Source organism: Rousettus aegyptiacus, unplaced genomic scaffold, assembly GCF_014176215.1.
Source record: "Rousettus aegyptiacus isolate mRouAeg1 unplaced genomic scaffold, mRouAeg1.p scaffold_m13_p_14, whole genome shotgun sequence".
NCBI classification, from domain to species: Eukaryota; Metazoa; Chordata; class Mammalia; order Chiroptera; family Pteropodidae; genus Rousettus; species Rousettus aegyptiacus.
The window spans coordinates 33,635,153-33,773,711 of NW_023416289.1; the positions used below are offsets into that span (position 1 = coordinate 33,635,153).

Genomic DNA, 138,559 nt, shown 5'->3' on the forward strand with positions numbered 1-138,559 from the left:
TTGCTCCCCCCGTTCCACCCTCCAAATCCTCCTGGCCCTCTCCCCCAACCGCTCACCCTGTTTCCCAAGTCCCACACCCCCCACTGCCTCCTCTTCACCCCCATCTCCCAAGCCGCCTATTGATCCCTCCCCGGAACACGACCTCCCCAAACTCCTCGGCTCTCCTCCACCACCTTCCCGAGTCCTCAGCTCCCGCTGCCCCCGATTCCTCAACCCTATCCCTGTCCCAACCACTGATGCCTCCTCGCTCTCCGTCCCCTCCTCACTCTCCCGTCGCCACCCATACTCGATCTCATCCCCGTGAACCTGACTCCTCTACCAGCCACCTCTTCCCTCTCCGAGAGGTGGCCGGAGGAGATGGAGTAGTCAGGGTTCATGTTCCTTTCTCTCTCCACGATCTCTCCCAAATCGAAAAACGCCTCGGTTCCTTCTCGGCCAACCCATCGAACTATATCAAAGAGTTCCAATACCTTGCCCAAGCTTACGACCTGACTTGGCACGATATTCATGTCATTACATCCGCCACCCTAATCCCCGAAGAGCGCGAGCGTGTTAGGGCCGTGGCCATCCAACAGGCAGACCACGACCATCTAGTTGATAATACGGGCCCTATTGGGGAAAATGCTGTCCCCCGAGAAGACCCCCATTGGAATTACCAACCTGGCCAGGGATCTGACCTTCCCCAGAGAGATCTATTTGTCCAATATCTCCTACGAGGTATGGAGACCATGTCTAACAAAGTAGTCAATTTTGACAAACTCCGTGAGGTTACCCAACAAGCTGATGAAAACCCCGCTCTCTTCCTTAACCGCCTCCAGGAGGCTCTGACTCAATATACCCATCTAGTTCCCAACTCTCGCAGCGGGGCTACCGTTCTAGCCTCTCATTTCATCTCCCAGTCTGCCCTTGATATTAAAAAGAAACTCAAAAAGGCCGAAGATGGTCCCGAGACCCCGATTCAGTATCTGGTGAAAATGGCATTTAAGGTATTCAACACCTGAGAGGAAACGGCCGAGGCCTCCCGACAAGCGCGCCTCCAACAAAAGGTCAGCCTCCAAACCCAAGCCTTGGTTGCAGCCCTGCTGCCCACGTTGGGGGGACCACAGTCATCTGCAGCCTGCGGGACCCGCCCTAAAGCTGTGCCACCCGGTGCCTGCTTCAAGTGTGGCAAAGATAGCCACTGGGCTCGCCAATGGCCCAATCCTCGACCACCGACAAAGCCTTGCCCTCAGTGCAAGCAGCCGGGCCACTGGAAGTCTGACTGCCGGGGCCTTCCTCGGCCCTCGGCGCCTCCACGCGGAGGGGCAGATGAAGGACAACACCTGGTTTTCGAGCTCCTAGGCCTGGCCGAAGACTGAAGAGGCCCGGGTTCTGGTACTCCGGTCACCCTCGCGGAGCCCAGAATCATGCTCCAGGTAGCAGGTAAGTCCATCACCTTTCTGGTGGATACGGGGGCTACCTATTCGGTCCTTCCCTCTCATTCTGGCCTTACTCTTCCTTCCCAGATCACTGTTGTTGCGGTAGACAGAACCCCTTCCAACCCCAATCAAACCCAACCCCTCTATTGCTCCTATGAAGAGACCCCATTCACCCATTCATTCTTAGTAATACCTTCCTGCCCTGTGCCTCTGCTAGGCTGTGACATCTTATCTAAACTCCATGCCACCATCTCTTTCAACCACGCGGCACCCTCCTTCCTAATGGTTCTCCACCCAACTTTATCTCCCGACCCTGCACTCCCTGTCGCTAACCTCCTTCCTGATGTAAACCCGTCTGTATGGAATACAGACACCCCTACCATTGCCACTCACCATGTACCTGTCCGTATCCAACTAAATTCATTAAAATCCTCTAAGCATAAATAGTTGTGGAGAGCTGGTTGTAAACTGACAAGGTCCTTGCAATCTGAGGCCAACTAAAGGTTGCCTCACCTCCACAAATCCTCCTAAGAATGGGTAAGTAGGAACTGACCCGGAGAACAATGAAAGTGTTGAAATGCGAATGATTATAGCAGGCTATGAAGGGTGGGGGTAATCTACAGAAATGCAAATGATTATAGTAGGATGTGGAGGTTGGGTGCCAGTAAAAGTATGCTCTTGTATAAAAGCAGCTTGCAAAAATAAAATCGCTCTCTAATCCATCATCAGTGAATACTGGGCCTCCTGATCCCAGCTTTCTGTCTTCTTTCTTTTCTCAATCTCCCACTGTTCCCACTCAGCTTTATTTTCCAGAGCTGCGCTGGACGTAGCAGGATTTACCACTTGCTAGACAAGGCAAATAGTAATTACTAGTTAAGGCTAAATTTCACAAAGTTTTGTCAAATCATAAAAGGTATTATAACTTTATGTTATGTCCCTTTCAAGTCTAAATTTTTATCATGTCTGATTTTCTTCACCCAGTATTCTTTTTTGCTCTGAAATGATCTGCAAGACCAGGACAAGCATGTTTGCATTTACTGCCCACTGGTAATTGCTGCCCCTTTCTATAGGCCAGAGGGCTTGTTAAAAAAAATTTTGGGGGGCTTAAAAGAACAGAGATTTATTCTGCAATCAAGTCATTGGCAGGGTGACACTCTGAAGGCTCTGAGGCAGAAACCATCCCACATCCTAGCTTCCGGTGGTTCAAGGTGCTCCTTGGCTTGTGGCTTTTCTGCCTCCCTTACAAGGACACTTGTCATTGGATTTAGGGCCCGCCACGATAATTCATGATGATCTCAAGATCCTGACCTACATCTTCAAACACACTTTTCCCAAATAGGGCCACATTCATAGGTTCTGGGGATTAGGGTATGGATGTATTTTTTTGGGGTAGGGGCACCATTCAATCTACTATAGCAGAGCTGGTAGTATCTCTGGATTGATCTGCTTAGTAGAGAGTCCTAGATGCTTCCCCAGCAGCTCTATAGTTGGCCTCCTTCAAAGAAACCTGCCCAGTCATGGGCCTCATATCCAGGACACCCATCATCTGGTCTGTCCACTGAGTCCATGGTGATAGGCCATCCTAGGTTTGCCGGGCTGCCCTGAATATCTTCTCTCACCCTGGTGGGTCTTTGGCCCCCGGATCTCCAAGGGTCCAGAATGTCATGCTGGATTCTGGCCCAGGGCCTTGTTAAACATTTTTTAATGTCAGAAACTTGAACTACCAACTGTTTTCCTGCTTACTTAGATCTGGTTTACAGTTCTGTTCATTTGGGGGGAAAAAAAACCCAGCTTATTTTAATTTCTACTAAATTTTATCACACACAATAAGTGTATGTAGGACAAATGGGTTAAAATTAACCTTCTCCAAAAGGGCATTTACACTGCTGAGCTTACTACTTTCAAAGAAAACATGATACAGGTATTAGTATCTCAGATTTCTAATTCTCAAACATCAAAACCTTTCCAATGATTTTTCATTTGGGATTTCCAGAGACCCACATTTTCTGTGAAATAAATCAAGCTATAAAAGACTTACTTTACATAGGTTCATTATACTATATATATGCTTACTTGTATATATTTTTATAATTGTGTCTACTGTGACTACTATGCTTCCAAATTTTACTCAACAATGTCCCCTCTTACTGATGCTGAAAGTGTATGCTATGGCTAAAAGTACCTCATAACCATGACAATTATAAAATTCCCTCCAAAATGACTTGTTTTTTTGTAAAGTTCAAGCCACAGCTAAAGGTCTTTCTACATTTGACATTCGTATATTCATGACTAACAACATTCTCACAAATATAACATCATAAGGATTTCTTTTAAGTAGGAATTCTCCACTTGAATGATTGCTAAAGGCCTTTCTCCTTGGATTACATTCAGAGCTGTTACTCTCCAAAGCAATCATGTTAAGAAACGTCTAAGAGAAGTTTGGCAGTTTTTATCATAGTTGAAAAAGCTTACATACACCCTTGGGGTGGGGTAAAAATCAACAAAAATACACATACAAAGAAATATACAAGAATATTTATAGCAGTATCTTTATTACATCAAAAAAACATAAAAATTACAAATATCCATTAAGAAGATAAATAGTGGTGTTTTTAAAATGGAATTGTATACAACCTGAATATGAAAACACTACTGTCACATGCAATAATGTATAGATCTTAAGAATGCTGAGTGAAATAAGACACAAAAGAATTAATGATGTATGATGAGAACATATAAGTTTAAAGACATGCAAGAAATATTTCACAATATTATAAGCCAAGGAAGCGTTAATCTTTTGGGAAGTAATAGCTACTTTGTATTCCACTGAGTACAATTAAAAATATAGTTCATATTTTCTTTCTCTTAAGGAGAACTGCTTATAACTATTTTTTATCTTGCCTATACATAAATAATTTTTTAAAAAATAAACTGAGTCAGCAGAATTTGAAAAGTTTAAAAATTAGATTCATTGCTGATAAGAGTTCAGTAACAATGACCATACCCTCTTAATACTAATAAAAAGGAGACACAGTTATGATGTGTGGTACTTTAAATTAATAATGATCACATTTTTGATGAAAATTATCTTATTAGCATGCTTAAAAAAAACTGCGGTTTTATAATATACTGGAAAGACTTCAGAGTTATTACACTTCCATGTTTTCTCCCTTGTGAGTTCTCTGATGGACAATTAGGTTTCTCTTATAACTGAAAGACTTACCACACTCTTTACAAATGTAGGGTTTCTCCCCTGTGTGAGTTCTCTGATGTACAATGAGATTTGTCTTCTGACGGAAGCACTTGCCACATTCATTACATTTGTATGGTTTCTCTCCTGTGTGAGTTCTTTGATGATGAATGAGATATGACTTCCTGCTAAAGGCTTTTCCACACTGAGGACATTCATAGGATTTTTGGCCTGTATGTATTTTCTGATGCACAGTGAGGGTTGCTTTCTGCCGAAAGGACTTCCCACATTCATTACAAATGTAGGGTTTTTCCCCTGTATGAATTCTCTGATGTAGGTTGAGATTTGTCTTCTGACTAAAGGATTTTCCACATTCATTACATTCATATGGTTTCTCTCCGGTGTGAGTTCTGTGATGATCGATGAGGTATGACTTCATTCTAAAAGCTTTCCCACAGTGAGGGCATTCGTAAGATTTTTCCCCTGTATGTGTTCTCTGATGTGCTACGAGGGTTGTTTTCTGGCGGAAGGATTTTCCACATTCATTACAAATATAAGGTTTCTCCTCATTATGAGTTTTCTCATGAAGAGCAAGGGTTGTCTTCTGGGAAAAGGATTTCCCACATTCATTACAAATATAGGGCTTTTCCCCTGTATGAGTTCTCTGATGTACAGTAAGGTTTGCCTTCTGGTGAAAGGACTTCCCACACTCTATACAAATATAAGGTTTCTCTCCTGTATGAATTCTCTGATGTAGAGAAAGTGTTGTCTTCTGGCGGAAAGACTTCCCACAGTCGTTACACTCATATGGTTTCTCTCCTGTATGAGTTCTCTGATGACGAATGAGGTGTGATTTCAATCTGAAGGCATTCCTACATTGTGGACATTCATATGATTTCTCCCCTGTATGTGTTCTCTGATGATCAGTGAGGGCTGTCTTTAGGCGAAAGGATTTACCACATTCATTACAAACAAAGGGTTTCTCTCCTGTATGAGTTCTCTGATGATCAATGAGATATGACTTTCTTCTAAATGAATTTCCACACTGATGACATTGATAAGGTTTTTCCTCTGTGTGGATTCCCTGATGAAGAATCAGTACTGACTTCCTGCAAAAGGACTTCCCACATTCAGTGCACGTATGTTTTTTTTCAATATTGTTTGCTCTTCTTTTATTATATTCAGATGGGTTTTCCTTTCTGTAAGCTTTATGACATGTAATTAAGCCTCCTTTTTTAAGAAATGATTTCTCACAGTCATTGTAACCAAGTGACTGTGCTGGAGTTTCCATCTTATGATACTGCACAAGCACTTCACTATGAATGGTAGCGCTGCCATACTGATTATGGGATTTGACTCCATGGTGAGCTGTCTCTGGTTTAGTATTGAGAAGTGATTTCTCATATCTGTTATACTCACTAAGTCTCTTTCTTGTAGAACTTAGATTACTAATTAGTTCTGAAACATTTTTAAAAATCTTTTCATGAGTATCATATTCAGAAATAAAATTTTTTGAATTTATAGGGCTTCTGCTTAAAGTAAATGTCTTTTCATATGCATTTCTGTTCTCCTTAGTCAGTTTTCTGTGGTTAATGAATACAACTGATCTAGAATACTTATCTTGGTGTTCCTTGAATTTCACTAAAAAGTCTTCAGTTTTCCAGTTTTCTTCTAGAAAAGAATATAGTTAATAACAATTTGTGAATCTTTGCACATTTGCAACAACAAAAATATTGTACTAGGGTCTATTATATGAAGCAAAAAAGACCCAAGAAAAATTACTCCCTGACTGAAAAAAAGACAAAAAGCTAAATAAAAACTGCTTCAAGATAGAAAAGAATGAAAAAATAAACTGAACACTAATAACTTTTCCAGTTTGAATGAGAACTTCATAAAGAAAGCTGATCAGATATAAGAAGTAGTGGGGAGAAGACAAAGAATGATGGAAGAGTGATTGATACTTGGAGATAGGTGGATTCGGAGGCAATGAAGCGAACCTCTCAAGGGCATTAACCTTTAAGGATAATGGACTAGATTAGTATAAAAGCTTATTCAGGGAAAATATTAGAGGAAAGATAACTTCTGTAGGACACAGATCAGAGCCTATGCTTTTATACATCATCCCTAGATAGCAAGGTAAAACACTTTGAGTTTTTGCTACTCCTATCCTTGTAGCCATCGATGGCTAAATAATTTTTACAAGCATCAATTTCCTAGTGTTTAGAAAAACAGTCCTACAGTCCATGTCTAATCCTCCATTCAGCCGGAAATTTTAAACAGACTAAGGGTATATTCACCTATGTATTCAGACTGCTGTTACTATCAATTCTTTCAGAATTGTTCATATAAAAAAAACTCACAGCCATCAATTATAACTATTCCTCTTTTCAGTCACGGACTTTATTTTTTCAGGTTTAAACAAAGACTGTTCAAGTCTTCCTTAAATACAGTAACATTCCCTAACTTCAGATCATTCATTTTAGTTCTAAATCGAGTGACTTTATCCTTCATTTCTCTTTTAAGTTTAGTGGTATAATTTATTTTGTTACTGTAATCATCTACATCTTTTTCTGCCTTGAGTCCATTACCACCAATACCAACACACAAGGAATTTCTCCTGTAAACAAAATTTTATATCCCCTAGATTCGCTTTTTACATTCAAACAAGTTTTGAAGGTTGTCCCCATATCTGACAAATCTCATCCATAAAAGTTTACATAACACTGTGCATGATAGATAAGAACTGTATGGTAGAGTCAAAACATTTTGATCAGAATTTATAGAGCCATGGTCTGAACAGGTATACCTGAAAGAAATTTACAAGAACGTGCTTTCTGAATGGGGGAAAGAGATATCTCCCCTGTACAGCTCCACAAACCATTCATGAAGCAACTACTGAATATCTAACATGTTATACACTACAGCAAAGAATATCGAAACAGAGGATATTATCTTTGAGGGAAAGAATCCTTAAGCATGTACAATCAGGTATTATATAATCATATCCAAGTACTGTGTGTGTTATAGTTTGTAAGTAGCATGGGAATGCAGAAGGAAATGGTAGATATCATGTGGAGTAGTCTAGAAATATTTTATGGAGAAGAAATCTCAACACTATGGAAGGGAATGTAACACAAAGAAAAGTATAGACATGATGACAGAACCTACATGTATGAAAAGAAGTTAGAGCACTGAATCAAGTGGAAATTGGCAAGAGTTTTCCACAAGAAAGAGAAATAAAAGTTGAAAAGACCAGATTAAAGTTTATTATGTTAGTCCTTAAATGAAGAGTAATTTTAGTTTCATAAAACAAATAACAGATAACAAGTGATATATCTTGTCAGAAAAATAACTACAAATTTAAAGTTAGAACAAAAATTATAGCAAAGCTAAATGGTAATTCAGTAGTCAAGACATGAAATAAGAGAGTTGTTATTTTGTATGATGTCAGTGACAAATGAAAATATGGGAGGGAGTTAACATATTTCACAGGGTGATAACTTTACTATGAATTGTGAAGAGATTCTCATTAATGATGACAGACACAAAATAATGAAGTGGATATCAGGTGGGAAAAATAATATAGAAATAGAAAATGCAAAATAATTAAAGAGCTGGAAAGGTTAGTGATGTTCTTTTCTGAAATATTGTCACATAATAGGTGAGACATCAGAGTACGGAACTCCTAAAGACATAGAACGAAGGCGGAAGAAATGTGCAGAGCATGTCCATTTAGAGGCATCAACATAAAACATGAAGCTTAAATCCTGAGAATGATGTGATTATTATAATTCAAAGGCTTATCCCTTAAGAAATCAGACAAATAAGACTGAGTCCAGTAAGCAATATACGTTAAAAAAATTTTGTGTGACTATTATATGCTAGGTATTGTTCCAGGGAATATGGCCACAGTAGTGAAGAAAAGAGACCAAGTTGGAAATAATCACTCAAAAAATCAGGATAAGAATGAGTTAATGTTTTACCCAATTCAGGACTGATTTAAGAAATGATGGTCAGCCATATAAAATGAACCATCAAATTTAATGGAAGTAAATGCTAACTAAAATGATCAGTCTGCGTCAAGGCAAGAAAGTTTTAAAATAGCTAGATTTATAGTGAGAATGGCAACTTGGTACAAAAAAACAAATATGAGGTAATAAAAGAAGGAAAAGGGAAAGCAACTAAGAAGAGACACATTAACCAAAATTTCTTTTATTCTCTAAAGATAGATTTAAGAAAGTACCCCCCACTCCCCCCAAATTCTATGTAATGGCAAGGAGATAATTCTGAGAAAGCTAGAAATAAACAAATTTTAAAAAATCTAAAAAAACCATAGGCCTATAGTACATTTTAATTATGTCAACAGTGGTAACTATCTTTCATAACATTATGCAAATTAGGAAAGAATATTTACAGGGAAAGTGATATTTGAAAGTCTGCTTTAAGTCTGCAGACACGAAGGTTATTTCAAAGGTTGGGACCCTTTGAAATAAGTAGTAAAAAGACTCTCCAAATGTTTCAAAGATGCCAGCTAGCACCTAACCACTTTAAAATTTACTTTCCACTAGATTTCCTCGGCCTGAGAGTCAGAAACTCACCTAAGCAGGTATGACCTGTAAATGATGTCCATGGCTCTTCTCCTCGTTCCAACTTAAGGATCACATCAGGCTTGGTCATGCGACACCCTGATTAAAGAAGATTTGGATTTGGATTAAGTTGCTTAGGCTTCAATACATTTGAAAAATTAGTAAGGTGTATTTTCAGTACTACAAATTAATACACACCTTTGTATAACAATAAACTTAATACCCTGTACCAGGTAAGGGAAGACACAATCATCCTTCTACTAACCAAAAAGGATTCCTCACCTCTTATCCTCAAAATTCAAAATGACACATAGTTTAGGCATTTGGAAAGGAAATACATGCTACTGAAAGTTTCAGAGACGTTTTCTTACCCACAGAAACGAGGTGGCAATAGTTTTCCAACATCACATCCATGTACAGAGTCTTCTGAGCAGGATCCAGGTGCTGCCACTCCTCCCGAGTAAAGTCAACAGTCACATCTTTGAATGAAACTGATCCCTGCAATGGAAAGGAACTGTATTCAGAATGGGTTGACTAGATATTGGCACTAGTTTTGATCCTATTCTTTGTGGCACTCATATGAATACTTGTAATGAAAGCCTATCGTTTTCCTTGTTTTGTGATTTACATTGTGAGGGAAATGAAAATCAAAGTACAAGTACCTGCTGGCAGATTCATTTAATAACTCATTCTAAAAATATTTACTATGAAATCACTTTGTACCCCAAAACTGCATTCTTTTCCTGGCATGCCAAGATAGAAAATGCTATCTCTGCTCACAAGAAGTTAAAGCCTCAAAGCATGTAACACATACCTTCAAGAAAGACACAAACCTGGATGAACGTTTTACAGTTACTAAAACAGAAGTATGTGTGAGATGCAGTGTATCACAAGGTCAGAACAATTTTCTCTGGCTTCACTGGGAGGTTAATTTTTTTCCCTTTCAAGATTAGTAAGGTGCATTGTTATGCAAGAAAACCATGGTTTTAAAATGCATGGAGTGACTTTCAATATCCAGTAATAACACAGTGAATTGGTCAGAACAATAATCCCTCAGATAATAATTATAAAACGTGAACATAATATATAATAAATAAATAATAAATGGCGCTGAAGAGCAACCAAATCAAACATATTCTGAAAGGACAGCAACTACAAAGTCTAAGAACTATTAGGTTTTTGGCTTTTTTGTGTGAAGGTACCTGAAACCCCATAGTTCTTAAGGCAGAAAATCACAGCGTACATCCTCAAAGGTGGAAGAGAACAGAATTTAGGAATGGCAGATGAACTGGAGACTTAGGGATAAATTCTGGAAGTGAGAGAACTATAGAACAGATAAGACCTAAAATCTGAGTATAAACTCTGCCAGAACTCCACATTGATAATTAAATTAAACAATTGAAGAGATCACAGAGAACTGAGCAAAAAGCAGACAGAAGATACTAGAGTTTTGAACAACAGAAGTGCACCAAGTGAGATTCTGATATTTCTTCATTTAACAGCATTCCACAATCTGCTAATAGCTCAAGCAGATTCTGGTGTCAGAAGGTGGGGCTGACAAAGCAGCAGAGAGTATAAGGGAAAAAACGTTAGGAAAAAAAGAGAACTGGAGAAAGTAACCCCCCAAATCTATGTATAAACACTCACTAATTCCTTGCCTTTGAGGTAACGTACATGAACACAAGGAGAACCTACCTCCCCTCAGGGTGCAGGGTAAAAAGCAGCAGCTAGAAGCTTAACTAAGCTGATCTATCAGCTGCTTCACACTTGAGGGAGAAGGGGGTGGGAAGCAGTAGGGCAGAGTATGAAGCTTGATTCCAACCAATTGCCTGTGAGAACAAAAACCAATAAACCTCAGCAAAAGACATAATAGAATTCATATTACTATAACATTATTCACAATGTCATGTTTCTAGTAAAAATTACTGGACATGCAAAGAAAGCAAAACAAAACAAAACAAAAATGGGAGGGGAAATATGACCCCTATTGAGAAAAAGTCAGTCACAGAATCTAATTCCTAGTGAACACTGATGCTGGATTTTACCAAAAAAGGCTTTAGAGCATATGTTCTAAATGTGTAAAGAAGTAATAGAGTGATGTCAGAAGCATGGCAGCATGAGGTATCTCCCCAGAAATCTCTCCTTGAAATAACAACGAGCTGAACATCTACAATTCAAATAACACTCAATATGCACACAAGCACATCTGAGAGGTCTGTGCATCAGAGCATCCAAAGGTGAGTAAAGCCACGCATCTGGGAGGTGGATTAGGACAGAGAAATAAAGAAACTGTGATAGGAGCCAGAGCTCTCTGCAGGCCAAGGAGTAGGGCAGGTTTTGTGATCGGTTCTTGGCACTTTGAAGATCCAGACAGTCCTGAAGGATCAGCACATTCCACGCAGTGGTGACTAGTAATCAGGACAGAGACTGAGTGTGGATGGGCAAAAGCTGTGTCTTAGCAACTGCCATTGCCAATGGGAGGGCGAGTCACAGAGTGTGGTCACGCACCCTTCCTCATATCCTCCCAGAGCTAGCACCTAGCCCCAGGGGAATTTGCATCATCAGTTCTGAAACATACACTACAGCAATATCTAGGCAAAGTAGCTGAAACCTGGGGGATAGCATTATGGGAAGAGAAACAGCTACAAACATTACCTCATTTCCCAATCAACCCCACCCCTACCCAGTCAGGCTGATATGGAAGGAAGCTAAGGGAACCTTGCATCTGACCTTGGGGCAGTAATGGGGCTTCAGGGCCTTTTCTGAGGATTGAAACCCCGTTACCCACTATATCCTCCAAAGAGGGTGGATCCCTGGGACTGAGGTGACCTGGTTGCAGAGGAGGCACACAGCCCACCAGAGAGGAAGGGTCATTTTTAATCTCAAAACAGAGGTCCAAGAAGCTTGGATTCCACCTACTAGACATCAAAAGAAAACCCCCTTTTTATCAACCTCCTAAAGAGACAACACTTTATTATAAATTTCCTTGGCAAAAAAAGAAAAAAAAATGCAGAGTACACTTCCAAAACACCCAGGCAGAAAAATAGTCCATCAAACACCATGAACAACCAATGTAACAAGGCAGCTCAGAAAGAAAGAGAAAAATTTCCAGAAAATAAGCTTCAAGACATAGAAATATGCGATTAAAATGACAGAGAATTTGAGGCTGCACTTCAGAAAAAACTCAACAAGATGAAAGAAAATTCAGATCGACAGTCGTTCAATGAACTCAGAAACAAAACAAAAAACAAGAATACCTTACCATAGAGAATAAAGCCCTAAAAAAGAATCCAACAGAACTTCTGGAGATGAGGTACTCATTACAAAAGATGAAGAATGAAATAGCAAGCTTAGGAGATAAAGCTGACCAGATGGAGAAGAAAATTAGTGATATGAAAACTAGAACTCTGGAAATGACACAGAAAGATGAATAGAAAGACTTGAGAATAGAAAAAAAAATGAAAGCACTCTATAGAAGAATTATCTGACACCATCAGAAAAAGCAAAGGAAGAAAATGGGTATACCAGGAGAGGGAGTAGGTAACAGAGAACCTATTCAAACAAAGAGTTGATGAGAATTTCCCAAACCTATGGAAAGAACTGAATCTTTAAACACAGGAAGCAAATAGCAAACCCAATTATCTCAACCCAAAGAGGCCTTCTCCAAGACACATTATATTAAAACTGTCAAAAATTGACAAATTGTTCTCAAGGCAGCCACGGAAAAGAAGATAGTAACTTATAAAGGAAAACCCACTAGACTATCGGATTTCTTAGCACAAACCTTACAAGCAAGGATGGAGTGGAACCAAATATTCAAACTACTGGAGAGAGAAATTACCAGCCAAGAATAATATATTCAGCAAGAATAAGAGATATAAAGGAGAAATAAAGATCTTTCCAGACATACAAAAAGCTGAGGGAATTTTTCATCACAAGGCTTGCATTACAGGAAATACTGAAGAGGTCGCTGTACCCGAAATAAAAGGACAAAAAATTACATAACTATTAGTAAGATAACTAAAAGGCATACACAAGCAGGAAAGTGCAACCCTTATTAAGAATAGAGTATTATAAGCCTAAATATTACATAATGGTAAAAGGCAAAAAGAAAAACCACTTCAAAACAGAAGATTTTTAGAAATGAATATATAGTATATATAGGAATAACTTGAGGCAATGAAAACAGAAAAGGGGAGGGAGTAAGATTCCAAATTTGCAAAAGGGAATGGAGATAAGGCGCACACAGAAAAATGGACCACTGTGTGTATATGTGTGTGCGTGTGTGTGTGTATCCTTTACATAAACTCAGTGGTAACGACACACCAAAATACCAGAACTGAAACACATATTGTAAAACGAGGGAACAGAGCGAAAAATAATAGAAGAAAATCAAATTAAAATGACAGAAACAGAGGGATAAAGAAACAATGAACTAAAAACCTTCCCTCTAAAATCAGGAACAAGACAAGGCTGTCCACTATCACCACTATTATTCAATATAACATTGGAGGTCCTAGCAAACGCAATCAGACAAGAGAAAGATATAAAAGGCATCCAAATAGGAAATGAAGAAGTCAAACAAACTGTCACTATTTGTGGATGACATAATTCTCTATATAGAAAACCCTAAAGATTCCACACAAGAACACTACTAGAAACAATAAGCAAATACAGTAAAGTTTCTGGATAAAAAAACAATGTTCAAAAAATCCCTAGCATTCCTATACTCTAATAAAGAAGAAAAAGAAGTAGAAAAAGTAATTCCTTTTGCAATTGCAACAAAAAGGATGAAATACCTAGGAATATATCTAACAAAACAAGTAAGGGACCTATATAATGAAAACTGTAAGAACCTATTAAAAGAAATCACAGAATATACAAAGAAATGAAAAGATATTCTGTATTCCTGAATTGGAAGATTCAATATAGTTAAAATGACCATATTACCTAATGCATTTTACAGATTAAAGGCAATCCCCATCAACATCCTGTCAGCATTTTTTAAAGAAATAGAACAAAAAAATCATCAGATTTGTATGGAAGCGCAAAAGACCGAAATTGCCAAAGTCATCCTGAGGAAAAAGAAAGAGGCTGGAGGTATCACTCTGCCCAACTTCAAATTATACTACAAAGTAGCAGTAATCAAAATGGCATGGTATTGGCAGCAAAATGGACACAAGGACCAGTGGAAAAGAATCAAGGGTCCAGAAGTAAACCCATATTTACATGGGCAAATAATTTTCAACAAAGAAGCCAAAAACATACAGTGGAGAAAGGAAAGCCTCTTCAATAAATGATGCTAGGAAAACTGGAAAGCCACCTGCAAAAGAATGAAACTAGACTGTTGTCTATCACCACACAACAAAGTTAACTCAAAATGGATTAAGGACCTGAATATAAGACCTGAAACAATAAAATGCATAGAAGATTACATAGGAACTAAACTCAAGGACCTTGGACTTAAAGAAGATTTCATGAATTTGACCTCAAAGGCAAAGGAAATAAAAGCTAAAATAAATGAATGGGATTACATCAAACTAAAAAGCTTCTGCTCAGCAAAAGTAACTGTCAACAAGGTAAAGACACAACCATCCACACGGGAAAATATATTTGCAAGCAACACCTCTGATAAGGGCCTAATATCCAAAATATACAAAAAATGCATTCAATTCAATAACAACAATAAAACAATCCAATCAAAAAATGGGCAGAGGATCTGAACAGATTCTTCTCCCTAGAAGACAAATTACCAACAAATATTTGAAAAGATGCTCAACATCACTAGCTGTTAGGGAAATGCAAGTCAAAACCACAATGAGATACCATCTCACACCTATCAGATTAGGTATAATCAACAGGACAAGTAATAAAAAATGATGGAGAGAATGTGGAGAAAAGTAACCCTCATACACTGCTGGTAAGACTGTAAATTGGTATAGCCACTATGGAAAACAGTATGGAGGTTCCTCAAAAAACTAAGAATTGATCTACCATATGATCCAGCAATCCCTCTACTGGGGATTTACCCCAAAGACTTGAAAACCCATATCCAAAAGATAATTGCACACCGATGTTCATAGCAGCATTATTCCCAGTGGCCAGGACATGGAAATAACTGAAGTGTCCTACGATAGATGACTGGCTAAAGAAGCTGTTCTACACATATACAATGGGATACTACTCAGCCATAAGAAGGGATGAAATACAGCCATTTGTGACAACATGGATGGACCTCGAGATAATCATGCTAAGCAAAATAAGCCAGACTGAAAAAGTAGAAAATCACATGATATCACTTATATGTGGGATTTAAACCAAAAATCAACAAATGAACAGGACAAACAGAGATTAGGGACATGGACAATGGACTAGTGGTTACCAGAGGGTAGGGGGTAGGGGATGAGGAGAGAGGTAGACAGAGTAAAGGCGATCAAATATAGGGGGGTAGTGGGAGGGTGAAGTGGGTAAAGGAGCTAAAATATATGGTAGCTGAAGGAAACTGAACTTTGGGTTGTAAACACACAATAGAATATAAAGATGTCAAATGATGATGTATACCTGAAATTATATTAACCAATGTTACCCCAATAAACTTAAAAAGAAACAATGGAGACACTGAGCGACCAGAAAACAAAAGATAAAATGGCTATAGAAAAACCTCATATTTAAATAATCACCCCAAATGTAAATGGAATGAACCCACCAATAAAAAGGTTTAAAGAAGCAAAAAACAAAACCCAACAATATGCTGCCTTCAAAAGACATTTCTTAGCTATAAGGACAGAGACTCAAAGTGACAGGGTCGAAAATGATACTCCAATAAAATGGTACCCAGAGAAAAGCAAACGTAGCTGTACTTATATCTGACAAAATAGACTTCAAGATAAAAAAGGTAATGAGAGAAAATGACCCTTCATAATTATAAAGGGAACCATACATCAAGAAGAGCTAAACTTATCAATTTATGCTCTCAATTAGGGAGCATCAAAATACATAAAGCAACTACTAACAGAACTAAAGGGAGAAACTGACAAAAACACATTATAGTAGGGGACATAATTGGGAGTATAAATTGATAAGTTTACCCCATCGTCAGCTATGGATAGATGATCCAACCAGAAAATCAGTAAGGAAATATCATTCTTAAATGACACATGAGACTAACTGGACGTTATCAACATTTACAGAGCCTTTCATCCCAAAACAGCAGGTTATGTAGTCTTCTCTGAAGCACATGGAACCTTCTCAAGGATGGACCATATGTTGGAAAACAAAGCTATGCTCAACAAATTTAAAAAGAATGAAATATTACCAAGCCTATTCTCTGATCATGCTTTGAACCTGGAGATCAACTGTAAAAAGAAAGTAGGAAAAACTACAAATACATGGAGATTAAACAACATGCTACTGAAGAATAACTGGGTCATAGAAAAAATAAAAGGAGAGATCAAAGGATACATAGAAACAAACAAAAATGAAACTAACTACAACATATCCAAACTTTTGGGACACAGCAAAAGCAATAATAAGAGGAAAGTTCATATAATTACAGGCCTATCTCAAGAAACAAGAATAATTCCAAATAAACGACTGAACACTACATCTATAAAACTAGAAAAGGAAGAATAAATGAAGCCCAAAGTCAGCAGAAGTAAGGGACTGATCAAAATTAGAGCAGATTTAAATGAAATGGAGAACAAAAAGACAATAGAAAAATTAATGCAACAAAGAGCTAGTTTTTTGAGATTAATAAAATTGACAAACTACCTGGCCAGACTGACTAAAGAAAAAGAGAAACAAATAAATAAAATCAGAAATGAAAGAGGAAGAGTTATGACAGATACCACCGAAATACAAAGGATTATTCAAGAATACTATGAAAAATTATATGACACCAAATTTAATAATCTGGAAATAATGGACAAGTTCTTAGAAACATACAACCTTCCTAGACTGAATCATGAAGAACTGGAAAATGGAGACTGATCAACGGTATAGAAATTGAAACAATCACCAAAAACCTTCCCAAAAGTAAAAGTCCAGAACCAGATACCTTCAAAAGTGAATTTTCCCGAACATTCAAGGAAGATTTAATACCTATTTTTCTTAAACTTTTCCAAAAAATTTTAAAAAGAGGCAATACTTCCCAACTCATTTTATGAGGTCAATGTTATTCTGATACCAAAACCTAGTAGAGATAACAAAAAAATAAAACAAGAAAAAAAGAAAACTATAGACCAATATCTCTCATGAACAAAGAAGCAAACATCCTAAATAAACTACTACTAAATTAAATACAACAATGCGTTAACAAAAATTATACACCATGATCAAGTAGGTGTCAATCTTGTAACATAGGGATGATTCAACATATGCAAATCGATACACCATATAAAGAAAGAAAAAAAATCATGTGATCATATCAATAAATGCAGAAAAAGCATGTGGCAAGATACATTATCCATTTTTGATTAAAAGACTTAATAAAATGGGTAGAGAAGAAAAGTACCTCAACATAATAAAGGACATATATGACAAACCATCAGGTAACATCATACTTAATGGTGAAAAACTAAAACCTTCCCTTTAAGATCAGGAACAAGACAATGGTCTCTGCAATCATCTCTGCTATTCCATATCATATTGGAAGTCCTAGTTAGAGCAATCAGGCAAGAGAAAGAAATAATAGGCATCCGAATTGGTAATGAAGTCAAACTGTTGCTTTTTGCAGATGATGTCATTCTCTATATAGAACCCCCCTCCTAAAAAAAAAAATAAAAAAAGAAAACTCTTAAGACTTCACTAAGAAACTATTAGAAATAATTATCACAGTAAAGTTTCAGGATACAAAATCAATATTCAAAAATCCACAGCGTTCCTATACTCTAACAATGAATTTTCAGAAAAAGGAATGAGAAAAACAATTCCTTTTGCAATTGCAACAAAAAGAATAAAATACCTAGGAATAAACCTAAGGAAGAATGTGAAGGACCTATACACTGAAAACTATAATATGTTATTAAAAGAAATTAAAGAAGACACAAAGAAATGGAAAGATCTGGGTTCTTATATTGGAAGAATCAATACAGTTAAAATGACCTTATTACCTAAAGCATTATACAGGTTTAATGCAATTCCCATTAATATTCCAATGCTATTTTTATTTTTAAAGAAACAGAACAAAAAATCATCATGGACAAAGCAATCCTGAGAAAAAAGAATGAGGCTGGAGGTATCATTCTGCTTGACTTCAAAGTATACTATAAAGTAACAATAATCAAAGCAGCATGCTATTGGCAGAAAAAAAGACATACAGAACAGTGAAAGAGAACTGTGAGTCCAGAAGTAAACCTTCACAAATAATTATTGATAAAGGAGCCAAAAACATACAATGTAGTAAGGAAAGCCTCTTCAATAAATGGTGCTGGGAAAACTGGAAAGCTACCTGCAAAGAAATGAAACTAGACTGCTGTGTATCGCCATACATCAAAATTAACTCCAAATGGATTAAGGACCTAAATATAAGACCTGAAACAATAAAATGCATAGAAGAAAACATAGAAACAAAACTCAAGGACCTTGGACTTAAAGAAGATTTTATGAATTTGACCTCAAAAGCAAGAGAAGTAAAAGCTAAAATAAATGAATGGGACTACATCAAACTAAAAAGCTTCTGCTCGGCAAAAGAAATCATCAACAAGGCAAAAGACAACCAACTGAATGGGATAAGATATTTGCAAACAACACCTCTGATTAGGGCCTCATATCCAAAATATATAAAGAACTCATACAACTCAACAAAACCAAACAATCCAATCAAAAAATGGGCAGAAGACCAGAACAGACACTTCTCTCAAGAAGACATACAAATGGCCAACAGACATATGAAAAGATGTTCAAGTTCACTATTAGGGAAATGCAAACCAAAACCACAATGAGATACCACCTCACACCTGTCAGAATGGATACCATCAACAGGACAAGTAATAACAAGTGTTGGAGAGGTTGTGGGCAAAATGGAACCCTCATACACTGCTGGTAAGAATGTACATTTGTACATCCAGCATGGAAAACAGTATGTAGGTTCCTCAAAAAACTAAGAATTGATCTACCATATGATCCAGCAATCCCTCTTTGAGTATTTACCTAAAAAACCTGAAAACATTTATCTGCAAAGATATATGCACCGTGTTGGTCACAGCAGCATTATTCAGTGTCCAGGTAATGGAAGCAATTGAAGTAGCCTATGATAGAAGATTGGATAAAGATGTGGTGTATATATATACAATGGAATATTACTCAACCATATGAAAAGATGAAATACATTTGCAACAACATGGATGGATCTTGAGATAATCATGCTAAACGAAATAAACAGATAGAAAAAGTTGAAAACCACTGATTTTACTCATATGTGAGAAATAAAACTGAAAACAACAAACATGACAAACAGATACTCATGGGCACGGACAGTGGATTAGTAGTTACAAGAGGGAAAGGGGAGAGGGGGAGGTAAATATGGGTCAAAGGGGTCAAATATTTGGTGATGGAAGGAAATCTAACTTTGGGTGGTAAACACAAAGTGTAATAAATATGAGATATTGTTGAACTGCACACTTGAAACTTATTCGATTTTATTAATTGATGTCCCTCAATAATTTTAATTAAAAAAAAAACTAATAGAAAACCTGGCATGGAATACCAGAATTTAAACAATAAAAAAAGCACCAAATGAAAATTCTAGGGGTGAAAAGTACAATAACTGATGTAAAACATTCACAATATAGTCTCAATAGCAGACTGGAAACAGAAAAAGGAAGAATCAGCAACCTTGTAAATAGACCTGTAGAAATAAAGCAATCTGAATAGGAAGGATAAAAAATAAGAAAAAACGAATGGAAACACAGAGATCTGTGCGTCAATTTCAACGTAATCAAATACAAATGTAATTGGTGCTGCAAAAAGAAAAAAAAGGTCTGAAAAAATTTTGAGGCAATAATGACCTAACATATTCAAAGTTATTAAAAACTTTAACTTACATGCCAGATTTAATAAACCTCAAAATGATAAAAAAGAAAAAATACCCCACACCTCAGAAAATTCTAACCAAACTGCTAAAAGTCTAAGATGATATTAACCAAAAAATAATTATTCAGAGAATTTATCTATTTAAAAGGAAGTTAACATAAAGTGATTTTCAGATAAAATATGAAAGAATTCATCACTAGCAGTACTGAACCATCAAAAATGGTAAAGAGAGTTCTTCAGGTTAAAAGTAAAAATGTCACCCAATGATAACTAAGCTCTTTAGGGAGAAATAAAAAGGATGAGAACAGGTTTATATAAAAGACTGTGTCTGTAAATATATAAGAAAATATCTGTAACACAAGAGCTCCAGGCTGGAACTTGCACCTGGGCTTTGGATATTCTGCAAAAAATCCCAACATGTACCAAAGGGGTGAGACATGTACCAAAGGGGTGAGACATGCCGTTTATTACTCACAAGGCAGGGGAGCTCCGATGGCAGTTGATTGAAGCTGCAAGTAAACAGCACCTGACCAAGAGCGAGCAGAGTTTTTATACACACGGTGGGGGGGGGGGGAGGGGTTATCTCATTATGGAAGTAGCCGCCTTCTCAGGCAAATTGGAGTGAGATGTGCTGCTGGTTTACAGGAGCAGATAACGTCCAAAGGAACAACAGAAAAAATCTCTGGGAGCAAACACTGCTGAAAGAAAGCTCTTTGTTTACTGCCTTCCTTATGGCTGCTGACTAGGCAGCCATGTCTTCTGAGTACATGGAGGGGCTATGGTCTAAATTAATCCAACAATATCGAGTTCCTGCCTTCTTTAATAGACATGACTGTTTCAAGCATGCATTGGTAGACATTTTCTGCTGTTTTAGCATGAAATCAACCATAACAATATATATTCAGAATGAATGAGCAAAGTTGTGTTTCAATAAAACTTCATGTATGGAAACTAAAATTTGAATTTCATAAAATTTCCACAGGTCAGAAATATTCTGCTTTTGCATATTTTCACACATTTAAACTACGAAAACCACCCCTAATGTACAATTTGTACAAAATTAGGCAGCAGTTTGGATTTGGCCTGTGGGTTGTAGGCCATTGGTTTAAAGTAAGCATTCTAAAACTAGTTACTACAAACAAATATCTCATACATGGAAAAACAAACAAACAAAAACAAACAAAAACATGGTTGTGCTGGCTGGAAATTACTGCTTGGCTATTGCTCATGGGAACATAACATTCTAACAATAAGCTTTCTGCTTCTGTACCCCCACTTGCACAACCGACCTGTGGGTTGACAGTAAATAGAAGAAAAATAGACTTTTGTGTTCAGACAGAATGAAGAATGGGATTTAGGGCTTAAAAACTCTGTACCTCTACATTTCGGGACTGCTTAATTCGGGGTCTGGGTACCCCTGGCAGACCCAGCTGGCTGAATAAAGAGTGTGTTTCCTATAACTCACTGATTTCTGGTGGTCCGTGTGTCTTTTGGGGACTCGTGGCTACAACAGGTGACGTCAGTAAATAAGACTTAAATGTTGCAAGAGTAATGTAATTTACCTTAAGTAACTCAGTATTATTTCTAAGTTAAAGAAGCATGTTGCAATCCCTAAAACAATCACAAAATAATACAAATAGATAACTAAAATGTCAATAGAGAAATGAAAATATTAAAATGTATTTGACATAAAATACAACAGGATTTGGAAGAGATATACAAAAACATGTTAGGAGGAACTTTAAATGCACATCACTAAGTCTAAGAGGCCAATATGAAAATGCTAGATACTTTATGATTCCAACTATATGACACTGTAGAAGAGGCAAAATTATGGAGACAGTAAAAAGATCAGAAGTTGCCAATATTAGAGGAGAGGAAGGGATGATTCGGCAGAGAACAGATGTTTAGTGTAACAGTGTAAAAAAATGCATTTCAATAACATCTTCCTTGTTCATATCTCCCCTCTTTACTCCGGCTGTTACTACTTTGGAAAATATGTTGTTATGGTTATTAGTATCAATTCCTTAGTGAGTCGGCCCCAAGGACAGGGCAGAGAGTGGTATCTCCAGGTGCCAGCTGCCTAGGAGTAAACAGGTCCAAGGCTCCCAAGAAGAAAAATAAAACAATATTGCCGCTGGAGTACAGATAACATAGCTGTCCACCAGAAACCATATTTCTTTGTGCTAGATGCTAACAGCTAACTTTTGCTTTTGTAATCTGCTTGCTTGCTTGATCAAGGCCAACCAGGACATAGTTTCAGGCTTTATAAGCTGCCTCCTCCGGAGGCTCGGTGCTGACTCTCTAGTGGGGTGAGTGAGTCGCCGGCCGGCTAATAAAGGCTCATAATTAATCTCAGTTGGCTCCATGGGTCTTAGATTTGAAGGCGCCACAACATTTAGGGCGGTGAAACTATTCTGTATAATACTATAACGGTGAATACATGTCAACATACATTTCTCAAAATCCACGGAGTACACAAGACCAAGAACAAACCCTAATGTAAACTATGAACTCTGGGTGATAATGATGTGTCAGTGTACATTCCTTGATTGTAACAAATGCACCACTTTGGTGCAAGATATTGACAGTAGGGAAGACTATGCATGTGCAAGGGTAGGAGGTAAATGGGAACTCTCTGTACTTTCCACTCAATTTTGCTGTGAACTTAAAATTGCCCTATAATATACAGTTAAATGGATTTTAAAAACCCACAACAGGTTAAGCAATCAGAAATACATAGCAAAATGGCAGCCCTAAATTCAACTATTCTTTTAATGTATTAAATGCAAATGGACTAAACACTCCAATAAAAAAGGCTAAGATTATTAGGATATATAAAAAAGCAACACTCAAATATGTCCTGTCTACAAGACACATGTTTAAATACCATAGACACAAATACCCTAAAGGAAAAAAGACGGAAAAAACATAAACACCACATATGGGAAACCTGATATGGTTATAATAAAAGCAAAAAATAGCTTTCAAGTTGAAGAGTATTATTCCTACAGACAATGGAATATTTCATAATAATAAAAGAGAAAATACATCAAAAAAGTAAAACAATTACAAATGTATATGTACTTAAATAACAGTTTCAAAACACATGAAGCAAAAATTAACAAAAGTAAAATGAGATAAAAAGCGTCCTATGTCATGGTTGATGTTGTTTGTCAGTACCCGAAAGTAGACCAAAGGTGGGGAAAATCTGTTAAGATTTATAATCTAAAGAATACTGACAACCACCTAACTCGCTTGATATTTATAGAACACCACTTTCAATTTCACAATGCATATTTTTTCCAAGAGCAAATAGACTATGCACTAAGACAGAACATAATCAAACTTCAATACTGAACTAAATTAGGTATCAGTGAAAACAATGTATCTAGACAAGCCCCAAATGCTGCAAATTAAATAATGAAACCTGAAGCCAAATTCTTGAAAGTACCAATAAAATTAAAGAACTTCTAGTTAAGTGGATTAAACAACAATATGGCGACTGTCAGATCCTACATATACTAAATAGGTAACAATGGGAGATTATCAACAAATTAAATGCACTAAACCAGATAATGTAGATGAAAGAACATGTTTTCCCTTAAATAACATGTTACCCAAAGAAAAAAAATTATGAAAAACCTAAACTATTAAAGATACCGATTTTGCCATTTGAAAAGTTTTCACGAAAATTTTTCTAGGCTCAGAAGACTTCAGAGTAAATTCTATCAAACATTTAAGAGTTAATGAGACTATTAGACAAACTCATTTTAAAAAATAGAATACTTTTCAATTTTACAAAGTGAATTTTACATTGTTACCAAAACCAGAAGACATTGAGAGCACATTACAGACTAGTATCCCTGATGAATACTGAACAAAAACGTTAACAGAACATTAGCAAATTGAGTAAGATGATATATAAAATGCATAACACATTCTGACCAAGTGGTGCTTATCCCTGGAATGCATGGTTGTTATAACATCTGAAAACCAATAATGTAATCACCATAATATGAGAATAAAGTAGGAAAATCATATATGATCATTTCAAATGAAAAAAATTAGATAAAATTTAATATCTACTTGTATTTTCTCACCAATTTTATTCAACACGATACACAATGCTTAAAGAATGATAAAGAAATATGAGACAGACTGGATGGAAAGGGAGAAGGCAAACCGTATTTACAGATAATGTGATCAGATATGTAGAAACAACTAAGGAATCTACAAAAAAAGTACTAGAAACAATAAATGAACTGAGCAAGGTCACAGGATACTAATATCAAAATACAAGAAAAAATCTGTTTTTATATACAAACAAAAAACAACTGAAAATGAAATTATTAAAATATAAAATTAAAAAATATATCTGTATGACCTGTGTACTGAAAACCAGAAAAAGCAGCTGAGGGGAAATTTTAAAAAACCTAAATTAATATGGAGATACACCAAGCCCAAGAGTTAGAAGACTTACTGCTATCAACTTACCAATTATCTCCAACCAATCTATAGTCTTCAAAAACAATAACAATTCAACAAGGTTGTTTTACAGAGATCGATATGTTGATTCTAAAATTCGCATGGAAAAGTAAAACACAGCATATCTAAAACAAGCTTAAAAAAGGAGAAATGGAAGGTTCACATAACTTGATTTCAGGATTTAATATAACAGTGTTAACACTGGTGAGAGGATAAATATACAATCAATAAAATGCACTACAGAAGTACTCTTACATACATATGGTCAAATGATTGTCAACAAAAGGTTCCAGGATCACTCAGTAGAGAAAAGATGTTTTCACAGATGACCCTGGAAAAACTGAATATCCATTAAAAAAAACACAAAACTTTAACCCAACTGTATAGCATGCAAAAGAACTATGTTGAAATGGATTATTCACTTAAAAGGAAAAACCTAGAGCCACAATTCTTATTTGGTAAATAAAGAATAAAATATGCACAACAGTAGAGTATGCAAAGACTTCTGAGACAGGACACAGATAGCATGGATGATAAAAATTAAAAACCCAATATAGTGGATTTTGTCAAAATTAAAAATGTCAGCTCTGAAAAACACCATTAAGAAAATTAAAAATCAAGTCATACACTAGGAAAAGCTATTCACAGTCCTTTTATCTGACAAAAGACTCATTCCAGAAAATATAAAGAACTCTTACAATGCAATAAGAAAAAAATCCAATCAAAAGTTGGCAAAAGGTCTGAACTCGGAAGATTATATAAATGACAAATAAGCAAAATAAAATGTGCCAACCATTTTCATATCAGGGAAAAGAAAATTAAAATGATAATAAAGTACTATTGCACATTTGCAAGGATGGCTGAAATTATAAAGTGGCCATACCAAGTGCTGGTGAGGATATGAAGCTACTGTAAATCTTGTACTTTACTGATGGGAATGTAAAATGGCACAACAATTTTGCATAACAGCTTTGTAGTTTCTTACAAACACATTTTTCACACAACCCAAGGATTCCACAACTAGATATTTACCCAAGGGAAATGAATATATAGTCCACACAAAGAGTTTCTCTGCAAATGTTCATAGAAGCATCATTCGTTGTAGTCAGAAAGTGGCAAAAAAAACTACCAAAGTGAGTGAATAAACAAATTGCGGTATGTCATATGCTGGAATACTACTCAGCGATACGAGGAATATTCTCACATACACAACAACATAAATCAATTGCAAAATCATATTGAGTTAAATAGGCCAATCCCCCTAAAAGCACATATTCTGTTATTCCGTTTACATGAAATTCAAGAAGAGGTAAAACTAAAATAGGAACAGAAGAAGATATATGACTACTGAAGGCTTGGGGTGGCAGTGGAACAAATGGTTGTATGGGGGCATGAGGGAACCTTCTGGAGTAATGGAAATTTTATATTGTTGATTATTGTGGTGATAACATAGATCTATATACTTTTCAGAGTTCATGAACTCTACACTTAAAATGGGTGCTTTTCATTGCATGTAAATTATACCCCAATAAAGCTGAATAAAAATAAGTGTGTTGATGGTTTTGTTTTGAGAAGGGCAGGATAGCTCTTATTTGACTGTTAACTCCAGATAAAATTATAAACTCCAGGTAAAATATATTTAAAAAACAAACAATAACAACAACAAAAAACTATCTGAGGGCACTGTAAAGTGACCCAAATGGACAGAAAGGGAGGGGAGAATTTACACTTGGAAAAACAGAAGAGTGCTGGGAGAATTGTCAATTTATACTACTTTTACTCTGAAGGCAGAGCCCAAGTACAGTTGACCCTTGAAAACATGGGTTTGAACTGTGTGGGTCCACTGATAACGTAGATTTTTTTTTAATATGTACAGTATTGTAAATGTGTTTTCCTTATGATTTTAATAATTTTCTTTTCTCTAGGTTACTTTATTGTAAGAATACAGTATATTACACAAATACATACAAAATATGTGTTAATCAATTGTTTGTTATCGGTTGTTCATAAACTGATGTTCAAGTGTCAATTATAGCCACTGTGTGTGGCAAATAAAATTCAAGTGGAAACCTACACTCTTACTGGCTTGAAGAACCAAAACACAGAGTTTAGGGCAATAGCAGCAGCCAGAAATGAAGAAGGGAAATCTCACAGAAAGGACAGTCAGAGGAGGGGAGGCCCAAGGTTTTGAATAAACTGTGTTCACACCTTTGGCTGATATCTCAATTAGGCATGCATGGGCCAGAACCCAAGCATCCTGGTTAAACATAAAAGCAAGGATTCAAGCTTCCACCATCAGTAAGTCTGAAGTTCGAGGTTTGGGTTGAGCCAACTTAACTGTCTAATAAAAAACAGACAGATCAATATTCTCTCACTTCCATGTCCATGGAAATAAATTACTATAATAAGTTCTCTCCTACCAAAAACAACCCCCAAATAGTAAACTGTAAAATATATATTAAGCATGGTTTCTAGCACTGACAGCACAGAATGGTAATCCCTCCAAGAAGGGACACAAAGTTTCCAGGTCACAGCACAGGGAGAAGGAACACAATCAACCCAGCAGTCTCCCTAATTTTAAGAAAGAGATCAGAATTTGAAGAGTCCAGAATAGCTAGAACTGCCAGGCAAAATACTGAAGAGGGAGGAGTAGGAGAGAGGGGGAGGAGGGAGGCGCGGAGGGAGAGGTGGGGAGAGAGAGACAGAGACAGAGAAAGTAAGCTGGATCTGGCCCATGGGCTATGGGTTGGTGACGTTAGTAATGGGACTAAATTAGTCCTAGAGCAAATGCTCCTCTACACTAAAAAAAGCTTTAAAGCAAGCCTCAAGAGGGTCAAAATGCTTTGAAGTAACTAACCCTTTAAAGGAATATAACAAAACACAGCATCCAGCAATTTAAAAATCAAGCAAAAAATGTCCAGGCATGTAAAGAAGCAGAAAAATAGATTCCACATTCAGGAGGGGGAAAATAAAACCCAACCCAAAATAACAGAGGTAATGGATTTAATAAATAAGAATGTTAAAACAAGTATTATCAATATGCTACAAACGCTCAAGAATGCAGAGGAAAAGATGATCATGATGAGAGAAACTGAAGATAACAAACAGGATCAAATAGGCTTTCTAGTAAAAACATGTGTGAAAAATATAATAGATGTAAGTAAAAGCAGATTAGACAGTCAGTAAGGAAAGAGCAGTGAACTTGAAGAGAAAGTAACATAAGGTATCCAAAACACTTTGGCAATTGACTGTGTTTCAATAAAACTTTACTTATAAAACCAGGAGGCATGCCTGATTTAGCCTTCAGGCAATAGTTTGCCAACCCTTGGCCTAGGGCAACCACTGAAAAAATAAAGAGGTATTTGTAATAAGTAAATAATAGAGAAAAAATAGAATCATGAAACAATTTCTCAATTTAAAAGAAAACAAGAAGAGAAAAAAAAGAAACAATAAAAACAATTGGGAAGAACAGAAAAATTGCATGGTGGTATATTTAAACCAAAATTATCAATAATTACATTAAATAAAAATGGACTGAAACTAATGAAAAGGTAGAGTGTCAGACTGGAGAATAAAGTAAGACTAAACTATATACTGTCTGTAAAAGACTCACTATAAATATGAAACTTAATAGGAGGGGCACTGCTAAAGATTGCACAAACATCAAAAGGATAAAAATACATCGTATTCTCAACAATTTTATGCTGATAAATTTTACAACTGAGATAAAATGGACAAAATTTCTTGAAAGACACAAACTACAAAGGCTCACTTTAGAAAATATATTGATAACCTGAATAGCCGTGTTTCGTTTTGTTTTTGTTTTTTTTTTTTAAGCCCTAAGTCTTATTAAGGAACATGAACTGCCAGTTAAACACCTTCCCACAAAAAAATCTCAAGGATCAGATGGCTTCCCTGGTGAATTCTAACAGTTGAGGAACAAACAATATCGATTCTACACAAATTATTTCAGAAAATAAGAGGAGAGAATTTGTCTCAACTCATTTTACAAGATAGCACTACCCTGATACCAAAACTAGACACAGATGTTACAAGAAAAACTACAGACCAGATTCTTTATGAACCACAGACAAAAGAATTTTTAACAGTGTATTAGCAAACGCATCAAGCAACATACACACACACACACACAAATATACTAACCAAATGGGGTTTATCCTACAGCTACTAAGTTGGTTTAATACTTCAAAGTCAATCAGTATAATTCACCTTGTTAAAAAAAAAGACAGAGAAAAACCATACAATGGAGAAAAAACTTTTCACAAAATTCAACACCCACTCGTGATAAAAAATATCAGCAAACTAGAACTTCTTTAACCTTATTAATCTGATAAAGAGCATCTATGTAAAACCTTTAGCTAACATTCACTGAAAGACTAAATGTTTTACCCGTTAATTCAAGAAGAAGCCAAAAATGTCTGTTCTCACCACTTCTATTCAACATTGTACTGAAGGTTCTAGACAATGTAATAAAGCAAAACAGAAACGAAAGGAGCTCGGATGGAAAAGAGTCATTCTTCATATATGACATCATTGTCTATGTAGAAAATCCTTAAGAATCTTCAAAAAAATTCCTAGAATAAGTTAGTTGAGAAAGACTGCAGGTCAATATACAAAAATCAAGTGCATTTTCATGTACTAGCCATAAACGAGGGGAACTTGAAATAAAAATGAATACCATTTATAATACCATAAAAAAATACCTAGTGATTAATACATATGACAAAACATTTGCCAGACTGGAACACTGAAAACAATATTTACATAAAAGGAGATGTGCATCACAGTCATGAATTGGAACACTATATTATTATTAATAAATTGTCAATGAGCATTTTAATATTGTTCTCTCTCCTAAGGGACTGTATTTATACATTCCTCTAATGTGCTTTGGGTCTGATTATATAAAAACTTTAAGGGTTATTGTTTAATATTATTGGTATAGTTTCTGTTTGTAATGATGAAAAAGTTCTGGAAATAGTGTTGCTTACACAACAATGTGAATGTACTTAATGGCACTGAATGGAACCCTTAAAAAGGGTTAATATGGTAAATTTTTTATGTTATGTCTATTTTACTACAATTTTTTTTTTTAAAAAGTTAAGCCTGAAAGAGTAAGATACACAAAGATCCATGGGTGAGCACTGGGGTGAGCATTTAAAGGACTGGAAAAGGAGCAAAGGTGTTAAGTGAGAAGACGAGTGACTGCCATGAAAGAGGCACCCAAATAAAGATGACATCAGTGGGGATAAGGGATCTGTGGTACAAAGAATAAGATTCACTACTACGGTTTTAACACTCGGAATGGAGATTTAGGGTTAAAATTATTTGAACATCATTAGAATATAATACTGGTGGATTGTGAATAGGAATAGGAGACTTCAAAGAGAACCAATACAGAAGTTCTGAAAGAAAACACTGAGAGAAATATTTTTGAAACCAAGAGCAGAATATTTAAAGAGTTACACTTTTGGTTCAGTAAGGTGATTAAAGCAAATATGTTTACCTCTGCATCTAAATTTAAAAATGAGAAGAAATTCTAAATTAGGAATAAATCTATAACGTCATTAGTATACCGGAGTGTGTTATTGGCAGACCATAGATTTTTAGGAATTGTTAGCAGCCAGGAGCAAAATTGAAGAACATACAGGAGAAATACATGAGTCTCAGTTTTTGTGGAATCTGTCGGGCACGGCTCTAGTCTTAAAGCCTCAAGACAGGACTCCTTGTCATTTACTAATAGCAATCTATCAATTCCATCTCCATCCTGTTTTTATCTATAAAGTTCATGCAGTAATATATTCTCATTTAACTTGAGAAAATGCATTTTTGTCCCAGCATTGCTTCTGGAAAAAGACTGAGAAACATGTTAAATGACATATCATTTAACGTGTGAACACTGGTTAAAAGTACAAGCGGCACTTGTGGAAGGTAAAGGCTTATCTAGCCAATATGGGAAGAAATGAGGACCACTTCCCTGAAGGAAAAGATAGTCAAAAGGATTTAATACAAGAAAGGCAAATGCTCAAACATCCTCAGGGGGGCGGGTAGGGAGGAGACTATTCAGAAAGGAGAGAGAAAAACACTATCACCTCACCTGAGCCATAGTTTTGAGTTCTGCAAGGGATGATCAGTTTTCCTTTAGGATCGATCCTCTTTGGAAAGGGGTGGTTCCTAAGAAGGTAAAGCCAAGATGAAAAGACGCCACATACCACTACACATACTATGCCTTACCACTCTCTTATGATTCAAATAAAATTGCCTCTATTTCCCTTGCTTTGGCCCTCATCTACTCTGCACATCCCACATAAATACAGTGGGGGAGGATCAGCTGATAAATCTTATTTTATCCCCAGAGGTAGAGACACAGGCTCATGGGGCAACAGGTTAAATTTTGGGAAGGCTCCCCTTTTCTGTTCACACCATCTTTTCTTACTTAAGCAGCCTACTGATATTAATGACTTCCAAGTCGCTCTCCATTAAGGTTCTACCATTTACACTGTCACCAGCACTACATGAGAATACCTGTCACCCCTTATGAATACAACTGATACAAACTTCTTGATGTCTACCTATCTAATAGGTATAAATTGTGCTACTAGTTTTTATTTTTCTTATTGTGAGAGAAGATAAGCTTATTTTCTAATTTTAAAAAACTTCTTTAGTTTCTTGTCTGTGAACATTATCTTATTATTATTTTGCTTTTCTCTCAGGTTATTTTTATTTTCTAGATTAACATTAGATCTTTGTAAAAGGAAAGCAATTAATCCTTTATTTACTTAAAATAATTTTTTATACTTTCTCATTTGACTTTTTCCCACAAAAATAACTTAAAAAAAAAGATTATGGGCCATCTGGTTTAGTACCATCAGGTATTCGATAGCCTGTATTTCCTCCACCCACCAAAACTGCCATCTTAATCATACACTTTATTTCCTTTATGTATGTGCCTAGATCTGTATTTTTTATTTAGTTCCACTGATGTGTTCATTTAATTGGCAAGATCACACTCTGCAGTTAATACAGTTTTAAAATGCATTTCAGCATCATGTAGAGCTACTTCCCCCTTCATTATTTTTCTCTTTTAGAATTTCTGGCTTGTTAGTTTTCTCTTAAGAACTTCGAAAATTCAAATATTCTACTGAAATTTTAATGGAATTGCATGAAATGTTAAGGAGTTTTGACACTTTATCATGTTGTGGCTTCTCATTCATTTATTCAAGTCCTAATTTCTGAGTCCCTTAGAAACATAAAAGTTTTTTAACACATCATATCTCATGTTTTTGATGGCCACTGGCCACTTCCCAGTTTTCTGATACATTATCTACACATCTGTGCACATGCACACACACATATATAAATATATGAAGTCTATTGCCTTCTTATGATTTTTTTCCAGCAAACCTGAGTTTTTAACAAGAAGGTAACTCGCACCCTGATGCCACTGGGAACTGAAGTGATAAGAGGATGTGTGCGAAAATTGTAAATGTATCCAGGATTTGGGAGGGCAAAGTAACTAAGGTGGCTAATTCTCACCTGAGCTCTAAATGGGGAACCCATGGATAGCAAACCTGAGTTGATCTGGATCCTCCTGTCCAAGAGGACTGGAGAGACTAGACTCACCAGAGCAGGGCCACATCATGCTCAGAGGAAGCACTGGGGAGGCAGCTGGATAAGTGGCTGTGCCTATGAGAAGACGTGTACCTGGGGTTCTCTCAGAAAGGAAGAGATAACTTACACTAAATTATAATTGGACCAGTCATGTTAGCCTCTTCCTATTCCTGACTTTTGACTTCTCTTCCTTTTTTCAGCTCCCAATCCATTCTAGCTGGAGACTACTCACCTAGAGGGAATAAAGAGGAGACAAAATAGAGGTTGAGGAATTACAGAAGAACTCGATCATGTACTCTTTCCCACAGCAGGCTTCCATCAAGGAAGGAGAATTTTCTGCTTTTAAAACAAGTTTGAGGTACTGATTTCTATGATGAATATTTTACTTAGCTAAATGATTATTATGAGACTGATCTTGTGTTTAAATGACTAACAGATTTTTTTATTACCTTCAGAATGACTGAAGGAATTATTAAATCTGCCCAGGAATTCATCCAGCAGCAGGAAAAAAAAAAATCACCCAAATAGAAATTTTGAGAGTGGCAATAACGGGTCCTACTGATTTCAACATTTTGGTCATTAGTCGATATGGGGTTTCCCACTATAATATCCTACCACCCGAAAATTATTTTAATTTTACTTCATCCTTTCCATTTTAAAAATCTCTACTTATTTTGTCTAGTTACCACAGAGTCAAATTCTACAGGCATATAAAATAACCAATATTCAGAAAATCTAAACACTACATACTTAACTAGTCATGCATCCAATTCCTCCATCTCAATTACATAATGAGCTATGTTCATAATTGCCACGGACTGAGCACACAGAATACTTTAGAAATTAGACATACGTACACTTATATCACTGAAGACACAACCACTATCCTACAGGCACTCACGTCACGCATAATCTCACGGAACCCTTGACATACTTGTACGCAAAGTAGAAAAATTTCACTCACAAATCCCTTATAGTTGCCTCTCCAAAGTCACACACAGTCTCAAACACAAATAAACTCTCACCTAGTTAAAAAAATTATTCACATGCTGAGGCCCTATCACTTTCACAACCAAGCGGTCCTGCACCAGCACACGGAGTAACACGTACCCAAACACACCCAAGGACAGGCACAAAAAGCCACAGAAATTGAATCTCCCTGTGTGCCAGGCCGCGCTCTGAGAGCTGGGGTTTCCTCACCGGGGCGGGGAGAAAAAATAATTCTTGCCCACGTCGAGGTCACAGTTCCCTCCTTGGGCTTCCAGTCCCCTCCTCGGATCTAAGTTGGATCCCCCTTTCCCTCCTGGTCTCGCTCCTGACCGGGCTCCCGATTCCCTCCTCGGCGTTCCCGGCCTTGGCTCCCGGTCCCTTCCTTTGCCTAGCTTCTCCCTTCCCTCCTCGCTTTCTCTAGAGGCCGGACTCTCGCTTTCCTCCCCGGTCCTAGGTTCCCTCCTTCTTCCCCCAGCCTAGGTTCTCGCCTCCCTCCTCGGCACTGCCCCCGGGCGCCGCCATCACCCGCCTCCTACTCGCCTTTAGCACCCGCCAGCCTCACCTCCGACCACTAGCCAGCCGTCTGCGCCTGCGTACTCCCGCGCCGGCGGTACCTCCCGAGTGTCTCCGCGGCTCGGTCTTCGCCACTGCGGCCTCCGCGGGTGCCTTCTGCACATCCGGGCTTTCCGGCTTTGAACTACATTTCCCACCGCCCCCTAGCAGCTTTGAGAAAGAACTTACATCGCAGCTCTTGTCTGATTCTCCTCCTTAGTCCTCAAATTCGTCCTGTTCCGAGGGGTAACCTGAGTCTGGGCGCGCTGACGCTCGCACTGTGGACGCTGGAGCTCAGGGTTTGAGCGTGTGTAAGCGTTTGCGGCCGTGACGAGGCGGGGTGTGTGTGCGGTGATAGGGCCCTGACTGGTGCGTGATTGTGTTTGTTCCTGCTCCGATGCCGGACTTTTTAAATGACGTCGATTGGCTGTGATGTGGGGTATGTGGCACCGTGCCTTTTGAGACACCGCATCAGAAGACAGTGCCCTTGTTACCTACTGGGATGCAAGAGGCTTTTAATTCTGTGATCTGTTAGAAGTTAGGTTGTGCCACCGAGGTAAAGCTTCCTTTATGCAGTTCTGGATTTAACGTTGGGCCTGAGGGGTCTGTTGAAGATCTCCCTGAAAGTATATCTGTGCCTGAAAACTACAGATGCCTATGTTAACCAGAGTTGCCTGGCAGTGGAGCCTGACCTGAACTGCCTTCCTCTTGGCACCTGCCTCTCCAGTGCCCAGCATCTTAATGCAGAGCCGGTATCTGTGGAGTGAGTGTCATCAGCTGAGGGGCCAATTTTAGGTTCTTTCCTTTGTTAGGGTCTGTATCCTTGGGTTTCCTGCTGCTTCCTCTTTTCTCCAGCTTTATAGCCCAGGAATGGTTGCCAATGGTCGCAAATAATGCTGGTTTCATGTGCACTTGAAAAGAATGTATATTCTGCTGCTTATGGTGAAATACTCTTAAAGTGTCAATTAAATTCTTCTGGTCTAATGTGTCATTTAAGACCACTCTTTCCTTGTTGAGTTTATGTCTGGAAGATCTTTCCATCGATGTCGATGGGGTGTTAAAGTCCCCTACTATGACTATTACAGCAGTCCCCAACCTTTTTGGCACCAGGGACCAGTGCGCCTATGAGAATCTAATGCCTGATGATCTGAGGTGGAGCTGAGGCAGTGATGCTAGCAGCGGGGAGCAGCTGCAAATACAGATGAAGTTTTGCTTGCTCACCCATCATTCACCTCCCTCTGTGTAGCTCGGTTCCTCATAGGCAATGGATTGGTACTGGTCTTTGGCCCAGGGCTTGGGGCTCCTGCTGTATTACTGTTGATCTCTCCTTTTATGTCCATCAATATTTGCTTTATAAATGTAGGTCCTCCTATGTTGGGTGCATAAATGTTTACAAAGGTTATAGCTTCTTGTTGTATTGACCCCTTTATTATTATGAAATATCCTTCATTGTCTCTTATTATAGCCTTTGTATTAAAATCTCTTTTGTCTAATGTAAGTATTGCTACCCCAGATTTTTTTTCATTTCCATTTGCATATCTTTTAGTCTGTGTGTGTCTTTGGATCTGAAGTGAGTCTCTTGTAGGCAGCATATGTATGGGTCTTGTTTCCTTATCCATTCAGCTATGCTATGTCTTTTGATTGGAGCAGTTAATCCATTTGCTTTTAAAGTGTTTACCGATAGCTAAATAGTTATTGCCATTTTATTATTCATAGTTTATATCTTTTTCTTTCTTCTTTTTAAAGTGATCCCTTAACATTTCTTGTTATACTAGAACTCCTTTAGCTTTTTCTTGTCTGGGAAGCTCTTTATCTGTCCTTTGATTCTAAATGATAGCCTTGCTGGATAGATTAATTTTGGTTGTAGGTCCTTGCTTTTCACCACTTTGAATGTTTTGTGCCAATCACTTCTGGCCTGCACAATTTCTGTTGAGAAATCTGCTTTCAGTCTAATGGGAGCTCACTTGTAGGTAACTAAAAGCTTTTTTCTTGCTGCTTTTAAGATTCTCTTTAACCTTTGTCATTTTAATTATGATGTGTCTTGGTGTGGGCCTCTTTGAGTTCTTCTTGTTAGGCACTCTGTGCTTCCTGGGCTTGTATGTCTATTTCCTTTGCCAGGATAGGGAAATTTTCTGTCATTATTTCTTCAAAGGTTTTCAATTCCTTGCTGTCTCTCATTTCCTTCTGGTACTCTTATGATGTGAATGTTGGTATGCTTGGTGTTGTCCCAGAGGCCCCTTAAACTCTCTTCATTTTTTTGAATTCCTTTTCTGGTTTCCTGTTCTGATTGGGTGTTTTCTGCTCCCTTGTCCATCAAATGGCTGATTTGATCCTCTGCTTCATCTAATCTACTGTTGATTCCTCCTGGTATATTCTTATTATTGCTAACTTGTCTTCGAAATTGCTGATTTGATCCTCTGCTATTGATTCTTCCTGGTGTATTCTTCATTTGTTATTGTATTCTTCATTTCTGACTGGTTCTTTTTTTATGCTTGCTATCTCATTGTTGAAGTTCTAAGTTCCTTGAGCATCCCTCCCACCAGTTTTTGAATACTTGCCTGTTTTGTTTAGTTCTTTTTCTGGAGTTATCGCCCCTTCTTTCATTTGGGACATTTTGGTCTCCTCATTTTGGCTGCCTCTCTGTGTTTGTTTCTATGCATTAGGTAGATCTGCTTCTTCTCCCAGTCTTGGCTGGATGGCCTTATGTAGTAGGTGTCTTGGCACCGTCTCCCCAATCACCTGAGCAGGTGATCCAGGAGTTGTCACTTGTGTGGGTTGTCTGTGCCCTCTTGTTGTAGTTGAGCCCTGATTGCCGTTGGCACATGAGTGGAAGGGATTGACCCTCAGGCTGACTGGCTGTATGGATTGGCCACGACCACAGCGTATGAGCTCCTGTGCCAGGACTGATCCCGTAGAGTGGGATTTACCCAGCAGGCACTGGTACCAGCCAACACCATCCTTTGAGTGTGCTGTTCGGGGGGCTAATCTGGTGGTGCTCTGTTGTGGTCTGAAGCCAGCTATAGGTGTGTTGGTTCTGGGGCTGCTTGGGAGGGACTCTGGTGCAGGCCAAGGTCATCGCCAAGCTTGTGACTGGTCTGGCGTTACCTAGTTGAGCTACAAAGTGTCTGTGGTTGGTTGCTGCCTATGCTGGACCTGGTGGTGCTTGAGTGAAAGAGAGCACACTGGGAGCTGAGTCTGGCTGCCATCAATACTGGGCCTGGGATCATTCAGCATAAGTGCACCTGGAGGCTGGCCACCACCTGTCAGCTGACTGTAAGTCTCAGTCACTGAGAGACCCTTCGGTAGTACATGAGTTGGATGAGGCACTGTTCTTAGGAAGTCACCAGGGTGGGAGAAGTGGTGTTCACCAGGTTAATGCAGATTCAGATTTGGTCATGTTGGGGGGGCGGGCTCAACACAAGGACAGTGGTGGCTGTCTCTCCATCCCTTACCCCAAAGCCACACAACTCAGTTTCTCCCTGCATGTCTCTAGCGCTCCACCCGCTCCCCAGCCACCAGAGCCCTGGGTAAGTGCTTCTGAGAGAATGAGGCTGTGCAGAGGCCCTTTATGAGATGCTTGGGTTTCCAACATCCTTCCTTCTCACCTGGCTAGATGGAATTCCTGCTGATTTTCACAGCCAGGTGTTGCAGGGGCTTCTCTTCCCAGCACTGGTGTCCAGGCTGGGGACCCTGGTGTGGGGCTGGGATTCCTTGCTTCTCGGGGGGACGTCTGTAGTCGAGATATCCCTCCCAGTTTTTAACCTCCACACATGGGTGTGGGGTCAGCCTGTTTCGTGTCTCCACCCCTCCTACCAGTCTCGAGGTGGTTTCTTCTTTATAGCCATAGCTCTAAGACTTCTGTTCAGCTTGTCTTAAGATTGTTCTCCAGGTTGATTGTTCTATAATTTAGTTACAATTTTAATATTGTTGTAGGAGGAGATGAGCATAATGTTAACCTTCTCTGCCATCTTGACCAGAGATTCAACTTCCTTTTCTTCCCAATGATCAAGGTGATGTTCTGAATTTCTGCATAGCCAGATCAGGCCTAAACCTCATTTCCTCTTCTATGTGCAGAGTTTCAATTTATAAGGCAGATGTGATTTCTTTGTTAGAGCAATGGTTGGTGTAGAGGTTGGCAATAAGAGATCTGAGCCTAGGCAAGTGTGGGCAACAAGTAAGAGGACTCTATTGTGTATAGAATCTTAGGATTTAAGGTTAGAACCTTTAAGGTAGTGTGTGAGCATCTGAAAGGCTTCACATCTAGGAAGAAAGTTGAGGCCTCTTCAGCCAGAATTCAAACCACTACAACAATATACATACCTCCTATTATTTTTTTCCTGATGGTAAAATTAGTAGATTCTTAATTCCAAATGAAGAGAATAGAGACAAGCTTAAAGTAAAGTTCACATACAAATGGCATCTTTACACATTTTATTCCAAATCTTTTCACCTGTTTCTCTGTGAAGTAACATGTGGGTATAGGACTTTCTCATTCAAAACGGAATTGTACTGCAATACTGTTTTGCAATCTACTTTGAATCAAATCTTAAACTCTGTCATAATTTTTTGACTACATTGTTTGTATGGGTATGCTATAATTTATTTAACCATGTCCCTATTATGAGATATTTAAGTTCTTTCTGACATTTCTCCATTATTATACAGTGTTTTGCTGGACATAAGCAAAGTTTCACAACAAAAAGTTCGTGCATAGCCTACCATACAACCCAGCAACTACACTCTTGGCCATTTATCACAGAGAAATGAGAACTTATGTTTAAACAAATACTTATGTAGGAATGTTCAAAGCAGCTTTATTTGTAGTAACCCCAAACTGGAAATAACCCAGTTACCTTTTGATGTCCTTCAACAGGTAAATGGTTAAACAAAGTAGGGCATATGTACGTCATGGAAAAACACTCAGCAATAAAAAGAAATGAACCATTGAAACAAAACTTAAGTGGGTCTCCAGGGAATTATGCTGAGAAAGAGCAATCTCATACAGTTACAAATTGTATGATTCCATTTATAAAATATTCTTTAAATGATAAAACTATAGAAATGGAGAACAGATTAGAGGCTGCTAGCGACTGGGAGGTGGGATTGAGAGGAAGTAGTTGTGGCTATAAAAGGTTGCACAAGGGATCTTTGTGATAGAACTGTTCAGAATCATGATAGTGGTGGTGGTCACATGACTCTACACATGTGATAAAATTGCACAGAACTAAATATACTCAGAGATACACAAATAAGTGCATGTAAAACTAGCAAAATGTAAATAAGTTCTGTGGATTGTATTAGTATCGATGTCTTGGTCATGATATTGTACTATAGTTTTACAAGAACTTACCATTGAGGGAAACTAGATAAAAGTATAGGAATCTCTCTATATTATTTCTTACAATGGCATATACATCTACAATTATCTCAAAATCAAAAGTTAAAATATAAGCATATAGCTGAGACAAGTGGTTTGGCATTTGGAAAAAAGTAAAATTCTATTCAGCTCTCATATCATACCACAAGAATAAACTCCAAACAGATCAGGGATGTAAATGTAAGAAATGAAACCATATAGGTCCTAGAGGAAATCATGGGTGAATTCCTGTTTAATTTTAGTGTAAGAAAGAAGTTTCTAACCATGACTCAGGAAACAGATGCGGAAAAACAAAATATTAAAATTTTGGAATATTCAAAGATTTAACTAAAAATTTTGAGGAAATATTTGCAAGATATATCAACAGATAAAGGGCTAATATTCCTGTATTAGTTTGCTAGGGTTGCCATAACAAAAATACTACAGACTGGGTGGTTTAAACAATGGAAATTAACTTTCTCATAGTTCTGGAGGCTGGAAGTCCAAGATCAAGGTTTTGACAGGTTTGGTTTCTCCTGAGTTCTCTTCTCCTTCTGTGTCCTCATATAGCCTTTTCTCATTACACAGGAATCCCTGGTGTATCTCTCCCTGTATGTCACAATCTCTTCTTATAAAGACACTACTTAGGTTGGAAAAGGCCCACTCTGACCGCCCCGTTTTAACTTAATACCTCTTTAAAGGACCTATCTCCAAATGTAGTCACATTCTAAGGTACTGGGATTTAGGGCCTTAACATATGAATTAGGGGGAGTGAATTCAGTGCATAGAATTCCTAATATTTAAAAAAAATTTCTTCACTTTACCATAATACAAATATTGAATCATTATAGTGTACATATGAAACTAATATAATATGTCAATTATACCTCAATTCCAAAAAAAACCCTTAAAATTGCAAGAAAGACCCAAAAAAATGACCAAAAAAATGGATAAAAGAAATGAACAGAAAATTCACAAAAATATATCTAAGTGACCCTTAAATATATGAAGAGATATGCAAATTAAAATGATACTGAGACTGTTTTCACCTATCTGAATGATAAAAATTAAAAAGTATAATATTCTGTTGGTAAGACAGGGTGTAACAGGCAGAATAGTGAACTCAAAAAGATATGTCCACATCCTAATCTCAGGTACTTGTGAATGTTACTTTATCTGGGAAAACGGTCTTTGTAGATATAATTAAGTTAAGGATTGTGAGGTGAGGAGTTTATCCTGGATTGTCTAGGTGGACCCTAAATCCAATCTGTGCCACTTGTGAAGCAAGAGAGATTTCATGGGCAGTGTGACCATGGAGGCAGAAATAAGAGTGATGAGGTCACAAGTCAAGGAATACCTACAGCCACCAGAAACTGGAAAAGGGAAAAAACAGATTCTCCCCTAGAGTCTCTTCAGGGAGTCAGACCCTGCTGACACGTTGATTTTGGACTTCTGGCTCCAGAACTGTGAGAGAGAATAAATAGTTTCGAATGACCCAGTTTGTTGTAATTTGTTAGAGCAGCCACAGAAAACTAATATACAAGGGATTAGGCAGTCTCATATTATTGTTGGTACAAGCATTTGTGGATGATAAAAGGGCTTCTACGGAGAGTAACCTCACTGTTATTCTACAGAGCATTTGAGATCTTGCTCCCTGGCATATCTCATCAATTTGGCTCAAATAAATGCTTATAAAAATTCTCTTCAAGTTTGGACATTTCTTATGTCCACACTTTGTAGCAGGGAATTCGATAGTACATGTGAAAACTATCTGTATGTTTACCTACCATCTAGTTTTTGGAATTTACACTGGAAATGCACTTCTGTCTTTTCAAAAACACAGCCCTTACAATGGATGCTCTATAGGTTTACCTGTTGGCATGGAAAAATGTTCACCAAGTGTTAGATAAGGAAGGTGAGTTTCAGAACAACATTTAGCCAGTCCTATTTTTGGAAGGAAAAGCTATATATAGAAGGAGGGTAAAGGGATTTACATTAAAATTTATAATGGGCAACTATTATTTTAGAAGTCTCTGTTTTCTGAATTTTAACGTTCAGTATGTAAACCAAAGTTTCACAGGACTATTCTGAGGAATTAAAGAGTTTTATTCTGATATGATTCGCAAATCAAAGAATCTAGCCTTTGGCATGAACTGAAGACATGCTCTGAGGTGGGAAGAATAAGACAGGGTTTTAAAAGCGAGAGTCAGAGGGATGGGTTGCTAGGGAAACAAGTCCATAAACTTACGTCATTCATTTTCTGATTGGAGGGGCCAACTGGACTCTCAGTAGTCGGCAAGTGGGGTTGTGAGATAAGAACAATGGTAGTTTTCACTGACTCATGGTCAGCAGGTAGAGTCACGGGATATGGCCAAGAGTTGGAGTCATAAGACATGGTGAGCAGGGGAAAAAAGGGGTCACAAAGCAAGGGCCAATGCCTCAGTTTCCATTGGCATCTGCAAAACTGGGAAAAACAAGTTTTGTGGTAAAGTAGACAATGCAGGGAATGCAGTTCATCAGGTAGGCAGAGTTTAAACTGAAGAATAGACTAGTCACTTGAGCAGGATCAGAGGCCAAATTGCCGGGGGGTCTAGGTATTCGGTCACAAAATTATGTTAGAATCCTCAAGTACATATATATTTTATCAGTACGAGTTCTCTGAGGCTAACCCTTTTCTCTTTGAAACTGGAGGGGATTATAGAAGGAGCTACAGACACATGGGCGTTATGGTATCAACCAATAAAGATCTGAGACTAAAAAAAATCAAAAGTTTTGGGGTCTTAAAGGCTTCGAAACCTGGAGACAGATTCAGAAGACCTGATATGTGCTCTAGGAAGACAAAGGAAGCCCAAGCTTAGCAAGGCAAAAACCAGTTTTACCTTGGCTGTCTACCTGGTATGATGACTAGCTCAGGAAGGATTGGTCAGGTCCCAATGGTGGGACTCCACAAAGCCTCAGCATGACAGGGAGGCAAGTTCCAGGATGTGCTTCTTCGCAAGCATAGAAGATCAAAAGTTCAAACCTCATCTGGGTGTAGATGTGCTTGAACCTGACTTTACTATTGGCCTCTTGACTCCCATTTTAGGGCCCCTCGACATAGTTGACTCCATTTTCAGATGATTCTGTTCACAATTGGTGACAACTCTTTAGGAACTCAGGCCAAAGGGATCTCAGTTCTTTCTCCTGGCCCCAGAGAAGAAAGCTTCTCATACTTCTTACTCTTCACAGCAGTTAAACTTTTACCTGCAATGGCTTTCTTTTTCTTGGAGCTCGTTTAGTTAGTTACATCACTTTCTCTATCATTCAGGGCTGTCTACTTTCCTGCAGTAAGAAAATCACGTAAGTCTTACAGATAATAAAGTCCTATACATAGGAGAAGATATTGTCACTTGGATGTCATGTAGGAAACCCTACTGTTCCCAAATACCTAAACTATCACAAGTTATGCTTGCTTACAGGAACTAAGGTGAACTGCTGACGGTTAAGCACAACACCTACAGACAGCTCATTCAAAGATGGTGTTCAGACCCTCCCCCATGACCACTAGCCAACTTGTCTTCATTAACATAATAACAATCACACCCAGGGAAAAGAAATGTACACCCCTAGGCACAGTGAGTGCCTTGTGCAATGGAACCATTGGGGACTGCACTCTAACACTGAAGTGTCAGAAAAAGTGAAAAAAATAATTCCTTTTGGAATTGCAACAAGAAGAATAAAATACCTAGGAATAAATTTAACAAAACATGTGAAGGACCTATATAATGAAAACTACAAGACCCTATGAAAAGAAATCGAAGAAGATACAAAGAAATGGAAAGATATTCCATGTTTTTGGATTGGAAGAATCAGCATAGTTAAAATGACCATAATACCTAAAATATTGTACAGATTTAATGCAATCCCCATCAAAATCTCATTGGCATTTTTTAAAGAAATAGAACAAAAAATCATCAGATTTGTATGGAAGCACAAAAGACCCCAAATTGCCAAAGTCATCCTGAGAAAAAAGAACAAGGCTGGAGGCATCACTCTGCACAACTTCAAATTATACTACAAAATGACAATAATGAAAATGGCATGGACCAGTGGAACAGAATCGAGAGTCCAGAAGTAAATCCATATTTATATGGGCAAATAATTTTTGACAAAAAAAGCCAAAAACATATAGTGAGAAAGGAAAGCCTCCTCTATAAATGGTGTTGGGAAAATTGGAAGGCCGCCTGCAAAAGAATGAAATTAGACTGTTGTCTACCACCGCACACCAAAATTAACTCAAAATAGATTAAGGACCTGAATATAAGACCTACAACAATAAAACGCATAGAAGATTACATAGGAACTAAACTCAAGGTCCTTGATATTAAGAGGATTTTATGAATTTGACCTCAAAGGCAAGGGAAGTAAGCTAAAATAAATGAATGGGACTACATCAAACTAAAAACTTATGTTCAGCAAAAGAAACCATCAACAAGGTAAAGAGACAACCATCAAAACAGGAAAACATATTTGCAAGCAATGCTTCCAATAAGGGCCTAATATCTAAAATATACAAAGAACTTATATGACTCAATAGCAACAAAAAAACAAACGATCCAGTCAAAAAATGGGCAGAAGACCTGAATAGACACTTCTCCCTAGAGGACATACATATGGCCAACAAACATATGAAAAGATGTTCAACATCACTAGCTATTAGGGAAATGCAAATCAAAACTACAGTGAGGTACCATCTCACACCTATTAGAATAGCTATAGTCAACAGGACAAGTAATAACAAATGTTGGAGAGGATGCAGAGAAAAAGGAACCTTCATACACTGCTGGTGGGACTGCAAATTGGTACAGCCACTATGGAAAACAGTATGGAGGTTCCTCAAAAAACTAAGAATTGATCTACCATATGATCCAGCAATCCCACTGCTGGGTATTTACTCTTAAGACTTGAAAACCCGTATCGAGAAAGATATTTGCACACCGATGTTCATAGCAGCATTATTCACAGTGGCCAGAACATGAAAGCAACTGAAGTGTCCTACGATAGATGATTGCCTAAAGAAGCTGTGGCACATATATACAATGAGATGTTACTTAGCCATAAGAAGAGATGAAATACTTCCATTTGTGACAACATGGATGGACCTCGAGATAATCATGCTAAGCGAAATAAGCCAGACTGAAAAAGTAGAAAATCACATGATATCACTTATATGTGGGATTTAAACCAAAAATCAACAAATGAATAGGACAAATAGAGATTAGGGACATGGACAATGGACTAGTGGTTACCAGAGGGTAGGGGGTAAGGGATGAGGAGAGAGGTAGACAGAGTAAAGTCGATCAAATATAGGGGGGTAGTGGGAGGGTGAAGTGGGTAAAGGGGATCAAATATATTGAAGCTGAAGGAAACTGGACATTGGCTGATTATCACACAATAGAATATACAGATGTCAAACTATAATGTACACCCGAAAATTATATAATTGTATTAACCACTTTTACCCCAATAAACTTAATAAAAAGAAAAGAACCTATAAAATAAAATAATATAAAATAATAGTTATCCCAATAAACTTAAAAAATAGAAATGATAAAAAAATAATTAAACTGTAACTCAAATTTGAATTTGAAAAAAAAAATTTGAATTTGAAAAAAGAAAGAAAACCCATATCCGTAAAGATATTTGCACACCGATGTTCCTAGCAGTATTATTCACAGTGGCCAGGAAATGGAAGCAACCGAAGTGTCCTATGATAGATGATTGGCTAAAGAAGCTGTGGCACATATATACAATGGGATGTTACTCAGCCATAAGAAGAGATGAAATACTGCCATTTGCAACAACGTGGATGGACCTCAAGATAATCATGTTAAGTTAAATAAGCCAGACAAAGTTGAAAATCACTTATTACTTATACGCAGGATATAAACCTAAAAGTGACAAATGAACAGGACAAACAGAGACTCATGGACATGGACAATGGACTAGTGGTTACCAGAGAGTAGGGGGTGGGGGAGGAGGATGTAGGTAAGGGGGGGGTCATATATAGTGTGTTATGGGTAGGGTGAAGTGGGTAAAGGGGCTTAAATATATGATAGCTGAAGGAATCTGGAGTTGGGTGGTAAACACACAGTAGAATATATAGATGTCAAATTATGTACACCTGAAAATTATATAATTGTATTAACCAATATTATCCCAATAAACTTAAAAAATAGAAATGATAAAAAAAAGAATTCCACTGTAACTCAAGAAATACCAATTCAAACTCTATTGACATACAACTCCCTTTTCAAATTGTAGTATAAAATGTTTTGACAAAATGTTCTGCTGTTTTGGCTATGAGGAAACATGTACTCTCACATATTGCAGGTGTCTAGTAAATGGTCCAAGTGCTATGGAAGGCCATTTGACAACATCTACTAAATTTACAAATACGTTTTCCATTTTCACCCAGTAATCTGACTTCTGAGACTTTCTGTTAAAATAAACCTGTATGTATATGAAATGATGTATTTTAGGGGTTAGTGATGTTCAAAGATGTGGCTATAGACATCTCTCAGGAGGAATAGGAATGCATGAATGCTACACAGAGGAATTTGTACAAAGATGTGATGTTGGAGAACTATAGCAACCTGGTTTCAACAGGTAAAGTTGTCTGCCTTTAATTATTCAGAATCTGTTTCTTGGAGTTTCTGCTTTCTCCACTATGAATTTTAGGGCTACTTTTCAAATAACAAGATGAATTTTCTCTTTGTGTAGAAATGATCACAGCTAGATGGAGGTGCACCTTCATTTCCCCCATCCTCACACCTTCCTCTCGTTCTTTCTTACAGTTGATTTTCTTCCTTGATGATTAAGGAGCAGAATTTGGATTCTGTACCATTAAAGCATTACTTAGTCCAAAAAGCCAGCCTTTGTCTTTTGTTCTACTTGTACTGTACTAAACATTCAGGTGCACTAGCATAGATTAAAACTAAACACATGGGGCCTGGGCATGATGCTCTTTAGCCTTCCAGGTTAATGTAATAATGGGCTGGATCAACAAATGTCATTTACTATTTACAGTCCAAATGTACATTATTCCATTTCCTACAACAAATGTACTCTTTTAAGTATTTTGCATTTGGAAGTTACATTCTATGAACTTTGCATTTAACATTGAAAAATATCTGAGAATAAGTATCCCAGGAAGCTTTTTTTCCCTCTCTCTTAGCAAAATAAGGAAAGCTTAAATAAATTTAAGTAGCATTTTATCACCTATTTGTTTGCTTTGTTTCTTATGAGATCGAGTTCTACCGTATATGAGTATTTAATCCTTTATCCTTTCTCCCGTCAACCTTATCAAGTACCATTTTGTCCTACAGTTTATTTTTTAAATCATTTTGGAATCACAGTATTTGGGTACTTTGATTTTTACCTCATCTCCATTTCTTTTCTTATAACCAGGACTTTCTATTTCTAAGGCAGCTGTCATCTCCTCATTGGAGCAAGGGAAGGAGCCTTGGGTGGTTGTGAGGGAAGTGACAGGAAGGCGGTGTCCAGGTGAATGATCAATGATCAGGAAGCAGGAAGCAGTTGCAAAGAGTAGAATGTTGCAAAGGTAAGAATGTTGTGCCAGTAAGGTTATTTTAAACAGACTAATTAGGGAAAATCTGACTTCAAAACTTATTACAACGTTACAGTAAGTTAAACAGTGTGTACTGGGATAAAGACCGGCATTAATTCAGAATGGACCAAAGAACTAAATGTAAAATCCAAAACTATAAAACATGTGAAAGAAAACATAGGGGGAAAGCTTCACAACATTGGATTTGGCAGTAATCTCTGGGATATGACACCAAGGCACAGGTAACCAAAGGTAAAATAGATAGATGGGAGTACATCAAACTTCAAAACTCCTTTCATCAAAGGACACAATCAACAAAGTATTTATTAATTTAAAAAAATTCATACATGTTGCTTTGCTAGGTGATGGGAACATATTTTTAGTGTTATAAAGACATTTTTGATCCTGTAGTGAATCAAGAACATACGAATATTTGTTCTAATAGAATACTTAGGAAAAATTAAGTTTGATTAGAAGTTGGGAGAATTAAAGAAAATGACTATGTGGAGGAGGTAGAGATGGCAGAGTGTTTGAGATGCAAGAAGGTCATCTAGAAAAAGTATAGGGGTCCTGGGTAGCTCCACAGTGTAGTGGTTAGCAAGTCTGCTTTATATGCAGAAGGTCCTGGGTTTGCGCCCCAGGTGGAGCCACAGAACATACTCCAGGGCGCCATGTCCCTCAAGTGCGCCAGGGGGTGCCAGGCCCCAGGTGCATGCCACGAGCTGTGGGAGGAGAGATTCAGTCCTTAAAGGGAAAACGGCAACATCTATAGGTCAGGGGTGGCCGTAGTCATAGTCGTGAGGGTGGGAGTAATTAAAGAGGGGAAAAAATGGTGTAGGGTCCTAGAGGCCAAAGCAGGTCCATTCTACAGGTTAGAAGTCTTTGACGATGTCTGTGATTCATGATAGTGCTCGCTCCAGAACTGTGAGAGTGAGTGTATTTCTGTTGTTTAAGCCATCTGGTATGTGGTACTTTGTTACATCGGCTCTGAGAAACTAATACAGAGGGGGAATCATGGTATAATGACATATACTCTCTTAAGTATTCTTTTCACTTAACACAGACACTCATGTAAAAGTTTGTACATAAAAATAAGTCTGGGGTAAAGTTCAAGCGTGTAATTGCTGAGTAGTATGATATGATTAGCCCATTTTTAGTTTGAAAGGAACTGCCAAATTTTCTGCAGTAGTTGTACTATTTTACATTCCCACCAGCAACATGTGAGTGATCCAGTTACACTGAATCCTAGCCAGTATTTGGTATTATAGCTCTTCTTTTTTCACCATTCTGATAGGTGAGTAGTGATACCGCATTGTGCTTTTACTTTGAATTTCCTTAATGGAAAGTTATGTTGAACATCTTTTTATGTGTTTATTGGCCATCTTTGTATCTCAGTTAAATGTCTACTCCTATCTTCTGTCCATCTTCTAATTTGATTGTTTGGTCTTTTTACTGTTGAATTTCCAAAGTTCTTTATGTATCCTAGACATGCATTTGTTGGATATGTGATTCAAACAAATATTTTCTCCAAGTCTGTAACTTGTCTTTTCATCCATTTAACAGGGTCTTTTGCAAAGGAAACATTTTAAATTTGGATGAAGTCTAATTTATCCATTTTTTATCTTATGAATTGTGATAGGTTTTGTTTGGTTTGGTTTTGTTGTTGTTGTTGGAGTCAAGTCTAAGAACTCTCCTGGTAGTGGTTGTTGTTGCTGGAGTCAGGTCTAAGAACTCTCCTGGTCCAAGGTTCTGAAGATTTTCTCCTATGTTTCCTCTCTAGACCTGTTATAGTTATCCATGTTTCATTTAAGTCTGTGATCCATTTTCAATTTATTTTTGTAGAGGATGTGAGACTTTAGGTCAAGGTTCTCTCTCTCGAGAGAGGAGCGAAGGAGAGGAAGAGAAAGGAAAGAAAGCAAGGAAAGAAAGAAAAAGAAAAAGAAGGAAGGACGGAAGTACGGACGCAAGAAAGAAAGAAAGAAGGAGGAAGGGGGAGTGGAGGGCGGGGGAGAGGGAGAGGGCGGGGGCGGGAGGGAGGGCGAGAGAGCGGGGAGGGAGGGCGGGAGGGAGGGAGGGAGGTAGGCGGAGGGAGGGAGGGAGGATGGTAGGTGAGGGATGGGAGGTAGCGGGAGGGAGGGAGGAGGATGGAGGGAGGGTGCTGGCGGCTTTATTGAGGCTTGCTGGGCTGGAGTGAGGGATGCAGGGAGGTGACGGAGGGAGAAGGAAGGCAGAGGAAGGTACTTCAGGAATGAATTCATCATTCCTTCCTTCCTTCCTTCCTTCCTACGTCTTCCTCCCTCCTTCCCTCCTCCTTCTCTCCCTCCCTCCCTCCCTCCCTTCCTTCCTTCCTTTTTTTTGGCTTATGAATGTCCAGTTGCTCCATCACCATTTAATTTCAAGTTATTCCTTCTCCATTGAATGGCTTTTTCAGTGTTATCAGAATTTAGTTGGGCACATGTGGGTGGCTCTAGTTCTGAGTTTTCTGTTCTGTCCAAGGATCTTTATGACTAGTCCTCTGTCAGGATCATACTTTCTACAGTTATATAGTAAGCCTTAATAGTGGAGTAATATTTCCCACTTCATTATTTTTCAAAATTGTTTTTGGCTATCGTCAGGGCTTTTTTATATAAATTTCAGAGTAAGCCTATCTGTATCTCTCAAAAATACTTGCTGAGATTTTAATAGGAATTATGTTAAACCTGTAGATAAAGTTTGAGAATCTACATCTTTACTCTATTTAGTCTTCCAATCCATGAACACAGCATGTTTCTCCAGGTAATTTTTCTTTGCTTTCAATAGCATTTTACAGTTTTCATTGTACAGGATCTGTAAATGTTTTGTTAGCTTTTAACCTAAGTATTTCTTTTTTTGCTTTGGAGCACTTATAAATGGTATTGCATTTTTATTTTGGTTTCCATTTACTTGTTGTCATGTATACAGAATCAATTGACTGTGTATGTTGACATTATATTCTGTGACCTTATTCCATTCACTGATTAGTACTAGATTTTACCTTGTACTTTCATTCTTGTAGGTAATCATATCATCTGCAAATAGATTTATTTTTTTTTATAATCTATGTCTTTATGTCTTTATTGCCTTATTGGAATGGCTGGAATATCCAGGATTATGCTGAATAAGAGCAGTAAGAGCAGAGATCCTTGCCATTTTCCCAATTTTACAGGAAAAGCATTCAGGATTTCGGTCTTTACCAATGAGTAGAATGTTAGTTGTAGGTTGTTTGTAGATGCTCTTTAAGAGGTTGAAGAAGTTCTCACTTCCTGATGCCACGAGGGTTTTTTTTTTTTTTTGGGTTATCATGAATAGGTAGGTGTTCATGTGATCATGTGATTTTTCTTCTTCAGTTATTCATATGAGGGATTATATTGATGGATTATATTGCTTGACTTTTGAATTCTGAATCAGCCTTTCATACCTAGAATAAATCTCACTGGGTCATGATCTATTGTTTTTATATATTATTTGATTGGTAAAATTTAAAAGAGGATTTTTTCATCTAAGGTGATTTTCTTATGGGAGATATTGGTCTATGGTTTTCTTTTTTTGTGCTCCCTTTGTTTTGGTATCAGAATAACATTGACCTCATAAAGTAAGTTCGGAAGTGTCCATTTCCCTCTGTTTTCTGACAGAAATTATATAAAACATTCTGTGAATGTTTGGTAAATTTCTCCAGTGAGGCCACCTGTATGTGTAGATTCCTTTTCGGGGATCTATTAAATTATAAATTCAATTTCTATAATAGTTACAGGACTATTCAGATTATCTATTTCATCTTGGCTGAGTTTTTGTAGCTTGTTATTTTTAAGGAATTGGTCCCTTTCAGCTGAGTTGTTGAAGTTATGTGTGTAAAGTAATATGTGGTATTCTTATTATCCTTAAATGGATTATCTGTTTATAATTCATTATATAGTTGATCTTTGAACAACATGGGTTTGACTGCGTGGGTTCCTGAGTTTTGCATCCACAGATTCAAGCAACCACAGATGCGGAGAGTCAACTATTTGCATTGTTCTACACTATTTTATGTAAAGGGCTTGAGCACTTGTGGATTTTGTGATCTGTGGGGGATCCCCTGTGGATAGCAAGGGATAACTGTAGTTAAGTTTTGAGGGAGTCAAAAGTTATACGTGGATTTTCGACTGCACTGAAATAGTGGGTGGTCCACCCACTAACCCTCAAATCGTTTGTCAATTGCATACCATACACACACATATGCAATTTTAAAGGATTACAAGAACATACATATATTCAGATTACCTATATATATGTTCTTGTAATCCTTTAAAATTTTCTTTTCTTTGAGATTTGTCTTTCACTCATGGATTGTTAAGCAGTATATTATATAGAGGTGTTCCTCTTGCCTTTTAGTGATTTATAGTGTCTTATGAGAAAGAGGGAGCAGTCCACAAGAGTCTCCCTCACTTCTGATACCAGTTGCAATTTCAGGGGTTCCCAAGCCATCCTTAGGTTTGATAATTCAATAGAAGGACTCGTAGACCTCATTGGAAGCTGTCATCACAGTTACAGTTTAGTATAGCAAAAGGACACACATTAAAATCAGCCAAGGGAAAGAGTATATAGGGCGGAGCCCAGGTGGGTTCCAAATGTGAAACTTCCAACTGTCCTCTAACAGTGGAATCATAGACATTACTTTCTCTATCAAGTACATGTGACAATATGCATGGAGTATTGCCAAATAGGGAAGCTCAACTGAGCCTTGATTCCCAGAATTTTTATTGTGGCTGCTGGTTGACTGCTCATGTGGCTGACCCTTAGTATCCAGCCTCTCAGGAAGTAGAGCTGATAACCTTAGTCTCCAGTTTCTCTGGAGAAGAGTTGATGCCACATGGCTCAAAGCCTACATCATAAACCCAATTGTTAGACTGTCTGGTGGCTATGATCCCCAGGTAAAAGAGACACTTTGTAGAGATCACTTCTCTGGAGATGAAGACAAAAGCCAGACCTCTCTTTACTATATATCACAGACACACTCTATATGATTTTGATTCTTTTAAATTTAAGATTTACTTCATGACCCAGAATGTGGTCTGTCTTGGAAAATGGTCAACGTGTGCTTGAAAACATTGTATATTCTTCTGTTGTTGGGTGTCATGTTCCATAAATGTTGATTACGTCCTATTGGTTGATGGTCTTGTTCAGTTCTTCTACACTCTTGCTTGTTTTCTGTCTAGTAGGTCTATTAATTGCTGAGAGTAGGGTATTTGAGTACCCAGCTATAATTATGATTTGTCTATTTCTCCTTTCAGCTCATTACCAGTTTTTGTTTTTTGTATTTAGCAGCTTTGTTGGCAGTGTTTATTAGATTTCTGTACTCTGAAGTCTACTTTATCTGATATTAGTATAGCCTTTTCTATTTTCTTTTAATATTTATAAGATATATATTTTTTTACCTTTAATATATCATAGTGTTTGAAATGCATACTATAGTCATCATGTAATTAGGTCATGTTACTTATCCATTGTGCCAATCTCTATTTATAAATTGGTGATTTAGACCATTTGCATTTAAAGTAATTATTGATATGTTAGGGCTTAAGCCTGCTGTCTGATTGGTGTCTGCTGCTTTCCTCTGTTTCTCGTTCTTCCCTTTCTTTTTTCTTGCCTCTCTGTAAGTTACTTATTTTTAGAATTATATTTTCATTTATTTATAATGTTTTTAAATATATTCTTTTGGTTTTACTTATTTGTTTGTTTTTAGTGTTTGCTTTAAGTATTACCATATAGAGCTGACCCTTGACCAACACACATTTTAACTACACTGGTCTGCTTATACATAGATTTTTTGTTGACAAATACTATAAATGTTTTCTCTTCTTTGTGATTTTCTTAACAATGTTTTCATTTCTCTAGGTTACTTTATTTTAAGAATAAAGTATATAACACATACAACATACAAAATATGTTAATCAACTTTTTATATTATCAGTCATGCTTCTGGTCTACCGTAGGCTATTAGCAGTAAAGTTTTAGGGGAGTCAAATGTTATATGTGGATTTTCAAGTGCGCGTATGTGGGGGGTGGTCAGTACCCTAACCCACAACTTGTTCAAGGTGTATTGTATATGCATACTTATTACAGCCTGCTGGTGGTAGTATTTTAGTATTTACTGTAAGTGAAGTATAGAAACCTTTCATCCATTTAGGTCCCTTTACCCTTCCCACTATTTTATTGAATTGTTTTAAGTATTTCTTCTACATGCGTTAATCACCACAAGGTAGTGTTGTAAATTATGCTTCAACCATAAAATAGGATTAAAGAAACTCGTGGGGTGAAAGATAGTTTATTAATGTTTTTCTGGTTTTTTTCCCCATTCTTTTGTTTTTTCCTTTCTGGAGGCCTAAGCTTTCTTTCATTATGATTTTCTATCAAGAGCTTCTTTTATCACTCTTTAAGGGCATGTCTACAATAACAAATTCTCTTAGTTTTTCTTTGTCTGAGAATGCCTTTATTTCTTCTTCGTTCCTTCAGGGTCCTTTCACTGGGCATATAATTTAAGGTTGACAATTCTTTCCCTTCAGCACTTGAAAAGTATTGGGCCACTTCCTTTAGGTCTCCACAGTTTAGATAAGAAATCCACACTCTTGTGAATTGGTGAGTGTGAATCCACACTCTTTCTTTCTTCCTTTCTTTCTTTCTTTCTTTCTTTCTTTCTTTCTTTCTTTCTTTCTTTCTTTCTTTCTACCATCAATTTAAAATGTTTCTATTTTTAAAAGATTATTCTTTGTCTAATTTTTAGAAATGTGTATGTCAATTTTCTTTGGACTTATTATGAATTTGTTCATTTTCCTGAAACTTTAGATTTGTGTCTTGCATAAAACTTGAGAAGTTTTCGACCATTATTTATTTGAACAATTTTTCATTCCCCCAGTCTTTCTCCTTTTCTTCTGAGACTTGGATGATATGAATGTTGGACCATTTGTTATTGTCCCATTGGGATTGAGGCTCTGTTCTTTATTTTTAAAGTCTATTTATCTTTGTTGTTCAGATTTTTTCTGTCTTTAAATGCACTAACTCTAGCCTCTTGTCACCTCCATTGTATTCTTGAGACCATTCAGTGCCTTTTAGAATGGTTATTATATTTTTCATTCTATTTCTTTACAACTACTATTCTTTTGAGATGTTCTACATTTTCAATTGTCTCAAGGGAATTTGATTGTCAATGCTTTTTTATGAAGAGTGTTTTAAAATCCTTGTTAGATCATTCCAACATTTGATTCATTCAATTGGTGTCAAATTGATTGTCTTTTCTACTTCAGATTTTGGTTTCCTGGCTTTTGGAATGACAAGTGATTTTCAGTTGTATCATGGACATTTCAGTTATTATGTTAGGAGAGACTTCATTCTGTTTAAATGTTCTAATTTAGTAGATGGTCACCCTGTTAGGTTTAGTGTGTGAATATGCCCTACTTTTGTAGGCTCCAGTTCTAATGGCAGCTTAGTTTTCAGAGCCCTTGCCATGCTATTCTGATCTGTTTCATACCTCTGGTACTGCTGATCATGGTGTTTGCAAAGACGGAAAGCTCCTGTGGACTCCTGATGTTGTTGGGCCCATCTGAAGGTTGGGGGAGGTGGATACAGAAGCCACTGGGCATGTATTTTTTTATGCCACTGGCAGAGGTCAGGGAGATGCAGAACTCTGCTAATGCTTCCCTTCTGGATGAATTGATCTGTCAGCCAGTGCCCTGGTTGTGAAGTGGAGGCTAGGACAGCAAGAGCCTTTCTTTTGCTGCTACTGGCGGATCAGTCACTTGGACTTCTTGCTGCTACTGCAGCTGGCTGATAAAACTTTTGCTGGGATCCAGATTGTGGAATAGGTGCTGGGGATCCCAGTAGGTCTGTTGAGCTGCCTTCTTTCTGCTCCTTTGGCTGGAGAGAGCAGAATTATCTTGGTTTTGTGTGTTTATGTATGTGTGTTTACACCTGTTAGTGGTTCCAGGCTTCTTCAGTGCCCATTATTGGGGTATATGGGAGATAAAAGGAAAACTCAGGGAACTCACCATGTGGTAGTTCCTCAAGTTCAGGTAATCCTAACCAGTCTACCTTCTTCCTTCCAGCTTTCAGAGTTCATTTATTGTTGTCTGACAAGTAATTTCCAGGATTTTTTTTTAGATGTATTTATAGGAAGAAGCAAGGAAAAGTGCATCTACACAATTTTTATGATTGAGATTTTATACTGTCTTTTTAAGTGAACCTTAGAATATGTATTTCTGTGATATCTGCTTTGATTTTTTTAAAGAGGAAGATCATAAAGACAGAGTGCAGAGTTCTTCATTGTTATGTTCTCTCGCCACTACCAGTCTTTTTCTTGTAGCAGATTTCATTTTTGTGTTTTTCTTAACTAATTGCCATTGCCTGGTCTTTCAATGTAGTTAGCTTAGTCAAACAGCTGGTTTTCACACTAATTTCATGTACTGGTATAAATATGGAGGGGATCATCCACAACTGACTTCTGGCTGATGAGGTCAGCTTGAAATGCATGTAGCCTAATAACTAGTCTGCTGGGTCCTGACATAATGTTTTCCAGAGAGAATGGAGCGTTTCCTTTAATCTGAGGAGTCTGTCTGGTGAATTGGTTAAGAACTAATATGTCACCAATGCCATGGAAGCTTCTCTTTATTCTCACCCCCCAGCTACATCTCCAAAAGTAATGATTATCTTGAATTCTGTTGTTACCATTGTTTTTAAAAGTAGTTTGCTACACTTGTGTATACCCTTAAACACTATATTGTTGTGGTTTGCTTGTTTTGGAGTTTTATAAAAATATTAATGGTTATGTGTCTTCTGTGATCTGGATATTTCATACTACATGGTTTCTAATAATTTTCCCATATTGTTTATACCTCAGTTTATTTTCACGGCGGTATAATATTCCACTCGACAATATTCTGTTGTTATAATTTGAGTTCTTTGTAATTTTTTTGCTAGTATATACAATGGTGCTATCAATATTTTTACTCGTCTCCTGAGGCATACAAGATTTTCTCCAGACTATTTACTAGAATTGGAATTGCCAGGCCAAAGAACTTGTATATCTTCAACTTTATGTTACACAGAATTGCCTTCCTAAGTGTTGGTACTAACTTATATTACCACTGGCATTGCATAATAATTTGTTTTTCAGCATCTTAACAATATGAAATTTTAGACTTTTTTCCCCTAATGTAATGAGTATGACATGGTATCACATTTTATCTTCATTTAAATTTCCTTGATTCCTGATGAGTTTGAGCATCTTTGCATGTGATTATTTAACATTGTTGTTTCCTCTTCTATGAAATGTCTATTCGGATCTGACCATTTTTCTTTTAGGTTGTTTATCTTCTTTTTAGTTAGCCTTTGCATCTTGTTTAAGAATTCCATCCTACCTCAGGGTGTTTTTAAAATATATCTTTACAATTCTTTCCATAAGCTTTATAGTTTTCCCTTTAACTCATAAATCTTTAATCTGTTTAGAGTTTATTTGTACATATTTATGGTATATGGTTGGGATCAAAGGTCATTGTTCTTTCATATCTATAAGTAGTTGTTCTAACATGATTCATTATATAGTATATTCTTTTCTCACTGACTTTCAGTGCTTCCTACGTGGGTCCTTTTCTGGTCTTTCCACAGGTCAAGCCCTATGTGAATTCCACAAGGTCTTAATCTCTAAGTCTTTATGATGTCTTTTATCATAAGTAGTTCTCTAACTTTGTTCTTCTTCAGGAGTGTTTTGGCTGTTGGTAAACATTTATTTGTTCATCCATACATGTATTTAAATCAGTTTTTCAAGTTCCTCGAACAACATTGTAGAGTATTAATTGGATTTGCATTGAATCTCTCTGATCTCTAGCACACCATCTTCTCTTAATTTCAGCCATCTTAGTCTCCTGCTGTTTCTCTAATAAGGCAATGAAACTTTCATTTTTAAGGACTTTCTATATTCTGTCTGGAGTGCTCTTCCCCAAGATAGCTATGACTCTCATCTCCTACAGGTTTTTTTCCCCCCTTAAATATTACAAAGTGAGACTTTTCCGACTAACATATCAAAAATTGTAGCTGTACCTCCACTGTTTGGGATTTTACATCTCTTTTCCTCTTATTTTATTTTTCTATAGCATTTTTGCAATCTGAGGTATTAATTTATTTAGTAATCATTTAGACATTATCCCGCTAGAATGTAACTCTATGAAGGAATGAGTTTTTTTTTTTTTCTCTGTAATGGTGTCCCCCTCTTCACTTCTAATATTGGTTATTTGTACCTCTCTCTCTCTTGTAAAATAAAAATTTATTTTGAAATAATTTTAAACTTCCAGAAGAGATGCAAGAATAGCGAAAGATATGCCGTTGATGTAGATTCATCAGTTGTTAATATTTCACTATATTTGCCTTATTATTTCATTTCTGTTAAGTCACTTTGCCCTACCTAGATAGGCTTATCATTCCTAAGAATGAGGATATTCTTTTACATTTTGTAAATTTAGGAAATTTTACATTGACCAAAACTATTATCTCATATGTTGTCTGTATTCATATCTCATTAACTGTCATAGTATTACCCTTGTTACCTGACTGATGACCTCACAATATATTTCTCTTTAATTTGAAAGTTCTTGGGCCCTTCTTTTTATTTCATGACACATATTATTGAAGAATCGTGGACAGTTTTATAGAATGTCCTTTAATTGGAGTATATTTTTTCTGCTTTATTGAATTATAACAGACAATTGCTTGTATTTACATTGTACAAGTCAATTAGTTGTTTTTTCAATTATACTTGGCATACAACATTATACCAGTGTATAGCACAGTGATCAGAGATCCACATAACTTGAAAAGTGATCACCCCACTAAATATAATGCCCCCTTTCCCCCTTACATATTTATTACAACACTATTAACCATCTTCCCCATGCTACACTCTACATCTCCATGTCTATTCTGAAGTATCCATTTGTACCTCTTAATCCCTTTGCCTGACTTTTGCGATCCCTCCCAGCCCCTCTCCCATCTAGTAGACCTCAAAATATCCTCTGTATCTATGAGTTTATTTCCACTTTTGTTGTTGTTGTTGTTGTTGATTTTGTTCTTTAGATTCCACATGTACATGAAATCATGTGAAATTTGCCTTTCTCTATCCAACCCATTTCATTCAGCGCAATAATCTCTTGGTCCATCAAAGCAATATCTTTTTCCATCCCCTTCCTTTTAGTGTGTTTTCCAATCTGAAGTGAGTCTCTTGGAGGCAGCATATGTAGGGGTCTTGTTTCTTATCCATTCAGCCACTCTATCTTTTGGTTGGAGCACTTAATTCTTTTCCATTTAAGGTACTTGTTGATAGTAATGTAGTTATTACCATTCTTTATTCATGTTTTTGACACATGCTTTTTCTTCTTAAAGAAGTCCCTCCAACATTTACTGTAATATTGGCTTGGTGATAAATTCCATTAGCTTATTTTTGTCTGGGAAGCTCTTTACCTGTCCTTCAACTCTAAATGACAGATTTGCTGAATAAAGTATTCTTGGTTGTAGACCCTGGGTTTTTATCATGTCGAATATTTTGTGCCACCTCCTTCTGTCCTGCATAGTTGCTTTTGAGAAATCAGCTGCCAGTCTTATGGGTGCTCCCTTGAAGATAACTAACTGCTTTTCTCTTGCTGCTTTTCAGATTCTCTCTGTAGTTAACTTTTGGCATTTTAATTATGATGTGTCTTAGTGTGAGCCTCTTTGGGTTCCTGGGTTTGGGGACTCTGAGCTTCCTGGGGTTTTATGTCTACTTCATCACCAGGTGAGGGAAGATTTCCATCATTATTTCTTCAACTAGCTCTTCAGCATCTTGTTTTTTTTACTTCTTGTACCCCTATGACATGGATATTTTTGCCTTTAATAGTGTCCCACAGGCACCTTAAATCATTATTATAGTCTTGGATTCATTTTTCTTGCTATTCTGATTATGTGTTCTTGGGTTCCCCATCCTCTATATAGGTCATTCGATCCTCTTTATTCACTCTGTTTGTTCCATTTAATATACTTTTCATCTAAGATAATGTGTTCTTCATACCTGACTGGTTCTGTTTTATAATTTCCATTTCCATTTTTATGTTTTTATCTTTGTTAAAGTTCTCACTGAATTCATCTACACTCCCCCTAAGTTCATTGAGCATCTTTATAATCAGTGTTTTGAACTCTGCATCTATTAGATTGCTTGACTCCAATATTTCTGGATCTCTGTTCTGTTCTCTCATATGGTTTCTGCTTCTTTGTCTTCCCATTTTGGCTGCCTTTCTGTGTCTGTTTCTATGTATTAAATAAAGCTCTTAAGTCTCCCAGTCTTATTAGTGTGGCTTTATGGAGTGGGTGTCCAGTGGCACAGTTTCGAGAGGGAGGTTCAGCGGCAGGCCAAATTTAGCCCCAGCCTGTGCCCCCTGAGCCACTTGTTAAGATTCAGCAAGCAATTCGCAGATGCTGTGCTTACAGTTCCCTCAGGAGTCCATGCCAGAAACTGTAGTCAGCTGCCACCAGTGTGAGTCTAGGCACTGTTCAGCAAGGGGTAACTGCCCAGCAGAAGATACACTTGGATGTGGCTTGGTGGGGCCGTGAGTTGGGGTAGGCAGAGTTTCAGGGAATCCTCTGGGTGGAGCAATCTCTTATCCAGTTTTATGATGTCTCAGCTATGGTGGTGTTGTGTCCACACACTGGGAAGAGGGAGGGCTCAACAGAGAAGCAATGGATGCCACTGGCATTTCTGTACAGAGCGAGTTTTGCCTCTGACCTTTACAATGACAACTCAGCGTCCCCCTGCAAGTCACTGGTGACCCCTTGCACAGTTGACCCAGCACTAGCGCTCAAAGTGAGCAGGTCCATCACCGTGAAAGTTCACTCATGGACATGGCCCATTTAAGAGGCATCTGCAGCTGCCGGCTGTCACTGCTGTGGCCTCTGTCCCACTCAGCCACTCAGGACCAGGCAGCCTCACGTACCTACCCCATCCTAACTCCTGTTTCAGGGTGATTTATTTCTCTCCCCTGTTGTAGGGCTTGTTCATTTAGGTCCCAGGCGATTTTCCTTGCTGTCTGCTCCTTCTTTCTTTCACAACTTTGGTTTGGTTGCAAGAGGGATGAACAGAGAGTCTCTATCATCTACACTAGTTTTTTCTACCTAATTGAAGTATATTTGATAGTTCCTCCTGACTAAATCCAGGAAATGCATTTATTAGGAATATTACATTAGTGACATATCCTTCTCAGTGTATCATTTATGGAGGCACATAATGTCATTCTGTTCCATTATTGGTGACATTAACATTGATCACTTGGTTTGGGTGGTTTTGCCAGGTTTGTCCACTGTAATTTTTTTCTTTACAATTAACATTTGATCTGCAGGGGAAGTTGTCTATTTTTCTTAATCAGTCTTGCCAGGAATCCTCTCTATTTTATATTTGTTTCTGTTTCATTTATTCTGCCCTATTTTTTTCTTATTCTTTTTTGGAGGGGAGCTTTAGTTTGCTATTCTTCTAATTTCTTGAGAAAGTTGTGTAAATGATTCATTTCAAGAATTTCTTTTTTTTCTTATCTGTCTTTAAGGCATAAATTTTCCTCTAAATATGGTTTTAGGTGTATCTTACAAGTTATGATCAGTCAGAGGGGTAGGCAGAGGCCAGAGAATTTAGGACCTTACACACCATCACAAGGATCTTTTCCCCTCAAATGTGGTAGGAAACTATTAAAGGGATTTGAGAACAAGAGTTCTGTGATGTCATTTAGATACGATGTGCTTAGTAGAACAAGTATCAATGGAAGTTTGAGAGCTACTGCAATAGTACAATGGTGGTAGCTTAGACTGTGGTAGGAATAGTTGTAATAAATGATCAGATGTCATTATACATATTAAAGAACAAATTGACCATGCTTGCTAACTATAAGCTGAATAAGAAGAGAAATCTAGGCTTTGTCTTAACATACTGGTAAAAGATGGTTGCATTTACTGAGAATTAAGCTGTAGTATGAATGAATCTGAAAAGAAGAAATTGGAAGTTCTCATTGAACACCTATGGCTGAGATACTTATCATATATTCACATAAAGTTTTTACATAGGTAAGTAGATAATTAATGTGGGACTCAGGAGTAAGGTGAAAGCTGGAAGTATATACATCAAAAGACACAATCAATAAAATGAGAAGGCAGCCTATAGGATAAGAGAATATACTTGTAAATCACATACCGATAAGGGGTTAATATCCAGACTATATAAGGAACTTCTAGAACTTCTATAATTCAACAATGAAAAAGCAAATGATTTGATTAAAACATGGGAAAAGGATTTGAACAGACATTTCCTTAAAGAAGTACACCAATAGCCAGCAAGCACATGAAAAGTTACTCAACATCACTAGCTACCAGAGAAATGCAACTCAAAACCACAATGAAATATCATGTCCACTCAGGATGGCTATAGAAGTACAAGAGATCCAGGGAGAATCACCTCCACCCAATTTGGGCTTCCCTGCCAGTCCTAGCAGGAGCTGGTGTGGGATTTGACATGGCAGCATGGCCTGAGCAGAGTGATCTCCGCCTAACATAGACCACAAGCCCTTGCTCTATGAGCGACTGCCTGCCTACAACTCGGAGACTAGGAAGGACAACTTTGTGTCTGCTTACAGGGCTAGACTCCATCTCCACAATGCCCCCATTACCATGCCCCCACCACCACCCTACCCCTACCTCCTCAAAGGGTTACTCACCCACCACCCCAGGGTTACAACATACACAATTTAAATGTCATCTTGTATTCTGCCACTTCCATTGATGTCATTGACAACAGGCTAATCTGAAGATCCAAGGTTCTGGGGGAGTCGTTCACTTCCTGGGCATCTTCTTGGCCATTGTCTTGTACCCCTTTGGGTTCACATGCTGTTTTGCCTCTAGGAAGCAAAGACATACCAACTGTGGAGTGAACTTACCTAAAGGGAAAAACACATTTGGCTTTCCAATATCCAGCTATCTTTTTCTAATGTAAATGTTGCATACAATAGTTTTATTTGATTAAGCTTCAGTACCATTTTGTAAAATGAAGTGGGATAGATTTGGCAGGTGCTAATCAGTTTCATGGACACGCAACAATACTGCTCCCAGGGTCAATGACAACTCAGTAATGTACTGCTTTTACTTTTTGTAGTCTTCAATTTGAGGAAGGTGAGAAACATTGTTTTAAATAAATTAGATTTATACAAAAAAAAAGAAATGCAACAGATCGTGACTATTATTAACAACTGTATGCCGACAAATTGGACAACCTAGAAGAAATGCATAAACCCCTAGAAACATACAACCTACCAACTCTGAACCAAGAAAAAATATATAATCTGAATAGACCTATAATTAGGGGTTTGAATCAATAATTTAAAACCTCCCAATAAATAAGAGCCCAAGACATTTTTATGAGTATAATTTATTAAAATTTAAAAAATTAACAATATTTTCTGAACTTTTGCAAGTGAATTGACTACTTCCAAACTCATTTTATAAAGCTAGCATTAACTGCATACCAAAGCCAGATAGGGATACAACAAGAAAATTATAGGTCAATATACTTGATGAACATAGATGCAAAAATCCTTAAGAAAAATATAGAAAACTCAACGGGTCTTTAAAAGCATCATATGCAGTGATCAAGTGTGATTTATTTCTGAGATGTAAGGATGATTCGAGTTACCCTAATCAGTAAATGTGAAACACTACATTAACGGAATGGAATATAAAAATCATATAATTATCTCAATAGATGAAGAAAAAGTACTTATAGAAGTTCAACATCCTTTCATGTCAAACACCATTAACAAATTGGGTATAGAAGCAATGTACCTCAACATAATAAGGGCCACATATGACAAGCCCACAGCTAACGTCATACTCAACAATGAAAAGCTGAAATCTTTTCCTTTAAAAACAAGCACAAGACAAGAATATCCACTCTCACCACTTCTATTCAACGTAGTACTGGAAGTCTTGGCCACAACAATTAGGCAAAAAAATTATATATACATCTATACCTATACCTACACCTACGCCTATACCTATGCTTATACCTATACCTACATATTTATATGCATACAAATCAGAAAGGAAGAAGTACAATTGGGTTTGTTTTCAGACAACATGATTTTATATAGAAAATCCCGAAAAATCTACCTAAACTGTTAAAACCAATAAATGAATTCCGTAAAATTGTAGGATTCAAACTGACATAGAAAAATCAGTTGTGTTTCTATACACTAACTACAAAATTAAAAAAACAATCCTATTTATATAGTATCAAAAAGAACAAAATACTTAGGAATGAATTTAAGGAGGTGAAAGAGCTTGACCTGAAAACTATAAGATAATGATGACAAATAAATGGAAAGATATCCCACGTGCATTGATTAGAAGGATTAATGTTGTTAAAATGTCCACACTACTTAAAGCAATTTGCAGATTGAATACAAGCCCTATCAAACTTCCAATGGTATTTTTCATAGAAATAGAAAAAAAAAATCCTAAAATTTGTATGGAACCTCGAAAGACCTCAAATAACCAAAGCAATCTTGAGAAAGAACAAAACTAGTAGAATCACACTTTTTGATTTCAAACTAAATTACAAAGTTATAGTAATTAAATCGGTATGGTTGTGGCATAAAAACATACACCAATGGAACAGAATAGAAAGTCCAGAAACAAATCCACATACAAGTGGTAGACTAATATTTGACAAGGGAGCCAAGAATATTCAATGGGAAAAGGATAGTCTCTTTAATAAATGGTGTTGGAAAAACTGGATATCCACATGCAAAAGATGAATTTGGACCCCTATTTTACACCACTCACAAAAATTAACTTGAATTGGATAAACAAGTAAATAAATGAATAATCTGATTTTAAAATGGCCATGGGCCTGAATAGAACTTTTTCCAAAGAATATATCCAAATGGCCAACAGGTACATGAAAAGGTACTCAATGTCACTAGTTATCAGAGAAATGCAAATAAAAACCACAATGAGATCTCACTTCACACTTGTTAAAATGGCTGTTGTCAAAAAGAGAAGAGATAACAAGTGTTGGCAAGGGTGCATAGAAAAGGGAACCCTGTACACTATTGGTAGGAACTTAATTGGTACAGCCATTATGGAAAACAATATAGATATTCTTGAAAAAATTAATAATAGAACTAGCATATGACCCACCAATCCCACTTCTGCGTATATATCTGAAGGAAACAAAATCAGCATCTTGAAGAGATACCTGCATTATTGTGTTTACTGTGGCACTATTCACAATTCTCAAGACATGGAAACAACCTAAGTGTCCATCAATGGATGACGAGCTAAAGAAAATATGGAGTGACATCAGAGCATAGTGGCATGAGGTGGCTTCTTGATCTTTCCCCTTTAAACTACAAGTGGAACAGCTATAATCCAATGGAAGATTCTCAGCCTAACACACAAATCCTTCTGAGATCTGCATATCTAACAATCTGAAGTTTGGCTAATCAGCCAAGAAAAGGAGGAGGAAATGAAGAGGAATGGAGACAGCTGCTACAGACACGGCCCAGAGCTCCATGCAGGAAGTGGAGAGAGGGGAGGAATCTGGTTGCGGTATGTACTTGCTGTAGCCATGACCATTCCTGCCTGAGTGATCAGCATACACCACAGTGGAACCTAGTGATCAGGGCAGACTGGAGTAAGAAAGGTATGACAACTGTGTTCTAGCAACTGCCACTGTCAGGCAGAAAACAGTCACAAAACCTGAGTGCTTTCCTCAGCCACACCAGAGCTTGCATCCCTGTACCCTCCCAGAGTTAGCAGCAGGCCCTAGGGGAAACTGTAGCAGTGAGTGTCGAGATAGAGAAGGAAGTCTGTAGCCCCAGGAACTGTAGAGACAATTTCTGAGAGGCAGACACATACTGCAGCTGGTCTCAGTAATGGATGGAGATACAAAGGTGAGGCAACTGAGGCCTGGAGGTTGCCATTACTGGGAGGAAAACAGAGGTCCGCTGGCAGCCTCTCCCAACCCAACCCATACCCACCTATCAAAGCTATCCTGGTGGAGGCATCTGGGACACCTCAAACAGGACTACATTGTATCTGGTCACTGGGGCAGCACCAGGACTACAGGGCTCTTCAGGGTCTTGGAATCCCATCACCTGCCACATTCTCCCATGGGGGGGTGGAGCCTTGGTACTGAGGTGACCTTGTCAGAGAGGAGACACACAACTCCCCAGGAAATAAAGGGGTTTGTTTGTTCGTTTGTTTGGTTTTTGCCACAGCAGAGATCTGGGGGCCCTGATCAGTGCAGGAGACTTGTATGCCACCTATTGGAAGAAAAAGAAAATCTTATCAACCTGCTAAAGAGGGATCACTCTTAATAATGGAATTTTTGAAAATGCAGAGTTCATTCCCATGAATGCCTAGGCAGAAAAACAACCCATCAAATACCATGAACAACCAATTTAGCAAGGCAGCTCAGAAGGAAAAAGAAAATCTCCAAAAAATAAACTTAAAAGACAGGGAAATATATAATTTAAATGACAGAGAATTTAAAATTGAAGTTCTGAAAAAACTCAATGATATCCAAGAAAATTTATTTTCAGTTTAATGAATACAGAAATAAAATCAATGAACAACGACAACAAAATACTTTACCAAAGAGACTGAAACTTTAAAAAAAAGAACCAAATAGAATTTTCTGGAGCGGAGAAACTCAATAAAAGAGATGAAGAATGAAATAGGGAGCTTAGGAAATAGAGCTGACCAGAGATGGAGGAAAGAATTAGTGATATTGAAGACAGAAATCTGAAAATTACACAGATGGATGCAGAGAGAGACTGGAGAATGAAAATGAAAGAAATCTACAAGAACCACCTGATTCCATCAGAAAGAGCAATATAAGGATAATGGGTTTACCATAAGGAAAGAGAGAGAGAAGCGAATAGAAGGCCTATTCAAACAAATTGTCAATGAGAAATTCCAAACCCCCTGTAAATAACTGGATCCTTGAATCCAAGAAGCAAACAGAACACCTAATTATCTCAATCCAAAACAGCCTTCTCCAAGGCACATTATATTAAAATACTAAAAATTAATGACAAATAATTCTCAAGGCAGCCAGGGAAAAGAAGTTAGTAACCTATAAAGGAAAATCCATTAGATTATCACCGGATTTTTCAGCAGAAACTCTACATGCGAAGATACAATGGAGTCAAATATTCATACTGCTGAAAGAGAGAAATTAGCAGCCAAGAATAAATAATATATCCAGCAAAGTCCTCCTTTAGATATGAAGAAGAAATGAAGACCTTTTCAGACATACAGAAGCTGATGGACTTTTCCACCACAAGCCTGATTACAGGAAATACTGCAGAGGGTTATTCTACCTGAAACAAAAAGGTAAAAACATACAAGACTATGAATAAGATGTCTGACAGACAGAAACAGGAAATTGCAACCATTATTTAGGCTAGGGTATTATACACTTAAATATTATGTAATGGTTAAAGGCAGTGAAATAAAGAGACAAGACAATAGCTACTGCAATTCAGAAATGAACTCGAAGCATAAATCAGAATAATTTGAGACAACAAAAACAGAAAGGGGAGGGAGTCAAAGTCTGAATTTGCAAAGGGGTATGGATATAAGGTGCACACAGAAGAAAAAAGATAACTATATATGAAACTTTCTTTTACGTAAACTTAATGGTAACCACAAACATAACTACAAGACCATATTAAAAGAAATCGAAGAAAGTACAAAGAAATGGAAAGATATTCTGTGTTCTTGAATTGGAAGAATCAACATAGTTAATATGACCATATTACGTAAAGCATTATACAGATTTAATGCAATCCCCATCAAAATCCCATTGACATTTTGTAAAGAAATACAACAAAAAATCATCAGATTTGTATGGAAGCACAAAAACTTTGAATTGCCAAAGCCATCCTGAGAAAAAAGAACGAGGCTGGAGGCATCACTCTGCCCAACTTCAAATTATACTACAAAGCAGCAGTAATCAAAACCGCATAGTATTGGCAGCAAAAGAGACACACAGACCAGTGGAACAGAATTAAGAGTCCAGAAGTAAACCCATATTTATATGGGCAAATAATTTTCAACAAAAAGTCCAAAACATACAATGGACAAAGAAAGTCTCTTCAATAAATGGTGCTGGGGAAACTGGAAAGCCACATGCAAAAGAATGAAACTAGACTGTTGTCTATCACCACACACCAAAATTAACTCAAAATGGATTAAGGACCTGAATATAAAACCTGAAATAATAAAATGCATAGAAGAAAACATAGGAAATAAACTCAAGGACCTTGGACTTAAAGGGGATTTTATGAATTTGACCTCAAAAGCAAGGGAAGTAAAAGCTAAAATAAATGAATGGGACTACATTAAACTAAAAAGCTTCTGCACAGCAAAAGAAACCATCAGCAAAACAAAAAGGCAACCTATATGAATGGGAAAATATATTTGCAAGCTTGCTTCCTATAAGGGCCTAATATCCAAAATATACAAAGAACTCATTCAACTCAATAACAACAACAACAACAACAACAACAACCACCACCCAAACAATCCAATCAAAAAATGGGCAGAGGACCTGAACAGACACTTCTCCCTAGAGGACATACAAATGGCCAACAGATATATGAAAAGATGCTCAATATCGCTATCTATCAGGGAAATGCAAATCAAAACCACAATGAGATACCATCTCACACCTGTTAGAATAGATGTTATCACCAGGACAAGTAATAACAAATGTTGGAGAGGATGCGGAGAAAAGGAACGCTTATACACTGTTGGTGGGACTGCAAATTGGTAAAGTCACTATTGAAAATTGCATGGTGGTTCCTGAAAAAACTAAGAATTGATCTACCATATGATCCAGCATTCCTTCTACTGGATATTTGCTCCAAAGACTTGAAAGGTCATATCTGAAAAGATATTTGCACATAGCAGCATTATTCACAGTGGCCAGGTAATGGAAGTAACCAAAATGTCCTATAATAGATAATTGGATAAAGAAGCTGTGGTACATATATACAATGGAATATTACTCAGCCATAAGAAGAGATGAAATACTGCCATTTGCGAAAACATGGAAGGACCTTGAGATAATCACGCTAAGCAAAATAAGCCAGAGAGAAAAAGTTGAAAACCACACGATATCACTTATATGTGGGATATAAACTTAAAAGCAACAAATGAACAGGACAATCAGAGACTCATGGACATGGGTAATAGACTAGTGGTTACCAGAAGGTAGGGAGGAAGTGGGAAGGAGGTAGGTAGTTGGGGTCAGATATGTGGTTACAGAAAGAAATCTAACTATGGGAGGGGAATACACAATGCAATATATATATATATATATATATATGCAGATATATACGTATATATATACATATACATATATATGTGTGTATATATATACACACACACATATGTATATATATATGCCTTACTGTTAAATTGTACACCTGAAACTTATTAGATTTTGTTAACTAATATTACCAAAAAATAAATGAAAATAAATTTTTAAAAAAATCTTAAATAATTTTAAAAATGTCCATACTACCCAAAGCAATCTTCAGACTCAATGCAGTCCCTGCACTATCAATGATTTTTTTACAGAACTAGAACAAATTATCCTAAAATTTATATGGCACCACAAAAGATCCCAAATAGGTCACAGTGATCTTGAGAAAGAACAAAATTGGAGGTGTTACACTACCAGATAGCAAACTATACTACAAGTCCATAGTAATCAAAACAGCATGGTATTGGAATAAAAACAGATATATAGATCAATAGGTCAGAATAAATAACCCAGAAATAAACCTACAGCTATATGGTCATTTAATCTATGACAAATGAGTCAAGAATATACAGTGGGGGTAAAGACAGTCTCTTCAATAAATGGCGTTAAGAAAACTAGGCAGATATATAAAAAAAATATATGAAACTAGACCACTTTCTTACACCACATACAAGAATAACTCAAAATGGATTAAAGATTTAAATGTAAGGATGAAACCGTAAAACTCCTAAGAAAACCTAGCCAGTAAACTCTTTGACAACAGTCTTAGTAATATTTTTTTTTAGATAGATCTCCTCAGGCAAGGGAAACAAGAACAACAATAAACAAATGGGATGACATCGAACTAAAAAGTTTTTGCACAGTGAAAGAAATCATCAGCAAAACAAAATGACAACTTAGTGAATGAGAGAAGATATTAACCAATGATACATCCAACAAGGGGTTAATAGCCAAAGACTATAAATAACTCATACAACTTAATGCAAAAAAAAAAAAAATCCAATTTAACAATGACCAGAGGACCTGAATAGACATTTCTCCAAAGAGGATGTAAGAATGGCCAACAGATAAATAAAAAGACACTCAACATCACTAACCATCAGAGAAATGCAAATTAAAACTACAATGAGATATCACTTGACACCTGTCAGAAGAGCTATCACCAATAAATCAACAAACAAGAGTTGGGGAAGTTGTGGAGAAAAGGTACCCCACGTGGACAGCTGGTGGGATTGCACATTGGTGCAGCAGCTGTAGAAAACAGTATGGAGGTTCCTTGAAACATTATAAATAGAACTACCATATGACCCAGCAATCCCACTGTTAGGTATTTATCTGAAGAAAATCAAAACACTAATTCAAAAAGATATATGCACCCCATGTTCACCATAGCATTATTTATAATGGCCAAGATATGGAACCTAAGCATCCATCCAAAGACAAACCCATAAAGAAGATGTGATACATATATACAATGGGATATTACTTGGTGATAAAAAAGTGAAATCTTACCATTTGCAACAACATGAATGGACCTTAAAAGTATTATGCTAAGTGAAATAAGTCAGACAGATAAAGACAAATAACATGATTTCACTTATCTGTGGAATTTAAAAAATAAAATAAACAAAACAGAAACACTCATAGATAGAGATCAAATTGATAGTTGCCAGATGGGAGTGGGGTTAGGGGACTGGGTGAAAATGGTGAAGGGATTAAGAAGTACAAATTGGCAGTTACAAAATAGTCATGGGGATGTAAAGTACAGCATAGGGAATATAGTTGATAATATTGTAATGACTATGTTTGGTGTCAGGTGGGTACTTGACCTATTGGGGTGATCACTTTGTAAGTTATATAAATATCTCATCACTATGTTGTACACCTAAAACTAACATAATATTGAATGTTAACTGTAATTAAAAATTAACAAAATTTTAAAAAACTGATGCTGCCAAATCTTATTCATGAACTAGCCTGGTGCAACATAAATCTCCTAATGGATTCCCTGGGAAATAAATGCCTTCCCTTCCTGAAAGAGATCTCTCTGCACATACCCCCAGTAATTCCCTTACTCCTAAAGGTGTTCCAAACAAAAGGTTGTTGCTTACTTACTGAAATCAATCAAACCATCTCACTCATGTCTCTGAAGAATATCCAAATTATCTAATGTGTAATTCTACCTAAGTACTAGTCTCTTCCCAACAAATTACCAGGTAAAGGAGGACTATTTCTGCATCATGAGAATACTTAGACCAAAAAAGCACAAGGGGGAGGTGTTGCCAAGTAATTATATAAAAATTAACTGTAGGTAGGGCATTTCATGAAGCATTGGAAAAGAAAGAGATCCATCCTCATGGTAGCATCATGAACTGGGAAGAGAAGGCCTAGAGACCTAGTAAATATATATAAGTCACTATTTGGCACGGCATTTTAGATGAAGTTATACTATATCCTGAAAAACAAAAATGCACTTCATAAAACAAAGAAAAAGCTCAAAATGACCTCTAACTTGGCTTTGATGAGCAATTGCGACACTTTTCTCCTTTGCTGCTTCTTTTGGAATACAGCAAAACTTGGAAGGAAAAGGGAATTAGGACATACAAGGCCTTAAAGCCTAGACAGGCTCCAAATAAGAACACATTCTTCATCACTAGTGTAAACAATAATAAAACAGAGTTAGTTTAAAATGGAGCCATAGCTGCCATGCCAGAGAAACAACCTTGCACGTCTTATGCCTCAAACTTTGAAACGTTAAAACAGGACAAAATAACTCTAGACTGGGCATAAGACAACATGTGTCCCAAATAACTGTTTGTAACAACAACAAAAAAGCAGTTATTATGACTACTGGACTGATGACTACTGGACTGAAAATTAAAAACATTGTTTAGAATTAGTGTCATTATATCATGTTGTCTGTACCAATGGACATGTCTTCCTTCAATTGATGTAACTGTTCCTTTTTCATAAATACCCACTGTCTTTCTTTCCTAACTGGAACATTATTTAGGCTTCTGCCGGAATTCTGATTCTGAATAGCCAGTCTTATGGATCTCAAATAAACGCTTGTTTCCTCTCACTTTGGCAGGCCTTTTATTTTTAGGTCAGCACCAGCAAGCCCCTATCATCCATATTAAAAATACCAAAATGGAAGTATGAGAAAACTAGAATACTGGTTGACCCATGCCTGTATCATAAAGAAAAGTCAGGTTCACTAAAGCCTGGGACTGGAATCTGTTCCTGTTCACAATAGTTTCCGGTCAACAAAGCTATGAAAATACTGTGGATCTACAATAGGCAGCTTGCCCCCAGAGAGCTTTCAGAAGCAATCTTTGGAGAAGGAATCCTGCTCTTGGTGCCTTAATGCCATGTTTTCCCCCCCTTGGGGGAAATTTCATATCTAAAATTGTCATAATAAACACAGGGCTGTGCTTTTTTTAGTTGGAATCATCATTCTAGGTCTCATATTCAACTTCTTTTTCACAGCTATTTCTGTGCAATGTGGCTATAAGGTGAAATGATAGAGCAGTGAAAGAAAACCCAGTGCAACAAATTCCAAGAAACCATGGAACTTATAATTGGCTCCAGAATGGCTACACTTAATGTACTGCATGCCTACTGTGTATTAAGTACCAGGTTGGACAATGGATACAGGGTGTACTGATGAAGGCAACAGAGAACATGCTTTAAAACAGAGGGATTCTGTGGTTAACAAGGGTCTGGGAGTCTTTGACAGGCACAGATTAAGGTACATGGGGACCTTGTCCACAGATTTCTCAGCCCCAGAACTTCAAAAATGAAACTCTACCCTCCTAAAAAAAAGAAAAAAAAGAAAAGAAAAGAAAAAAAAGCTACACTAGGCCAATTTTGATCAGTCTTTAGTGAGTCACAATAGCGCTGTTAACAGGAGTACTCGGTCACAGTATAACACACCACCTCACAGTCACAGCCGACCACGGTCATAAAAACGGCCCCACACCACTCAAAGTCCCAGGAGCCTAATCAAGGCCTCCCCACTGCGCAGACACCCAGCCCTGTCATTCATTCTCATACACACATACTCTCATAATCATTCATATCCTACGCTGACGCAGTCACAGAATTGCACACCAACTCACAATCACCCTCCTCTGAAGGTGACTAACACAGACCCGAGGGGACCCATCTGCCTTCCCTTGACACATCTGCACAAGGGCAACTCCCGGCCTCCTACGGTAAGCTTCTCTTGCACCCCGACTCGTATCACCTTAACTCACCGCACAGAATGCGACCACAAGGCTAGCAGAACATGAACCTGAGGTAGAAGTTCATTAGCTCCCCCATGGCCTGAGTGAAACATAGTCCAAGCCAGGAAAGCGCAGACGTTGGTACAATCAGACCTGGGCAGCGGCAGCTGGGACCCAGCCGCTGGAGACAGGCCGCCCCATAGCCTCCTGGGAGCTCCCGCCCACTCAGGAGTGCGCAAGCGCAGACTCCTGATCCTGGGCCAGGGGTGAGGTGTGTGTGTCTTGGGGGCTCGGAGGAGGAGGAGGAAGAGGAGGAGGAAGAGGGAACTGGAAGCTCAGGGTCCAGAGGCCAGACAAGGAAGCGGGACCCAGTGAGAAGGCCAAGGAGAAAACTAGGAGTCCAAGCCGGACCTGTTAATTCTGAGAGAACCGGAACCGATCCCGCGGTAACCAGACACTCAAATCTGTGCAAGTGGGGGGCCTCGGGCGTGGGCCATGGGCATGACCCTTAGAGTGACAGTCGAGTGTGACTGGAGCGAGCTCCGCGAGGACGAATTTTGTGTTTTGACCTTGAGGAAGCTGCATCGCGGCGAGCGGGGCCTCGCACAGAGGACATGGTGTGTGTGTGTGTGTGTGTGTGTGTGTGTGTGTGTACACCGAATGAGGCTGCTTCCTGTCCCAAACTGCTGGTGTGTGTGTGTGTGTGTGTGTGTGTGTGTGTATACACCGAATGAGGCTGCTTCCTGTCCCAAACTGCTGTTTTTTGGGTGCGTGCTAATCTGCGGGTGGTTATGGCCGATTGTGTGTGAAAAGTGGACAGAGTAGTGTTGCTACATGGGCTTTCTTTTGCCTTTGTCTATTTTTAAATTAGGTGTGAGTCGTATTTGAGACTAGGTGATAGTGGAGAAGCGAAAGTGATTTGTGATGGAATTTTGTGATTTTGCCTGGAATTGTGTAATTAAATGTGCTGTCTGAGATTGTGAATGATATGAGAGGGCTATGGTTTTCTGAAGTAAGTTTGATTGAATGTAAACTATGCATGTGTTTGCAACCTGTTATTTTTTGCGATGGTTTTGTGACAGACTGTATGACCATTGTCTAGTTGGGAATGTAAGATTTGATTATCTGAATAGTGTTCATTAAGTCTGTCTGCAAAATTGTAACTCAGTAGAAACTTAGCAAATAAAACAGGAGTATATTAGAAAGGAAGAGGTAACAGTTTTATAATTAAGGTTCATTGCAGGGAAACACCATATGAACTAAAGCAATCTGTTAAAATGAATAGTGTTCCATGGGTAACATGCTGCAAAAAACAATTTTTACCCATAACTAATGCTTTCAATACTGATATACAATTGACATTTCCTGCTTCTGGATGAAATTTATGGCAAGGTAAATAGTTGCTTTTCAGACATTCAAAGAGAATAAAGAGTATTTGGTACACTTTTAATCACAAAGCTAGTCTCATTTTAGTAATTGAAAGTTATTTTGCTAATTAAAATATACTTTAGACTTCACTTAGCAAAATATTATCTTTTCTGCCTGGAAGCCTGCAGAGGCTTCTATTTCCATTCCTAACCTACTAAAAGTGTTGCTTACTAGTTAATACTTAAGTTAACTAGTAGTGAATTAACAATAGTTAAATCTCAATAATCAACTGCTTATTAAGTAATGTGAAACGAATGAGTCAATAAAGAGCTGAAGTAGAGAAATAAAAAGTCCAGATATTCTCAAGCATGTAGGGATGTGGTGGACAGATGGCATTTCACATCAATTGAGACAACGTGGGTTATATAAATGTAGTTTTGCTAACCAATGAAGCACGGGGAAAAATCGTTACATGGCAAAAATACTTTAATAATCATATGAATAACTGATGAAAATTATTTGCAACTTAAAATAGGTAGATTTAATTTACCAAATTGAAAAAAAAAAAGATAATGTCAACCAAATAGGCAACAAAAACCCGTGAGAAAAAGACATACTATAAGATCCCATCACAGAAAAGAAAGAAAACTTCCTTTAAACTAATTAAAAGGAGCTTATTCTTACTCATAATAAGGGATCTGTAAATTAGAATTTAGTGTGTATTGATAGCAGAGATTAAGAAATGATTGTCAGCTGCACTCATCAGGATGTGGGGAGGTATTCTTATGCTGATGACAGTGTAAATTGGTAGGAAGTCTGTGAAGAACATTTTAGAAATACATAATAAACCCATCCTTTATGAGAGATTATGATAGAGCTATACGGGAGGCGGGGGGGGGGGGGGGTGCGGGAAGCACAGTAATCTCTCTCTCCAACCCACAGCAGATTCCCTGGAATTTATTCTACCCCACGAAGAGATTGAGTTTCTGGTATTGGTAAGGGAGAAGGAATTGTTCGATTTTTCCACTAATCTCTGTCCTGAATTTGTGTGAGTATACTGAGTGGGCAAGTGTTGAAACAGTGAAAATTGATAGGGATTTAACTGAGAGATTATTCTGGAAGACCTAAATCAGATATGGTTTCACATAGCTCCTTGTATCCTCCCGCCTCTGCCTTCTCAGGACTCTTCCGTTTCCAAAAGAAGAGTGCAAAAGAGAAGGTTCATCTCTTGCAAATCTCAAAGCCATGCCTCAGGTGAGATGATGTTTCCTCTCTTAAATAACTTGTTTTCAGGCTATGTGGACATTTGCTTTCATATCCTTAAATTTCCTGGTTATTGGGATTTGCTTCTGTGAAACTGGTCTACGAATAGCCGGGCTCAGATTAAAGTGAAGCAAGCAAGTAGCCTAGAGGCAAAATTTAAGGAGTATGCTCAGAGCTGTGCATCCATAAATTTTGCACCCTAGGTGCCTCGCCTGCCTTACCCTAGTTGCAGTCCTGTTCCTAGTTTCTCTTATTCTAACCAGATAAACTTAAGCCTTCCCCAAGTGTACCTTCTAGTTGTAGTCAGTGTTAACATATTGATTGGGTTAATCATCATTTCATTTCTCAGTCTTCCCACAAAAGTACTGCTGGAACAGAAATGTATTAACTTGATTTAAATAGGAATATATTACTTGAATGAATCTAGTCTAGACAATGATTCGAGATCTAAGTTGTGAGGAATAAAGGAGCAGACATGGTCTTTGATCATTCCCACTTACCTAGGTTTTGCAGTGATACAATGGGAAGTAAACATGATAGATCACATCATTAGTTTGTAGTAAAATGTTCTGTTTTGTGAGGTTTTTCAGTATAGAGATTTACTTGTAAGCTTGTCAGAAAACACATTTTGCATTCCTCCTCTTTGATCCTCCTGTCTATTTTATCTGTGTCTGCCAGCAATTTCTATAAACTGTGGCCTGCCAATGAAAGCCTTTACAGTATTCTAATGTTTTTATAGATTTATTATATTTTTAGTTTCTTCTAATTTATATATGGGTGCAAGAGAAGGAAGTGCATATGCTAGTTCACTCTTGAAATAGTCCGCTTTTGAATCAAAGGTGGTACTTTGTTCTGTTTTCATCTTTTTTTTTCCCAGAAAATTCCTCTTCATCTACCAATTTTTAAAATACTGGTTTTCTAAAGATGCTTATTGGTTCTCATCTCTTCACTGACTCTCTTTCTCTATTCACAATCAGATTTACAGTAAAGATTATACTGATCAGATTCTAGGGATTCTCAAATACTTCTCTCCATCCTAGACCTCTATCCAGAGAGTCAGAACAATACATCCAACAGCTAATCACCTGTATGTCCCATGGACACTTCAAGCACATTTCCAGGGTTTACCTCATTAACTCCTTTGGTTCAGCTTATACTTTCTTCTGTTTCGCATTTTCTAGTCTCAGTACCTACTCACTTGCTTATACAAGTAACTGAAAAGCTATTTCTCTTTTTTCTACTCTATAACCAATTTATGACCAATTCTGTTGCAATTTATCATAGCAACCAGTTGTCCCCTATCTAGACCCCTAATAATACCTTAATCTAAGAGACATATTTAACAGTGTTTATTTGTCTTTCTCACCTACCACACCGCAAGCTTTCTCTAGTTTTCAGGAGTATTATTGCCTGTAAAGTACAAATTTTATCACATAACATGTACTAACTTAATGTTTCCTCAATTTCTTTATACTCCATAACACAGCACACCCAATGTGGAATATGCATTACAGTGGAATATAAAAAACAGTATATGGAAAGGGAGGAAAATACTAACAGTTTACATTCAAGAGCAGTAGTCATTAACAGTGTGGATTACCATTAATACCTACTGATGGTTTATAAATAAATACAAGTCTGTTGGGAGTGTGCTCAGTACATTTAAAGACCATTGCTCTGTAGGAAAAAAATATAGTATGATTCCATAAATATGTCCACTGCTTACCTCCATATACCTTTTTCTTCTTAGAGCTCATAGACTCTTTCTTAACAAGTTGTGTCTTGCTATTCCTGAATTTACTAACTCGTTTTCCTCTCCCTGTGAATTTTAAAAGCTGATGCCCTGTAGATCTACAAAACAAATTCATTGTGAGTACAAAATTTTTGTGTCCTCAATGAAGCCTTGGAATACAAAATGATATTTTTCTTTACTTTGTAGCACTTTCCCTTATACATATTTCTGTTATCGTATCTGTAATAGCTATTGATTATATGTATTTACATGTAATGTCTATCTCTTAGCCTATAACTTCTCATGATTTTAATCAGGGTTTTATTCATTTTGGTCTACCAGGCAACCATTCACGTTCAAGACAAATAGTATGATCTCATAAAGTTTTAGCATGAGATAATAATACAGATGAATGTATTTTAAGAGAGACTGTTCTGCAATATAAAACACAAAATAAGAAAACTAGTCTGACCACTGAATATGGTCAGAACTAGATCTCCAATATCTAGTTCTCACTAGTTTAAATCACTTTAGGATGAACTAGAGTATGCCCTTACAGGGATCAGTGTCATTCAGGGATGTGATTGTGGACTTCACCCAGGAAGAGTGGCAGCAACTGGACTCTGATCAGAAGGCCCTCTACAGGGACGTCATGTTGGAAAACTATTGCCACTTCATCTCTGTGGGTAAGAAAAACTCCATGAATCTTTCAGTGTCATTAATTTCTATTCGAGAGTTTTTGAAACCTATAGAACTTTGGATTTCAGGTATCAGAGGTGATGAATCCCTTTTTGTTAGCAGAACGTATTATTATGTCCTCATTTGCCCAGTGTAGGGTATTAACTTTGGTAAGACAACGTATACCTTGTCTGCTGCCCTGAAGCTATATCTTTCTCTTCCTTCAGTAGTTTTGAAGCGCAAGGAGATTAAACCAAATCTCATTTTTTATTATCAGGATTTCACATGACTAAGCCTGATATGATCCGCAAGTTAGAAGAAGGAGAAGAACTATGGACAACAGAGAGAATTTTTCCAAGTCAGAGCTACCTGGGTGAGTCTATACAGATAAAGGCTCATGGACTCAGGTAGTTGACACCTTTGAATGTTGTGGGTATATTTTTAATTGTGGTAAAGTACATATAACATAAAATTTACCATCTTAACCATTTTTAAGCTGATAGTTCAGTGGCATTAAGTACATTTACATTGTTCTGCAACTATCATCACTATCTATCTCCAGAACTTTTTTCTCATCTTACAGAACTGAAACTCTGTACTCATTAAATAGTAACTCCCATTACCCTTCTCCCCTTAGCCCCTGGCAACCAGCCACCATTCTACTTGCTGTCTCTATGAATTTCACTACTCTTAGGTACTGCATAAGTACCTCACTATTCATGTAAGTGGAATCATATGGTATTTGTTCTTTTTGTGACTGGTTTATTTCACTTAACATAATGTCCTCAAGTGTCACCCATATACTTCATTCTTTTTAAGGCTGAATAGTATTCCATTGTGTGTATATAAAACATTTTGCTTATCCATTCATCTGTCAGCAGACACTTGGGTTACTTCCACCTTTTGGCTTCTATGAATAATGCTGCTAAGAACATGGGTATACAAATATCTATATGAGTGACTGTGTTTAGTTCTTTGGGGTATAAAACCAGATGTAAAATTGCTGGATCATACAGTAATTCTTTGTTTAATTTTTTAAGGAACTACCATACTATTTTCCACAGTGGCTACACTATTTAAATATTACCACCAGCAATGCACAAGAGTTCCAGTTTCTCCACATCCTTACCAATACTTGTTATTTTCTGGTGTTTTTTGATAGTAGCCATCTTACTAAAGGCCTGAGATCTTTGAAAAACCTATACATGACTGACTTCCATGCCTCTAAAAATCTAAATTTATGTTTGGATAACATTCCCCATGTAAGTACTTTCCTTGTTGCCTTATGTTTATAGAGATATTAGCTGCTCTAACCTTACCAAGAATCCACTCCATGCTTTCTGGTATAATGTATGTAGAGATCTTACATGTAAAGTTCTTCGAGTTCTGACAGAAGTATGAAGCCATGTATCTCACACTACAGTCAAGATAAAGGACACTTCCAGTAACCTATTAAGTTCCAACAGTCCTCTTCCAAGTCAGTCTGTCCCACTAGGACAATCACAGTTGTGATTTCTATCAGCATAGATTAGTTTTGTCTATTGTAGACTTTTTTTCATGTCTGCTTTCTTTGTCTCGGCTTAATGTCTGAGAGATTTATACGTGTTTTGGCATATATAAATAGTTTATTTTAATTGTAGAAAAGTATTCAATTGTATGAATACACCAGTGTATTTATGCCTTTCTTGTTGATAGACATGAAATGTTCCAGTTTGGAGCTATAGTGAATAAAACTGCTGTGAACGTATTTTAAAGTTTTTTTATGGACATGTGTTTTTACTTCTTCTCAGTAGGCCCCTAGCAGTTAGTATTGTTCATTCAGAAGGCAGGAATATAATTAACTTTTTTAGAAACAGCTAGTGTTTAAAAGTTACTGTACCATTTTAAACTTTTACCAGAAATACATGAGAATTTTAATTGCCTCACATTGTCATCTACATTTGATGTTATCAATATTTTCATTTTGGCCTTCTGAATGGTATGGTAATATATTTTTGCAGTTGTAATTTATATTTCTCATATAACTAATGATGTTGAGAACATTTTCAAATGCTTTTATATCTTCTTCAGAGGTGTCTATTTAGATATTTTACCCATTTTTTATTGGGTAATACATCTTTTTCCTTTAGTAGTAGGAATTCTTTTTTTAAATTAATTTATTTTAATGAGTTTCAAGTACATAGTACATTGGTTAGACATGTCATTTATAAAACAATCCCCTTAATTGCTCCTCTCCTCTAATTTTCCACCTAGCCGATATATTAATGCTAACTGCATTCTCGATGCCATGCTCGCCATCCCCATGACCACCTATCAGCTACTAATTTGTACCTCTTTAATACTTCACTCCATTCTCCCAGCTCCCCAAACCCCCTTCCACCTGTCCATCGCCAAATCGTCCACTATATTTGTGAGTCTGTATTTGATTAGTTTGTTCTTTCTGTCTCTTAGATTCTACATGTAAGTGAAATCACATGGCATTTACCTTTCTCTGTCTGACTTAATTCACTCAGCATAATAACCTCTAGGTCCATCCATGTCATTGCATATGGTTTGATTTCATTTTTTTAATGACTGAGTAATATTCCATTGTATATATGAACCATAACTTCTTTATTCAGTTGTCTGTTGATGGATATTTAGGTTGCTTCCATATCTTGGCTATTGTAAATTGTGCTACCATGAATGTTGGGGTGCATAGGTCTTTACGAATTATTGTTTCAGTTTTCTTTGGATAAATATCCAGAAGTGCAATTGCTGGTTCAGAAGGTATACCCGTTTTTATTTTTTTGAGAAACCTCTAGACTATTTTCCATAGTGGCTGTACCAATTTGCAATCCCGCCAACAATGTATGAGGGTTCCCTTTTCTCCGCATCTTCACCAACACTTGTTTCTTGATTTGTTGCTTATAGCCATTCTGACAGATGTGAGGTGATATCTCATTGTGCTTTTAATTTGCATTTCTCTAATGATTAGTGACCAAGAGCATCTTTTCATATGTCTATTAGCCATCTGTATTTCCTTTTGGGAGTAGTATCTGTTCAGGTCTTCTGCCTGTTTTTTAATTGAATTGTTTGTTTGTATGAGTTCTTTATATATTTTGGATAGTAACCCCTTATCTGAAGTATCATAAGTAAATATCTTCTACCATTCAGTGGTTGCCTTTGTTTTGTTGATGGTTTCCTTTACTGTGCAAAAACCTTTTAGTTTGATATAGTCCATTTGTTTATTTTTTCTTTCCTTTCTCATACCCGAGGAGATGTATCCTAAAAGAAATTACTATTAGCAATATCACGGAGTTTACTACCCATGTTTTCTTCTATAAGTTTTATGGTTTCTGGTCTTACAATTAAGTCTTAATCTATTTTGAGTCTATTCTTGTATATGGTGTATATGGTGGGGTTTTTTTTGCATGTATCCAGTTTTCTCAATACCATTTATTGAAGAGACTGTCTTTACCCCATTGTATATTCTTACCTCCTTTGTCATATATTGAGTGTACATGTGTGGATTTATTTCTGTTCCATTGATCAATGTATCTGTTTTTATGCCAGTAGCATGCTATTTTGATTACTGTAGTCTTGTAGTATAGTTTGATATCAAGTAGTGTGATACCTCCAACTTTGTTCTTTTTTCTCAAGATTGCCTTGGCCATTTGGGGTCTTTTATGGTTCCATATAAATTTTAAGGTTATTTGTTCTAGCTCTCTGAAAAATACCATCGATATTTTGATAGAGATTGCATTGAATCTATAGATTGCTTTGGGTAAGATGGCTATTTTAATGATGTTGATTCTTCTTACCACGAGCACGGTATATACTTCCATTTATTTGTATCTTCTTCAATTTCTTTTTTCAATGACTTATAATTTTCTGAAAACAGGTCTTTTACCTCCTTGGTTAATTTGATTTCCAGGTATTTTATAGTTTTGACACAATTGTAAATGGGATTGTTTTCTTAATTTCTCTTTCTGAAAGTTCATCATTAATGTATAAAAATGCCCCTGACTTCTGAATATTTATTGTGTAACCTGTTACTTTGGTGGAATCTTTAGGGCTCTCTCTATATAGTATACATATATCGGCAAATAACTAGAGTTTTACTTCTTCCTTTCTAATTCGGATGCCCTTTTATTTCTCTTTCTTGTCTTATTGCTGTGGCTAAGATTTCTAATACAGTGTTGAAGAGGAGTGGTGAAAGTGGGCATCCTTGTCTTGTTCCTGATCTTAAGGAAAATGCTTTTAGCCTTTCTCCATTGAGTATGATGTTAGCTGGAGGTTTGTCGTATGTGGCCTTTATTATGTTGAAGTATGTTCCCTCTATTCCCACTTTGCGTCCATTTTTATCATAAATGGATGCTGGATTTTGTTGAATGCTTTTTCTGCATCTGTTGATAGGATCATATGTTTTTTATCTTTCAATTTGTTAATATGGTATATCACATTAATTCATTTGCAGATATTGTACCAACCGTGCATCCTAGGAATAAATCCAACTTGATCATGGTGTATGATATTCTTAATGTATAGCTGAATTCAGTTTGCTAATATTTTGTTGAGGATTTTTGCATCAGTGTTCATAAGAGATATCTGCCTATAGTTTTCTTTTTTTGTAATGTCTTTGATTTTGGAATTAAGGTTATGGTGGCCTCTTTAAAGGAGTTAGGGAGCCTTCCCTTTTGGATTTTTTGGAATATTTTGAGAAGAATAGGTGTTAATTCTTTGTTGAATGTTTGGTAAAATTCGCCTATGAAGCCATATGGTCCAGGACTTTTGTTTTTTGGGAGGTTTTTGATTACTGATTCTATTTCATTGATGGTAATTGGTGGGTTCAGATTTTGTTTATTCTTGACTCAGTCTTGGGAGATTTTATGTTTCTAGGAAGTGTCCATTACTACCAGATTGTACAGTTCGTTGACATGTAATTGCTTGTAGTATTTTCATATGATTCTTTGCATTTCTGTGGAGGCCGTAGTTATTTCTCCTCTTTCATTTCTAACTTTGGGTCCTCTCTTTTTCTTGATGAGTCTGGCCAAAGGTCTGTCAATTTTGTTTATCCTTTCAAAGAACCAGCTCTTGGTTTCATTAATCTTTTATTTAGTGTTTCTAGACTCTATTTTGTTTTTTTCTGCTCTGATCTTTATTATTTCCTTCCTTCTACTTACTTTGGGTTTTTTTTTTTTTCTGTTCTTTTTATAGTTCTTTTAAGTGTAAGGTTAGATTGTTTATTCGAGCTGTTTTTATTTCTTGTAATAGGAATCTTTTATGTATTCTGGATAGAAGTCTTTCGTTATATGTATTGCAAATACTTGCTCTAGTCTGTGGCTTGCCTATTCATTTCAATGGTATCTTTCAATGAGCTTTAACTTTGAAGTCCAGTTTATTTTTTTGTTTATAATTATTTTTTAACCTCTCAAATAAATATTTGTCTTCTCTGATGTTGCGAAGATAGTTCCCTGTATTTTCTTCTAAAAATGTTATTGTGGTGGGGGGGATAAATAAATAAAAATATTATGTATAATTTGATTTTTTTTATTCCATTACCCATCTCATGTTAAGAGTTGTTTATAATGTAAGGTAAGGGTTGAGTGTCTGTTTTCTTCCATATGGATGGATGTTATTTTGTCCCATCACTTGTTGAATTGAATGAAATTGCTCTGTTTATCTTACCAAACATTATATGATTGTTTTTCTATTTTTAGATTATTCTTTCCTTTGATATGTCTTAAGTCCTATTACCAATACCACCTGGTCTTAGATTATTGTAGCTTTATAATAAGTCTCAAAATCAGAGTAAGTCCTCTATCTTCTTTTTTAAAATTGTTTTGGCTTGTCTAGGTCATTTTCTTTTTCAAGTACATTTTAGAATTAGCTTCTAGATTTCTTAAGTAAATGTGCTTAGATTTTCATGGGTGAAAACTAACATCTTTGCAATATTGTCTTCCAGTCCATGATATAGCTTTCCATTTGAGTTAGTGTCTCTAATTCTTGTAAGCAGTGTTTGATTATTTTTAGTATAGAGGTCTTCTACATTTTCCATTAAATTTATCTCTAAGCTTTTATTATTTTTATTTTTCAATTACAGTTGACATATAATATGATATTAGTTTCAGGTATATAACAGTGTTTACCTATGTATTTAACTTAAAAAGTGATCACCCCATAAGTCTAGTACCACTTGGCACCAAACAGTTATTATAGTATTATTGGCTATATTCCCTCTGCTGTACTTTACATTCCCATGACGATTTTTCTGCCAATTTATACTTTTTAATCCCTTTCACACTTTTCATCCATCCCTCCAAAACCCCTCCCCTCTGACTACCATCAGTTTGTTCTATGAGTCTGTTTTTGCTTTGTTTATTTTGTTTTTTAGATTCCACACATAAGTCAAATCAGATGGTATTTGTTTTTCTATATAATTTATTTCACTTAGCATATGCTCTCTGGGTTCATCCATGTTGTTGCAAATGTCAAGATTTCATATTTTATATATCTATATATAGTTACCAATTTTTTTTAAAAAAAGTTATTGAGGTGATATTGATTAATAAAATCAAATAAGTTTCAAGTGTAAAATTCAACAATATGTCATATATATGTTGCATTCAACAGTACGTTATATATATCACATTGTTGTTCACCACCCAAAGTCAGATTTCCTTCCCTCATCAAATATTCAACCCCTTTTATAGCTGCACCCCCCGCTTCCCTCTGGTAAACACTAACCCACCATCCACTTCCATGAGTCTCTGTCACGATTTTTGCTTTCAGCTTTATATCACATATGAGTGAAATCATATGGTTTTCGACTTCTTCTGTCTAACATATTTCTCTTAGCATGGTTATCTCAAGATCCACTTAGGTTGTCACAAATGGCAGTATTTCATTTTCTTACAGCTGAGTAATATTCCATTGTATATATGTACCACATCTTTATCCAGTCATCTGTCATAGGACACTTCAGTTTCTTCCATGCCCTGGCCACTGTGAATAATGCTACTGTGAACATAAGCGTGTATATATCTTTGCAAATAAATATTTTCAGGTCTTTTAGGTAGATACCTAAAGATGGATTGCTAGATCTTATGGTAATTCAGTTTTTAGTTTTTTGAGGTATCTCCATACTGTTTTCTATACTGGCTATACCAATTTGCATTCCCACCAGTAGTATATGAGGGTTCCTTTTTGCCCACAATCTCTCCAACACTTGTTGTTATTTGTCCTATTGATGAGAGCCATTTTAAGAGGTGTGAGATGCTATCTCATTGTGGTTTTAATTTGCATTTCCCTAAAACATAGTAAAGTTGAGCATCTTTTCATATGTCTGTTGGCTGTTTGTATGTCTTCTTGGGAGAAGTGTCTGTTCAAGTCCAGTGCCGATTTTTTAATTGGATTTTTTTTTTTTATTGTTGAGTTTATGAGTTCTTTATATATTTTGGATATTAGGTCCTTATCAGAGGTGTCGTTTGCAAATATATTCTCCCATTCAGATGGTTGCCTCTTTGCCCTGTGGTGGTTTCTTTTGCTGTGCAGAACTTTTTAGTTTGATATAGTCCTGTTCATTTATTTTTGCTTTTAATTTCCTTGCCTTTGAGGTCAAATTCATAAAATCTTCTTTAAGTCCAAGGTCCTTCAGTTTTGTTCCTATGTTTTCTTCTATGCATTTTATTGTTTCAGGTCTTATATTCAGGTCCTTAATTCCCTGTCAGTTAATTTTAGTGTGTGGTGATAGTCAACAGTCTAGCTTCAGTCTTTTACAGGTAGCTTTCCATTTTTCCCAGCACCATTTATAGAATAGGCTTTCCTTTCCCTGTTGTATGGTTTTGGCTCCTTTGTCAAAAATTATTTGCTCATATAAACATAGGTTTACTTTTGGACTCTTAATTCTGTTCCATTGGTTGGTGTGCCTGTTTTTCCACTAATGCCATGCCATTTTGATTATTGTCACTTTGTATTATAATTTGAAGTCAGACAGAGTGATACGTCCAGCCTTGTTCTTTTTTCCCTGGATTGCTTTAGCTATTCAGGGTCTTTTGTGCTTCCACACAAATCTGATGGTTTTTTGTCCTATTTCTTTAAAAAAAAAAAATACCACTGGGATTTTGATGGCAGTTGCATTAAATCTGTATAATGTTTGGGTAATAAGGTCTTTTTAACTATGTTTATTCTTACAATCCAAGAACACGAAATATCTTTCCATTTTTTTGTGTCTTCAATATATTTTAATAATGTCCAGTTTTCAGTTATAGGTTCTTCATTTGTTTTGTTAGGTTTATTCCTAGCTATCTTATTCTTTTAGTTGCAATTGCAAGAGGAATCGTTTTTTTCATTTCTTTTTCTGAAAATTTATTATTAGAGTATAGGAATGCTATGGATTTTTGAACATTGATTTTGTATCCTGAGACTTTACTGTATTTGTTAATTATTTCTAATAAATAGTTTTTTAGTAGAGCCTTCAGGGTTTTCTATATAGAGAATCATGTCATCTGCAAAAAGTGAGTTTGCATTTTTCATTCCCTGTTTGGATGTCTTTCATTTCTTTCCCTTGCCCGGTTCTCTAGCTAGTACTATCAATACTATATTGAATAATAGAGGTGATAGCAAAGACCCTTGTCTTGTTCCTGATCTTAGAGGGAAGGTTTTGAGTTTTTCACCATTAAATATGATGTTAGCTGAGGGTTTGTTGTGAATGGCCTTAATTATGTTGAGGTATTTTCCCTGTATACCCATTTTATTAAGTGTTTTAATTATAAATGGTTGTTGTATCTTGTCAAATGCTTTTTTCTGCATCTATTGATATGCTCATATGGTTTTTTGTTGTTGTTGTTGTTTATATTTATCGATTTGCATATGTTGAACCATGCGTGTGTCCCTGGGATAAAGCCCATTTGATCATAGTGTTTAATCTTTTTAATGTGTTGTTATATTTGATTTGCTAGTATTTTATTTAGGAATTTTGCATCTGTGTTTATAAGAGATAGTGGTCTATAGTTTTACTTTTTCGAGTTACATTACCATGTTTTGGTATCAGTGTGATGTAGGCCTCAATTTTTTGGAAAAGTATAAGAATAGAAGTTAAATTTTTGAATGTTTGGTAGAATTCACTTGTGAAACCATCTGGTCCTGCATTTTTACTTTTGGGGGGAGTGGGAGAGGTTGATGATTGCGTTAGTTTCCATACTGTTGATTGGTCTATTTAGATTTTCCAGTTTTTCATGATTCAGTCTAGGAAGATTGTATATTTCTAAGAACTTCCATTTCTACTAGGTTATTAAATTTGGTGTCATATAATTTTTCATAGTATTGTATGATTTTTTGTATTTCGATGGAATCTGCTGTGACTTCTTTTTTTCATTCCTGATTTTCTTTCTTTGTGTCTTTTTTTTTTCTTTAGTGAGTCTAGCCAGGGATTTTTCCATTTTATTAATCTGAAAGAACTAGCTTTTTGGAGGCAGACAAAAAATGGCGTATATAATAGAGGCTCTGTTCATCCTCCTGACGACCAAATCAAAGTTGTGACAAACAAGTTGCAAACAGCAAAGAAAATCGCCTGGGATCTAGATGAACAAGCCATACAGTAGGGAGAAATCTAGAAATCACCCTGCAACAGCAGAGGGAGAATGGTGGAAGGACTCAAGGCTGCCAAGTCCCAAGGGTCTGAGTGGAATGGAGGCTGCAACTCTGGCAGCAGCAGCTGCAGATACCTTTTAAAAGAGCCATGTCCGCGAACATACTTTCTTGGTGACGGACGTGCTCGCTTTGAGCACCAGTGCCAGTTCAGCTGCACAGTGGGCACCAGGGACTTAACAGGGGGACACTGAGTTGTTGGAGTGAGGGTCAAAGAAAGACTCACTCTGTACAGAAGTGCCTGCGATATCCATTGTTCCTCTGTTGAACCATCCCCACTTCCATTGTGTGGCAGCAGCAGCACCATAGCAAAAACAGCAGAGGTCGCTCCATCTGGAGGATTCCCTGAATCTCCTCTTACCCCAACTCGCTGCCCCACTCTAGCCACATTCAGCTGTGTCTTCACTGAGGTCCCCCTTGCTGAGCAGTGCCTAGACTCACACTGGTGGCAGCTGGCCTCGGCTTCTGGTGTGACCTTTTGAGACAACTATAAACACAGCATCTGCGGATTGCATGCCGAATCTTAACAGGCGGCCATGAAGGGGCACAGTCTGGGGCTAAATTTGTCCTACAGCTGAACCCCGCTATCAAGACTGTACCACTACACACCTACTTCACAAAGACTGGGAGACTTAAGAACTTTGCTTAGTACATAGAAACAGACACAGAAAGGCAGCCAAAATGGGAAGACAAAGAAGGGGAAACCATATGAGAGAACAGAACAGAGATCCAAAAATATTGGAGTCAAGCAATCTAACAAATGCAGAGTTCAAAACACTGGTTATAAAGATGCTCAATGAACTTAGGGAAAATGTAGATGAATTCAGTGAGAACTTCAACAAAGAGACAAAAAACATAAAAATGGAAACGAAAATTATAAAAGGGACCAGTCAGAAATGAAGAACATACTATCTGAGATGAGAAATATATTAAATGGAACAAACAAAGTGAATAAAGAAGAGGATCAAATGACCTGTATAGAGGATGAGAAAACCAAGAACTCAATCAGAATGGCAAGAAAAAAGAAGCCAAGACTATAATAATAATTTAAGGTGCCTATGGGACATTATTAACAGCAAAAATATCCGTGTCAGAGGGGTACCGGAAATAAAACAAGACGTTGAAAAGCTATTTGAAGAAATAATGATGGAAAACTTCCCTCACCTGGTGATGAAATAGACATAAAACTCCAGGAAGCTCAAAGAATCACAAAAACCAGGGACCCAAAGAGGCCCACACCAGGACACATCATAATTAAAATGCCAAAGTTTAGCTACCAAGAGAGGATCTTAAAAACAGCAAGAGAAAAGCAGTTAGTTATCTTCAAGGGAGCACCCATAAGACTAGCAGCTGCTTTCTCAAAAGAAACCATGCAGGACAGAAGGAGTTGGCACAAAATATTTGACATGATAAAAACCCAGGGTCTACAACCAAGAATACTTTATTCAGCAAATCTGTCATTTAGAGTTGAAGGACAGGTAAAGAGCTTCCCAGACAAAAATAAGCTAATGGAATTTATCACCAAGTCAATATTACAGTAAATGTTGGAGGGACTTCTTTAAGAAGAAAAAGCATGTGTCAAAAACATGAATAAAGAATGGTAATAACTACATTCCTATCAACAAGTACCTTAAATGGAAAAGAATTAAGTGCTCCAACCAAAAGATAGAGTGGCCGAATGGATAAGAAACAAAACCCCTACATATGCTGCCTCCAAGAGATTCACTTCAGATTGGAAAACACACTAAAAGGAAGGGGATGGAAAAAGATATTGCCTTGATGGACCAAGAGGTTATTGTGCTAAATGAAATGGGTTAGATAGAGAAAGGCAAATATCAAATGATTTCATGTACATGTGGAATCTAAAGAACAAAATTAACAACGAAAACAACAAAAGTGATACAGAGCATCTGTGGATTGCTGCCGAGATACAAATGGATACTGCAGAATAGACATGGAGATGTAGAGTGGAGCATGTTGAAGATGGTTAATACTGTTGAAATAAATATGTAAAAAGGAAGAGGGTACTAGATTTAGAGGGGTGATCACTTTGAAAGTTATGTGGATCTCAGATCAGTATTCTATACAACTGAAACTGGTATATTATTGTATGCCAACAATAATTGAAAAAAAAACTCATTGAATCATATAATGTAAATATAAGCAACTAATTGTCTATTATATTTCAATAAAGATGGGCAAAAATTTTTTTAAACCTAGATTTTTGCAGTCATTTTTTCTATTGTCTTTTTGTTCTCAATTTCATTTAATTCTGCCCTAATTTTTATTAGTTCCTTTTTTCAGCTGACTTTGAACTTTATTTGTTCTTTTTCTAGTTCTTTAAGATGTAATGTTAGGTTGTTTATTTGGGCTTGCTCGTGTTTCTGGAGATAGGCCTGTAATTATAAACTTTCCTCTTATTACTGCTTTTGCTGTGTCCCAAAAGTTTTGATATGCTGTACTTTCATTTTTGTTCGATTCTATGTATCTCTTGATCTCTCCTTTTATTTTTTCTATGACCCAGTCATTCTTCAGTAGCATGTTGTTTGATCTCCACGTATTTGCGGTTATTCTCACTTTCTTTTTACAGTTGATCCCTACTTTCAAACCATTATGGTCAGAGAATATGCTTGACATGATTTCGGTCTTCTTAAATTTGTTGAGGCAGTTTTATGTCTCAACATATGATTTATCCTTGAAAGTGTTCCATGTGCACTAGAGAATAACGTATAAGCTGCTGCTTTGGGATGAAGGGCTCTGTAAATGTTGATTATGTCCAATTGGTCTAATGTGTCATTTAAGGATGATATTTCCTTATTGATTTTCTGTTTGGATGGTATATCCATAGCTGACAACGAGGTATTTAGGTCCCCTACTATAACTGCGTTTTTGCCAATTTTTCCTCTTAATCCTGTTAATAGTTGTTTTAAATATTTTGGTGCTCCCTGGTTGGAAACAAATAATAATATGTGTTATGTCTTCTTGATGCATGGTTCCCTTTATAATTTTGAAGTGTCTTTCTTGCCTCTACCCTTTCTCTCATGGTCTATGTCATCAGATATAAGTATGGCTATACCCACTTTTCTCTGGATGCCATTTATTGGAATCATTATTTTCCACCCTTTCACTTTGAATCTCTGTCCTTGCAGCTGAGATTGTCTCTTGGAGTCAGCCTATGGCGGTTTGGTTGGTTTTGTTTTTGTTTTGTTTTGTTTTTTTGATCCAGTCTGCTACTCTATGCTTTTTTATGGTGAATCTAATCCATTTACATTAGGGGTGATTATTGAAATATGAGGTTTTCCTATGGTCGTTTTATCTTTTGTTTTCTGATAACTTGGGGTCTTCATTGTTTCTTTGTCATTGTGTTTCTGTCTGTTATTTTTGTTTGGTGGTGTTTTGTTGATTTTCCCTCTGTTCCTTCTTGTTTTATGATGTGTGTCTTAGTTCTGGATTTTTAGTGTGTGGTTACCATTAAGTTTATGTAAAGGATAGTTATATATTTATATTCCATTTTCTTCTGCATGCACCTTATCTCCATTCTCCTTTGAGGAATTGGATCTTTACTTCCCTTTTCTGCTTTCTTGTCTCAAAAATTATCACAACATATATACTGACCATTCCTTTCTAAGTTGCAGTAGCTGTTATCATCTTTTCAGTGGTTTTTCTTTAGTGTTGTTTTTTGGTTTTTGAGTTTTTTTGTGTGTGTGGTTTTGGGGGGTTTTTTGGCCTTTAACCATTATGTAATATTTAAGCTTATAATATCCTATTATTAATAAGAGTTGCACTCTCCTGCTTTGGTTGGCCTGTTAGTCATCTTACTCATAGTTATATATTTTTTGTCCTTTTGCTTCAGGTAGAATGACCTCTTTTAGTATTTTCTGTAATGCAGACCTTGTGGTGGAGAATTCCTTCAGCTTTTGTATTGCTGGAAAGGTCTTTATTTCTCCTTCCTAAAGGAGAGCTTTGCTGGATATATTATTCTTGGCTGGTAATTTCTATCAATAGTTTGACTACCTAGTTCCATCCCTTTCTTGCTTGTAAGGTTTTTGCTGAGAAGTCAGATGATAGTCTAATCAATTTTCCTTTATAAGTAAATGTTTTCTTTTTCCTGGCTGCCCTGAGAATTCTCTTTATCATTATTTTTCAACAATTTTAATATAATGTGTCTTGGAGAAGGCCTCTTTGGGTTGACATAATTGGATGGTCTGTTTGCTTCTTGGATTTGAAGATCCAGTTCTTTCGATAGGTTTGGGAAATTCTCATTGACTGTTTGAATAGATTCTCTGTTCCCTTCTTCCTCTTGTTTCCTTCTGGTATACCCAATATTCTTATGTTGCTTTTTTTGTGATGGTGATAGTTCTTGTAGAGTTCTTTCATTATTTTTCATTCTTAAATCTTTCTTCCTTCTGTGTCATTTTCAGATTTCTGTTTTCAATATCATTAATTTTTTCCTCCATTTGGTCAGCTTTATTTCCTAAGCTTGCTATTTCATTCTTTATCTCTTTTAATTTGTTCTTCATATCCAGAAGTTCTTTTGAGATCTTTTTCAGGGTTTTGATCTTCTTGGTAAAGTATTTGTTTTATTTGTTTATTTTGTTTCTAATTTCTTGGAATTTTTGGACAGAATTTTCTTGCATCTCATTGAGTGCTTTCAGAAGTGCAATCCTGAATTCTCTGTTTAACCGCATATTTCTATGTCTTTAAGCTTATTTTATCAAGATTTTTTCAGTTTCTTTCTGAGCTGCCTTTTCACCTTGGTTCTTCATGGTGTTTGATGGACTATTTCTTTGCCTGGGCATTAATGGAAGTGTGCTATGCTTTAAAAAAAAAAAATTATAGTGATCTTTCAGGAGGTTAGTAAGAGGGGGCTTTTCTTTTGACTTCCATTAGGTAGTCTTCAAAGTCTCTTGGATCTCTGCTTTGAGACTAAAAATGCTCTTTCCTCTCTGGTATGTGCCTCAAAGATCAGTCCCAGGGCTCCACCCCCTTGAAAGTGTGTGATAGGTGATGAGGGTCTGAGTCTCAGAAGAGGTTCTGAGAGCCTGTTTCTGGCCCAGCAGTCAGGTGCAATGCTTTGCTGCTTCCTTTTGACTCTGTCTGACTAGATGAGGATGGAGCTGATTGGGAAAAATCTGCTGGATGTGTGGCTGTTTTCCTTCACTTAGTGCTGTCCCTCAGGTTTCTGATGTCTCGTTTTGATATCATCACTCCTGTCTCTTGTACCAGCTGTAGTATATGTTTCAGTACTGGTTGAACACATTTTCCTGGGGCTCAGTGGTGTTAGCTCTGATATACGCGAGGGTAAGTGCCTTCTGGGTTGGTGGGGTGGGGCTCAGCTAGGCTCTGTGACTCAGCCTCCCTGTTTGCAATGGCAGTTTCTAAGCCACAGCTGTTGCCTCTCTGCACTCAGTGTCTGCCCTGCTCTCTGCCCTGATTCCTGGGCTCTGGTGTGTAGAATGTGCTGACTGCTCAAGCAGCACTGCTCCGAGCTTCCCTGGCGACATAATGTCCCATTCCCGTTTTCTTGCAGGGAGCCCAGCTGTGTATTGCAGCTCCTTTGTTTCACACTCCTAATCATCCGCCCAGTCTCGTGCAGATTTGCCCATCTTTGGATCCTCTGATGCACCGATCTCTCAGATGTACTTGTGTTCAGGTGGGTGTTATTCGATGAGTTTACATGTTCAGTTTGTTGTTATTTCAAGGGGAGAGATCTGGGGATATCCTTCATGCCACGTGCTTTTTTCTGATGTCTCCGATCTTCTTTATCCAATCATTTATTGATGGACACTTAGCTTCCATATCTTGGTTATGGATTTCTTCAGATAAATACCCAGTTGAATTGCTGGATCATATAGTAATTCTATTTTTAATTTTTTGAGGAACCTCCATACTGTTTTCCATAGTGGCTGCACAAATTAATTGTCTCACCAATAGCGTATGATGGTTCCCTTTTCTCAATATCATTGCCAACACTTGTTGTTCATTGATTCATTGATAGCCATTTTCACAGGTGTGAGGTGGTATCTCATGTGGTTTTAATTTACATTACTCTGATGATGAGTGACATTGAGCATCTTTTCATGTATCTGTTAGCCATCTGTACGTTCTCTTTGGAGAAATGTCTTCAGGTCCTCTGCTCATTTTTAAATCGGATTGTTTGTATTTGTGGTGTTAAGTTATATGAGTTCTTTTGTATATTAACCCTTCATCAGATATATCATTGGTGAATTTCTTCTCCCATTCAGTAGGTTGTTTTTTCATTTTGTTAATGATTTCCTTCACCATGCAAAACCTTTTTAGTTTTACGTAGTCCATTTGTTTATTGTTGCTTTTGTTATTTTTACCCAAGGAGACCTATCCAAAAAAAATGTTACTGAAACTTGTCAAAGTGTTTACTGCCTATGCTTTCTTCTATGAGTTTTACGTTTTCAGGTCTTATATTTAAGTCTTTAATCCATCTTGAGTTTATTCTTGTGGTCTATTTTTATTTTTTGCATATATCTGTCTAGTTTTCCCAGCACCATTTATCAAAGAGACTATCTTTACCCCTATTGTATATTCTCGCCTCATTTGTCATAGGTTAATTGACTATACAGATGTGGGTTTATTTCTGGTCTCTCTATTCTGTTCCACTGATCTATATTGTCTCTATTTAATACCATGCTGTATTTAGTACCATGCTTGATCTAAGGTAGTGATATAAGATAGTGTGATACCTCTAACTTTGTCCTTTCTCAGCATTGCTTTGGCTCTTCAGGGTCTTTTGCAATTTTATATGAATTTTAGGATTATTCTAGTCTGTGAAAATGTCGTTGCTATTTAGATAGGGATTGCATTGAATCTGTAGATTGCTTTGACAGTGTGGTCATTTTAACGATGTTAATTCTTCCTATCCAGGAGCATGGTATAGACTTCCATTTAATTTTTTCTTCTTTAATGTCTTATAATTTTTTCAGTACAAGTCCTTTACCTCCTTGATTAAATTTATTCTTAGGCATTTTATTCATATTGAAGCCATTATGAATAAGACTTTTTTTTTTTAATTTCTCTTTCTGATAGTTTGCTATTTGTGTATAAAATGCAACTGATTTCTGAATATTTCTATCTTGCTCAATTCATTTATCAGTACTACTTTTGGTGGACTCTTTAGGGTTCTCTATATATACTATCATGTCATCTACAAATAATGGCAGTTTTATGTCTTTCTAATTGGGATACCTTTTATCTCTTTTTTCTTGTCTGATTGCTGTGGCTAGGATTTCTAGTACTATGTTGAATAAATGTGGGGAAAGTGGATATTCTTGTCTTGGCCCTGATCTTAAAGGGAAAGCTTTCAGGTATTCACCCCTGAGTATTATGTTAGCTGTGGGTTTGTCATATATGTCCTTTATTTTGTTAAGGTATGTTCCCTCTGCCTCTAATTTGCTATGAGTTTTTATTCAGTAGTTGATTTTTGTAAAATACTTTTACTGCATCCATTTTTATGATCATCTTATTTTTAAAAATTTATTTTTATGGTGATATTGGTTAATGAAATCCAGTAAGTTTCAGGTGTATAATTTAACAGTAAGGTGTGTGTGTGTGTGTGTGTGTGTGTGTGTGTGTGTGTGTGTATGTATATATATATATTATATATATATTTGTATATATATTTGTATATATATACATATATATTATATAAATGTATGTATATATATATAATATATATATATTGCATTGTGTGTTCACCTCCCATAGTTAGATTTCTTACTGTCACCACATATTTGACCCCTTTTACTCCCTCTACTTCCCTCCTCCCCCCTCCTCCCTACCCTCTGTATGATCATATGATTTTTAGCCTTCATTTTGTATATGTGGTGTATCAAGTTCATTGATTTGTGGATATTGAATCAACCTTGCATCCCTGGAATAAATCCCACTTGATCATGGTGTATGATTTTTTAAAATGTATTGCTAAGTCCACTTAGCTAATATTTTGTTGTAGATTTTTGCATCACTGTTCATTTGGGATATTGGCCTACAATTTCCTTTTTTTGTAGTGTCTTTATCTGGTTTTGATATCAGGGTAATGCTTGCCTAGTAAAATGAGTTTGGGAGCTTTCTCTCTTCAGTTTTTTGGAATATTTTGAGAAGGATGGTATTAATTCTTTGGATGTTTGGTAAAATTCACCTGTGAAGTCATCTGGTTCAGGACTTCTGTTTGTTGGGAGTTTTTTGATTACTGATTCAATTATGTTAGTAGTTATCTATCTGTTCCAATTTTCTGCTTTTCTTAATCTGTCTTGGAAGATTTTATGATTCTAGGAATTTATCTATTTCTTTCAACTTGTCCAATTTGTTGGCATTTAATTGTTCATAGTATCTTCCTACTATCTTTTGTATTTCTGTGGAGTCAGTTGTCCCTTCTCTTTCATTTCTGATTTTATTTACTTAGGCCTTCCCTCTTTTTTTCTTGATGAGTCTGGCTGAAGGTTTGTTAATTTTATTTATATTTTCAGAGAAACAACTCTTGATTTCATTAATCTTGTCTGTTGTTCTTTGAGATATTATCTCATTTGTTTCTGCTTCAATCTTTATTTTCTTTATTGTACTTACCTTGGTATTAGTTTGTTTTTGATTTTCTAGTTCATTTAAGAGTAAGATTAGACTATTTGAGATTTTTCTTGTTTCTTGAGATAGTTATGTATTGCTATGAATTTCCCTCTTAGAATTGCCTTGGCTGTGTCCCATAGATTTCGAGTCATAGTGTTTTCAATTTTCTTTGTCTCAATGTATCTTTTTATTTCTTCCTTGATATTGTCCTTAACCTATTCATTGTTTAGTAGCACGTTATTTAGCCTGCACGCATTTGTGAGTTTTTGTTTTCTTCTTGTAATTGATTTCTAGTTTTATATCCTCGTAGTCTAGGAAGATGCTAGATATAATTACAATTTTCTTAAATTTATTGACCCTTGTATTCTAGCCTAACATGTGGTCTATCTTGGAAAATGTTCCGCGTATACTTGAAAAGAATGCATATTCTGCTGCTTTTCTGTGAAATGTTCCACCAACACAATTAAATTAGTGTTGTCTAATATGTCATTAAGGCCACTGTTTGCTTATTGATTTTCTGTATGGATGATGTATCCATCGATATCACTTCAGTGTTAATGCCCCCTAATAATCCTGTATTACTGTAGATCTCTCTCATTGGATTCATAAATATTTATGAATTATATCCTCTTGTTGAATTGATACCTTTAACATTATGAAATGCCCTTCTTCATCTCTTGTTACAGACCTTATTTTAAAGTCTATTTTGTCTGATGTAATATTGCTACCCCAGCTTTTTCTTCATTTCCATTTGTATGAAATATCTTTTTCCATCCCTTTCGGTCAGTATGTTTCTTTCGATCTGAAGGGACTTTCTTATAGGTTGCATACGTGCAAGTCTTGTTTTTAATCCATTCAGCCACCCTATATCTTTTGACTGGAGCATTTAATCTATTTATATTTAAAGTATCTATAGCTTGCCATTTTATTGTATTTTTCATTATATTTTTACCTCATGTATGTGTTTGTGTGTATCTCTTAATTTATTGTAATTACATATGATCTTTCTACTTTTCTTTTTAACTTTGTATTAGTTTTATAATTGGTCATTCCACTGCTTTTACTGCTTGCCTTTGTCAGTGAGAATATTGTTCTTTCTTGTATTTTCTTATTCATATTTTTTATTTTTTCCACTTAAAGAACATCCTTAACATTTCTTGTAACACTGGTTTAGTAGTGATGAACTCCAGTATCTTTTTCTTGTTTAGGAAGCTCTTTATCTCTCCTGGATTCTAAATGATAGCCTTGCTGAGTATAGTGATCTTGGTTGTAGGTCTTTGCTTTTCATCACTTTAAATATTTCATGTCATTCCATTCTGGCCTGCAGACTTTCTGTTGAGGAATCAGCCACTCCCTGGTAGGTAACTATTTACTAGTTTCTCTATGCTTTAAAGATTCTCTTTGCCTTTAATCTTTTACATTTTAATTATGACGTGTGGGCCTCTTTGGGTTCATCTTATTTGGGACTATGCACTTTCTGGGCTTGTATGTTTTCTTCCTTCACCAGGTTAGGGAAGTTTTCCATCATTATTTCTTCAAATAGATTTTCAATTCCTTGCTCTCTCTCTTCTCCTTCTGGTACCCCTATGATGCGTATATGAGTACATTTAATGTTGTCTTAGAAGCCCTTAAACAATCCTCTTTTTGGATTCCTTTTTTCACGTTTCTGTTATTTATGGATGTTTTCTGCTACCTTACCTTCCAAATCACTGATTCGATTCTCTGCTTCATCTAATCTATTGATTCCCTCTAATGTAGTCTTCATTTCAGTTATTGTATTCTTCACTTTGGACTAGTTCTTTTTGTTTTCTATCTCTTTGTTAAAGCTCTCACTGAGTTCATCTACTCTTCTCCTAAATTCATTGAGCATCCTTATAACCAGTGTTTTGAACTCTGCATATGGTAAATTGCTTGTCTCCATTTTGTTTAGTTCTTTTCCTGGAGCTTTGTTCTCTTCTTTCATTTGGGATATGTTACTTTGTCTTCCTATTTTGGATGCCTCCCTGTGTTTGTTTCTATACATTAGATAGAGCTTCTATGTTTCCCAGTGTTAGTAGAGTGGTCATATGTAGTAGGTGTCCTGGAGGGCCCAATGGCACAATCTCCCTGGTTACCTGAGCCAGGTGCTCCAGGTGTGTTCCTTGTATGGGTTGTGTGTGCCCTCCTATTACAGTTGAGCCTTTTTTGCTGTTTGCACATTAGTGAGAGGGACTGACCCTCAGAATGATTTTTGAGGACTGGCCGTGACTACATGGGAGGAGCTGTTGTGCAGGGGCTCACCCTACAGAGCAGGATTTGCTTTAGCAGGGTTCCAGTCCCTACCCAGTCTCCCCCTTGGGTGTGTTGTCCTCACATGCCCCAGGTGGTGCTCCAGCTTGATCGAAGCCAGCTCCTAGGCATGCCAGTGCAAGGGCCTCCTGGGAGGGGCCCCGCTGCAGGCAAATTCAGCCACACCTCATGCTATACCAGGTCCAACTGGTATGAGCCACCAAACAGTTGTAGAGTCAGCCACTTACACTGGGGTTAGAGGTGCCTAAAGAGGCCAAGCCATAAACTTAGACCAGCTGCTGTAGTGCTGGGCTGCTCAGCAAGAGGTATAGGGCACACGGAGGCCAGATGATGTTTGCTTGCGGTTTGTGAACCTTTGAGAAATTTTAGGAAAATGTGCAGCATAAGCTAAAACAGGTCATTTGTATGGAAAAGCCACTGGAGGTGGCTTGGGTGGGCCTGAAAGTTGGGTGGAGTGGGGTCTCAGGGAATCACCATTGTGGGGCGACCAGTGTTAGCCAGGTTGATGGAGAATTAGATATGGCACCTGGCTGCATCTCCATGCCAGTAGGTGGTGTGGCTCAACAGAGAAACATGGATTCTACCAGCATTTCTGGGAGAAAGCTGCCCCTCCATCCCTTCCCTAATGCCAGACAATTTAGTTCTTTCCCATATGGCCTTGATGCTTTTCAAGTGCTAGAGCCCAGAGTGGGTGAATCTGTACATAGTGCCCTCTGAGAGGGAAACCTGGGTCTCCAGCAGCCTCTTTCTCACTCAGCCACAACTCCAATAGTTTTCACAACCAGAAGTTGTGGAGACTTATCATCCTAGCAGTGGAACCCTAGGCTGGGGAGCCTGGTATAGAGCTGGGACCCCTCACTCCTCCAAAAGGATATCCACAGATGAGATGTCCCTCCCAATTTTTAACTGCCACATGTGGGTATAGGACCAACTCATTCTATGTCTCATCTCTCCTACTAGTCTTGAGATGGCCTCTTGTGTATGTCATTAGTTTTAGGACTTCTGTTCAGCTAGAATTCAAGGAATTCTCAATGATGGTTGCTCTGTAGTTTAGTTGTAATTTTGATGTCATGAGAGCAGGCAAACACAGGGTTTACCTATTCTACCATCTTGACCAGAAATCCAGTACAAACTCCTTTTACATTACCAGAATATGAATATTTAGATTAGCAGTTCTCAAACTTTTTAGTCTTGAGATTTGTTTATACTCTTAAAATTATTAAGGATTGAAAGAACTTCATGTGTGTGTTTGTGTGTTTGTTTATGTGTAGCCTTAGAAATTAAAACAAAAGTTTAAATATTCACTTATTAATACATTTAAAAATAATAAACTCATTACATGTTGACATAAAAATTATAATTTTACAAAAAGTAAACTTTTCCAAAAGGAAAAAAACTGGTGAGAAAAATGTCAAGGTTACATGATTGAACTTTATTTAATGCCTTGCTTAATGGAAGACAGCTGATTTTCACATCTGATTCTGCATTCAATATGTTCCAATATGTTGCTTTAAATGAAATACATGAAAAAAAATCTTCCTTCATGTGTATATGTAATGTGAGAGAGAAGTATTTTAAAAGCCTTTTTAGATTGTTCTGGATGTTCTCCATAAACACTATACACAAACTTAACAATTTATAGTTTCGAAACAGTTGGAGTATAGAATCTGAGACCATAATACTGAACTTTTGTACATTGTGATGTAAAATCCAATGGTCTATTTAAGTAAATTTTTTTACCCATGTATTTTTTGGTAACATTAGCATTGGTCATTTGGAATCAACAGTTCACTGACATGTACAGATATTCTGAATTTTATCACATTTCCAATATTAAAAAAAAAACCCAAACCCACATTTGTTAATATCACCAGCAATCTCATCAGAGAAGTCTTTAAAGTATTAGGAAGTTGACATAATTGCAAAAATAAGCTTTCCAACATAATGACCTTTAGATAAGAGCTTGAATATTATCATTTGTAACAAATATTGGCAAGTGTTTTCTCTGAGTTGACAGGCTTGCATTGTTCAAGAAACTGTCTACCAGATACCCATGTCTGAATACTAGTCCACTGTACTTTCAAGTAAAAATGCTGTTCCACAAAACATAGTTATTCAGTTCGCAACTCAATAATTAGATGAGCATTTTTCCTCACAAAATACATTATACTCTGTTGTGAAACAGGAGTACTTTATGCATACTTCTTTAATCATCACACAGAATATTGAAAATATGTGTACTCAAGGTTGGGGATCTAATTAAATTAATAATTATTTTCTGCTCTATCAAGAACAGTCTTAAGTGAAACATTTTTTTCCTTTGAGTATATGCTAGTTAGAAATGCGGCGATTATTATTATAGTTTGGTGCCAGTTTTTTTATTTATTCTGTGTCAGCATTTTACCCAGTGTATAAATCATATTTTTTATATTTTCTATATTTTACAATATTTTGACATCTGTAAGGTGCCTTGTTGATTGGGGAAAAACTGCCCTTTCCAGAGCTAGCTAATTCTTAGAGACAGTAAGTACTTTGTTGGTGAGCCTGCTTTTCTTACACAAATCAACCAACCCCATGTTTATACACTCAACCATGTCCTTTATCTAACTCACACACCAAGCCAATATGTTGCCTGCTCTAAATCACTCAGGACCAGGTACCAGACAACTAGAAACCACCCCTATGACGCATAACCTACCAACACTATTCAAACTAGCCAATCCTAAACTGTTTCTCCTGCACTACCTTGCCTTTTTTGTAGAAGCAATCCCCGGTAAAAACTTATGCTGAAGTTTTCCCCTCATTCCTTTCTGTCTCTTGACCATACCTTATCCTTCCTCATGTAGCCTTGCATAGCATGGCATATCCCTTTACTTCAGGAAATGGTGATAATAATAACCTTCTTTTAATGACATCTCTCTGTGTCATCACTCCATCACCTCTATATATTCAAATTCCATAAGTACTAATAAGACACTAATTATTGCTTTAGCCCCATCAGGGCAAATATGAACATAGTTAAAAAGACAATCAAATTGTTGTTATTATTAACAAAAATAGTTTTGTCTTTGTGTAACTCTCGTAAGGGTCTCAGGTATTACACAGTTCATGAATCACGCTTTGGTAACTGCTGGTTTGGGTCTTTCTTGTTTTCTTTTATCTCTTTCTTTAACATTCAGTCTTCTGTCTTTTTTTGTTATAGCTTCCTATTTATAGCCATTCTTAAATTATCTAAAAGGTAAAAAGGAAGTCATTGTCTAATATTTATCTCCCTCTTAGTTTCATTTTCTTTCTTTATTTTTCCTGTACAATGCCTTATACTTGTTTCCTGTACTCAGTCTCACATCCCATTCTCACCTTGGGACCTGCTATCAGATTTTAAAGTCTATAAACCTTGGACCAAAGGAATAATATCAGTATCAACATTTCCTTTCAATAAATCTCCATGTTATATATCACAGTGCTCAAATTCTTGATATCTGCCCACCTTGATTTGGGTAAAAAACACTGATTCTTATCCTGTTTTTCGGAGTTCCTTTTCACATATTGGTTCTTTTCTTCCCTTTATTTACATTGCCTAAGAAAATAAATATTTGTTGAATAAGTAGATTTTATTTCAGTAAGCTCTCATTGGTGTAAAGGATCTTTCTTCATACTCAGTTCTTGTCACTATAAAAGTTCTGTACTCTATATTAATTTGATCCATTCACAATTGTGATTTCCTTATTTTATGTAAATGGCTTTCAGATAGACATTTTTTTGGCCCATTTCTCCTACCTGAACTCTAGTGGTATGTTGTAATTTGCCTGCAGCAATACAGCAATCAGTTGTCTCAATCTTTTGGTTATCAATATATCAGAAGTAATAGTCATTATCTTTACTTCACTCATATTTGTTTCTATATCTTTTTGTTCCCATAATTACCCCCTATGGAGTATTAGGTTGATTCCATCATCTCTGTTATACTATCTTCGCAATTTGCATTATGTTATTTCTGTCTGTGAAATATCTTTACAGAATAATATTCTCATTTGCCACTGACAACTTCCATAATGAAAGCCATATTATTTCAGGTGTGGACTGCTGTAATTACTACTTGAATTTGCCATGATTTTCTCCCAGTTCTTTCCATAGTAAGGTAACAGTAGTAAGATATAGAATTTGTAAGAAATATAATAGGGAAGGTCAATTGGTGCCATACACATACATTGGAGAATACAGTTCTTCACAGCCCCAATAGGAAATAGCAGAATTGAAGGCATGTTACTGCATTGGGAGGAAAATTTGAACCCATCCTTCTCTAAAACTAAAAAAGTAATTTAGCAAATTAAAAGGAGGAAAAATTAGAATTGATGGTGAGGAGAATTTAATTATCGACTATCACTCTAAAAGAATAAATCGATGTAGCAGCAGTTAGTGATTATGTTCATGTTGCAAGTATGCTTTGTCCTCTGGTTTATTTTATAATTCCTAATGGAATTAATTCCCTAGTTCTTCTCTTTCAAGAGAAAATAAATCAGTTATATGAGGAGTTATGGCCTAGACTATAGACTAGTGTTTCTGTCAACATTAGGAAATGAATGCTTCCATTTGCCATGGAAGGGCTAAATGCAAGTGAAGAAAAAAAAAATGGGAAGCATTTTATAACACTTATTTAGGCATAAGTAAATAAATATGTGGGTTTGATCTCTACCCGAACAGTTTTCCTTGCTCACTCTTTAGTACTCTTGATAGGCTCACTCCATTCTCTGAAACTGCCTATTTCAAGAACAATCCTACTTTCACCATCTTTTGGTTACTTGTCCTTGTGTTTATTACACCTGCAAAATGTAGCTTATATTTAAATATGCCAAAGATATGTTTTTTGCTTACGCCAGTTTTTCACCATGTTAACAGTATAGCAGGATTTGTGTTTGTTCTATGCATTTTTCCTACCAAGAGGTAATTTATGTTTGCTGTTCTATAGACCACAGTAGTGAGATAGTCCCACCATGGGTTGTTTGTATATACATTTAATCCATCACCTTTATATGAAGACTCACATTCTTATTCATTGTATTCTTTTCTAGAAGATGGGAAAGCTGAAGATGTTTTAATGAAGTTTAAAGAGTACCAAGATAGTCATTTTAGATCAGTTGTATTCATCAACCACAAAAGACTGATTAAGGAAAGAAGTAATATTTTGGAGAAAACACTTACTGTAGGCAAGAACTGTATTCTTTCAAAAAGAACCCTGCATGAACATAAACCTAATGGAAAGGTTTTGAAAAATATTTCAGAATTAGTCATTAGAAATATCAGCCCTGTAGGGGAGAAGTTTGGTGAGAGTAATGGATGGGAGAAATCACTTCTCAATACTAAGCATGAGAAAATTCATACTGCAGCGAGTCTTTATAAACAAACAGAAAGGAGTCTGAGTGGTAAACAAGAGCTTATTCAACATCATAAGGTTCAAACTCCACAGCAATCATTTGAACATAATGAATGTGAAAAGTCCTTCCTTATAAAAGGAATGTTATTTACACATACCAGAGCTCACAGAGGAGAAAGATCGTTTGAACGCAATAAAGATGGAATAGCCTTCATCAAAAAGTCAAATCCACAAAATCTTATGGAGAAGAAGCCCCATGCATTTAGCAAATACGGGAAATTTCTTTGCAGGAAGTCCATTTTTATTATACATCAGAGGTCTCAAACAGAAGAGAAACCTTTTCAGTGTCCTTACTGTGGGAATAGCTTTAGAAGGAAGTCTTATCTCATTGAACATCAGCGAATTCACACAGGTGAGAAGCCGTATGTTTGCAATCAGTGTGGAAGAGCCTTCCGTCAAAAGACAGCCCTCACTCTTCATGAGAAAACACACATAGAGGGGAAACCCTACATTTGTATGGATTGTGGGAAGTCATTCCGCCAGAAGGCAACCCTCACTAGACATCACAAAACACATACAGGAGAGAAAGCCTATGAATGTATTCAATGTGGGAGTGCTTTTAGAAAGAAGTCATACCTCACTGATCATCAGAGAACTCACACAGGAGAGAAACCATATCAATGTAATGAATGTGGGAAGGCATTTATTCAGAAGACAACCCTCACTGTCCACCAGAGAACTCACACAGGAGAGAAACCCTATATTTGTAATGAATGTGGGAAGTCCTTTTGTCAAAAGACAACCCTCACTCTCCATCAAAGAATTCATACAGGGGAAAAACCCTATATTTGTAATGAATGTGGGAAGTCTTTTCGTCAGAAGGCAATCCTCACCGTCCATCAGAGAATACATACAGGAGAGAAATCCAATGGATGTCCTCAGTGTGGGAAAGCCTTTAGTAGGAAATCAAACCTCATTCGCCATCAGAAAACCCACACAGGAGAGAAACCATATGAATGTAAAGAATGTGGGAAGTTCTTCAGTTGTAAGTCAAACCTCATTGTCCATCAGAAAACTCACAAGGTAGGAACCATGGGAATATAGTAAAAGATGTGACTTTTTTGTAAAAACTTTCGAAGTCATAGTAAACCCTGTACATAATGTTGCTTGCAAGTGTAATAATATTCAGCAGTTTAAGGTACTATACCACATATTTACTTATTGTTTGCCAGCCTATAAAGCACACACAAAAGAATTACAAGACAAATTAAATGACAAAAGTTATTGACAATACAAGCCCGATTTTTTTGTTAGATTCATCAGATATAAACTTCCTTTGTCAAGTTACTACCCGTAAAATTGCTTATTTTAAATATTAATACCTATCATGTAAACCATGACTGGCAGTAGTCAATGAACCACACTGTGAACACAAGAATTTTAAAAAGAAAGGTGTGAACTGTGTTTCTCATTGCAAATATGAAATAAAAATTATTTGTTACCTCCTCAAAGTTAACCACAATTATGACTTATAACATTACAAATTAGTTTTTCAATATTATAAGCTTTTATATAAATTGAATTATATACCATGTATTTTTATATATATGGCTTGTTTCATTAATCATTATGTCTCTAAAACTCATTAGTGCATGTAGCAGAAGTTGATTCATTTTCATTCTGTATAGAATACCATTATATGATTATATCACATTTTATCAAATCCACTGTTGGTGAACTTTTCAATTCTTTACAGCTTAGGGTCATAATAAATTCTTCTGTGAACATATTTGGCTTTTGGTGTATATGTATTTAATTCCCTTGTATATATACTTAGGAGTAGAATTTCTGGGTCCTGGGGCATATGTATGTTTGTCCAGCTGGTAGATACTATGAAACAACTCAGAACTTGAACAGCATGAGATAATTCATTCTGAAGGGAAAGAACTGAATATTATCAATTAGTGATGGTTCAGACCAGAGAATCAGGGAAACTATGGATGTTGTGAAAACTGGGAGTCCAAATGTAATGCATAAACAAAGGCTTTAGCTACAGCCAAAATTTTAATATTAATACCAGATAAATGTAATAAATGTGAGATTGCCTTTAGCCATAATAATGCCTTATATCTAAAGAGAGGGAGACAATTACCATCTTCCTTGTTCATCTTGAGAGACTTCTAATAGAGAAAACTCCTATGAATAAAATGAAGGGGGCAGAAGATAGCTTTTACCTATACCCTATGTCTTACTGGTAATATAAAAATGATGACTGTGGAAAAACTTTATCTGTAGCTTAAGTCTTACACAACACTATAAAATTCACATTAGATGGGAACTCTTCAAATGAATTTATTGTAGGAATGAGTTTATCTATATCTCATTCCTTGTATAACACCATAGGATTCATATTAAAGAAAGGAAGGTTAAAAGACTAACAGATGAGTCCTGTAACTCTAACTCTGCTTCCATAAAAGAAGTCCAACCGTACTAAGATCATGCTAGAGTCTGTGTGTAAGCACCCTGGTCAATAACCACAGCTAAACTCCTATCCATCTCATCCAGTATCTGCCAACAGAGCCATCTTGGACATTGTTAAGTCTTCAGATACTGGAACCAATTGGAACCATGTGACAGACCCCAAGTAATAACTACTCAGTTGAGGCTGTCTGAAATTCCTGACCCACAAAATGGTTATATCTTTTGACTTAAATTTGATAGATTGAAAGGAGAAATAATCTTGTCAGTATATTTATATTATGAAAATTGAAAATGAAGGTATGAATATTTGGGTTCCAGAGTCAATGAGGAAAAGTGGTGACTACTTGGTGATTTTGACATGAACAAAAATTTGCTCTAAAATACAGTTGAAGACTTGGTTGTGTTTTTGGTTTACAATTATATACCTAAATAACAGTTCAATTAGGAGTTCATATATGTCTCTTTTTTTCTCATTTTCTGGCAGTAAATTAGACAACATAGTTAGCTTAATTTCAAGGTCACAAATCTAGCTATACCAAAAAAAACCCTTGAGGGTATCAAGATGGCGTGCCAGGGAAAAGCAGGGTTCACCTCCTCTCAGGACCACATTAAAATTACAATCAAATTGTAAAATGATCAACATGGAGAACCACCTGAAGTCTAATTGATTGTAACATGTACATCTGAAGATATCAAGAAAAAGCCACATCGAGATGGGTAGGAGTGGCAAGAATGACTTGTCCCACACTAGCATATGGCCATTGAGCACCAGGAGAGAGAATGCAGCGGCAGAGGGTCCCCCCACCCCAGAAGGAGAGAGGAGTCCAAGTCCCATACAGAGGCTCCCCAGCCCAGAGGTTCAGCCCCAGGAAGAGAAGTTCCCACAAGATCTGACTAAAAAAATCAGTGGGGATTCTGGCCATCTGGGTGAGTCAGAAGGAACCTGAACACCCAGATGTCCTCCTTAAAGGGCCTGCACACAGATTCGCTTGCAGACATGTGCCCTGGCAGCTTGGGAGGTGCAAGAGACATAGGGATAGATTGAGTAGTGTGGAACTAGAGAGAGGGCTGGAGGGACAGCTGACATCGTTTCTTTGTCAACCCCCCCTCCAGGGTAGTCTACAGATGGGCACCATCTCGCCTGTGTTGATCTCCCTTCACAGCCAACTCTGAAGCTGCATCGGTTCAATGAGATTGGCAAGCCCCCCCCCCCCCATGTCTCCTTGGGGCTCCACTCCATCCAGCCCACACATTGCCCCTGGCAGGCCCCTGCTGGCAGCTGCTTCCACCCTGCCCCTTCCCAGGTCCACAAATTCTTGGCAAGAAGCAAACCTTGGCTAGCAGAACCCACACATTTCAGGAGAGACATGTGGTGGCAGACCACCAGTGCCAGCTTGAGCAGCAGTCTCTTGGGCAGATTGCGGGGCTCTGTGGGCCTGATGCAGAAGGCAGCTGGCTTTGCTGTAATCTGTGACTTTTGCAGGAGCCCATGGACTCAGAACTGGCAGCAATTCTGATGCCATACTGGCCTGATAGGATTGGTTTGTTACACCCTGTGTCTCCCTGAGAACCCACACCGTCCAATCCACAAATTACCTGCGGTAAACTCATTCCCAGGCAGCCAGTCCCACCTTTCACTTTCCTTGAGCCACGAACTCGACAGCAGACAATAGCATTTAGTTCATGCAGCCCAGGCATGGCCCATGCATCCCATGAGAGACTTTTGGTGGTAGACCACAAACCCTATCCCAAGCTACAGTATTTCTTGAACAGATCTCAGGCACCTGCAGGCCTGAGACAAGCAGTGGCTGGTCTTGCTTTGAGACTTTCACAGGAAGCTACACAGCACTGGCATTAAAACTGACACTGCATTGGCTGGGGAAATCTGTTCACTATACCCCAGTGACTTCCTGAGTCCCTGAACTTCCCAGCTCATGTACCACACAAAGGCTTTCTCTGTTGCAGTTTTACAGACAACTGGTAGGCAGCCTCAGGCCTTGAGGCTCACTGGTTCTTTTGCTAAGCTGTCCCAGGCTTGGTACTGGGGGTAACCAAACCTTGGCTTGCGGCATTGTCTCTCCCACTTGCCTTTATATCCAGGATAGGAAGCAACCATCCACGGATCGCTTTGTAGCTCCAACCAGGTAGCCCCAACCAATCAATGGCAGCAGCTGACCTTGTCCTACTCAGGAGCCCCTCCCAAAGGGTCACAGAACCAACACATGCAGAGGCTGGCACCAGACTACAACAGAGCAACACCTGACTAACACCATAGATGGTACACCCAAAGAGTAGCCTTAACAACTACACAAGCTGCTAGGGCAAATCTCACTCCAAGGAGTCATCCCCACACAGCAACTCATACCCTGTGATTGTGGCCAATCCTCCCAATTAGCCTGAGAGCCAATCCCATCCACTGACATGCTAACAACAATAAAGCCTTGGCTACAACAGGAGAACACACATGACCTACACAAAAATTATCCCAGGGCTCCTGGTGTAGGTGATTAGGGAGATTTGTTATACCTCCCAGCCTTGAGCAGTATGTGTCCCAGGGGTGCCACACAGGACACATACTGCTCAAGGCTGGGAGGTATAACAAATCTTCCTAACACATAGAAACAAACACAGGCAACTAAAATGAGAAATGTACTACAAATGAAACAGAAGAAAACTCGAGAAAAAAAATTAAACAAAATGAAGGAAAGCATCCTACCAAAAATAAAGTTCAAAACAATGGTTATAGGGATGCTCATTGAATTTAAGAGGGAAATAGGTTATCTCAATGAGAACTTCAACAGAGAGCATAAAAAAGGACATAGATGTCATTAAAAAATCAGAAAAAAAAATGAGAAACACAATAGAAAGAATCAGCAGTAGATTAAATGAGGCAGATCAGATAATCAAAATGGAAGACAAGGTAGCAGAAAACAGCCAATAGGAACAGCAAACAAGAAAAAAAAGTATGAGGATAGTTTAAGAGACCGCTGGGACAACATCAAACATACCAACATCCACATCATAGGGGAACCAAAAGAGAGAGAGCAAGGGATTGAGAATCTATTTGAAGAAATAATGACAGAAAACTTCCCTAACATGGCAAAGGAATTAAACATACAAGTCCAGGAAGCACGGAGTTCCAAACAAGATGTACTCAAACAGACCCACACCAAGACACATCATAATCAAAATACCAAAGGTGGAAGACAGAACTTTAAAAGAAGCAAGAGAGAGGCAGTTTGTGACTTAAAAGGACACTCCCATAAGAATGTCAGCTGATTTGTCAACAGAAACTGCAGGCCAGAAGGCATTGGCCCACAGATATTCAAAGTAATAAAAAGCAACTTACAACCAAGAATACCCAGCAAGGCTATCAATTTAAATGGAAGGTGAGATAAAGCACTTCTCAGGAAAAAGCTTAAGGAATTCATCACTGGTATTACAAGAAATGTTAAGAGGACATCTCTAAAAAAAAAAATGCGGGGGGGGGGGTGGCGCCATAAATACAAATAATAAAATGGCAATAATTATGTACCTATCAATAAACACTTTATTCTTATTTTTAAAAAATTTTTTTCAATTACGTTTTGCATATGATATATTAGTTTCAGATGTACAACATAGTTATTAAACATTTATATAACTTACAAAGTGATCACACCAATAAACCTAGTACCCATCTGACACCACACAGTTATATTAGTAGCTATATTCTGTATGCTATATTTACATCCCCATTACTGCATAACTGTTTCGTAGCTACCAATTTGTACTTATGAATTTCTTCCCCTTTTTAACCCACCCTCAATCCCCATCACATCTAGCAACCATCAAATTGTTCTCTGTATCTATAAGTTTGTTTCTGTTTTGTTTATTTTGTTCTTTAGATTCTACATGTAAGTGAAATCATATGGCATTTGTCTATCTAATTTACTCCACTCAGCATGATACCCTCTAGGTCCATCATTGTTGCAAAAAGCAAGATGTTATCCTTTTTATGTCTGGGTAATATCCCATTGTATACATGTGTCACTGCTTTTTTATCCATGCATCCATTGATTGATACCCATGTTACCTCCATACTTCGGCAGCCAGGGAAAAGACTATTAAAAATGATGCTGCAATGAACATGGATTCACATATCCCTTCAAAGAAGCGATTTAGATTTCTATGGATAAATACCCAGAAGTGGGATTACTGGATCTTTCTTTGTCTCTTGTCTTTGCCTTTGTTTTAAAGTCTATTTTATCTGGTATTAATATTGTTTGTTTGTTTCCATTTTTATGAAATACATTTCTCATCTCTTTACTTTCAATCTGCGTGTCTTTAAAGCCAAAGTGAGTTTCTCAGCAGCATATGTAAGGGTCTTATTTTCATATCTATTCATCCACCCTATCATTTGAATGAAGCATTTAATCAACATTTAAAGTAATTGTTGATAGATATGTAATTGTTGTCATTGATTTTTTTAAAATCTTTCTTCTTAAGTCCCTTCAACATTTCCTGTAATACTGGCTTGGTGATGATGAACTTCTTTCGCTTTTTCTTGTCTGGGAAGCTCTTTATCTGTCCTTTGATTCTAGATGATAGCTTTTTTGGGTAAAGTAATCTTGGTTATAGATTCTTGCTATTCATCACTTTGAATAATTTCTGCCAATCTCTCTGGCCTGCAAAGTTCCCGTTAAAAAATCAGGTGACAGTCTTACAGGAGCACCCGTATAGGTAACTACTTGCTTTTCTCTTGATACTTTTAAGATTCTTTCTTTGTCTTTAACCTTCATCATTTTAAATATGATGTGCTTAAGTGTGGGCCTGTTTGGGTTCATCTTGTCTGGGACTCCCTGCACTTCCTAGATTTGTATGTTTAATTCCTTCACCATGTTGGGGAAGTTTTCTGTCATTATTTCTTCAAACAGGTTTTCAATTCCTTGCTCTTGCTCTTGTCTTTCTGGTATCCATATGATGCAAATGTTGGTGTGCTTGATGTTGTACCAAGGATCTCTTAAACTATCCTCATTTTTTGGATTATTTTTTCTTGCTTCTGTTGATTGGGTGATTTTTGCCACCTAGCTGAGCAGAATGATTTCTTTATCAAGAAGATTGAAACCCCCAAAAAGAAGCAAATAGAACTTCTGGAGATAAATAACACACTGCAAGAGATGAAAAATAAAATAGTAAGCTTAGGAAATAGAGTGAAACAAATGGAGGAAAGGATCAGTGATATCAAGGACAGAAATCTAGAAATAAATTAGACGGAAGAAGAGAGAAACCAATGAATGAAAAATAATGAAATAGAAATACAAGAACTAGCTGATATCATCAGGAGAGGAAACATAAGAATAATGGGAATTTCTGAAAGGGAGGAAAATGAGCAGGGATTAGAAAGCATTTTCAAACAAATAGTTGATGATAATGAGCTGAAGCTTGGAATTCAAGAAGTCAACAGAACACTCATTACCTCAACCCGAAAAGACCTTCACCAAGACAAATTTATTACAATTATCAAAAATCAACAACAAAGACAGAATTATCAGGGCAGCCAAGGAAAAGAAGACAGTAACCTAGAAAGGAAATCCCATTAGATTATCTTTGGATTTCTCAGCTCAAACCTTACACGCCAGAAAGGAGTGGACTCAAATATTCAAACCATTAAATGAAAGGAACTACCAGCCAAGAATAATGTATCCAGCACAGCTCTCCTTTAGATATGAAGGAGGAATAAAGACCTTTACAGACATACAAAAATTGAGGGAATTCTCCACTACAAGGCCTGCATTACAGGCAATACTGAAAGAGGTCAGCTCATCTAAAATACAATGACAAAAAAGAAAAATATAGTTAGGAGTAAGGAGACTAGCAGGCAGGCGGAAGCAGAGGAGTGCAACCCTTGCTAAGAACAGGGCATGGTAAGCTTAAACAATAAGAAGAGATTTGCTATAGCAAGATATTAATGAACATTCAGCATACATATGGACAAATTAAGACAGCAATGACTGAAAAGGAGAGAAATTGAAAGAGAATTTGAAAAATGGAATGGAGATAAGGCACGTGCAAAAAGTTGAGGCTACCACATGGCCACTTGGGCTCCTCATGTTTCTAAATTGACAGGCAAAGAAAAGGGTTACAGTATTTAATGAGTAATTGATCCTGATTACCAAGAGGAAATTAGACTGCTACTACACAATGGAGGTAAGAAAGATTATGTCTGAAATACAGGAAATAGCTTAGAGTGTCTCAGTATTACCCCATCTTGTGATTAATGTTAATGGAAAACTACAACCCAATTCAGGCAGGACTGCTAACACTTCAGGAATATTTGGGTCAACCTGCCAGGCAAAGAACCACAACCAGTTGAGGTGCTTGCTAAGGACAAAGTAGATAGGAAATATGTAGTGGAAGAAGGTAGTTATAAACACCACATATAATGCATGACCAGTTATAGAAATGAGGACAATAACAGTATGAGTAATTCTTCTTTATTTTGTTATGAGTGTTTGGATATATATTAACCAAATATTTTTATTTTTTTCCCTCTATTATCCCTTTATTGTTTAACTAAAGAAGTATTATAATAGTTAATTTTATATCACAGCATTTAAGTTCCACGATATAAAAGAGTGACTCTTACTCAAGGACTTCTCCTTGGGGAAAGGGTTAATATGTTTTCAGTTGTACCTGAGATAGTGTTTCATGTTAAATAGAAGTATGATTTTGTTATTATCTTTATTTGCAGAGTGTTTTAAGGAATTGTGTTCGGGTGCTAAGCTGATAAAGAGTGGACCATTATGGTCAGTTTTATATGTCAACTTGGCTAGACTGCAGTTATTCAATCAAACACTAGTCTATGTGTTGTGAAGGTATTTTGTAGATCTAATTAAAGCCCATAATCAGTTAACTTTAAGTAAGGGAGATTATTCTATATAATCTGGGTGGGCCTGATTTAATCAATTGGAAGGCAGAGCTGAGCCTTCCCTGAAGAAGAAAAATTCTGTCCGTAGACAGCAGCAGTTTCAGTTCATGTCCAAGAATTCTAGCCTGTCCTCCTTGACTTCAGACTTGTCTAGACAGCCCTCAATAATCAAATAAGCAGATACACTGCAACAAATCTATCTATCTATCTATCTATCTATCTATCTATCTATCTATCTATCTATCATCTATCGCTGTTTCTTATTCTTTGATTAAACATTGACTGATATTACAATCTTCCAACCTTCTCCTTCTAGGCCCCTTACTAGGCCATTTACCCCAAGAGTATGATTCTTCTTCTATTAGGCCACCTCTCTTTCCACATGAAGTGAATGACCAAATGCAATAGATTAAGTTCTACCTACTGAGATAAATTTCCCTTGCCTTTAAAAGCCACCTCTGTCCAAAGCTGATGTGTAATTCTGCTGCTTTCCATTTCAATTGTGCCCACATACAGAGGGAACATACTGTAAGCCAAGCTCAGCCTTTTCTTTCTCTCTCAGTTGGTTATATGGCATTTCTATATGTTCATATAAATAATCTGATAGAGGGACACTAGTGAACCTGTGATGGGTGATATGGGTGATATTGTATGTGCCCTCTAGTAGTTCTCATGCTCAATCTTGAATATATCATTTTCATTTTTGAAGATTGCACTGGGTTCATCCAACTTTATCACGTTGTATTTCTGTCAGGACCTAGTTCACAATGGGCAATTAGGATACATGGTGACTTGGTTTCACAAGGCCAACCATTCTGTTCCCACAGGACCCAGTAGCATGCCAGAGGCTTATTTTCAAAAGGTGTGCTCATTCTGCATTGTATTTCTCTGACTGGGGCTTGCCATGAACCCCATGCTGCATCATTTTCCATCAGTTATATCTCCAATAGCATACAGTATTTTAGATCATATGACTCAAGTGAAATGACGATTTGCACCTCAGTTAAGACCTTCTACAGAGCACTTTTCTGCACTAGGCTCCACTCAAAGCTGGCAGCCTTCTTTGTCACTCTGTATATGGGTATTCTAAGGTGTTGAATGTGTTGCTTTCACATCACAGGGAAGTCTACCTGGAAGTGTACTTTCTTAATAGTAGAGAATACATAACACAGCAATTTGTCTTTTACTTTATGAAAGTGGCAGATCTCTGAATCTTTGTAGGTTTTTATCTCACTTTGTGAGCAATATATGTCTTAATGAGGCTTCTAATGTGCATGCTATCCTTTCACCATACTTTCTTAAATTAATGTCATCGATGTAATTAATTACTGTAATGGTCTGTAGGGTGTTTAGATAGTCCAGATCTCCTCATGCTATATTTTGATAGATGTGGCAAAATAATAAATACATATTTTGTCTCTTCCTTGAAAACTGTTTCTGATTTTCTTTCCTGATTAGGATGGAAAAGAATAATCACTCAAATCAATGACTGTGTACTATATATGCAAACCCATATTAATCTGCTATAGTAAAAGTACCACTTCCAGAGACTCCTAATTGGTAGAGCTTACAGTAGTTTGCAGCTATCCTCTAGTTATATTCACAGATTGGTGGATAAAAAAAAACATATGATAGCAAGATATAATAGTGACCACCAACCCTACATCCTTTCAATGTTTAGGGTGGCACTAATCTCTACTGTCTTTCTGGGATGTGATAATTTTTTATTTACTATCATAGCTTGAGGATACCAGGGCTAATCTCAGAGACTTATACTTGGTCTTTGCTACTGTGATAGCTCTTACACTACAGGCCAAGGCCCCAATATATGGAGTAACTCCAACTCCAAAGGGTGTCGACACTTATAAATTCTGGAATCTCTAAAATGACCACCAGATGATCTGTGAACTCAACAGGCCCACTGAAAGCTAGACTTTGGCCAGAAATACATTTATGACAGAACGAAAAATAGGATTTGGGGCTTAAAAACCCTGTGCCTCTATATTTTGGAGCTGCTTAATTTGGGGTCTGCATACCCCTGGCAGACCCGGCTGGCTAAATAAAGAGTGTTTCCTATAAGTCACTGAGTTCTAGTGGTCCGTGTGTCTTTCGGGTGCAGGCGGCTACAACACTTTCTTTCTAGAAGACTCTCTTTATTCTCTCTTGCTGGCTTTGAGGAAGCAATATGCCATATAAGAGCAATGAACAGCAATGAACTGAGAGTGGCTCCTAGCTAAAAACCAGCACAAAACTAAGGTCCTTAGTCTAATTGTCTGTAAGAAACTAAATATTGCAAATAATCATATGAGCTTAGAAGTAAGCCTTCCCTGGTTGTGCCTTCAGATAAGTCCTGGACCATACCTTGATTATTGCTTTATGAGAGACCTTAAAGTAGAGGACCCAGCAAGGATGTGCTCAGACTCATGAACCTCAGGAACTTGTGAGATAACTGCATTACTCTAAGCTGCTAAGTTTGTGGTAGTTTGTTACACACCAACAGATAATTAATACAGTGCAAGAGAGTTCGATTCTATTTTTGATGTCTGACTGCTAAGAGTGTCCTCCCTTGGTACAGGTGAGAAATTCAAACCACATAAACCCCAGCCTGTGCATGTGAACTCTTACACAGTCCCATCCCCTAACCACAATAAAAACTCAAGCCAGGCTCTCCTCCATAATCTCTTAATCCATTTTGAGACCTGCTTGGAATCCATTAAGAATGGATTGACTTGAGGGTCTCAAGACTTGAGCTGGCAGAAGAATCAATGAACATGAAGATTATGGAGATTATGCAATCCAAAGAATAGGAAAAAAAAAAGAAGGAAAATGAACAGAGCCTCAGAGACATGTAGGAAACCATTTAAAATGTCAATATATATGTAGGAAGAAAAAAAATTTCCCAATTTGCCGAAAATTTTTAATATACACACCAAAGAAGCTCAAGAAACACCTAGTTATGGTCTACAGAGACATCACAATAAAATTGCTGAAAGCTGAAGGACTTATAGGGAGACATTGTCAGTGTGAGGGCCAAGGTGAGACTCTCTCTGTACAGAAGTGCCAATAGTACCTATTGTTTCCTGTTTAGCTCTTCCCACTCCCAGTGCGTGGACACAGTGCCACCATAAACGTGAAGTCATCAAACTGGATAATAGAGGTCACTCCACCCAGAGGATTCCCTGAAACCCCGCCTCCCCCAACTCGCAGCTCCACCCAAGCCAGGTAGATCCTGAGCAAGTCAGGTGCTCCTTGCTGAGCAGCACCAAGACTCACACTGGAGGCAGCTGGCCTCGGTTTCCAGTGTGGCTTCTTGAGGCAACTATAAACACAGCATCTGTGGATTGCTTGCTGAATCTTAACAGGTGTCCCTGGAGGGGCAGAGGCTTGGACTAAATATGGCCTGCAGCTGAAACCCTCTCAGGACCGTGACACTGGACACATATTTCACAAATCCACACTAAGACTGGGAGACTTAGGAGCTTTGCTTAGTAGATAGAAACAGACACAGAAAGGCAGCCAATATGGGAAGACAAACAGAAACCATATGAGAAAACAGAACAGAGATCCAGAAATATTGGAGTCAAGCAATCTAACAGATGCCGAGTTCAAAACACTGGTTATAAAGATGCTCAATGAACATTTGGAAAATGTGGATAAATTCAGTGAGAACTTCAACAAAGAGACAAAAAACATAAAAATGGAGATGGAAATTATAAAAGGGAACCAATCTTAAATCAAGGACACATTATCTGAGATGAGGGGTATATTAAATGGAATAAACAAAGTGAATAAAGAGAAGGATCAAATGACCTATTTAGAGGACAGGAAAGCCAAGTATACACAATCAGAATGGCAAGAAAAAAGATTCCAAGACTATAAAAATAATTTAAAGAGGATATGAGACACTATTAAGGGTCAAAATATTCATTTGATTGGCTTAACTGAAGATCAAGATGTTGAATAGCTGTTTGAAGGAATAATGATGGAAAACTTCCCTAACCTGGTGATGGAAATGGACATAAAACCCCAGAAAGCTCAGAGAATTCCAAAAATCAGGGTTCCAAAGAGGCCCGCACCAAGACACATCATAATTAAAATGCCAAAGATTAAATACAAGGAAAGAATATTAAAAACAGCAAGAGAAAAACAAATAATTACATATAAGAGAACACCCATAAGACTGGCAGTTGATTTCTCAAAAGAAACTATGCAGAAAAGAAGGGCTTAGCAAAAAATATTCAACAGGATGAAGACCCAGGATCTACAACCAAGAATAATTTATCTAGCAAAACTAAATACACACACACAGAAAGATATTCAGTGTTCTTGGATTGTAAGAATCAACAGTTAAAATGACTTTATTACCCAAATATTATACAGATTTAATGCAATCCCGATCAAAATCCCAATGGCATTTTTTAAAGAAATAGAACAACCAAAAAAAATTATCATATTTGTATGGAACCACGAAAGATCCTGAATAGCCAAAGCAATCCTGAGAAAAAAGAATAAGGCCAGTGGTATCACTCTGCCTGATTTCAACTTATACTATAAAGCAACAATAATCAAAACAGCATGGTATTCGCAGAAAAACAGACATATAGAGCAATGCAACAAAATTAAGGGTCCAGAAGTAAACCCTTGAATATATGGGCAAATAATTTTTGACAAGGGAACAAAACTATACAATGGAAAAAAGAAAACCTCTTCAATAAATAGTGCTGGGAAAATTAGAAAGCCACATATAAAAGAATGAAACCATACTGCTGTCACCATACACCAAAATTAACTCAAAATGGAGTAAATAACTAAATATAAGACCTGAAACAATAAATTGCATAGAGGAAAACATAGGTACTAAACTCATGGACTTTGGATTTAGAGAGGATTTTATGAACTTGACCTCAAAAGCAAGGGAAGTAAAAGCAAAAATAAATGAGTGGGACTATATCAAACTAAAAAAGCTTCTGCACAGCAAAAGAAACCATCGACAAGGCAAAACAATAAACAACTGAATGGGAGAAGATATTTGCAAATAGTGCATATAGGGTTAATATTCAAAATACTTAAAGAACTCACACAACAACAATAAAAAAAATCTAATTAAAAAATGAGCAGAGGATCTGAACAGATACTTCTCCCAAGAGGACATACGAATGGCCAAAAGACATATGAAAAGATGCTCAACTTCACTAACTATTAAGGAAATAGAAGTCAAAACTACAATGAGATACCATCTTGCACCTGTTGAATGGCTATCATCAACAGGACAAGTAATGAGCAGTGTTGGAGAGGTTGTGTGGAAAAGGGAACCCTCACACGCTGCTGGTGGGAATGTAAATTGACACAGCCGACATGGAAAATAGTATGAACGTTCCTCAAAAAACTAAGAATAGAATTTCTATGTGACCCAGCAATCCCTCTTTTGGGTATCTACCTAAAAAAATTGAAAACATTTACCCACAAAGATATATGCACTCTGATGTTCATTGTAACAGTATTCGTGGTGGCCAGAACATAGAAACAACTGAAGTAAAGTGTCCTACGATAGATAATTGGATAAAAAAGATGTGTTACACATATATAATAGAATATTACTCAGCCGTAAAAAAAGATAAAATACTGCCATTTGTGACAACATAGGTGGATCTTGAGATTAACATGGTAAGCAAAATAAATCCGACAGAAAAAGTTGAGAACCATATGATTTCATTCATATGTGTGATATAAAACTGAAAGCAACAAACATGACAAACAGAAACTAATGCACATTGACAGTGGATTAGTGGTTACCAGAGGGAAGTGTGGAGGGGGGAGGATGATGAGGGTAAAGGGTAATGGGAGGAAATTTAACATTTGGTGGTGAACACAATGCAATATACATATTATGTATTTTTGATATGTACACTTGAAACTTATTTGCTTTTATTAACCAATGTCATGCCAATAATATTAATAAAAAAGATGTAAAAGTGATATTAATATTGTAAATTGTGCCTGGGAACAGAAATAAAAGCATAAAGTTTTTTATGCAATTGAAGTTAAGTTGTTATTACCTTAAAATAGACAAGTTTCATATAAGCCTCATAGTAACCACAAAGAAAAAACCTATAGTAGATACACAAAAAATAAAGAGAAAGGAATCAAACATACCACTATTTTAAAAAATCATCAAATCACAAAGGAAGAAAGCAAGAGAGGAAGAAAGGAGCTACAATACAGTCAGAAATTGTTGAATGTCAATAATACAACCTTATCTATCGATAATTACTTTAACTGTAAAAGGATTAAATTTTTCAATCAAGGACAAAATGGCAGCTTAATGGATTTTAAAAAATCCAAAAATATGCTACCTACAAGAGAATCATTTTAGCTTTAGTAAACACAGTCCGAAAGTGAAAAAATGGAAAAAGATATTCCATGCAAATGGTAATCAAAAGAGAGCAGGCTTGGTTATACTTATTTATATCAGACAAAATAGACTTTCAGTTGAAATCTGTCATAGGAGATAAGGGTCACTATAATAATGATAAATGGTCAATTAATCAAGATGATATAACAATTGTGTATGTATGTATGTATGTGTGTGTATATATATATATATATATATATATATATGTACCCAACATCAGAGCACCTAAATATATAAAGCAAATTTTGACAGGTCTGAAGGAAAAAATAAACAGCAATACAATAAAAGTAGGAAAACTTAATATCCCAGTTTCAACAGTGGCTACCTCATCCAGACACAAAATCAATAAGTAAACACTGGACTTCAATAACACTTTAGACCAAATGAAACTAATAGACATACACAGAATATCCTATTCAATAGCAGCAGAAAACATTCTTCTCAAGCACACACAGAACATTCTCCAGGATAAATCATATGTTAGGCCACAAAACAAGTCTTAACACATTTAAGATTAAAACAAAATAAAATATCTTTTTGACCACAATGGTATAAAACTGGAAATCATCAAAGGAAAACTGGAAAATTCACAAATATGTGAAAGTTAAAAAACACCCTTAAACAACCAATGTGGCAAAAAGGACATCAAAAGAGAAACTGAAAGATATCTTGAGAAAAATAAAAATGGAAACAAAACATACAAAAATGTATGGGATAAAGCAAAGAAAATTCATAGAGGGAAGTTTATAGCGATAAAAGCCTATATTAATAAAAAAAAGACCTAAAAAATAAAAATAAAAATAAAAATAATTTTTAAAAAAAGAAAAAAGACCTTAAATAAACTACCAAATTTTACACAAGGAACTAGAAAAAGAGGAACAACCTAAATAAGCCTAAAGTTTACAGCAGGAAATAAAAAAACATTATAGCAGATATAAATAAAAGAGACTAAAAAGACAATAGAAAAGAATAAAACTAAGTTGGTTCTTTGAAAAGATAAAATTGAAAAATTGTTAGGTAGTCAAAAAATTAGTCTTAAGAGATAGGACTAAAAAATTATAAACAAGAGAGAAGAGTTCCAATATTGCAAAGCAGGCAATGAATTCAAAGCAGAGAGGCAGTAAATTGATAGTTGGCACAATGTTTATAAATCCTGGACTATATTAAAAATAAAAATGGACTAAATATGGACTAACGATAAGAATTTCATGAGTCAAGAATTATGATTAACCCAGTTTTTTCCCCCCAAAATTTAAAAAATTAATTCCTGAAAGAACACAAATAAAAGTGAGAGCTATGGTTGCCCCTGTGTAGGGAAAGCAGATGGCTATAGGACTAGATATTAGGGGATTTAATTTTCACTTTACTTTGTTGGTAATCTTTGAATTCTGTTACATGTACTTTTATTACCTAATTTTCTTAAATTAAAAGAGAATTGTAACATCAAAACATATATACACACTAACATACACACACACACACACACACACACACACATACACAAACACTAAGGTTGAGAATCTACCCAATAGAAATAAAAGAATGATGAAGTAAAAAATGTTTATTGCATGATCATTTCTGTTGAAACAGTAGAAACGATTTTGAATATCTACAGTAGTAAGTGGCTCAACATACATCTCATACTAGAAATATTCTGAAGTTTTAAAAAGCTAAACCTGTATGCAAGAGCTGCCCACTGTACTGAAATTTAAAAAATCCAGCTCTTGACCATGTAATATAAGGCCTCTGCTTACCTATAAAACCTCATTTGAGTCTGCCGTTTTAGTCATTGCTACAATACTAACCTCCTTTCAACAACTAGGGCATTCCAAAGGCCTTCCTACAATAAAGCTTTTCAGACACTGTTTCAATAGAAAAAGTTTGAAGCTGACAGCTATATAAAGCATTCTATTCTAACACAATTTATGTTCCTGTTTTCCTAATGATGGACATTTGGGATGTCTTCAGCTATTGGCTGTTATGATTAGTATTGCTATGAACATTCCTGTATATTTCTTTTGGTAAAAATAGGACTACTTTCTCCTAGGTGTATACACCTTGGAATGAAATTGCTGCATCACACAATATGTATTTGTTTGGCTTTAGTTGTTGCTATCTGTTTTCTAATTTACAATTCCATCGAACTGTAAGAGTTCAGGTTTCTCACATCTTCACCAACATTATTGTCAATCATCTGTTTAGGCATTCAACAGATGTTTTGTGATGCTACATTGTGGGTTTTATTTGCAATTTCCCTTATTGCAAATGAAGTTAAGCATGTTTCCATATGTTTATTGGTCAACTGGACATCTTCTTTAATAAAATACTAACCCAGATCTTTTGTTCATTTTTATTAATTTTTGAGGTAAAATTGATATAACGTAAAATCTATGATTTTAACCATTTTGAAGTATACAGTTCAATAACTTCCAGTACATTTTCAATGTTGTGCAACCATCAGATCATCATCTAATTCCAGAATATTTTCATTATGCCAAAAAGAAGGGCCATACATCTGGTCATTTCCTATTCTCCTCTTCCCCCAGCCCCTGGTAACCAGTAATCTGCTTTATGTCTTTATTAATTTGCCTATTGTGAACACTTCATAAACTGGAATCATACAATATGTGACCTTTTGTCAACAACATGGTTCTTTGTATGTACAGTTTCACTCAATATAATGTTTTCAAGGTTCAACCATATTATAACAGTACTTCATTCCTTTTTAAGTCCGAGTAATATTCCATTGTGGAATATTACTTCATTCCTTTTTAAGTCCAAATAATATTCCACTGTGGAGATGTCAGCACTGAACTGGCCTGAAAGAGAAGGTTTGATGGTGAGACATCCAGTTGGAAAAACAAAAGGTTGACATGAGAATGAAACAACAGGCACCAACTTTATTGTGCAGAGCGCAGTTCTATTGGGAGAAGTGCAGTTTATTGCAAGGAGCAGGCTTCTGCTTCTCCTCTTCTTATGCTCCTCTCTCTTGTGCTCCCATACTGCTCCTTAGGGAACTGCATGGCTCCACAGATATCAGAGTACAATAGTGGCATTCAGCCACACATGCATGATACAATAAGCTGAACTATGTGTACATATTTTAGGTGCAGGCATCCCACTACACTAATGTAACATTCTAAATCCAGGGTCCTATTACTAGACACAAGCCTGGATCACAGACAGATCTGGGACCAGCCAGGCCTGGGACCCACAGGAGGTACACTATATCTTGTTTATTCATCCATCAGTTGAAGGACATTGGGTAGTTTCTGAGTTGTATTTTCCTTTTTGATTTCTAGGAATTCTTAATATATTTTGAATATAACCAATAAACATTGCAAATATCTTCTCCCACTATGGTGCTGGCTCTTTCATTCTCTTAATAGTATGTTTTAATGAACAGAAGTTCTTACTTTTAAGGTAATCTAATCCCAAGGTCACAAAAAATATATTCATATTGTCTTCTAGAAGCTTTTTGTATTTCACTTTTCAGATATAGATCTATAATCGACCTAGATTACATTTTAAGGGTGTAATGTAGGAATCAAGATCTTTATTTTTGGATAATCCTATTGACTAAGCAATATTTCTTGAAAAGGCCACTCTTTCCCTGTTTTATATCAAATGACTGTGTATGTTACCTATTTTCTCTATAACCCATTCCAATATTTCAACTTTAATGACTCCGTTGAAATGTTACTAGCTAAAGTCACTAACAAAATCACTTTGCCAAAATCTGTGCTCAAGTGCCAGTCCTCACTCTACTTGACTCATTAGTAGCATTTCACACAACTAATTCCTTTCACTGCTATACAACATATTCTCCTAGTCATCCTCCTATTTATCTGCTTGTAGTCAGTTCTCCTTAATGCATCCTCCTATACTTTCTGACCTCTAAATGTTGGAATGTCCCAGAATTCAGGCTCTATCCAGCTCTCAACCTATTCTCTTTCCCTAAATACCAGTCTGGCTTACATACCAGTCATATACTACTAAGTCTTAAATTTATACCTCTAGTGTTTAAAAAAAATTTAAATTGTGGTAAAACATATCAGAAAATTTACCATCTTAACAATTTTTAAGTATACAATTCAGCGGTGTTAATTATGTTCACAATGTTATGCAACCAATCACCTGAACTTTATCACCTTGTAGAACTGAAACTTTGTACCCATTAATAACTACCCATTCCCCCATCCCCCAACTTCTGGCAACCACAATTCTACTTTCTGTTTCTATAGATTTTACTACTCTAGAAACCTCACATCAGTGGAATCATACAAAATTTGTTATTTCATGACAGACTTATTTTACTCAGCATAATGTCCCAAGGTTCATCCATATTGTAGCATGTCTCAGAACTTACTTTCATTTTAAGGCTGAATAATATTCATTGTATGTATACAGTGTATACCACATTTTGTTTTCTCAATTTATGTGTTGATGGGGAACCAGATGGCTTCCACCATTTGGCTATTGTGTATAATACTGCTAAGAACATAGCCGAACAAATATCTGTTTGAGTACTGCTTTCAATTATTTTGGGGATATATTCAGAAGTGAAATTGCTGGATCATATAGTATTGTATTTTTAATATTTTGAAAATTAACTGTACTATTTTCCACAGGGATTATACCACTTCACATTCTAACCAATAGTACATAAAAGCTCCAATTTCTCCAAATCCACAGCAACACTGTTATTTTCTGTTTTTAAAAAAATCATTTTTGATAGCAGCCATCCTGGTGGCTGTGAGGTGATATTTCATTGTAGTTTTGATATGCGTTTCTCTGGCGGCTAATGATGTTGAGTAACTTTTCTTGTGCTTGCTGGCTAATGATGTATCTTCTTTAAGAAAATGTCTATTCAAGTCCTTTTCTCATTTTTTAATTGTCATATGCTTTTTCATTGTTGAGTTATAAAAGTTCTTTATATAGTCTAGATATTAACCCCTTATCGGTATGTGATTTACAAGTATTTTCTCTTATCCTATAGGCTGCCTTCTCATTTTATTGTGTCCTTTGATGTATATACTTCTAGCTTTTACATTACTCCTGCGTCCCACATTAATCATCTAATACCTATGTGAAAACTTTATGTAAATATGTAATAAGTATCTCAACCATAAGGTATCTAATGAGAACTTTCAATTTCCTCTTTTTAGATTCATTCATACTCCAGCTTAATCCTTCTCAGTAAATGCAATCATCTTTTACCAGTATTTTAAGACAAAGCCTAGATATTTATTTTTATTTAACTTATAGTCTGTTAGCAAGCATGGTCAACTTGTTCCTTAATATGTATAATGACATCTGATCATTTATTACCACCATCCCTACCACAGTCTAAGCTACCACCATTGTACTACTGCAGTAGCTCTCAAACTGGTCCTTCCTTCCGTTCTTTCTTTCTTGCTTTCTTGCTTTCTTGCTTTCTTGCTTTCTTTTCTTTCCTTCTCTCTCTCTCTCTCTCTCTCTCTCTCTCTCTCATTCCACTAAGCACATCATATCTAAATGACATCATAGAACTCTTCCTCTCAAATCCTTTTAATGATTTCCTACCACATTTGAGAGAACAAGATCTTTATGATAGTGTGAAAGGCCTTAAATTCTCTGGCCTCTGTCTATCCCTCTGACTAATTAAAACTTATAGGATGTGACTAAAACTGTATTTAGAGGAAAATTTATGGTCATGAAGACAGAGAAAATAAATTCTTGAAATGAATCATTTGCATAATCCCAAGAACTTAGAAGAATAGTAAAACAAAGCTCCCTAAACCCTTTTCCAAAAAAATAAAAAATAAAAATAAGAAAAAAAATGGGGCAGAATAAATGAAACAGAAACAAATATATAATAGAGAGGATTCCTGGTAAGACTGATCAAGAAAAATATACTACTTCCCCTGGAGATCAAATGTTAATTATACAGAAAAAAATTACAGTGGACAAACCTGGCAAACACCACCCAAACCAAGTGATTAATGTTAACATCACCAATAGTAGAACAGAATGACATTTTGTGCCTCTATAAATGACATACTGGGGATATATCACTAATGTAATATTCCTAATAAATGCATTAACTGAATTTAGTCAGGAGGAACCATCAAATATACTCCAATTAGATAGGGGGGAAAATGGCATAGATGATAGAGGCTCTGTTCATCCCTCTTGCAACCAAATCAAATTTGTGAAACAAGGAGCAAACATCAAGGAAAATCACCTGGGATTTAGATGAACAAGCTCTACAACAAGGGAGAGAAATAAGAAATCACCCTGAAATGGGAAGAGTTAGGATGGGGTGAGGACACGAGGCTGCCCGGTCCCGAGTGGCTAATTGGAACAGAGGCCATAGAAGTGGCAGTCAATAGCTATAGACACCTCTTAAAGAGGCTGTGGTTTTGGAGAAACACGGCGGAGTGAGAGACGACACCAGATCTTACTCCTTGAAACAACAATAAGCTGAACATATAAAACTCAACAAAAAAAACACCAAAACCACACACCAGCACATCTGAGCATGGGATCTGCACATAAGAGCTACCACAGGTCAGAACCCCAGGTGTCAGGCGGTAGACTGGGAGAAATAAAGAGGCTGCCTCTCACAGCCACTGGAGCGCCCTGTAGGAGGAGGAGGAGAGAAGAAGGTGTGGTGAGTTCCCTGAACAGCCCTTCCTGGTAGTGCTGTGAGCTCCACGTGGCCAGCAGCAGGTCCCAGTCATCAGGGCAGAAAGCAGAGAAGCAACACAGCAGAGAAACAACTGTTGATTTTAACCACACACAGTTGCAAAACCGAAACTGAGCCTCAGTCCCCAACCCCTAACCCAGAGGGCCCCTATCCTCACATCCTCTGAGATCGAACACCACAAAGCCCCAGGGAATCTGAGCAAATGCTATTGAAATCATCACTAACACTGACAGGGACTGAGACTGAGAATAGTAAGTGCAATGAAACTTCTATAAGAAAAAAAAAAGCATAATTAAGACTTCATATAAAGCAGGGATTCAAGAGGCTTAAAAGCCACCTACCGGAAACAAAAATAAAAGTGCCTTTTTTGCAATAGGCTGAAGAGTGACCTTTATATAATAAATCTTCTTTCTGGAAATAAAGTAGAATACACTTCCATTAATGCCCAGGCAGAGAAATAGTTTATTAAACACCATGAACAACCAAGGTGACAAGGTATCTCAGAAAGAGAAAAATCTCCAGAAAATAAGCTTACAGACATAGAAATATGCGATGTAAATGACAGAGAATTCAGGATGATACTTCTGAAAAAACTCAGTGAGTTCCAAAACGAATCATATCAACAATTTCAGGAACTGAAAAAACAACTAGATCAGCAGAATGAGTTCTTCAGTGAGGAGACTGAAACTCTCAAAAAGAACAGAATAGATCTTCTGGAGATAACACACATGGACACACACACACACACACACACACACACACACACTGCAAGAGATGAAAAATAAATAGCAAGCTTGGGAAATGGAGTCGACCAAATAGAGGGAAGGATCAGCAATATCGAAGACAGAAATCTAGAATTACGTCAGAAGGAAGAAGAGAGAAACCTAAGAATGAAAAATAATGAAAGAGAAACACAAGAACTAGCTGATACCATCAGGATAGGAAATATAAGAATAATGGGCATTTTCAAAGGAGAGGAAATGGAACAGGGACTAGAAAGCATTTTCAGACAAATAGTTGATGAGTATTTCCCAAATCTAAGGAATGAGCTGGAGCTCAAGAAGTCAACATAACACTCAATTATCTCAACTCAAAAAGGCTTTCATCAAGAAACATTGTATTAAAATTATCAAAAATCAACAACAAAGACAGAATTCTCAGGACAGCCAGGGAAAAGAAGATGGTAACCGAGAAAGGAAAACCCATTAGATTATCATCAGTCTTCTCAGTACAAACCTTACAAGCCAGAAAATAGTGGAATCGCATGTTCAAACTATTAAGTTAAAGGAACTAAAAGCCAAGAATAATGTATCCGGCAAAGCTCTCCTTTAGATATGAAGGAGAAATAGACCTATCCAACACACAAAAGTTGAGGGAATTCTCCACTACAAGGCCTACACTACTGGATATACTGAAAGGGTCACCTCACTTAAAACAAATGGACAAAAAAAAAAAAACATAATTAGGAGTAAGGTGACTATCAGGCAAATACAAGTAGAGGAGTGCAACCCTTACTAAGAACAGGGCATTATAAACATAAACAATAAGAAGAGAATTGCTATAGTAAGATGGTAATGAACAACAATACGGCATGCACAGAAGAAAATGGAAGATTGTATATATGTAACTATCTTTTACATATTCATAATGGTACTATGTCATATAACATAAAACAAGAAGAACCAGAGCCAAACCCCACAAAAACCAACCAAAATAAAGAAAACAGAAGCACAAGGAGAAGGAAGCAATGGAAACATTGAGCTACCAGAAAACAAAAGATAAAATGACTATAAGAAGACCTCATATTTCAATAATCACCCTAAATGGAAATGAACTCAACTCATAAATAAAAAGGCACAGAGTGGCAAAAAACAAAAAACAAAACCCAACCATATGCTGTGTCCAGGTTACATATCTCAGCTCCAAAGACAAACATAGACTCAAAGTGAACAGGTAGAAAATGATATTTCAAGGAAAAGGCATTCAAAGAAAAGCAGGAGTAGCCGTACTCATATCAGATGAAACAGACTTCAAAATAAAAAAAAAAAAGGTAAAGAAAGATACTGAGGGACAATTCACAATGATAAAGGGAATCATGCACCAAGAAGACGTAACACTTATTAATATCTATACTCCCAATCAGGGAGCCCCAAAATATGTAAAGACACTAGTAATAGAACTAAAGAGAGAAACGGACCAAAACACTATTGTAGTAGGGGGCCTGAATACCCCACTGTCGGATATGGACAGATCATCCAAATAGAAAAGCAATAAAGAAATAACATCTTTAAAGGACACATTAGAGCAAGTGGATGTAATTGAGATTTACAGAGACTTCCATCCTGAAATAGCTGCTTATACATTCTTCTCCAGTGCACATGGAACATTTTCAAGGATTGACCACATACTGGGACACAGAAATAGTCTCAACAAATATAAGAGAGTTGATATCATACCAACCATATTCCCTGATCATAATGCTTTAAAGCTGGAGATCAACTGCACAAAGAAGGCAGGAAGAACCACAAATGCACAGAGATTAAACAACATACTACTGAAAAATAACAGGGTCAGAGAAGAAATAAAAGGAGAGGTCAATAGATACATAGAAATGAATGACAATGATAGTACAACATATCAAAACTTTTGGGACATGGCAAAAGTGGTCATAAGAGGAAAGTTTGTATCATTACAAGCCTACCTCCAAGAAGTAAAATAAACAACCTAATGCTTCATCTTAAAAAACTAGAAAAGGAAGAATAAATGAAGCCTAAAGTCAACAGAAGGAAATAAATCATCAAAATTAGAGCATAAATAAATAAAATTGAAAACAACATAACAAAAAAATAATAGAAAAAATAAATGCAACGAAGAGCTGGTTTTTTGAGAAGGTTAATAAAATTGACAAACCCCTGGCTTGACTTACTAAAGAAAAAAGAGACAGGACACAAATAGACAAAAATCAGGGATGAAAGAGGGGAAATTGTGACAGATACTGCAGAAAAACAAAAGATTGTACAAGAATACCATGAAAAAGACTATAACACCAAATTTAATAACCTAGAAGAAATGGATCAGTACTTAGAACAATATAATCTTCCTAGACTAAATTAAGAAGAACTGGAAAATCTAAATAGACCGATCAGCAGTTTGGAGATTGAAACGATCATCACAAAACTATCAAAAAGTAAAAGTCCAGGACCAGATGGCTTCACCAGTGAATTTTACAAAACATTCACAGAAGACTTAATACCTATTCTCTTCAAACGCTTCCAAAGAATCAAACAGGAGGCAATACTTCCCAACTCATTTTATGAGGCCATTATTACCTTGATACCAAAACCTTGTAAAGATAACACACAAAAGAAGAAAATTATGGACCAATATCTCTCATGAACACAGATGCAAAAATTCTAAATAAGATACTAGCAAATCAAATACAGTAACTTATTAAAAAAGGTTATACACCATGATCAAGAGGGCTTCATCCCAGAGGCACAGGGATGGTTCAACATATGCAAATCGATTAATGGGATACACCACATAAACAAATTTAAAAAATCAGAATCATATGATCATATCAATAAATGCAGAAAAAGCCTTTGACAAGATACAGCATCCATTTATCAAAACACTTAACAAAATCATATAGAAGGAAAGTACGTTAACATAATAAAGGCCATGTATGACAAGCCCTCAGCCAACATTACACTGAATAGTGACAAACTAAAAACCTTTCCACTAAGATCAGGAACAAAGCAAGGCTGTCCACTATCCCCACTGTATACCATTGGAGGTTCAAGTGAGTTCAATCACACATGAGAAAGATCAAAAGGCATTCAAATAGGAAAGGAAGAAGTCAAACTGTCCCTATTTGCAGATGACATCATTCTCTATGTAGAAAACCCTAAAAACTCCACACAAGAACCTTACTGGAATCAATAAGCAAATAAAATTAAGTTTCTGGATACAAAATCAACATTCAAAAATCCATAGCATTCCTATACTCTAATAATGAAGCATTGAAAAAGAAGGGGGGAAAATAATTCTTTTTGCAATTGCAACAAAAAGAATTACCTAGGAATAAATCTAATGAAACATGTGTAGGACCTATATAATGAAAATGATAACACCCAGTTAAAAGAAATCAAAGACGATACAAAAAAATGGAAAAATATTCTGTGTTCTTGAATTGGAAGAATCAACATAGTTAATATGACCATATTACATAAAGCATTATACAGATTTAATGCAATCCCCATCAAAATCCCATTGGCATTTTTTAAAGAAATAGAATAAAAAATCATCGGATTTGTATGAAAGCACAAAGGACTTCGAATCGCCAAAGCCATCCTGAGAAATAAGAACGAGGCTGGAGGCATCACTCTGCCCAACTTCAAATTATACTACAAAGCGGCAGTAATCAAAACCGCATGGTATTAGCAGCAAAAGAGACACACAGACCAGTGGAATGGAATCGAGAATCCAGAAATAAACCCATATTTATATGAGCAAATAATTTTCAACAAAAAAGCCAAAAACATACAGTGGGGAAAAGAAAGCTTCTTCAATAAATGGTGCTGGGAAAACTGGAAAGCCACATGCAAAAGAATGAAGCAAGAATGGTGTCTATCACCACACACCAAACTTATCTAAAAATGGATTAAGGACCTAAATATAAGACCTGAAACAATAAAATGCATAGAATAAAAGATAGGAAATAAACTCAAGGACCTTGGACTTAAAGAGGATTTTATGAATTTGACCTCAAAAGCAAGGGAAGTAAAAGCTAAAATAAATGAATGGGACTGCATCAAATTTAAAAGCTTCTGCTCAGCAAAAGAAACCATTGACAAGGTAAAGAGACAACTATTTGAATGGAAAATATGTTTGCAAGCAAAGCCTCCCATAAAGGTTTAATATCCAAAATATACGAAGAACTTATACAACTCAATAACAACAAAAACCCAAATAATCCAATCAAAAAATGGGCAGAGGACCTGGACAGACACTTCTCCCGAGAGGACATACAAATGGCTAACAAATATTTGAAAATATGTTCAACATCACTATCTATTAGGGAAATTCAAATCAAAACCACAATGAGATATATATCTCACACCTGTTAGAATAGCTATAATCAACAGGACAAGTAATAACAAATGTTGGAGAGGATGCAGAGAAAAGGAACCCTCATACACTGCTGGTGGGACTGCAAATTGGTACAGCCACTATGGAAAATGGTATGGAGTTTCCTCAAAAAACTAAAAATTGATCTACTATATGATCCAGCAATCCCTCTACTGGGTATTTGCCCTGCAGACTTGAAAACCCGTATCTGAAATTATAATTGCACACCGATATGCATAGCAGTATTATTCACAGTGGCCAGAATATGGAAGCAACTGAAGTGTCCTATGATAGATGATTGTCTAAAGAAGCTGTGGCACGTATATACAGTGGGATGTTACTCATCCATAAGAAGAGATAAAATACTTCCATTTGTGACAACATAGATGAACCTCAAGATGATCAAGCTAAGCAAAATAAGCCAGGCTGAAAAGTAGAAAATCACATGATACCACTTACCACAAGGCCATAGCCATATATTCCATCCTGACGCTAGTTGGTTTATTTGTCTTTTCCATTTTGACTCTTAGTGTTGCTCTAATTATAAATCCAAACCAGTGGCTAGTGGAGATCTTTGTGCTCATAGCTTCATGCTTCCTGACATGCAACACCTTCATGCTCATCAGCAGTGGTACCCACGTATCTCTGTTCTTTCATTCATGCACCAGGAAATTTTTTTTCCTAATCTGATTCAACAGGTATAACTTTCTGATTTCCACAGTTGAATCAATTATTCATTTACTTTTAATTTTTTTTAATTAGGTGATTAATCAGATGCAAAATACTCTGCTAGAATCTGTGATATAATGATGAATAAGAACAACTCTGGAGGAGGACAAAAAATGGCATAAATGATAGAGGCTATATTCATCCCTCTGGAGGCCAAATCAAAGTTGTGACGGAAACAAGCAGCAAGGAAAAAATCACCTGGGATCTAGATGAACAAGCAATACAAATAGGGAGAAATCTAAGAAATCACCCTGCAATGGCAAAAGGTAGGACAGGGCAAGGATGTGGGGCTGCCAGGTCCCAAGCAGCTGAGTGAGACAGAGGCTGCAGCAGTGGCAGAAGCTTCTTAAAGGGGCCATATCCATGACTGGATTCTCACGATGATGAACCTGCTCGCTCTGAGCACCAGTGTCAATTTGGCTGTGCATAGGAGGCACCAGGGACTTAAAGGGAGACATTGTCAGAGTGAGGGCCCAGGTGAGGCTTGCTCTATACAGAAGTGCCGGCAGTATTCACTGTTCCCTATTGAGCCTTCCAGCTCTCAGTGTGCAGACACAGAGCTGCCATAGCTGTGACTTCATCAATTGGATAACAGAGGTTGCTCCGCCCAGAGGATTCCCTGAAACCCCACCTCCTTCATCTCAGGGCCCCACCCAAGCCGCATTGAGGTGTGTTCTCAGCAAGTCAGGTGCTCCTTGCTGAGCAGCGCCAAGACTCACACTGGAGGCAGCTGGCCTCGGTTTCTGGTGTGGCCTTTTGAGGTAACTAAAAGCATAGCATCTGTGGATTGCTTCCTAAATCTTAACAGGTGGCCCTGGAGGGCTAGAAGCTTGGGCCAAATTTGCCCTGCCACTGAACACCCTCTCAGGACTGTGCCACTGGACACATATTTCACAAATCCACACTAATAAGACCAGGAGACTTAGGACCTTTGCTTAGTTCATAGAAACAGACACAGAGAGACAGCCAAAATGGGAAGACAAAGAAGCAGAAACCATATGAGAGAAGAGAACAGAGAACCAGATAAAATGGAGTCAAGTAAACTAACAGATGCAGTGTTCAAAACACTAGTTATAAAGACGCTCAACGAACATTTGGAAAGTGTGGATAAATTCAGTGAGAACTTCAACAAAGAGACAAAAAACATAAAACTGGAAATGGAAATTATAAAAGGAACCAGTCTGAAATGAATAACACATTATATGAGATGAGAAGTATATTAAATGGAATAAACAAAGTGAATAAAGAAAAGGATCAAATACATTATCTAGAGAATGGGAAAGCCAAGGAAACGCAATCAGAATAGCAAGAAAAAAGATGCCAACACTATAAAATTAATTTAAGGAGCATATGGTACACTATTAAGGGTCCAAATATCTGTCTGACTGGCATAACTGAAGAAAATCTAGATGTTGAATAACTGTTTGAAGAAATAATGATGGAAAACTTCCCTAACCTGGTGAAGAAAATGGACATAAAGCCCCAGGAAGCTCAGAGAATTCCAAAAATCAGAGATCCAAAGAGGCCCATACTAAGACACATTGTAAGTAAAATGCCAAATGTTAAATACAAAGAAAGAATATTAAAGGCAGCAAGAGAAAAATAAATAATTACTTATGAGGGAACACCCATAAGACTGGCAGCCAATTTCTCAAAAGAGACTATGCAGGACAGAGGGCTTGGCAAAAATATATTTGACAGGATGAAGACCCAGAATCTACAACCAAGAATAATTTGTCCAGCAAAGCTATCATTTAGACTCAAAAGGCAGATAAAGAGCTTCCTAGACAAAAATAAGCTAAAGGAATTTATCACCACCAAGACAGTATTACAGGAAATGTTGAAGGGATTTCTTTAAGAAGAAAAAACATGTATCAAAAACAGGAGTAACGAAATGGAAACAACTACATTCCTATCAATAAGCACCGTAAACAGAAAAGAATTAAGTGCTCCAACCAAAAGGTAGAGTGGCTGAAAGGATAAGAAAACAAGACCCCTTATGCTGCCTACGAAAGACTCACTGCAAATTAAAAGACACTCGTAGACTAAAAGGAAGGGGATGGGGAGTTCTGGGTAAGTTTTGAGTAAATATAATGGAAAGAAACATCAGATTTGGGGGAAAGTGTTGCTATGCACTTATTTTTCAAGTGGCTGCTTGAAAAACATTATGAATTTCTAAAGCATATTTGAACCCAGCAGTTTCATGCAAGGAAATAATCACCTGGAAAGACCCCCACGCATGTGAAGTCACACACAGTTTTCAGTGATCTGAAGAAACCCATGCTGTTTGGAATTCGAGAAATATGGAGACATATGGCTGAAGGGGAAGCAATAAATAAATATATGTAATGACATATTCTAAAATACTTTATAAGGCCAGTCTAGAATTCAAACTTTTGTCCGAAAAATAGTGGCAGGCCCATTATGAAGTCTAACCAGACAGGCAAAATCACCAGCTCTCTAAATTACTTAGTAAATGCTCACTGGAAAAAAATGAACAAAGAAGATACAGTATTTATATACAATAAAATATTATTCAGCCATGAGAAAGAAAGAAAACTAGCCATTTCTGACAACATGAATAGATCTTGAGAGCACTGTGCAAGTGAAATAAGTCAACATAGGAAGACAAATTCTACGATATCACTTATATGTGGAATCTAAAAAAGCTGAACTCATAGAAACAGAAAGTAACATGGTGGTTACCAGGGCCAAGGGTGGGGGGGGGAAATTGGGGAAATGTTGCTCAAGGGGTACAGACTTGCAGTTAGTAGATGAATAAGTTCTGAGAATCTAATGCACATCTTTGTGATTATAGTTAACAATACTGTAATATATACTTAAAAATCGCTAAGAGACTATATCTGAAATGTTCTCACCACAAAAAAATATAATTATGTGATGTGACAGAGTTAATAGCTAATGGTATGTGGTAATCATATTGCAATATATGTGTATCAAACCAACACATTGAACACCTTAAACTTGTGCAATGTTGTGTCAATTATATCTCAATTTATTAAAGATACATTATGTGTTTGATTTATAATTTACATTTTACGACATTTAATTTTAGATATTTTAATGCTATTAATTGGTCTGAAAAGAGAAATAATTTTCATTTTGAAGTTTCTAATTTTGTTAAACAACATTTAAATATAAATTTTTTGCTCATTCATTGACAATAAATGGCAGTTTTGAAATAAGTCAAACTGTATTTTTCTTTTTTCCTATTATTTATCATAGAAAAAGTTTGCTTCTCTTCAACGATTTGATATTATTTCCTTTCATTTAGTCTTCTCACATTTTCTAAAAAACTTTTAATGTACCTATCTAATTTTCATTATAAATCAGGTATTTTATGCAATTTTTATTGTTTATTTCTATAATGTCTTCAATTACATTTCATTTTCTAGGAGCGAACAATCTTTAAAATTTACTGCACCAAAATTATGAGCTTAAACAATTTTCCTAATTTAGAATACTTACATTAGTATTGATTTATCTATTCCAGTCATTTTCAAAATGGAGCATGCAGTAGAATCACTGAAAAATATGTTAAATCCTGATTCCTACCCCTAGTTTCTAATTGAGTGAGTCAGAGTTAGAATGCATAAATTTGCATTGCTAACAATTCCCAAAGGTTGTTGATTCTCCTGGTCTGGGAATGACATTTACGAAATACTGGATCTATCATAATTTATCAGAGCTCACAAAATTTATTAACATATTGTGTCCATGTTTATGCCGTATTCTGAAATATGTCTCCATTTCATTGACTAAATTGATCCAATATTTTCAACCAGGAAATCGTTTTGTGTGTTTTGAATCTGTTTTTAAAACTTTACAAATAACAAAACTCATAAATAGTTCCAAACTGTAGTCATTGGGTCATGTTTTGACGCCAAATACCTACATGGATAACTGCTGATCAGTAATACAACTCTACCTTAACGTAAGTAAATTTAGATTTTAGTGAAAAAAACATACGATAGTATAGGCTGTGATTGTTTCACTCTGAAAACTTCACAGAATTAACTATATGTTATCTTATGTGGAATCGTGGGTTTTCTATTTAGTCACTGTTCTATTAGAATCAAAACCGAAAGAATGAGCATCGTGGTACTGTATTGTGATAGGTTTTAAAACTCTCAAAATCACTTTTCATTTTTTTTTCAAATACATTCCAAAGAGATGTATCAGGAATATAGCAAACTAAGATATACTTTCAAACTCTGCCACTATCAGCAAATTATTTAATGTGGAAAAATAATGATTAAATTCAGGATATAAAACTTAAGTTTAGTGACATGTAAACTGTTCTGTGTGATTTCCTTTGCTTACTTAAATACCTTATTAGAGCCTTTGATGCTGGCTATGAGTGTGATAAAAATTCTTATGACTTTCAGTGTTGAATATGTGAACTAATCTTTCTTTCTAAAATAACATGTTGGCTACATACAAAAGATTTTGGTTTAAAGGTCATTGTTTCTTCAATTACTTGAAGGTCTTACTACTTTCTAGTCTTGTACCTCTTGATATTGTTGAAAAGTTTGAACTTGATTTCATTATTCATGAGTAATCTCTTTTATCATACTGAGTTTATATAACTTTATTGATCAGCCGGAGGAGACGAAAATGAGGGTGAGATTGAGCCAAAGCGAAGTATAAAACAGGCTTTATTAAGGTCTGCAGGCGAGGTTCTTTGGTCCCGAGGAAAGGGACCAGAGAAGTCGTGCGTGCCTAGGGTATAGGTACGGTTTTTTAAAGATTTTGGCCAGGATGTCAGTGGGGTTACAGGGCGGGGACTTTTCTGTTTGGCTGATCTTGCTGCCCGGGAAGTCTCTGCTGTAACTTTGATCATGAGCCGTCGGCCATCTTAGGTATTGAACCACCTTCCCGCTGGCGTAATGGCGCCCATGAGCAACCAAACATTTATCTTTGCCTTTAAAGTTTATAATAATTTTTTTTTACGCATTGATCTTTCCTTTTGAACGTCTTCCTTTTATTTGTATTATCATCTAGATATAGATAAATTAAATACACTACATAGTAAGAAACATGACTGAAGCATGGCAATGGAAAAGGATGGTGCATGAAGAGCTAAATCAGCAATGAAGTGAAACAAAATCTGACAGACAGACTGGGTGTATGAAGGGGGATTATACAAGATGTATGTTGCTTCTGAAATCAATGATAGATCATGTGATGTTTAGAATGGCCCCATGTGAGGGCTACCATCAAGGATTTCCATCTGGCAGAAAACCACAGGATCAGTTCTTTCCTGACTCACTTTGCTACAGATTCACTGGCTTCTCAATGTTCCTGAGAAATATCAAACATAGTCCTATTTCAGAAGTTTTACCCTCATTATTTGCATTTTCTTTGAGGCTTTTTCTCCCATCACCTTTGTGTCAAATTCCTGGTGATGCCTTCTTTGGACCCTCTTGCTTTGCATGGACTCTCATTTTCCAGAGACCCCTCGCACAATTCTGCCACACATCTGAGCACTGCATCCAGAACCACCTGATAGATGACATAAGGAGAATAGCATGAGTAATTAAGTATATTAAGAATTTATTCCCGAAGTTAAGATACACATCACCCTGAAAAAATTTTATGTCTATCATGGATACTGTTTAATAATGTATAGTATTAAACAATATCCATGACAGACACACATCCATGTGTTGATAATAGTAAACATTATTCATAACAGATATCTTCATTTAGTTTTTAAAATAAACTAAATTAATTTAGTTTAATTATTCCATATATAACACCCAGATAGAAACCTGGGTTGTTATTTGATAGAATCTTTTTTTCAAATACTCACATTTGTATGTATAAATTTGAGGAATGTGATTCAATTATATTGATGATTTTCTAATTTATTTTAATGTATGTTTTACCAATAAGTTTCCATTATAAATACATATAGAACTAGTTCACTATAAAAATCTCCATAGTTTGTATTATTATCTGAATAAAACTTAATATTTCCCCTTTTGATGTACCCGTAGTTTGCACTTAAAGCTGCTATGACAATTATTTCATATACACCTTTAATAATAAGTCAAATGATTTAGTGTTTAATTCTAATATATGGAATTGCTGGTCAACCTACTTGCCTCATCTAGAGGCTGGACTCATTAACCAACTGCACTCCGTCGAATCAATGTCAGCCCAAACGACACCTAGTTTGTTGGGAAGAGACTGGTCAGGTCTTTTTTGGGTCTCTCAGGTCCCAGATCACTGGTAAATGTGGAAGGAAAGGCTCCCTTCTCTGTAACTTTATCCACGGCTCCCTTCTTTTCTTTCCTGTGGGAAAAAATAGTATGTAAGACTCTGGATGACTGAAAATGATCTAGGAGGGAATAAATATACAGTGAGAAGGTTAATATATAAAGCACTGAGGTGCTCTGCCATGAGCTGCTAGTCAATCTGCTGTCAAGAGCGTGCCACAGAATGAGAACTACATAAGCATTCTCAAGGTACGTGAGCACATCATTGACACTCCTGGTGGAGACATCCTGTGACATGCACTGGTTTGAGGTGTCTAGGAGCAAAAAGGTAATCTACTGAGGTCTTAAAAATAGTCACAGAAATGTAAAGTACAGCATAAGGAATATAGTTGATAATATTGTAATTATTATGAATGTATCAGATGGGTACTAGACTTATAGTGGTGATCACTTTGTAAGGTATATAAACATCTAATGCCTATGTTGTACACCTGACACTAATGTGATATTATATGTCAACCATAACTAAAAATTTTTTTTCAAAAATAAAAATATTTAATAAAAAGGTAGTCTAA

At 36.7% G+C, this 138,559-nt stretch overlaps 2 protein-coding genes across 23 annotated transcripts; one reads left to right on the forward strand and one right to left on the reverse strand.

Annotated features, from left to right (window-relative positions):
- Positions 1–245: 245 nt before the first annotated feature.
- Positions 246–72,650, reverse strand: ZNF567 (zinc finger protein 567). Of its 10 annotated transcripts, none has more exons than XM_036232144.1 (7): positions 33,898–35,001; positions 30,832–30,908; positions 20,701–20,751; positions 10,890–11,023; positions 9,566–9,692; positions 9,207–9,293; positions 246–6,279 (listed from the first exon to the last, which is right to left on the reverse strand). In XM_036232144.1, exons 5-7 carry the CDS (start codon positions 9,606–9,608, stop codon positions 4,568–4,570), a joined length of 1,842 nt encoding a protein of 613 aa, XP_036088037.1. In that variant the 5' UTR covers positions 9,609–9,692; positions 10,890–11,023; positions 20,701–20,751; positions 30,832–30,908; positions 33,898–35,001; the 3' UTR covers positions 246–4,567. The 10 variants fall into 10 exon arrangements, with proteins under 10 accessions (XP_036088037.1, XP_036088036.1, XP_036088038.1 ...); XM_036232143.1 differs by lacking the exons at positions 20,701–20,751; positions 33,898–35,001 and adding exons at positions 32,473–32,577; positions 33,203–33,848; XM_036232142.1 differs by lacking the exons at positions 10,890–11,023; positions 20,701–20,751; positions 33,898–35,001 and adding exons at positions 32,473–32,577; positions 72,494–72,650 and having other exon boundaries at positions 255–6,279.
- A 43-nt stretch (positions 72,651–72,693) lies between these two features.
- Positions 72,694–105,175, forward strand: ZNF382 (zinc finger protein 382). Of its 13 annotated transcripts, XM_036232176.1 has the most exons (6): positions 77,492–77,512; positions 77,782–77,877; positions 78,142–78,225; positions 78,667–78,766; positions 92,665–92,787; positions 103,085–103,208. In XM_036232176.1, exons 2-6 carry the CDS (start codon positions 77,837–77,839, stop codon positions 103,109–103,111), a joined length of 375 nt encoding a protein of 124 aa, XP_036088069.1. In that variant the 5' UTR covers positions 77,492–77,512; positions 77,782–77,836; the 3' UTR covers positions 103,112–103,208. The 13 variants fall into 13 exon arrangements, with proteins under 13 accessions (XP_036088058.1, XP_036088060.1, XP_015975117.2 ...); XM_036232165.1 differs by lacking the exons at positions 78,142–78,225; positions 78,667–78,766; positions 92,665–92,787 and adding exons at positions 72,694–72,909; positions 75,013–75,085 and having other exon boundaries at positions 77,361–77,512; positions 103,085–105,175; XM_036232167.1 differs by lacking the exons at positions 78,142–78,225; positions 78,667–78,766; positions 92,665–92,787 and adding exons at positions 72,694–72,909; positions 75,013–75,085 and having other exon boundaries at positions 77,361–77,512; positions 103,088–105,175.
- The last annotated feature ends 33,384 nt before the right edge of the window (positions 105,176–138,559 follow it).

Bases quoted from the DNA above. Each gene is read 5' to 3' on its own strand.
- ZNF382 (XM_036232165.1), top strand. From the start codon at position 77,374: ATGCCCTTACAGGGATCAGTGTCATTCAGGGATGTGATTGTGGACTTC. The intron at 77,513-77,781 runs GTAAGAAAAACT...TTTTATTATCAG, and splicing joins TTGCCACTTCATCTCTGTGG to GATTTCACATGACTAAGCCT. The intron at 77,878-103,084 runs GTGAGTCTATAC...ATTCTTTTCTAG, and splicing joins TCCAAGTCAGAGCTACCTGG to AAGATGGGAAAGCTGAAGAT.
- ZNF567 (XM_036232142.1), bottom strand. The intron at 9,294-9,565 runs GTAAGAAAACGT...TTCTTTAATCAG, and splicing joins TTGCCACCTCGTTTCTGTGG to GGTGTCGCATGACCAAGCCT. The intron at 6,280-9,206 runs GTGAGTTTCTGA...ATTCTTTTCTAG, and splicing joins TACAGGTCATACCTGCTTAG to AAGAAAACTGGAAAACTGAA.